At 39.7% G+C, this 144,179-nt stretch overlaps 1 protein-coding gene across 1 annotated transcript; it reads right to left on the bottom strand.

The window, feature by feature from the left end:
• Window positions 1-55,427: 55,427 nt before the first annotated feature.
• On the bottom strand, window positions 55,428-110,107 carry ROR2 (receptor tyrosine kinase-like orphan receptor 2). Its single transcript, XM_009995266.1, has 8 exons — window positions 110,035-110,107; window positions 99,557-99,844; window positions 98,483-98,513; window positions 74,705-74,832; window positions 71,009-71,323; window positions 69,019-69,264; window positions 67,200-67,402; window positions 55,428-56,870 (listed from the first exon to the last, which is right to left on the bottom strand). Exons 1-8 carry the CDS (start codon window positions 110,105-110,107, stop codon window positions 55,428-55,430), a joined length of 2,727 nt encoding a protein of 908 aa, XP_009993568.1.
• Between the last annotated feature and the right edge of the window lie 34,072 nt (window positions 110,108-144,179).

Consider the following 144,179-nt stretch of genomic DNA (forward strand, 5'->3'; position numbering starts at 1 on the left):
TCTGAGCTGTTTAGAATCTTTAATGATGTTTGTAGTGAGGGGCATTTAGAACTGAATGAATCTGTTGGAATACTGTCACCTTTAACAAAGACAAACTAGTAAGTCTGTTGCCATTTGATGTACCATTTCATTATCAAAAATACCTTCTAATAATTTGGCAAACAGATTGGAAAGCTGCATAAATCTTTCAATTAGCAGAGATCAGGCTTGTTTCAGTACTGGCAGGTTGACAACAACTAGCAGCTTGTGGATTGAGTCAGTAAAGGAATGAAAGTGACATCATTAAATGCCATAAAACTTTTTATTTCAGTCAAAGGAGATGATCATTCTAAGCATGAAAGATAAATGGAGGCAGAGCAGCTCTGAACAGCTAGACAAGTGAGATCAGGCCAACCATTTTGCATGAAGGAAGGATTTTTACACTTTGGAAGGAATATATCAGCAACAGGTACTTTCCCTTCCACCTCTACCTCTCAAGGTATTAGGAAACTACAAGTGTAGTAGATCCAGATAGCAGTAATTGAGTAAACGGAAACAATGAGCTAAACCAGAGGAATGGCTAACTGCACCAATGCAGGTGTAACAGGTAGGCTAGATTGAAGTTTTGAAAAATGTACTGACAGACATCTACTGATAGCTGACAGGTTAACACTGAAGAATAACTAAGATCCATTTTTTAGAATACTAGCAAAGGACATGAGTATGTCACAACACCTGATGTGATAGAACTGTTCAACATTCTTTCAGCCTCAAGTTATCCAAGATAAAAACCTGCATGGGTGGCTAACTTACTCTCTGCCAAACACTTCTTGGCTGGATGCAGCCAGTATGGTCTCCATGAGCATATCTTTTGCTTGCTCATATTTCCAAGTATTTTTAAGAGACAAATATAATTTTCTGAAGTGAAGTACTGGTGAAAGAAAATACCAAACATTTGTTAAGACTCTTTGATTACCTTGATTTAACAAGCATGAGAATCCACCTGTGGGATTTTCAACATGTCCCCAGAATCTGTCAGAGGGAGCCAAGTGGGCAATAATGCTGAGATTCCAACTTTCGTTTACCTCAGACATGTCTTTGCAGGTGACATGAGTGATACAGTTCACCACTAAGATTAACCAAGACATACCATTGTAAAGACCCCAACTTCAGTTCTGAACTCCCACTAGGCCAGATACAGATAGTGCATTTCTGCTATTCTGGTACAGAAAGTCCTAAAATATTTCATGTGGAACAAACAATGCTAACTGGCATTTTCAGAGGAGCCCAATGGAGTTAAGTGTTTAGATTCCATGAATTTTTCTGTCAAACTCCAAAAAGCTTAAAAATATTCCAGTAGTCCATACAGAGAGATGAGATTTACTTTTCCCTAGCTTCATTTGAAACCACATTGCATTTCAAACCCAGTGTGTTTTGGTCCTCTAAACTGAAGGAGGGTGCCTTTCTCTTAAAGATTTTTTCCTGGCAAAATGTCTTGCTTTAGTGGTCAGGGCAAATCACAGACCAGAGGACAGAATTGCTCTTTGTTACCCCATTCCACCCTCCCAAGGGAAGATAAAAGGGGAATTAGGAAGAGAGACTTCAAGATAGGGAATTAAAATTAGAACAGGTTTACCAAAACAGGGAAAGGGCAGTAACACATGGGATGAGGAAAAAATATCAACACTTAAATACAAATATTTACAAAATCTGATCTTGATAATTGCAGAGATTGATGTCTGAGGGTCCCTTGTGGCAGGGCCAACTTGAGAGAGGGGTCCATGGCTCTTCCCAGCACCAGATGGATTTGGATCCTGCAGAGCCCATGGTGAGTTAAAGGGAAAAGAGGAGCCTCTCTCTAAGACCTCCATGTGCAGCAGCATCAAGGAAATAGAGAGGAGGAAAAGGAGGCTGGTCATCCAGTTGTCCTGACTATTATAGACAGTGTCCTGAAAACTCTCTGTCTAGGTCCTCATATTGGTACCATAAAATTAACTGCACCCACTCAAACCACAACTCAGTAAAAGAAAATAATTTAAAGTTATTTGTTCAGAAGTACCACAACAATTTCTTCTTTCCAGATCATTTATGGAGATGTATCACTGGCTACTGGAAAAAGGTAATTGCATGCAGATATGGCACACTCAACCAGACCACATGGACATTAATTTGATGCTTTAAATTCTGTAATAGTCGATAAAAGGTGAAATTACCAGCTCCTGCATTAGTACTGTAACAAGGCTCATGAGTGTATGCCATAAACAGAAACATCTTTAGCACCAAAGTGTGAGTTCTAAGCTTAATTTTATTAATTCTGACCAGTGCATATTTAAAACCTGGATACATAGATGGCAACTTCAAAGTTTTCTTCTACAGAAGAGAAAAGATTAGGGACATATGGACATTCTCTAATATTCTGGAAATTAATTTGCATTAACAGAATAAGTATGTGTGGTATGCCCAGAAGTGGCTTACCCTGCAACTGGAAAAGCAGTGCACGAAAACACATGGAATATCATGATGACATGTACATGACCCAAGCCTCTAAGCAAACGTTAAGATACAGATAGAGCCAACTCAAGAATAGCAAAGGTAGCAAACCAGCACTGTTTGAGCATTCTAAACTAGATTGAAAACGGGCTGTTAAGGAAACACCAACCTCCCAAGTAAAATCTTAGGATTGGATACAGTTGGAAAAACGTGTCTGGCTTTTTTTAATGGCACAAGCAGTAATATTTTGTTATTTCTTTATCTGTCTTTCAATTATATTAGAGACAGTTGACAATGTAAGAAAGATGCAGGAAAAAAGAAAAATAAAAAAGAGGTCAAATACATTTAAAAAAAACACTTATCTTGTAAGACAGTTGCTGCTTTTTCCTTTCTGATACATAGCTTTCTCTTCCAAATAACATTATTTGTGTTTGTTTCACTTCTGCCTCCAATTTAGAGTGCACTCAAAGAATTTCAGCACATGCATCAGGCATAATATTCACTTTAGGCTTCTCTATAGCCTGCACTCCCTTCTCTGAAATATTTCCCAGTCCTCACAACCCTGGTCTTACTCAACGTTTTCACCCTCTTTGTACAAAAAATATATTAAAATGGGATAAGAGACAACATGAAAAGCAAAGGCAGATCAGAAGGAATTTTCCCAACAAAGTCAGAAATTTTGTCATCCATACAGCCAGGGATTGCCAAGGCTTGCTGTATTGCCAGGGAAAGTTCAGAATGGAGTACATTGCTAGTAAATGTCCCTGCAATTCACACACCAATATTTTAATTTAACTTTTTATTAAACCAGGTTCACAAGCCTCCTTTTGAACAGATCACACTTGGAGTGATGCACGAGATTTTTTGATAGCTTTTTCTCAATTGTAGGCTCCATTTGGAAGAGTGGATTGGAAAGAAAGCAGGATAGCAAGCACAGCTGCATACAGGCAACAAATGCTGCTTCAGCCATGCAGGTTTGCTGCCTGGTATGCCAGAAATGCTCATGGCCAGTCATAAACTGCAGACCACAATACAAGCCACACCAGCTGCTCTTCAGAATATTTAAATAAGCACAGTGATGCTTTGTCACTGTAGCCCTTGCACTTATTCACTAAGACACTCATTATCCTAATTCAGCCGTCTCCTTAAAATTTCCCTTTTCCATGCTAGCACTGCTCAGCTTGTAATAATAAATAATCTGTGTCATGCTACTCATTGCTGTCTTGCAACCCCCTGAGACCTGCATGCCCCAGCTGCTCTTGGGTTTTCTGGTTTGTTTTTATCAGATGATACCCAACAGTTAGAATGACTCCTTCGGCTTGTGGCTACCTCACAGACTGAGGCTATTTAGCCCATTTTTCTGGCTTGCTATCCGTTTGCCTAAGAAACTCCAACAAATGTTAGGCACGTTTGATAGTGATCGATCTTGTCTTACCAAGAAAGTCAGCACACAGAGTTGATTTTTTTTTCAGCTGATGGATACTGCTAGCAAGTTATTTGAGGAAACCAGGCCTGGCCTGACCTACCTTGTCCTGTCTTTTTTCCTTCCCCCTCCCCCTCCGCTTCCCTTCTTATTCCTGTAGTGGATTGCTTGCCTAGGATGACCAGCAGAAACATGTAAAACCGTGTTTTAATATTCTGAGGGTAAATTACTTCTCCTGTCTCTGAGAGCACTGCCTGACAAGTCTCTAAATAACAAAAGTCAAGCTATTAGCCCCAAAGGGATCTGAAGGTCAAGCAGATCTGTTCTTTAGAGTTCTTTTTGTCTCTTCCCAAGCAGCTGAGATCAGCTCTGATAAAGGGTATAGGTAGCAGGTAATTTATTTTTTTCCAGGCCAGAAACATCCCAAGGAAGATCTGATTCATAAAGAGAAGTTTCCAGGAGATGTTTTTAGCTCTGTAGTTTCTCTCCATGATTTGAAGTGCCAGAAGGACCTTGGCTCACATCCTGGTTGATAACACACCTTTTCATACATGAAAGATGCTGACAGCCACAGTACCCTGTTGTGGGAAACTGTTCTTTTCTTCCCCACATAAGTCTGGGTAGCCCCCCAGGGCCGGCTTGCAACACTTGTTCTCTCCAATACCCAGATCCTGAACTTGAATGGTAGCTAAGGAGAAAGGGGATACTTGTCTAGATGAATGATGAAGTCTCCATAGCCTACAGTTCACATTTAGGATATTTACTAAAAAGAGAGCCCCACACAGAAAAGATGGAGATATATTCAGAAAAACAATTAAGAACCCTAAAAGAAAACCTAGTTTCACAAGTTGTCTATTTTTTTTCAACTTACTTTGTTTCATTACATCCTCTTGCTGTGTAAACACAGAGCATCAGGGTTGTAAACAAGCTTGGGCTTAAATTTGGAGTACTTGTACAGTGCTCTCACTATCAAGGCTGTAAAGTGGAGCAACAAACAGTAACTAAGCTCGAAGAGAAATTCTTCTTAGCCTCTATGGTATCTGAAAGCTTTCATATTTGTTTGTCATATCCCAGAATCTATTACAAGTTGTCATAGGGGGCATATTTGCAAAGTGCCAACATCCATCTAAGAGAACGATAGCATAGGCCTTAAATTTGTAGTTCTTTTCACCAGGATTTAATGATACAGCCAATGTAGGCATCATAATGCACACAAACATTAAAAATATAATTATTTAAAGAAAGCAAGTAATGACAGGGCAATTTTAAAAATGCACTTGCAGTCACTGATCAACCAAAGTAAACAAAACCAATTATTTCACAAAAATGAAGTGTGTGCTACAAGAATGTACTGCTGGCTGGTGTTTTCCAAATTATTCTATTGTTAAAAATAGCTGACATTGCCAAAAGATACAATAGTATTCTTACATTGGCTTAATGCATAATCAACTCTGTGTACCGTATAATAGAGAATAAAATGCAGGATTTTGAAAAGAAGCAAAATACGCACACTGAAACTTCTGAGCTGTATGCCTTAGTCATGTATCAGTCCAAAGAAAATTTTAAATAAAGAAATAAATTTCCCAGATTTCACCAAAGGCTCACCACCTAGCTCTTTGATTCTGCAATTAATTAGCTGCAGACAGCTATCACAGCAGAGGTTTGGAGGCCTGTGCTTAAGGTCCATCTCCCTACACTGGTAACTAGTAAATACGAAAAGAGGAAAAAAGTGAAAAGACGAAGGAAAAAAAAAATCTTAAGGGAGACCAAAGCTTTGAGAAACCTGTTTTTTTAAAATCATAAATATTGAGTCATCATAATAGGAAAGAATTAGTCATTCTTTGTAGTGATACAGTACATCCTTTGCATGAGCTAGGCAGAAGATATGCAGAATATGGACTAGACTCTAAACCAGGACATAAATGGCTAATTTTTACAAAGGTTCAGAGAACAATCAACTAAAGGCTGAAACTCTGTGCATTACAGTGTGCAGTATATTGCAGTATCAAGCTGTCAACAGAATACAAACTGGATTCAGGCAGGCAGCTCAGAGATGCAAATTAATCTCGGAGCCTAATCCTGACATCTGACACAGGCAAAGTTACCCTGGATTATACCGAGAGATTTTGCCTGAATGAGGATGACAAGAACAGGATTAAGCATTCCTTGCAGAAAAAAGTCAACTAACAGTTGACATCATCTATGAGGATTACCGCAGTTATCTGGCTACCTGATGCTGGTATTGCAGAAAAATGGGGCAGGAATGTGCCAAATCATCATATCCTCTTTAAGTGGGAAGAAGTCCAGGTTAAAATATATAATAACTGCTTAGAAGATGTTTTATTTTAAAATTACTTTTTGTTTGAATCCTAGTTAAGTTTCAATGTTAATAGAAATTGTGTATTTTCACTTTTTATCTTAACCTGTTGCCAAAGGGTACTGAATTTAAACCCCCACTTTTAATGGAGGATAAGTATTTCTCTATGGAGTTACATGGAATACTTGTAAAACAGTAGTACATCATCACATTAATGTATTTCTGAATTTCCACATGCGAACAAGACTATGGTATCCAGAGATTGACACTGCTACCTATATACATTCTGTAAAGAAGGACATTTGTACTAATTTATAATGAAAATGTCATAAAAACATGCCAACAAAGCACAGGATCACACAAAACCCAAGATATATTCAAAAGAATGAATGAGGGAAGCCATTCAGTGCTCTGTCAGTGAACAAAAACAGGTTTGTCTAGAGGTGAAACACGTTACATCTTGCATTACAGGCATGAGCTCAGTAAAATACAATTAAAGAATTAGAGAACAGTTGTGGATCCATAACAGACAAAGAGTCCCCAGTCTTCTCAGTCTTACAAAGACCATTGCCTTGAAGGAATGTATTGAAAGCCTCTTGCCTTACTGCAGTTTTACTCCCTCTGAAAGGCCCAGATAATTTCTTCTCATCGCCCTCTGCTAACATGTTAGTGTTCTCTGTTTGTTTCCACTAGAACTAACAGTCAACAAACTAGAATGCAGATGACTCAGGCTAACCAAGAGTGCTTTTTCTAAACTACATTTGTGCTTATTACACACTCAGGTTTATGCTGTTTCCTACCTGTTTCGAAATACTTCTGTTGTTAAAGAAGAGACAAGTTAGTTAAAAGAACAGTTTATTGACGTAAGGAAGTGATACCTAGAAATCCTGCCAAGTGAGAAAAAGGTTAGCTATTTCAGCAAGCAGTGAAATTAAGAAGTACCTTCTCCTTCTGCTCCCTGTTCCGAGCCTGTTCAGATCTACCATGTGTGAACTGTAAGTCTGAAGACAAAATAGCATTACTCTTGTTTTGTTTAACCTGGTCATTTCATAGCCAACATTTTCTGTTTGGTTTTGGTTTTTGTTGGTTTTAGTTTTGATTTTTTGGAGTTTTTTTTGTTGGTTGGTTGGTTTGGTTTGGGGGATTATTTTTGTTTTGTTTTGTTTTGTTTTGTTTTTAAATGAGGGGTCTTCAAGTAGTGAACACATTTTAGATTTTTCTAGGAGAAAAAATTATTTTAATGTAAGGGGGGGTGAAGTGCCTGCCCTTTCTTTAACAAATGTGTTTGCTTGAATGAATTTATAATCACAATATTTTTGAGAAGAGTTACAACTAGATCTGCTGGAGAACTGCTTTGGGGATTTAGGCAGAACACCCAAGCCACCACTGTTTGGTTTGGGCTTTCAGCTCCGAACCTTTCAAGCTTAGGTGCTGGCAAAGCCTGGAGCTGCCCTGGATTTTGAATGATTCCCACATTCCCAGGTACCTACAACAGCAATGCTGTAGATAGCCAGAACCATTTTTTTTGTGTCAAACTTATCTGCTGAACAATGTGACAAGGATTCAAGAACAAGCTGTGTTTCTGCCTGAGTCCTCTGGGAGATGTACATTACAGTGGGACACTATTAGAGCTCACCCAATCTTTGGCAACAAGTCACCTTACAGTATCCTCCTACAGTATTTCTCTTGTTCCTAATACTTCTTATGTTTCTTGTTTTACAGGACAAAAGCTTACACAGGAAGGATGAGGTTTGGTTCCAGTCAGCCTCACAGCTAGCCCAGTGCTGACAGCACTTTTTGAGGAGAGAGACAGAAGAAAGTGGTTTTTTTTAGTCTCAAGAGAGAGAAGGGCAAGGAACCCTTCTCTCTTGTTTCTTGGGCAAACACTCCAACCCACTCAGCTATTTTGCTTATGGCAAGTCCATCTACCATTTTCCTCCTCCTCCTCTAACCCAGTTTTGAATCCTATTTTAAACAATTGCTTGTCTCTTGGCTCCTGAGACAGTCTCAAACAATGAATCTGAGGGGAGTAGAAGAACTAGGTGCTTGAATAGCATGCCTTGGCTCCCTGCCTGAGCAGGGTTTCCAGTATCTTGCTTTTTGCAGACTTTCCTGATAGTTCTGGGAAGCAACTTGCTCAGCAGTTAGGCTGTGATTTTCTCCAAATGCCAAATGACTCCTCCAAACGCCTGCTTCTCAGCACACACCACGTAGAAAGCTGATACGTGTTATGTAAAGTCATGGGTTGTTTTTCCCAAGCCACACAAGCTCCACTGCCAGCTGGATGAGGAGGTCACCATTTCATGTCTCTTCCCTCACTACCCATTTGTTTGTTTGGCACTCTGCATTTGTCCAAACCATGACACACGATTGCAGTTCCTTCTCCATTAGAACTGAGATCGTGTCAGCTGCTACGGTACTCAGCAAAAATGAGGAGTGCTATTCTCAAGGCATTTGTACTCTTTTTTTTTTGATCTCATGATTAATGAAGTTCAAAATATGTTCCTGAGTTGAAAGTAAGAGAAGACATACAGAAAGAATCAACAACAAATTCAACTTATTCTCAGCTCGTATTGGGTATGTAACTAAAACCACCACCCCCAAAATAGTGATTAGGTTGAATTTCAGTGATTTGAGGGCCTTCACTGGACTTAACACTGGGAAATACTGGTTCAGATTTTCCTCTAGGCAGTATGAAAATATTAATCAGAGCACTTTGGAAAGCAGGTAAACATTTTTGTGTGCATGCACAAAATAGGAAACTAATAAGAGTTGGAGATATTGGAGAACTATGTTAAATTATATCTCTCGTAGAAGTGTTAGGGCCTGCTATGGTCAAGATTCAGTATAAAACTCAGCACTATATACTCATTCTCTAATAAGGATGACTGATAACTGAAATTAAAGTAATAATAGAGGAGCTATGCACTTACTGGCTTGATTGGGACTCCAAATTCTCATCAAATCAGGAGCCAATACCAAAAAAAAGTAATCTGATCACTTCTATTTTAGGGTGTTTTTTATTATTATTTGCATTTGACATGCAGATATGGAAAGATGTTTCTTTTTCAAAAACAAGTCTTGATTTTGTTGATTGTTGAAAATTATCTTCATGAATATTTCAGTAAGGAAAAAGCATTTCATCAAGAATTCAACAACTTCACAAAGCTAATGCATAATTGACTTAAAATAACTTATGTTTACAAGACTGTGTTACATGGAAAAAGAGTAACTACGTTGATCCAAACCTGGGTATTATTTATTCCAGATATAAAAGCTAAAGATATCTAAGTCTTTTGGAGATAGTTAGCGTGAAAAATATTGTAAAGGACATTTCTTACCAGGCTGTATACTTCTAAGAGCAACGGGTTTGTTTCTGGGTCAAAAACTTCTGAACTGATTGCCACTATTTGGCTTTCTTAGGAAATCACAACTTTGTGACTGAGAACCAGAACAAACTTGACTACCAGCTATGGTAAATACAAACATTCCTGTTTGACAAACTGGCTGGAAACCCATTTAATAAAAACTGTCACCATCTTTAAGTTGATTTTCCAAATACATAGTTATAAAAAATCTGTTGGGTGGGTTTGAGTTTGTACATCAAATCTAGAAGGCATAAAGACTTTAAATACAAAGTCTTTGCCTGTTAAAATGTATTTACTGCAATTTTGAAGACATATTTAATTAAAGTTATAGGTAACCTATGTTTGCCAGACCTTTTACAAAAGCAAGTGACCATCTAATCTACTGGGGAACTCATGCTATAATGAGATTGCTTTGAGCCTAATTATAAAAGGTGCGACTCAAAAAAAGTACATTAATTTCTTAATATAAAATCTAATATTCCCCATTTATACTCTGCTTTTTCTGAGTAGTAATAAACAACACAGTTTCTAATTAGGATCAACAATAGTGTATTTAACTGCTTTGTTTATAAATTTAACACTTTGACTTGTTTACTCTTAGATTTCAGAGAAGGGAGCACATCCAAGAAATGTTTTATTTGTGTACAACAAACCATAGAAGGCCAGGACAGACATCAGAGAGCTGAAGAACTAACACAGAAGCAGTATTCGGGTTTGTGGTTTTGGAATTACACTGCTGAAATGAATTGTAAATATACATAATTATGTATTTGTCATTTGAATAAAATTACCTGAAAGTGTGGACACTTCAGGAAACCAGCTGATCTTAACATTTTTGCCATATTTTTAAACAGTTCTATCTAGAAAGGTATTCCACTGCTGCAGATAAATGTCACATTTGTGTGATATTTAAAAGACACTTACTAAAATGAAGGCCAACTGATCAACTCCTAATGTTTCATACAGAGTATCTACAGTGCTAGCTTTGCTCAAGGGAGTCTGATTCTGCAGCTTGCTAAATCTTACAGATGTTTACATACTTTTAAGCAAACATGTTACCCTAGTTGATTTTATCTGCTGATGTTTTAAATGCTTTCTATATTCAAGCCCTGCAAAGGCTTGCGGATCTATTATCCCTGTTGTGGCTGCCAACCATTATATTTAAATTCTTATATTTCTGAGATTATAGGGTCTTAAAAAAATTCAGTTTTCATCTTAGACTAATATGAAATTTTCATTTTCTAATTGAATTTGAGAATTATGTTGGAGAAATATCATTATTCCTAGTGCATATTTGGCAGAATGACAAACAAAACCAATGCCATGCCCAAATATACTTCACAATTGGTATTAAATTGTGTAACAATTGAGTTTAACTCAATAGCAGAGATAAATAATTATCTTCCTACTTTCCCCTATACTTCCTCAAAATGAGGGAAAGTTCATGCAATCAGCAATGACAAAATACAACTGAGTGCTATGCATGCTATCTGAGAAGATCAGACTCCTACTCTGTGTCAGCATAGATTTGCAATTAACATTAATGTGAATTTTTTGCTTACCAAAGGAATGCAATTAAACACTGAAATGTTGCTGATTTGAGATACCATGGACTAGTTTGTGCCACAGAACTCCTTAATGAAAATCAGTTTCTTTCATAGTGAGCTCTAAATGTTATCAATCAAAAACTAGTTGCCTATGGACGTGTTATCCATATTATGCTATCCATAAATAATATATTATCAGGATAAATAAGGGCATTTCTCAGTGTCAATGGAAAAAGTGCTCAAAGCTTTTCGTTGCCAGTTTATTAATTTTAACGAGGCCTGGACTTGTCTCAGAAGGAGGCAACCTAAAGTCAGTACAATATTAGAAAATATTACAAACACATGAGTGATAAAGCACTTTGATGAAGTTATATTGGGGGGAAGAAGCTGGCTTATATAGAATAATCTCTGCTGCTTCTTCTCAAAACCTGAAAAATCACAAACTCTGGATCTCAGTTTTCAATGTAATTTTCACCTTTTGTTGCTAAGTAGTTTGTGGTATGGAATGAACAGGAAAAATAGAGGCTGATTCATAGAATCCCTATAGAATGGTTTGGATTGGAAGGCACCTTAAAGATCATCTAGTTCCATATCCCCTCTATGGGCAGAGACACCTCCCACTAGATCAGGTTGCTCAAAGTCCCGTCCAACCTGCCCTCGAACACTTCCAGGGAGGGGGCTTCCACAACACTTCTGGGCAACCTGTCTCAGTGTCTCACCTCTCTCATAGTGATAAAGTTCTTCCTAATGTCTAGCCTGAATCTACTCACTAGCCATTACCCCTTACCCTATCACTACATACCCTTACAAAAAGTCCCTTCTCAATTTTTCTGCAGGCCCCTTTCTGGTACTGGTAGGTGCTCTCTAAGGTCCCCTGGAGCCTTCTTTTCTCCAGGCTGAACAACCCTGACTCCCTCAGCCTGTCTTCACAGGAAAGGTCCTACTCAGCCTTCTGATCATTTTCATGTCCCTCCTCTGGACTCGCTCCAACAGATCCATGCACTTCCTGTCCTGAGGGCTCCAGAACAGGACACAGTACTCCATGTGGGGTGTCACAAGAGTACAGGGTGAGAATCACCTCCCTTGACTTGCTGGCCATGCAATTGTCTGATGGCTGAGAGTGTTAAATCATCCTCGGAGCAGTCCAGCATATGATATGATGTATTTTACAAACTCAGTTAATGAGATTGGTTGCTGGTATAAAGCACATCTAGGAAGTGACATGTTCATGCGATACATAAAATACTTCATTCTGGCATTTAAACAGTGCCACACCCAGATACATTTTTTCAGCCTTGCATTGTGTTAAACATTAATTAGCCCAGGACCAGATGAGTTGTTATCTGACTCTGTTTACTGTCTGGGCAGGTGATAGCCACGCCTGTTCATGGAGAGAGTCATTAACATTTTCCTGGAAAGGACATAAAATAGTTTGGAAGTCTCAGATTTTTACCTGATTAAGGGCTAGGCCACTGATACAGACAAATATCATACATTTGGATCATTACCAAAAAGCAAGATCTCCCAAATACTTTCTACCATCTCTAAATAGAAAGTATATGTATAAAGGACCAATCCCAGAATAACAGATTATGTCGTGCAGGTGTGAAGCTTCATAATCAACTATCAGCTGGACAATATAAGACCCTTATGAATCTAATCCAGTAGGTAGGCAGATTTTTTTCTTTTTTTCGTTGTTGCTCACTTGCTCTGTCACCACTGGCATCTTGTAACCTACATTTGGATCTTGTCAGATAAATTATTTTATATTCTTAGAGCAATTATAGGGTAACTGACAAATGTTAAGATCTTTGTAAGCTTTGTAATACACGGTAGTGTATTCGATTTTCAGACAGCCCAAAATTCTGGCACATTGCTTAAGGACATCTGGAGAGTAAGCCTGAATTTCTTCAATTTGCAGTGTTCAGACTGTAGATAATAGACACCTCTCTTCCATATTCCTAATTCCTTTTTTTTTTTTTTTTTTTTTTTTTTTTTTTCCCCCCTTATTCTCTTGCCTGGGAGTCACAGTCATGGATTTGGGTCCTCTGCATGCTGATTTGGGAAGTACCCTGTAAGAGAACCAAAATCAGTGGGTCTATACAGCCAGTATAAGAAAAAGTGTCCCTACAAGAACCTCCCAGTAAATCTTTTTGCTATTCAGGAATGTATATTACGTGGCCTCACCTGCCAAAAATAATATATATATATTAGGTCAGAAGATTCCCTCTCTTAATGGGTCAACTAACCCACATGTGGCAATCACAAAGCTAAGCCACATGAAAAGGCTGCAAGCTGGTCTAGGGGACAATTAAGAGAATTTCTGTTTATATGAGAGCCTTTTGCTCAGGATTACCAATCTCTTGACAGAAGGGCTGCTTAGAAATGCTATAAAGATTACAAAACCAGATAATAACATCCAAATACATTAAACATAGCTGTAAAGATATGTATTTATTAAAAAGCATGTCCTCACTCATTTCAGGGCACCCCATCCAAGGAGAACAGTGAAAACATTTAACAAAATGTGAATTTGGATCTTAGGTACTCTCTCAGAGGTCTGGTGCTATCTTAACGTAAAAGTGACATTTATTGTCACCAGTAGATGAACAAAACTTTCTGTATCCAAAATGGCAATTCAGTTCATTGAAATGTTCATCACATGCAATACCTATTTTGCTAAGGAGGAAACTGAGGAAGTAGAATTCATGTAATTAAATGACCTTTCATAGCCAAGCCATGGATAGCATTTATGGCATCTGTAATTAAAGGTTAAGCATTCCTGGGCCCCAGTCCCACAATCAGATTTGGAAACTTATTTCCAGTCACCATAGAGTAAGCAGTGACAATAAGCCTTTGCCAGAAAGAAGTGTTTGAGTATCAAAACAACAGTTGAGCTTTAACCTCATCAGGTGGGAATGAACTTCAAAACAGGAAAGCTTAAAGCAGTACAAAGCAGTGCAAGCCCTAAAGCCACATTCTGTATCTTGAGATGGAAGTTATGTACCACAGAAATTCTGTGTCAGCAGATCTCAGATCACGGCAGGCATGCAGGGAATAAAGAGATTATCAAAACCGGGATGAGCTAAGCCCATGACACACAACCCTGCAAATGATCTACTATTCAACAGATGCCAACACAGAGATTTCAACACTGGTGACATGGTTTAATGCTTAATGGGAGCAAGAAGCCCTGCCTCTGCATGTTGAACCTGCTCCTGGAGCATCAGCAAGTGCTTGGCCAGGCAAGTATGGCAGCAGTTTAATTTTCTGGTTCTAGAATTATGACTTCCTGCATACGTCCTGCTGCTGATCTAGGTGAAATGCTCATGGTTTGTGTTTTGAAATAAGCAGGTCTCAGAGAACTGCATGAGATTTGTTTATTTTTCATACATACAAATGCAGCAGTTGTAAACATTGCAGCTAAAAGGGAATGTGAATGTTTGTTACAGAGGTAAGTATCCATAAGTACACTCTTATAGTATATTATAAGAAAATATGTTTATTCAATTTATCTATACCTTGATAAAAATAAGGTGATTTATATTTACAGCCACTGCAAACAAATAATCTTAAAATCATCCTCTTAGGTATTGGGGAATTGTAACCTTGCAAGATCCAGTTTCACTGATGAGACAATCAAGAGCACAGTATTTGTCATAATATAAATCTGACCTCTGGCACTGAGAAGAATCCTGTATGAGCCTCTCTCCAGCTGCAACATGAATTAGCTTTACTCCTGCTTTGAACATATATGATTCTTTCTTGAGGACTATTTGAGTTAAGGCTCAAATGATCAACTAGCATAAATAAGCATAACTTCCTCTGTTTGATTAGAACAATGAAAATACAAAAAATTATATGATCCTCCTTTTCATTTTCTGTGAATCTGAAAATGTTAAGCACTTCAGACATTCCCTTTCTTAATAAATATAATTAGGAGAACTTGTTTAACTTGATAACAACATCAAAACAGTAACCTTGTTCTTACCAAGAGAAACAGGCTGCTTGATGATGTAAAACGTAACGGGAGACTAGGCAGAAGTGACCATGACCAAGTCAGGATCCTTAAGGCAGTGAGGAAGGAGCAAAACAAGCTTGATACCCTTGAATTCCAAAGAGCATGCTTTGGTCTCTTCAGGGGTCTGCTTGGTAGTGTAGCATAGGATGAAGTCGTAGAGGGGAGCCCAGAAAAAACAGTCCATATTCAAGGATCACCTCCTCCATGCACAGAAACAATATGTCCCAGTGAAGAGGGAGGCAGGCAGGAGTGCCTGGAGGCCTGTGTGCATGAGCAAGGTGCTCCTGGACACAGTTAAATAAACAAGGCCTACAGAGAATGAATCATAGAATCATAGAGTGCCAGCTTGGAAGGGACCTCATGGAACATCTGGTACAACCCTTCTAGTTAATACTATAGTCTATATGAGATGGTTCAGCCCCCTGTCAAGCTGAGGCTTGAAACTCTCCAATGTGGAGGAATCTACCACTTCCCTTGGGAGACTATTCCAACATCAGACTGTCCTCATGGTAAAAAATTTACTTCTTGTGTCCAATCAGAATCTCCCCAGGAGCTACTTGTGCCCATAACCCTTGTCTTTTCCATGTGACTCCTTGTAAATAGGGAGTTTCCATCTTCTTGGTAGCCACCCTTCAGTACTGGAACATGGTAACAAAGTCTCCCTGAAGCCTTCTCTTCTCAAGGCTGAACAAACCCTGTTCTCTCAGCCTCTGCTCATATGGCAGTTCCTCCAGTCCTCTGATCATCCTTGTGGCCCTTCTCTGGACCCTCTCCAGCCTGTCTGCACTCTTTTTGTATAGTGGGGACCAGGATTGAACACAGTATACCAGGTGTCACCTGGCAAGTGCCGAGTAGAGCGGGATGATGACCATCCCTGCTGGTGATGCCTTTGTGGATGCATCCCAGCGTCCTGTTGGCTTTCTTTGCCACAGCAGCACAATGTTCACTCAGGTTGAGCTTGCTGTTCACCAAGACCTCCAGGTCCAATTCCACAGAGCTTCTCCCCAGCCTATGGTTAGATCCCAGCCTTTGCTGCAGGCCTGGATTATGTTCTACCAGTTGCAAGCCTTTACATTTGTCTTTGTTGAACTTCATAAGGTTCTTGCTTATCCCGGTCTTCCTGTGGGGTGGCTCAGTTGTGTCCCTTTCTATGGACAAATGCCTCCTAGATTTAAGATGAGGAAATGGTGAAAACAAGAACTCAGAACAAAGAGTGAGAGGGGCATTTTGTTTTCCAAAGTTTCGCTTCTATGTTCTGAACAGATGGCTGACAATGACCCAAGACCTTAGAAAATTGAATCAATGAAAGAAACATGTTCAGATTTAATTACATGTAATTGCACAAGGCACAGAAAGGGTAAAACTAAGCCACAAGCCTCAGTTTATTGAGTCAATATATATGGCAGGAGCACAGGAAAAAAATCACCCTTGTTCAGTTTTATGAAGTTTGCATTACAAAACCTTGTACTGCCTAAATAAACCAAAATGCTGATTTATTTCCGTTTTTTATTTCATAGTTCAGCAATTTCAGATTTTTCTTCCAAAAATGCTGAGATGCAGGGACTCGAGATGTGGGAAGAGCAATTGCCAGTGAAAACTGAGACAAAGATGTTGTTGAGTTCCTCAGCCCACTCCATGTCAGTTGAGTGACATCAGCCAGCAATCTCAGCACTCTAACCCCTATTTCCAAAAAGAAAAAAGGAAGACCCAGGGAACTACAGGCCAGTCACTCTCACCTCTGTGCCTGGCATGATGATGGAGCAGATCCTCCTGAAGGCTCTGCTAAGGCAAGTGGAAAACAAAGGGGTGATTGGTGACAGCCAAAATGAATTCACCAAGGACAAATCCTGGCTGACTAATTCGGTGGCCTTCTACAATGGGGTCATGACATTGGTGGACAAAGGAAGAGCAACTGATGTCATCTACCTGGACTTGTACAAATCTCTCAACACTGTCCCACACAACATCTTGATATCAAAACTGGAACAATATGGGTTTGATGGATGGACCACTCATTGGGTAAGGAACAGGCTGGATGGGCACACGCAAAGAGTGGTGTTCTACAGCTCGATGTCTAGATGGAGACCTGTGACCAGTGGTGTTCCCCAAGGGTCAGTACTCAGACTGGTGCTGTTGAACAACTTTGTTGGTGACATGGACAATGGCACTGAGTGCACCCTCTGCAAGTTTGCTGACAACACCAAAGTGTTTGGTGAGGTTGACATGGTGGAGGAAAGGGAGGCCATCCAGAGGGACCTTGACAGGCTTGAGAAGGGGGCTCGTGCAAACTGCATGAAGTGCAGTAAGGCCAAGTACAAGTTCCTGGACCACAGCTGAGGCAATCCCAAGCACAAATGCAGAGTGGGTGGAGAATGGACCAAAAACAATCCAGAGGAGAAGGACTTAAAAGTGATAGTGCACAATAAGCCCAACATGAGCAAGCAGTGTGCGCTTGCAGCCCAAAAAGCCAAGCGTGTCCTCGGCTACATCAAAAGAAGCATGGCCAGCAGGTCAAGGGAGGTGATTCTCCCCCTTTACTCAGCTCTCATGAGTACACCCAGGTACTGTGTCCAATTCTGGAGCCTCCAACATAAGAAGGAGCTCCTCGATTGAGTCCAAAGGAGGGTCATAAAGAGGATAAAAGGGCTGGAGCACCCCTTGTACGAAGATAGTCTCAGAGAGCTGGGGTTGTTCAGCCTAGAGAAGAGTAGGCTCTGGGGAGACCTCATAGTGGCTTTCCAGTACCTGTAGGGGGCCTTTGGGAAAGCTCTGGAGAGACTTTTGACAAGGGCTTGTATTGAGAGGACAAGAGGTAATGAGACAAAGCTGGAAGAGGAGAGATTGAGCCTCAAATAAGGCTGTTTTTAAAACCTGATGATATTACAAGGCCACAAGAGAGAACTTATAAAAGTTACTATTGGCATGTTACATGCTATACAAAGTATTCTGGGCTTGCTATTTGCATAGTTCTTCTACAGTGACTGAATGGGAGAAGACATGACATACAGCCTATGTTTATAAAATGTCACATAATTAAAAAAAAAATTTCAAGGAGTTACACAGTGGAAGCACGAAACAGCTTTAATGTAAGCCAGAAAACATTACTTTGATTAGTATTTACAAGTGAAATCTATCTCTAGCAACATCTTTGACTTGCAGGCATTAGGAAACTAGGCAATGAGGGTGCTAAATGAGAAAAAAACCCAAACATCTTTACAGACACTTATCTGACACTTACTAGAAACCCAGTTAAGTGTCTCAATCAGCATGCCTCCACAGACAATCAGCATTTCATAGTTCAATGTTAATTATCCCTTGCTTTCTATTAAATTTTACCTCAGTGACCTTGCTGTTCTTCAAAAGAAATATGAGTAAGGAAAAGTTCTGCATTCCTTCTACCATTAATATTTCATACACAGACTAAGGTCTGAATGCATTTTTAAAAATTCAGACATAACTAAGATGTGGCAAAACAGGTCATACATATTAATATGCAGTGTGGATGTATATACTAAAATACTTGTATCTATCTAGGCATATAGCTAGAAACAAGACTCTTGGCAAAGATGTTTCAGCTAAGCACATGCTTAGGATGGTGTTTCAATATTTCGTAGGTAGGTTTTCATTCTTTAGGTTTTGATGTGTGACTTTTACTTTCCAAATAAATATTTGTGGATTAGTTTTAGTCTGTAGACTACAATTTAGTGCATGGATGGAAATGAGACAGACTGAAATCTAATTCACTCTGTAAAATGCAGCTGGATGTATTGACGCACAGCTGGGATGCATGAGCATGAAGCTCACTGATAGCCACAAATATTCTGAACTATCTGAGCATTTCCAAATGCAGTGAATATTAAACATATTAACTTTTCCTTTCTGAAATCCCATTTTATTTTTTTAACATTCAAAGTAAAAAAATGAAAAGGCAGAAAAATCTCTTTTCAAATGCTGTCTGTTCTGCCTTGCCCAGCAAAACATTTCTTCCCTTTTCTAAACAACTCATATTGAAAATAAATTATCAAATTGATTGGATTTACTTTTTTTATATACACTATATATATCAAGGCGTTCCTGAGCTTAATTTTATGTTCAGAATCCTGTCCAGAGATGTTTCTATAATGAAATAATAATCACCCCCTTGAAATTCAAATCTAAACCAGATACTTGACAGACACATTAACTCTAGAATGGTAAGAGGACATGCAGAACTATTTTCAGTACTTAGGGCACATGGATTGCTGATACATTTTCTGAAGAGGACAAGCTTTGAAAAAGATTATTTTCTGTAAAGATATACATTGTAGATTTTTGCCTTCACTTTCCATAACGCACATAGTAATGTCTGGGGAAGATACACACATTGTAAAGAAAACAGACGACACAAAATAAATCGAAACTGTATTTTAATCCCATTTTACACTAGCTATGACATGGCTTTATATATCAAGAGCATGGGATGCACAAATATTTCTTCATTTGGCTCCTGAGCTGAAGATGACATGACTGGAAAAAATTGCTTACACAACTAAAATTTCATCTGGGTAGTTGTGTATGTGATTCATGCCATTCTATTCAAATTATCATTCTATTCAGTTGCCCTTGAAAAGCTTTTCAAGAGAATCCTGAAAAAGTCTAAAAAAGGAGGGTGTCGCGGGCCAGTACTGGGGGGCTACCGGCTGTCAGGATGTTTCCACGACTTCCCCCCCCAGTATGGAGAGGTTTGTTAAAAAGCCCAAGCGTCCACCTCTCTCAGAGGAACGGCCTCTGTGGGTCCCTTTCTTAGAGGGTAGATTAAAGTATCCTGCCACCACGCTCACAAATTGTTACCGAGGCCAATGTTTAGTTTTGCAAATTAATCAGTTTATTAAGGGTCAATATAAACTAAGGGATCAAGGTTCAGGAGAGGTTGGCTGGGTGTATATTGGAAAAGGGATTCAAAGGCACTGTGGTCTATAAAAGACACACTCCGAAGGAGAGGTGTAAATCAATGGAGTGAAAGGGTAGGAGTTGAGCCCAGTAAAAGAAAAGTTAAAGTGTGTGTGTGTGTGTATTTACCCTCCTTCCTTCTGTAGCGCAATTGTCAGAAGTGCTGGCAGGCTCGGCTGGAGATCTGCAGGGGGGCCTGCGTCCCAGTGACCGGGCCAGCCACGATCCCCGCTGAGCGGACCCAGGCGGTGCCCTCCCCCGCCCCCCCTCTCTGCTTCTCCGGGCAGCGGGGCGGGCGTTTCAGGCAGGTTCAGGTGCTGCAGCGGGGTCTGTCCTGGGCAGGCAGAGAGAGCGAGCAGAGAGAAGCAGAGTAGATCCTACTCTCTTTTTTATGGATCAGAGACCATTGTTCCAAAAAGTACCACTGTCTGAATTAGCCAATCACCATTGGCCAGGTACATATTCCATTAGAGGCAGTCTTTAACCTATTGTCTATTTTTCTGCCAGTTATTATAACCCTTATGCTGCTTCTTTACTATGCACTTATCTGATAGGGCAAGAGGCCTGCTCATTCTGTCCTTGAGTGAATCAGTGAAAAGGCATCACTCTTGTTTTGCTGACTTGAAAGGCATTTGTTGTTTAGTCTTATGTGGGGGGGAAGAAGATGGACCGTTCCCCACAGAGGGAAGAGATAGGAGGTAGAAAAATATTACCATCATCATCCTTACTGCATCTGAAGAGGCACCAAAGTAGCTTATTGAGGTTATGGGCTATATCCAGTGAGAGATTGGGGGGAAAAAAAATAGATGTCTAAATTGTAATCCTGAGAGCCTATGCTTGTCCAGCTCCTTTGTGCATTCCTTAATTACTTTGAGGGCCCATCTACAAAGCACTGAGCTTGTTGTGAACAACAGTGCCCTCGTGCAGAATTCAACCTGGCCACAGAAACAGAAGCTATGCTTGGGATGGCATCAGGCTTGGTGGCTCTTCTGCTGGCAGTGGACAACCCTCTGCCACTTGTAGCACCACGGGGTTGCACAGCCCTCTTCTGGGCATGAGCCAGGCCCCAAAAGTTCCCCCCAAAAGGGAAAAAAAGGCTCAGTTTTCTCACAGATTGAAGTAGTGGAGATACTCCCAAAATAATATAAAACAAAGTCAGCCGGCTCCAGAGCACAGTCACTGAAAGAATGGAGTTTTTTAAGGTGTGATGAGAAATAGCCCCATTTTTAATGTAGCTGTGCCATGTCTCCTCCAGGCCACGAACACCAGTCAGAAGACCATGGGAGGTGCCTGTCATGTCACTAGCTCATCAGATTCCCTTTTGAACATATGCACACCTCCTTTGAGGTGAGCTAGTGACCATTTTGACACATTTCCCTCTCATCTTCATTTATTAAGGAAGGCCTTTCCAGCCTCTCTTATGTTGAAAACTAAGGCCTAATTCTAAGCAGTTTAAATCACCTGGTCATCTTTTTGCTTAAAGAATCACTGAATAAATGGGTTAGAGACTTCCTACCTTTCACAAAGTATTGGTTGCCTGAGGAAATGTGTTGTTGATGCTTGTATTCATTCTCTGAATGGTGTAGGTAGGAAAAAATAGATATTTTGCTAACAAAATATATTTTTAAGGCCATTACTCTTCAAAGTACATATTAGAGATTTCTTACTTGCTCAGCATATTGTTGCACCTAAGTTTAGTGAGCTTACCTCATTGAGCAACCAAAATCTGTGTGATGTGCTTTGAAGTTAACAAAAATCACACATTTGATTTAGTAAAAATACTTACGTAGTCTCTAGCATGCGCACACAGGACATACAAAAGTCAAACCACTTTCTATTATCTTTCCTAAAGCAAATGTTTTTTTGAGATGCTCCACCAGAACTCTCCTTTAGGCCTTCCTACACATGACTTCTGAGCCCTGGCTCCTCTTCTGACACTGCTTAAAATCAAAGGCAGATCTGCCATTCATGTCAGTAGCATACTTGCATGGTGATCTTTCTTGTGTGTAGCTTGGTAGAGTTGTCTGTTCTGCTCTAAACTTTGGTGCCCTTAGCAGGGGATTATAATTTTCTAGCTATGCTTGCTTTTTACCTTGTTGCCTTAGCCATGGAATCCTATTCATTAACATCTTGGAAACAAACAATTCAACATAATAATTCAACCTAATTATGCTCTCTCAAGGTAAATTCTGAATAAACCAAGATTTAATAGAATATGTGGATGACCAGCCTGTGACATTAAGCTTCTAGTTCCTCTTCAGATAGCTATAACATATGGAAAAATACTCCCAAAACCTTTAAAATATGTACATTAAGTAGAAAGTACCTATTCCAAGTCATTTTACAGACTGGAAGTGGTCCATTTAGAAAGAAAATATATTCTCATTCATGTAGGATTAAGTCGCTGTGAACATCCCTATATTAAAAGCGATATAGACTCATTATTTTAAGAAACCATTTGAAATCTCTTCTCTAAGTAGACCTGAAATATTTTTTTGTGTTGTTGTGTTGTTTGTTTTTTGTTTTTTTTTTAAATATTTTTATATTTCTTCACATTTCTTCTTTCTATGTCTCACCATGATTTTTAGAGCATCCAGCAAGGCTGTTTGGCCTTTGAGTTCTTTAAGCAGTAGAAAGAATAAAGTTCAGCTTGTCATGACCAAATAAACTTCATACAGACTCTCCTTCCATGCTGCTCTTCTGAGTCTCTTTCAATGTGCCAGACACAGGGCATATCGTAACTGCTCATCTGGAGCTCAGAGCAGGCTTACAGTACTAGCCAGTCTACACATGCATGTAGATTGACTGGATTCCTTCTATCAAATAAACTGTATCTTTGCAGAGAACACTCATCTAGTCTCTCCCTCTTTGCAACCTCCCTCTCTCCTGTTTAGACACTTACTTAAGTAGACATTATAAAAAATATCTTTGAGAATTCTACTCCTCCAAAGTTCGGAAAAATTGGCCAACATATTCAAAGTTCTTAACAAAAAATTAAGACAGACAAGTGGTAATTGCATAATCATCATTGCCTCAGGAAGCCCTACTAAAAACAGATTCCTGAACCCTTAGATGTAATAATTACAGGCATTACCACATCATATACATTACCATTAGCATTAACTCACTGAATACAGATAACCTTTGGAATTTTAAGTGGATAACACCCATTTTTGGTCATTTAAAAAAAATTAAATCTGAGGCAATTAAACATCATTAAATGAAGTAAATTATTCGTGAAGACCTTGTTTTCAAAACTGAATTCCTATGCTATCAAGATCTCTGCATTTATAGAATGAATCACATAATACTGGAATGTATTGGTTTGGAAGAGACCTATAAAGGTCATCTAGTCCAACCCCCCTACAATAAGCAGGGACAACTAGAACAGATTGCTCAGAGCCCCACCAAGCCTGGCCTTGAATGTCTCCAGGGATGGGGCCTCTACTGCCTCTCTATGCAACCTGTTCCAGTGATCCACCACCCTTGTATTACATAACTTTTCCCCAACGTCCAACTTAAATTTACCCTTGTCTAGCTTAAAACTATTACCCCTTGTCCTATCTTCATACGCCCTTGTGAACAGCTGTTCCCCAGCCTTCTTACAGGCCCCTTTCAGGTATTGGAAGGTCACTATAAGGTCCTCTTGGAGTCTTCTCTTCTCCAGGCTGAACAACCCCAAGTCCCTCAGGCTACCTTCATAAGACAGGTGATCCAGCCCTCTGATTTTGGTGTTGAACAAATGTGCTAGATGGCATTTGTAACATTGCCAACTATTCCACTGAAAATTTCAAAAGACTGATATGGTCTTGGTCTTCTTACTTTACACAAAAAATTTTGAATGGCAAACTGGTAACACATTTGTATTGCTTATTCTTACTACATGGATTTGCAACTTGAGGGTCTTAAATTTACTTGTCCCGGTAGGAGTAACTGTACTGCCTGCTTATGAGGAGGCATAGAGCAGATCAGACAGGGCACATCATAAATTTAGTATGACCACAAACAGTGGAGATGTACTGAAAAATTATTCTCTGTTAAAAAAACAGGAGAACAACATAAAAGGTGGCAATTTCAAAGCAAACAGAATATGCTTCTTCATATAAAGTGTGTGAGTCCAGTGGTTGAATTCCTTGCCACAGGAGGTTGAAGATGCCATCAGAGAAACTGTCAAATGGACACAAAAACATCAATGATCTGCAAACCACAAATCACTGGAAGCCAAAGGATTATTCTGGAAAAGTATCTCTTTATATCTTGGGAATATGCTGCTGGCCACTGTTTCTTCTGTTTCTTTGTTTTGTGGAGAAACAGGATCTTATTCAGGCAAGTATCTGTACACTATCACATATCTGCCAAATATTCTCAATTCCTGCACACAGAAGCAAATTCTCCTCTCTGTTCTCACACCCTAGGGTTGAAGACCAGGAGATTGCACCCTGGTAGTTACTCCTCATTATAGTGTGAAAAACATTCAGACCATTGCTATTGTCCAAATGTCAAACATTAGCAAGCAAGCAGGGCTGGGGGAAAAGGGACTTTCAGGCTCAAAACAAGTTTTACCTTCTTTCAAGCTGAGTTCTCCATCTATAAGAGGCCCCAGTCTTCCTGACATACTGGGACCTGATACACTCAAACCAGGAGGAGCGAGGCAGTGGCAATGTTAAGTGTTGTGCCTTTAAAAAAGAGCACTAGACTGAGACAGACAGGAGGGTTCCGGGAGCCAGGTGATGGACAGCAGAGAGATCCGAGAGGAGTTGGCAGCTCTGCTGAGAGACACGAAGATGGTGATGTGGCCGGGGCAGGAACTTCGGCGGCTCCGGGGGAGGCTGAGGGAGCTGGAGAGGGGAATGAAGAACAGGAGGGGAAGATCCAAGATCTAGAAAAGCAGCAGGAGGAGAGTGAGAGGAGCATGGGGAGCAGCTCAGGTGAGACCCCCCTCAAAATGTTGGGGTACCACCCCCTGAGGCTCCTAAACCCTCCCCTGAATCTTGGGGTACCCCCCAAAAAAAATCCTGCCCCAAAATGTGGGGGGTCTCCAACCTGAGAGGGTCTGAAATGAGAGCAGGGGGCAGGGAGAGGCAGCTCGGGGAGCAGCTCAGGTGAGACCCCCCTCAAAATGTTGGGGTACCACCCCCTGAGGCTCCTAAACCCTCCCCTGAAGTATGTGGGACACCTCCCCAAAATCCTGCCCCAAGATGTGGGGGTGCCCCCCTGAATGACCTCATCCCTCTCCTGGGTTGACCCTGAAGCCCCCAAATCTGGGGGTGCCCCCCCGAATGACCTCATCCCCCTCCTGGGGTGACCCCAAACCCCCCAAATGCAGGGGTTCCCCCCCAAATGACCCCAAACCTGGGGTTGCCCCAGAATGAAGCCTCCATCATAAGCTGGGTGACCCCTGAGCTCCCCCCTAAATGTTGGGGTGCCCCCGTGCCCAGGGCGCTGTCGGCCGAGCTGTGGAGGTGCCGGGAGGAGCGGGAGCGCTGGCGGGGGGAGGCCCAGGCCCTGGGGCTGCCAAGGAGCAGCTGGGGCAGAACAGGGACCAGAAGCTGAAGGTCCTGCAGGGGAACTGGAGGAGACCCAGGGATGGAGGGGCAGGGGGAGGTCCTGGGGACTATAAACTGTTGAGAACAAACTGTAATAAATCTCAACAGAACTTTTAATTATCTGTTATGTAAGAAAGGAGTATTTGTCTTGTTATTTATTTTGTCATATAAATTGTTTTTCATATAATTTCTCTTGTTCTTCAGCAGCCTTGCCTCATAAGAGGAATGTATATTTCCTTTTAAAAATTAGCATGTTTATAATTGCCAAACTCACAGTGGTCAGAAAGCATCAATCACATCTTTTCTTCAGAACATATTTAATTCCTTAGTTATGGCTTCACATAGCCTTTTCATACTAATGTTTTATAAATCAGTCATTAGGAATGGATGCCAAGCAGGCTATACATTTTCTTGGTCAAGGAAAAATGCAAAAGGCCAATCTCCTATTTTATCTAAAACAGAGGTGTCCTGTTTGTATCTTGTTGCCTATTTGACAGAAAAAAAAAGTTATGTTTTTATTGTCAAGAAAGTTCACATGCTGCTCCTACATACCTAATGGGATACGCTTTTCCAAATCATATATACTTACATTGTCCTTGTTTTGAAGCTCATCAATTAAGAGTGCATTTTTAAATATGAAGAACATCCTACACATATTGTTTGCACAAAGTAAATTATGTTGAGGCAAATAGAAGTAGTATAATACAATGCACTTCACAGGAAGAGCCAGTGAGCATTTCTCAGATGAACTGCATTGAAAAATGTCATTTCAGATTGATGATAAATGTGCAAATGATGTCAAGCATAAGAAACACCATACACAGCAGATTTTGAAAATTTCAAAGTGAATGTAATATTTCAGTGTGTTATCTCAAAATAAAGCTTTTATAGTTTCAATTTATGCAGTTTAAAATGAAATTTCAGGTCAAAAAAATAGCACATTCATTATTTGCAGAACTCAGCTTGTAGGTAAAGTCAAAAGTTGATATTTGCATAAAACTTACTTAATTAAAACCTGAATATTTACAAGATAAACTTGCAAGGCCACACCTACATAAAATTACTTAGAATTTTCTTGCTTAAAAACCTAAATCTTTTTTAAGGTTCACTGAAGGAAAATGTAGGCCTTCTCCTCAAGTAAATGGGGGACCTACCTACACAGGGTATTGAGGAGGCTGTCTTAATTACTTCTTCACATCAGTCTTCACTGGCAAGTGCTCCAGCCAAATTGTGAAGGCCACAGCAGGTAAAAGCAGAGACTGGGAGAATGAAGTACACCCCATTGTAGAAGAACAGGTTTGTAACCACCTAAAGAACATGAAGGTGCACAAATCTAGATCCTTCCACTGGTCCTGAGCAAGCTGGTGAATGCAGTTGCTAAGCCTCTGTCCATCATATTTGAGAGGTCATGGCAGTCTGGTGAGGTTCCTGCAGACTGGAAAAAAGGGAACATAGACCGTATATTAAAAAGGGGAAAAAGGAAGACCCAGGGAACTACAGGCTAGTCAGTCTCACCTCTGTGCCTGGCAAGATTGTGAAGCAGATCATTCTGGAAAGTCTGGTAAGGCACATGGAAAGACATGATTGAAGCCAACATGGCTTCACTAAGGGCAGAAAGCCTGCCTGACCAGTTTGGTGGCCTTCTATGACAAGGCTATCAAGATAGTGGATAATGGCAGAGCAACTGACCTCATCTACCTGGATTTGTGCAAGGCGTTTGACACTGTCCCACACCATCCTGGTCTCCAAACTAACAAGGCATGAATTTGACAGGGCGTTTGACACTGTCCCACACCATCCTGGTCTCCAAACTAACAAGGCATGAATTTGACAGGACCACTCACTGGATAAGTAATTGGCTGGATGGCCACACCCAGAGAGTTGTGGTCAACAGTTCAGTATCCAAGTGGAGGCAGATGACGAGTGGTGTACCTCAGGGGTCAGTATTGGGACCAGCGTTGTTCAACATCTTTGTTGGAGACATGGACAGAGGGATTGTGTGTATCCTCAGCAAATTCTGATGCTACCAAGCATACCAAGCAAATGGCATGGTTGATACCCAAGAGGGAAGGGATGCCATCCAGAGGGACCTTGACAGGCTGGAGAACTGGTCCAATGCCAACCTCATGTAGTTCAAAAAGGCCAAGTGCAGGGTCCTGCACCTGAGTTGGCACAACTCCAAGCACAAATACAGGCTGGGGGGAGAATGGCTGGAGAATAGCCCTGAGGAGAAAGACTTGGGGGTGGTAGTAGATGAGAAGCTTGATATGAGCTGCCAGTGTGTGCTCACAGTCCAGGGTGTTGGGACACAATTCTGCCACTCTACTCTTCTCTTGTGAGACAGCACAGGGAATAAGGGGTGGAGTCCTCAGCAGAGGAAAGAAAAGGAGCTGCTGGGGAGAGTCCAGAGAAGTGCCACAAAGATCATCAAAGGGCTGGAGCAGCTCTGCTATGAAGATAGATTGAGACAGTAGGAGCTGTTCAGCCTGGAGAAGAGAAGGCTTTAATGAGACCTTGTAGTGACCTTCCAGTACCTAAAGCAGGCCTACAAGAAAGCTGGGGAGAAACTTTTCACCAGAGAGTGTAGTAATAAGACAAAGGGTAATGGTTTTAACTGAAAGAGGGTAGATTTAGGTTAGGTATTAGGAAGAAATTCTTCACCATGAGGGTAGTGAGGCACTGGAATAGGTTGCCTAGGGAAGTTGTGGATGTCCCCTCCTGGAGGTGTTCAAGGCCACTTGGATGAGGCTTTGTGCAGCCTGGTCTAGTGTGAGGTGTCCCTGCTCATAGCAGGGAGGTTGGAACCTGATGATCTTCAAGGTTGCTTCCAACCTTAACCATTCTATGATTCTATTCCATGATTTATCTAAAAGTTAGCCTACATTATTAGTATGCCTTGGAAAGGTACTTATACTTGTTGAAAAATCACTCTAATTTTGGTGATTCATACACACATTAAATTTAGAGCATATGAAATAATTTTAAACTTTATCTAATAAATATTACTCTCAAGTCTACACCAGACCAAGCACAATTAATTTCTGGTATCTCAACATTTGGCAAGAGAGCTTTTTTATGCTGTGAAATCAAAACTGTGTCAATAGAATATAAGAATCATGAGGATACTGTGCAGAGAATTGCAAATTAAAACACAAAGCTTTTAAGCTCACTAAATTCCCTTTTTCATGAAATAAATAACACCTGTTTTCTACCAAAATTTTGAACACCAGATTGTGGAACCAGGAAGCTTCCCTAATCAGACTGGGGTGGAGTGAAACTCTTCTGCCAAAACAGATAAAACACTTTGTTCAGTTTATTTAATTAACTGCATGAAACTACTGATAGCCTGAATGAGACATTAAAATAGTCTAAAAACACCTAGACTTTTTTATGTTCGTATGAAAATAGATTGAACAACTTGACATCAAGTGAGTTTAGCCATCTTATACAAACTATAATATTACATAAAAAGGTTGGACCAGATGATCCTTGAGGTGCCTTCCAACCTGGAATTCTTTGATTCTATTACATCTACCAGCTGTAGAAAGACATGACCAGAAACAATCCTTTCATTTCCACTTGTGCTGATAATGCTTTCTTGCTTGACTAGATGCATTCATTTAATGTCTAAAACATACTTTAACTTTAGAAAATGGATTACATACCCAACACATTTATGAAAATCCTACTGGTTAATAAAAATACTTTTAAAATATCATATTTGTTCAACTTAATTGAATTCCAGCTCTATTCAAAACCAATTTGACATCAACTGTGAAGAAAAGAACAAATAATGTGTAAGTTAGAATAGCACCATTGACTCTTTTTTACATAATAAGCTACAAACTGCTTAAATAAACATACTTGGGCACATTATAGGCTTTTTGTTAGCCTTACAGATAAATGCCAATGCTAAATACATTAATTTGCTAATAAAAATGTTTTGGTTGTTACCAAGCAACAACAACCAAATGCCTTTTATAAAACTAAATTTACTAAATAGTGCAAAAGTAACCCACCAAAAATACATTTATATCAACTTTGCCTGCTTGTTGTTGTAAATTGATCTACCTGAGGGGAAAACAAACAAACAAACAAATGCAAAAAAACCCCAAAGAAACACCAAAAACCAAACCAAACCAACAACAAAAAAACCCACACACAAAACAAACAAAGAAACAAAGAAACCTTGGACTACCTCAAAATCTTGTGAGATTAGCTTTTCCTTTCTGCAACGGAAGATACTAATTTTCAGGGAAGCCAGGACCACACAGATTTTTTGGTCTGTAAATGCAAGAAAATGATGCTGAATCTCCTGTCTCAGGCTGGTCTAAAACAGGGCTGTTACTTGGAAGGTCTTCTGATAACTGACTTTTTATAGATGAATCATAACATAATGCTGGAAATTTGGCGATTACATCAATGACTCTGCACTACGTGTTTTACATGATCAGCATACTAACAGAGGAGAGTACAAGTAGGAAAGAATGCTGTTGCAGTTGCAGAAACTCTCTTAATCTCATATCTTCTGTGTGCACAGTCTGATTTGCTTAGAAGATGGATGTAAAACCAGCAGCATCCTACAATCCACATGTTGCTTTCTGTTACTGCTTGATTTCCCTTGAAATGCTAAACATCCCGAGATTTGCAGCTGAAAAAAAACTCTAGAAAAAATATTCAGAGGCAGATTCAGATTTCTAGCGCTGCTCTTAAGATATCTAAAAGTTTAAAGCCAAAGTTTCAACCGTGTGAGAAAATGCAAGTGAAGTACCTAAGCAAAATTGGCCTGAGCAGAGGCTCTCAGCAGTGTGAGTTCCCATTTAGTCCACCGTCAAGATTACACAAAACAGCCTATTTGTATAATCTACAGTCTTGAAAGAAAAGTCTCCTGTGATCTCTCAGAAAATAATCTTGGCAGATAAACGTGAGTAAAACAAAAGACATTGCCTTTCCTTCTTGAAAGTGTCATAAGCCAAATATGTTTTCCATACACATTGTTATAAGCATTTTATTCTAAGAGGATTAAACTATCAACATCACTTTTAATGTTCTTTTTTCCTTAAAGTGTACTTACATTTGGTGGCTTTCATCTAAGTTGTTCCAAACTGCTTTCTGAAAAGATGACGAATACTTGATAAAAATAGGAACAGCAAATACTACACATAAAAGACAACGTGTGGGAACAGAGAAAAGCAGTCCAATTTTTTTCAAAGTGGAATTTTCTTTTCCTTCTAGCTATAGAGAAATGTCCTGCTTCAATATGCTTTGCCTGAAGAAGACCCAGAGCTTCTAGATGTGCAATAATCTGCCTGAAACACAAACTACAGAAGTACATATATTTATACATGAAAACATGCACATGTGTAAACACACATAATACATATATGTACTGTATATTAGTATATAACTCAGTTACCCACTGAATATAGTTTATGTTTTACTCTTTAGGAAATTCTTATTTTCACTCATTTAAGAACCAGAAGTCTCAGTCTTTGCAGTTCCAGTTCCGTGGCGAACTCTGAAATGCAAAAGTTTGTTTCCCCTTGATATCATTAAAAGACCTGTCATTAATAGTGACAATAATAATTAATAATAACTAATAACTATAGAATTATGGCAATATTTCTTGATTACACAGACCCTAGATACGTTTTCTCCACCTTCTAATGCTCTCCCTTTGGACCCTTTCTTCTAAAGGGGAACTGCACATTGGAAATGGAGGTATGAAATGTCTCACTAAGGGAAGACCATGCAAGAGATGGCACCTGGAAGGGAGAGGCATTACATTTTGTCTCCTCACCTGGCGCTGCATGACTCTGCCGGGCTCAGGGAGTGGCAGTGGAGTTATGGTGCTGACAAGTGCTCAGAGTGCCAGAGCTGTGGCATGGTTGCCAGAGATTATGGGCTAACATGCCTGTAAAACTTATTTCAATAGAATGCCTAGGGCTATGTGTTTCCCTCTGTCTTGTGATATGAAATGGAGATTAAAGATGGAGTGTGTTGGCTAGTCACCTGGCTAGAAACAGGCCAGCTCACAACTTGCCCCCACCACCTTAACTGGTTCCCTTCTCATAGGAGGGCCAACACTCAAACTGGAGCTGTTTCCCAAGATCTAATCTTCATTTTACCAGCTGATAAAACTAAAAGAGAGGTGTTAAGTGACTTGTTTAACATCTCTCAAACTTTAACACAAAGAGTCATGAATATTCAGCTATTGATTAGTACCTTCCCTACAGCAGATATATAAAGAGAAATTCAGAGTTCCCCACTGGTCTGCAGGAGACAGATGTCAGCCTCTGGGTCACACAGGCAGGGGAGGAACATGAACCCAATTGGAGCAAGTCTCAGTACTGTTGTTCTTCATAAAGGAAAGTGTAAGAGCAAAAGGGAAATTGTTTTTGAGGGGAAAAGCCAGTGGAGAGTAAATCTTTGCTTCCCGCTGTCTTGCCAAGGACATTCTCATGAGTGCAAGCACTACCACCCAGTGCTTCCTCTCTGCCAGCTCTGCTCTCAGTCCTTGGAATAGAATAGGTATAACCGATTTCGTATTAATACCATAGAGCACCACAGAGTGTCACAGTCTTATTCACATTTTATGAACACTTAACAAGGGCAGATAGACAGTCTGGATGCTAAGTTAATGTTCAGAACAACCTTGAGCCTGAGACATACTGTGCCAGGCCAAAACAACACCCAGTTTACACAATCTACAGCTGTGAAATACAGATTGGATTAATACAGCTAGTATGTGTTTATTCATGTAGTCACTTCAGAAGGAAACACTTCTAATGGCATGAATCCCGAGTACGAGATAAGATGAATAAGATTTCCCCAATGACTGCTTTCAATCTTTGTTTACAACATAAAAAAATATCTGCATCTCAATTATTTATATACCCATTATTTATTCATTCACCTAGTTGTATCTCAGTAAACTAGCATGTGGTTTGGCTGCTCAGTTTTCCCCTAAGGACTCTGGCAAAACACTCCTGCAAAAAGGAAAGCTGGGGAGTATTTTCATTTGAAAACAAAAAGAAAACAGACATATCTTTTCAAATCTTTTTCATTATGGCTTTAACTGGTGATGGACATGTTTCACAGTCTGGTTCAAACTTGGTTAAAACATTCAAAAGTTTAGAGGCTTCTGAAGCACCATAGCAGCTTATTGTACCCCTGAAAGCAGCTTCCAGAAAACCTCCTTATCTCTGGAATACACTAAGAAGGTGTAGTTGATTACACATTCCATAAACAGAGAAGAAGAAAAGAACACACCCACACCCATATACAAACCCCTGTCACTGTGAACTGAATTTGTTTATTTGAGGATATTGTTATTCTCAGAAAGTATAATTCGCAACTCCGTGTCGAAAGAAGGATTCAGGCAAAATTTGGTCAGGCTCCAGTAAAGAAAAGTTTTCATAATGTATTCAAAATCTTTCTATAAACCTGGGCTAATCATCACAATTTAAATACCTCACATCTGTAGTCTTAACTACACCACCTTGTAAACCATTTATAGCTAGAGTTCAGCATGAATGCATCAAAGCTCAGCCACCACAGCGACTACCTATTAATGTAAACTAAGAGGGGGAAAACAGACAACTCCTAAATCTTCAAATTAAGATTGAGAAGCTGGTAGCTGGAGTAAACCAACTCAGTGTAATAAATGAAGCGGGGAGCATTTGTGGGACAGCAACATACCTTCCTTAAAGGCAAGAGATGCTAAGAGGCAAGAAAATCTAAATGAACTGAGGTAGCATAGCAAAAACAAAACAAAACAAAACCCAAAAAAACAACAAAAAAAAAGGTGAAAGAATGAGATTAGGGGTGGGACTGAGCTGCACTTAACCGGTCTGGTAATCCATATTTTAAACACAGTTAGTATACTCTGAGAAAAAATGTGTGTCGTGGTTCCTTGTCTCTCTCCTGCCTGGCTTGCCAATAAGGTGGTTTGGGCCCAACACAACCACAAAGGAACAGCACCGCAGCTGGTCACTCAACTCACCCCACACACACTCTAGATGAGGACAAAGCTTATGGGTTGAGATAAAGGACAAGGAGGGTTCTTCACTGATTAAGGTTCTGGGAAAAACAGACTGAACTTAGGGAAAAAATAATAATTTAATTTCACATTAACCAGATGCACACAGGACACAGACAACACACGGACCAGGGCTTGCACATGTTACCCCACCCCTCCCTTCTTCCCAGGCCCAAATAACTTTGTTCCCGGTTTCTCTCCCTCCTTCCCCCCAGCGGCACAGGGGGACAGGGGATGGGGTTTAGAGTCAGTTCACAGGCTGGTGGTTCCTGTTGCCCCCTCCTCCTCAGGAAGAAGGATTCCTTACAGTCCTTCCCTGCTCCCCACAGGGTCCCTCCCGTGGGAGAGAGTCCTCCACGAACCTCTCCTTCCTGAGTCCTTCCCACGAGGTCCAGAGCTGTTCCAGCCTGGGCTTCCCACAGAGTCACGGGGGCTTCGGGAACAGCCACCTCCCCTGGCCCGGGGTCTTCCAAAGCTGCATAATCAGAGTCACACTGGCAGCAAATTCACTGGCCACAAAATCCAAGTCCACTCACCAAATTCACCCCTCCTGGTTCCCCCAGGGAATGTTCCACCACATTCCTCCATGAGTGCAGGGGGACAGCCTGACATCTCGGCTTGGGTTGCAGGGAAAATTCTGCTTGGGCACCTTCTTTCCCTTCTCCCTCACCAACCACCAGCACCGCTCTGCTTCCCCAGCACAACTCTTCTTTTTTTCTTTAAGTGCTAGCCCTGCTCAGGTCTCATTTATGTTCTTTTGTATGTTAATCGCTGAGTAGCATCTATTGTCCCTCTAATGGCTGGTTTTGAAGTAGGGTGAGTTTCTCGGCTTCTTACTGGACCCACTCCTGGGACCCTTCCCCCGCTACCAAAAACCCCACAAAACCAAACAAGACCACTATATTTCACTAAGACTATATTATCCGGATATTTAGAAGCTCTGAAATGCTAGAAAACTGCATCAGTTGCTGTAGCCTGTAATAAATTTTATCTATTAAAGAGGATATAAAAATCCTGATAAAAAAGGTCATAAATTTGGTTTAGAAATGGGAGCCTTTAAGATACTGAAATACAGAGCAAGAGAGCATCCTGTTCGATAAAATAGTATTACTATGATTCTGTAAAGTATGGCTAAAAAAAAAAATTAAAAATTGAGTTTTGTTCAAGTAATCAGCTTCACAAGGGGAGACAATAAATATTGTAAGAAGACACAGCGAGAGGATTGTTTTTATTTATAGCAAGACAAGTTAATGCATTTCCATTTACTGTGACCACTGTCATTTTTCTTTCTGTTCCTGGTCCCACAGATTATATATAAAATTCTTTGAGATCACATGAGGGTAAGACATCTAGTTCAAAGTACTACAATGCTATAACACTGCATTGAGAATGAAATTCACCTCAACTATCCTTTAAATAAAAATCATAGAATCATAGAAAGGTTTGGGTTAGAAAGGAACTTTAAAAACTATCTAGCCCAACCTCCCTGCAGTGAGCAGAAGCATCTTCAACTAGATAAGGTTGCTCAAAGCCCCACCTTGTATACTTTCACAGATGCGGCATCCAGAATTTCTCTGGGCAACATGTGCCACTGTCTCACCACCTTCACAATAAAAACTGTCTTCTTTATATTCAATCTAAACCTACCCTACTCCAATCTGAAACTGCTGCCCCTTGTCCTGTCACTACAGGCCTTGGTGAAAAGTCTCTATTCATCTTCCTCATAAGCCTGCTTTACATAATGAGAGGCTGCTGTAAGGTCTCCCTGGAGCCTTCTCTTCTCCATGTTCAACAACCCCAAGTCTCTGAGCCTTTCTTCACAGGAGAAGTGCTCCAGCCCTCTGATAATTTTTGATCATTTTTGTGGCCCTCCTCTGGACCTGCTCCAGTGGGTTCATGTCTTTCCTGTACTGAGGATTCTAGAGCTGGACACAGTACTCCGGGTGAAGTCTCACAGGAGCAGAGAATCATAGAATAGAATCATTGAATGGCTTGGTTTGGAAGGGACCTTCAAGATCATCTAGTTCCAAAGCCCTGTCACCGCAGGGACAACTCCCACTAAACCAGCTTGCTCAAAGACCCATCTAACCTGGCTATGAACACCTGCAGGGAGGGGACATCTGCAACCTCCCTGAGTACTGACATTCTTATGGTAAGAAGGTTCTGCCTTGGCTTTATGTCGAGGGCTGAAGTGTACTTGATTGTATATTTATCATAACAGAACAATTATTCTTAAAGAATCCAATGAATTTCAGGTCTTGTAATAAACCAAAATCTCTTCAATGACTCTGTAATTAATGTATTGTAATTCCAGAATCCAAAAGACCTAGACATTTAAATAAACAGAAACACTTCACCTGTTACTCTCAGGCATATCCTTTTCAGGCATGTCCTGCAATTACTTTCTTAGTAATCCTCGTTAGATAGGCAATTTACCTAAAACAAACATAACTAAACATATTTGTAATAATGCATGTGATAATGTCTCTCATTGAAACAGTTCGATATAAACTAAATTTTCTCATGTCAAAAAATGCACAAGAAATTCATTACAGCACTTCAAGATTCTAAGCCTTTATATCATACTCACACACCTCACAATGTGACTTCATAAGTCAAATATAAGCCGTGACAAAATTAATTCCTAGAGAGACAGACACACTTTTGCCATAAGCTGATTCTATAAGAACCTTAGTCTGTCCCAGTAATATCAGTGATGTCAGTGACACTTGGATCACTCAGTATGCAGAACACTTTCAAAACTGGAATAACTGGCTTCTGGAAAAACAAAAAATCTTGTTCCTCCCACTCCACCTATGTTCTTGTTCTTCCACTACATTTAGGCCTTCAAAGCAAGCTGTCATGCTGTTGCCCACAGTCATAATAGCTACTCTGGAGTGGACCTAAACAAGCCACCATAAAGCACAAGAACTCTAAATCACAAACTTTGAATATCTTGAGGATTCGTATCCCTTGCAGGCTCTGCAATCAGACCAGCAGTACCAGCAGGACTGGAAAAGAAGGAAATATCTCGCTACTGGATCTCATAACAGAATCATAGAATCATAGAATGCTAGGTTGGAAGGGACCTCAAGGATCACCTAGGCATAGGACAAAAGTTGACTTCCTCCATTGCCAGTGCAGCCATTTTAAATAGGAAGAACAATTGTAATTAAAATAGTAATGCTTTCATGTTTTCACTAAGATATGTAAGGTATATAAGTTCTAATGCAACCTGGAAAACACAGAGGAGGTCACCAACATGCCAGGTACTGATGGCTTGCAAATAGCCCAGTTATGGTAAATCTCTAAAGAGAAGCCTCAGACTGGACACTTCAGTAGGACTGAAGAAAGCTTGATTAAAACCTGATTTTTCAGACCACATGAGACCCCACTTGCATGTTTATCTGCTGTAAACTGTTACTGCCTATCTTTTTTTTTTTTTTTTCTTTCCCCTTCCCCCCATCCCCTGCTTATTATGCTTAATATTTCAATGAGTTTCACCATTGATTTATTATAAATTTTATTATCTTAGGCTACATGAAGAGGCACTGGGTTGAGAGGGCTTTTTTAGTCATGGTTTTCCAATGAAGCATTAACTGCCCATTGTAGCACTAAGTCCTTCATGGTGTAACAGATGCCTTTGTAATTTAATTCATGTGAGTTTCTTGGATATTTATGTATATTAGTTAAAACCATCCAGCTACTGTAATACTGCTCTGCGTGCCCTAGTCAACAAGTAAGAAATGCTGCCCTCAATATATGCTTATCTCATATTTACTAATGCACAATATTAAATTACTAATTCTCAGCTGGGAACATTATATTGTACTTGCTTAGTAGGCTACGGAGAGCATACCTGTCGGTCAAAAATAAAGCAGAAAAGAACAATTTATATGAAGAGAATTATTGATTTCTTCTGCCATCTGGTGGAAAAATTATTAATTGCAAGACGGTCTCTATTTTATGCGGTTCTGAGTATGCAGAAATGTCAGGAACATGGTTCAAGCCAGTTTTGCTTCCCACATGAAAAAGCAGGCAGCAGCCTGTAAAGTAGTAACCCAGTTTGCTAAAATCTAATAGATTGGATGTTGCCTTCTTATGCTGCTACATGACGTAGTTAAATTGGTCACGAGTTCTCCAAGGACAGCGTCAAGACCAACAAATTGAGAGATTACGTAAATAAAAGCCACTTGACATGACAAGTTGCTGTGCTACCATATTGTTGCACTTGACCTCCTTCTAATTGTATAATTTAGATTCCTCTATCTTATTAAATGCTTTTCCTGCTTCACTTTTGCTGCAATACCCTTGTAGCTATAGTGTACTGAACCTGTCAGGGGAACATCAGTGCTTGCAGAGGAATGCGGTCATCATTTGGATATGTCAAGATCTCACTACATGTGGGTCAATCACAACTCAAAAAATACTGAAACATCTACTGTTTGTGGAATAACTGTACCTCCACACAGCTCTTTGCTACAGCTCTGTGCCATGGACTTAGTAGCATACTGTCATTGCACGTTCTTCGTGGCCACTTTTCTTAACATGCTACTGTGGAGTAGACTCAGACAACAAATAAAATACAGGCCCTGTCCTGGTCTACACCATGCAGTACAGTAGGCAAGTGTATGCAGGCTTAAGTTCCTGGGTGGCTGCCCTCACCACCTTTGTTGTTTACTCTTGTTTCCAGAGGCTTTTCAATCCCAATAGCAAGGTTGCAAATAGCATGGAGTTGAATTACAATCTCACTGTACAGGCCTAGTCCATGTCATGCTGATGTGAGAGCTGCCATGCAGCAATTTTACTCCAACACAAATATTTTGCTTCTTAATGTGAGACAAAGCTTATATAGTAATGTAAGCGTCATAATGTAAGCCTATGGAAAGATTTGCTCTAGTATCATCTTTGACGTCATTACCAAAACCAGTCTTGTTGTAGGTGGTCATTGTTGACCTTTTTTTAATAGAAGCAGAACTGAAGTCACATTTCAGTTACATCCAAATTAGTGAGACCTAAATGCTGACAAAGTACAAATGATTATGCTCTCTTCCGTTCAGAATATGTAATGTACATCTTTTTTAACAAGAATTCCAAGTGAGTGCCCTTTCCCATTTCTTTTATTTTGCTGTTACTGTTTATCTGCTGCCAATAGCATTGTATTCTGGTCAAAATCTTCCACTTCAGCAGTACAAACTGTTGTCAAAATGTTATCCCTTATGTCTCCTGAAGTAACTTTCCTGCCTTGCTTCAGACCTGGTCCCCAAATCTGTACATGGTGAGCATCCCTATGAGACTGCTTCTACTTCAACATCACTTCCAGACCCCAGATTTCTCACTGTGGTCTTGGACAGCTTATAGATTGGCAGGTTGAGTCAAAGGAACTATTATCTTGTTTTTGAGACTTCAAATTTCTGCTGAATCTCGTTTTCCAGGTGTCTTTGAAGGACAAAAAGTACTGAGTTTCCTGCCTCCAGGTTTGGGGTTTCAGATTTTTTTTAATTTTATATATTATATGTGAGACCTGGCAATGACATAGCTCCTGTAATCTATTAGAAATTAAATCTAAGTACCCTTGTCATAGAGAAGATTTCTGAGGTCAGCCCAATTCACAGGACAATTTGGTAGCTATGTTAATGGACACATATTCAAGGAACTGCAGTACATAATCATCAGTAATAACAATTCTGTAAGACAAAATAGATTGATAATAACATGTAAACAGACCCACAGTTTACAGATTATGTCATTAGTAATTGCTGTGCAATTCTGATGTCATCAGAGGGAACACACATACAGACCCAAATGGAAATTGCCAAATAATAGTCCTGTTGATGGGGAAGAGGAGAGCTGGATCATGCCGTCCCAGCTCTGCTGGCTCTGAAAGGTTGATAGGAGTGGAACATAGTAAGAACTTAATTTGCCATGGGAAAACCTGCCATTTTTCCATATTTCCATTTCACAATATAGCTAAAGATTAACTTTTGTCCTCTATGCTCTTACATGCTGTCAAGCATGTTCTATTCAATACAGTCCTGCCTTGATTCTTGGCATGCTTTGTTTCTCTGATTTAATTTTCTTGTAAATAATGCAGAAGAGACCTGGGTGTGACTTAAGTTCTCTAGATCTCCTACAATAAACCACAACTCACTTTGGTCATTTGTATATAAGCTGTGTGTGTAAAGCAGGGAGTATGACCATCTATGCCCCCATGAATATGACATTATCTGCTGCAGTGGAAACAGTGCAAGCCTCAATATTAAAGATTTTTATTATTTTAAGTATTTAAGTAATGTACATTTGCAAAGTGTTTTGGAGATTCTTTCTCAGGCAGTTGCAAGTTACTTCCTAGATGAGAGCTTCTCACTTTTATGAATAGCAGATGATTGTCACTACTTTACTGTTTAATCTGTAAATTAATTTAAGGTATAATTCTCCAACTCCAACTGCTCTGAGACTACTAAGAAATTAATCACATTAAATGAACTTAATTATAAATCATTATCTTTACATGACACTCAAAAGTATGCACTGGAAGAAAATAGCACATCAAAGCAGGATTCTCAATGTTTCATTTAAACAGAAAACATATTTCAGAATTCATTAGATTGAGAATACATTAGGTGAGTATTGAAATTGTGTGACACTGTTGCACTAGATTTACATAAAACCAAGCTTATGCTTTATAGGGGCTTATAAATTTTGTAATCCCTTTGAGATTTTAAACTTACGCATTAGTTTCAGTGTCATGTTAGTAAAAAATTTAAAATGGGATTGTAAATCTGAGCAATGACCTGCGGTGTTATACGACAGATGAACTTTCACTAATTACAGTTAAGAACAAGAAAAGCCAGCAATGCAGGAAGGAAAGAGAACAGAAACTTTGCATTACACTTTCTACATAAAACCATGGCATTTTAATATTGAAAAGACCACCACCAAACATACAAAACATAAATATTAAATTTACATCCAAATGGTCATTAAACCACACTTCTTGGGGAAAAAAAAATTAAAAATGAGGTAAAATATGAAGTACATGTTGGAAAGTACAGCTTGTAACCATAACTTAATCTCCTGGCAAAATCCAGTCTTTTGGAATGAGAAAGAAAGAGAAACAAACTAGCTTTAAACTAATAGGAAAGCTGACAGTTCTCTATAAACATATTGATATTTGCAAGTCTTTACTGGACTGACAGCAACCAAAGGCAATATAAAATCTATCCAGTTGAGGCAGCCATGCAGAATATTGCTAACTAAAACAGAAAAGTACAAATTAAGAAAACATAGCTTTTTAGACAGGCATGCAAATACAATTTAAAATTATTTCAAAACAAAGTTCAGAGAATTTGAACTCCAGTAGGAGGCTTCATGTGTTGGTTTTTCTGCTAAATGCTCAACAATTTAGAGGTAATAACTCTTTACCACAGTGGCCTACGTTAAACTATGAAGACCACCATTATAATTGGCTTAGGAACTCATCTCTCCTCTACTCATCCATTTTTTTCTAGCACCTGCTACATTTTTTATAGCACAGGATAAAAATGGAAAGCATAAGTTTGAAAGTTTGAATTTGTCAATTTTTTTTAAAAAATGTCAAAACCACAAATACGTACTGAAAATGAAATGTTGTGGTGAAATGTTAGAAATCAACACAACCTAAATTTTTAGATATCACTCACCCTTTCAGAATTATTATAAAGAAACAGATATACCATATACAGATTTAATGCTGTAAATGCATATATAGTATTTGAGCATTTTCTACATGGAGCTTCAGTGTTTTCTTAAGAAAAAGGTTTGCTAAGTTTAGCCATGTGGAAGGGAATGCTACTTTCTGCACATCTACTGAAAAAACACAGAGGAGAACGCCAAATAACTGTGTTTAAACATAGCAAGCTCATTCTTAGACTTCAACAAAATTTTAGCGGAGAGTTTACATTTTTCATCGAGCTGTTCTGGTTTGTGTTTTTTTTTTCTTTTTAATTTCAGGGAAGTATTAGAATTATTGACGACGGAATTCTGTAACAGAAACAATGAGCTACACACAAATAAAGATTTCGTGATCAACAACTGAGAGCATGAAATACTAATGTACAGAGTCCAAACTGCACATTCTTAAACCATTTGTTTTTCTTAACTGGTTTACATTTACTTGACAAGGCAAAGGTCTATGAAAGTATTTTGTGGAGTATTTTACAGCCCTAGAACAAAAACCAAAAAAGCAACATAGCTGCCCCCAACCCCATACAACAGAGAAAAAAGTGTGGTAGAGGGACTGCCTTTATTTTTCTCCTAAATAAATATTTACTTGCTTTTGCAAAGGAGGGACTGAGGGAGGAAGAAAACACTGACTTAATGAAGCCTTAAAGAAATGAAGGTTTGTTAAGTTCCTACATTTGTCCTTCCCTAGAGAATTATTTAATTTAAATGCAAGACTGATTTAAAAAAAAAAAAAAAAAAAAAAAAAAAGTTAGGCATGAAAAATTCTTGCAGTAAACAGTGGTGAGTCAATATCTACACCTCTGAAAGACTGGTTTGGTGTAATATATACACATAGGTACTTATTAAAGACTGAATCTCTGGAAGTTAAAAAGCACCACACCTTCCCTGTTTCTGTCTTTAATAATCATGAAGTGGAATGTTTCTGTGCAACAGTTAAGTGTCACTATGTATGGTCATTATGTTGTATTTAATTATTATGTTGAAAAAAGTGATCATCATTTACTTATCTTTGATGTAAATGTAATTTAGTAACAGAGAGTTATGAGTGACGATTTCTAAAACTGATATGGATGTGAATACATAAGCAGGAGCTGCATATTTATTTCACAGTATTTTGGCAACATGGTAGATCTAAATGGATGTACAAGAGAAACTAACTGTAAGTGTGCTACAATTTAAAAATAATAAAATTCACATACATGAGCTGTATAGGCATATAGATATTTTTTTCTCAGTATATTCCTTTGCATTATGTTTTCCTCATCTTCTGTTTATACTTGCCATCTGTAGTGAAACTGCTCAACAAAGTTGTCCTTTAGCACTACAGAAAAAAAAGTATCGTGAAGATACAGAAACACAAATTCTTTACAAAATCAGAAGTAAATGGTAACAAAAACCTCCACAAACAAACAAACAAACAAAAAAAAGCCTTATAAGTAAATCTACTGGATATACAAAGAAGGCTGCAGAAGAAACATCAAGTGTAATGGATTATATATGGATTCCAAAATACATGCAGAGCTGGAAATGAAATTTATGGGAGTAGGAATACAGGCAAACATGTACCAAAATGTTAACTGCCAATAGCAGGACCATGGTCGCTAGCATGAAAGAAAAGGTGCAAAAATGGAAGTTTTGAAGACTGGTTCATTGGTAAATACAATTACTGGTCAAATAAACATTTTATGCAATTACAGAGCTTAATTTTACAGGAGATTAACTAGGCAGTAAATGATCAACTCCATTACCTAGTTTTCGATAAGGCTGTCAACACAAGATGTTTTGTTGCATAACAAAGGATTCAAAATAAATTCACAGCTACAGTGCCATCACAAGCAACACATCTTAATACTCCACTATTGGCAATGCTCTGCTCAAAAAAAACTTCAATCAGATCAGTAAAAGCTTTGTGAAAATGTGAAATGAAGCATACGGGTGACTGACTATCACAACACTCTGGGATATTCCAAAAGCATCTGCCTCATTCAGTGTCCATTTTTTTAAAACCCTAGACATTTTAAGTGGCTTTTTTTTAAGATTGTGAAATTAATCAACAGCATATAAATATTTATTTTTATTTTCTTTTAACAACAATGCTTACTTTCAGGATTACTGGTAATAGACTCATGCTTCTGAGAAAAATGCACAAAATTTGGCCTATTAGAAAAATTATTGAGGTCCTACTGGTAAATCAAAGCATGCTGATGGACAAAGTGTATTAGTGGTTTTGTCCTCTCATTGAATACAGTACAGCACCAGTTTATAAGTTCTCAATTATATGAAAGCACACATGCAAACTGAATTTCAAAAGTACAGCAATGAAACATCTCATTATGTGTGTCTCCTGTCCCAGCTCACAGCTTCAAAAAGAGTGTATTTCTTACAAGTCTTTCTGTGATTTATTACTTCCATAATAATTTTTTCATTGTTTCTACAGTTACTTAATATTGTCCTATTGCAAGTGCACTTGCAAAAATCTGCCTATTGAAGATATATAGCAATATGCAAAACATCTTTGTATTTCCACAGAAAACAGTTTCGGTGAAACTTTTCTTTTGTTACCTCAGCTGCATCTCCATGTTTCAGCAGTAACTATTTAAAAACATACACACACCTACATTATTAGACAGGCAAAATGCCTACCCTCTCTACCTAGAAATTACAGGTCAAAGCTACACTCATGGCTGGAATACATCTTGGTCACATACTCTAGTGATTCCAGGAAAAAAAACAACAAAACAAACAACAAACAAAACAACAAAAAAACAACACACAAAAAAACCCAACAAGAAAATTCAAACAAACAGGTTATTGTTAAAGAGGCTGTCACTGCCTCTAACTGCACAATAAGCAGGGAAGGCCAGGGAAGCATTGCCATTACCTTTAATGAGACATAGTTTCTGCACCGGCAGCATTATTCAGCAAAACATACTCAGCAATACTCCAAAGTAATGGAGAAAATTAATTTTTTAAACATGACTCTCAAGACATTGTACTCTCTCATTAAAGCTCCCATTTTTTGAGGTGTATATTCAGCATTAATCAAAACAGCCCTGAGAATTATTTTTGTGCCTTATGTTAAACATATACCTACAAGTCTTACAATTTCTGGGCTTATACAGAAAAGAACAGCAAAGAGTAAATGTGAAACATGGGTAAGGTTTCGAATAGGAAATCCCATTCTCTTCAAAGAGTCTTCTATCACATCCTTTAATATTATGTCAATTTTTTTCCTGTTCAGCATGAACTGAAAAACTCACTTCTGTTACCTAACAAGACTTCTCTACAACCTGGACATGTGTAGGCCTGAAATGTAAGATGCCTTAACTATTCTAGGCCTTTAGAAAATATGTACTTTAAAGTACTGCTGTTAAAGCTTTATTATTATTGGGTTTTATTGGGGTTTTTTGTTTTTGTTTTTTTTCTAATATGATAAGTGAAAGACAAAGTAGAGACCAAGGTCAGAGGCCAAAAGCAAATCAGTTTTACAGTGACTTTTTAATTCAATTTTCACCACTTGCTGGAATTTGAATTGCAATAAAGTGAATCAGCCTAGTTTCTGCTATGTTCGGTACTAAAGGAAAGTTAGATTTCAAAGGTGGAAGATTTTCAAATTGTATCTAGATCAACCACAAATGCTAAACTTTGTGACAGTCAGATTCACTCCAAAGAACTGGTGATAGGGCATCTCTCCCAGATTTCAGCAAAACCAGGACAGGTATGGCAAAATTTATCAGCAAGGTTCACTCCCACTTCTCACTTCTCTTTCAAATGAGGTTGGGATCTCCTTATGGAGATGTGACCCATGGCATAAGCAAAACAGTGCAATGAAAAAGAAAAATATTCTTGAGGTTGCTTCTTAAATGAGCTGGATGAATCTGTAACTCCTAAAATGTAGAAAAACTACACAGGCAAGAGAGATTATGATATATACGAACAAAAGACCGAGTTTATAATTCACAGTTTCCTTCATTTATGACAATCTATAATGCCAGATGCAATATTACCTTCCTGTCCAAAACAAAAGAAATTATTGGCCAATAGCTCACTGTATTTCATCCCTGAAACTGTGGGACTTACTGGTCACTTCCTCTTCCTTGAACCTTTCCCTGGGCCATTGATTTATTAAAAAAAAAATATTTAAAAGCATTGTTTTAAAAATACCTTTTAAAAAGTGCTGAAAGTGCACCCTTTGCCAAAACAGCATTGGTTTTGATTGTGTTATGTGAGGAGGAGATTCAGTGTGTTTAACACAGTTTCTACAACACTGAAATATCAGCCAGTTTTGCATGTATTTATTAAACAGTCTGTTCAGGCTCTGTGATAGTACAAAGGTATATACACACGTGTGTGTATAGCAGCTATCTAAATAAATAAGAATGTAAACTATGTGCAATTCACTTCAAGATTAAGTTTAAAATTATTCTGCCTTTAGTGGAATTTCTGTGAAAAACTCTTGAAGAATCAGGTCTAGCATTTCCTCAGAGCAATGCAGACTAAGGACTTTCTTATGAAAATATCACACTTTAATTATTTTTATATGACATTTCATTGGCTTTTTAAGTTATTCAGAAAATAATACAATATTTGCTCTGTGTTACAGAAGCTATAAAAAAAACCCCAACAACAAAATTTTAATAAAACCATGATTGCAAGTTGGAAAGCTTTTATCTAAAAGAACAAGATGAATGTTTCCTATGATCCTTAATCCTAAACCCTTTGAAGCTGAAGAGTTTTTCCCAGTTACTTCAATGGGATTTGATTCAGACATCATTTGTAGTAAGATTTGTCATAAAATGCACCTGTGGGAGACCAATGTCTCCTAGAGACATCTGCACACAGTATGTCTATATTCAGATAGTCTGCACCAAGCCCAAGAACCTTAGCTGATAAAATAGTTACAATTAATACAATAATACAATAATCTTCTGGGGAGCAGAAGATGTCTTTTTGTTATGTCTTCATGCAATATTTAGCATGAAGCATAATCTATCATTAGGCTGCTAAGCTTGCCTGCAGTACAAATTCCCTTGTACCTTGTGAGTTTCCTATCACAACATGTGTAAAAAGGAACAGCAATTTTTTATGGTTACAGAAGAAACAACAACAGAAAGCTGAATAACTTGCATGGGGTCCCACATTGTGCAAGCGACAGAGGTAGGTACTCAGTTTGTAATTAATCCCACTCAGACAAATCTCAGTCTAACTAGGCTGGTATTTTTTATTCTTCTCAGGGCAATTTAGAAGACTATCAACTTAAGCAGTTCAGCATCAGCTTTCAGAATGAGCATCCTGCCCAGTAAAGGATTCTAAGCCACTGACTTAGCGCTGGAGGAAGTCAGTGGCTTAGCACTTCCAACATGGAGTCAGCCAAAATGACCAGCTTGAAGTTGAGGCAGGCAGGAAGGACTTGCCTATTTTGGAAGAGAATTCGGCATTAGTTTGGGTGGGTTTGCCCCTTTTAATGTAGTGTAGCCCTTCCCATAAAAGCAGCCTTAGCAGACAACAAGGGCTAATAAGAGTTGAACTGCTTATGTCAGAAACATGGACACAGAGTGGGTAAAGAAATTACAAAAATAGTCAATAATTATAAGCAAAGACATTGAAATTTTTTTTTTTATGAATAGCCAGTACTCATGTTTTATAAGATCTAAAAGTGCAGGCCACAGAAGAGTCAGCAGTGAACTTCTGCTGAATACCACACAGATCTTGCTTCCATACACCCTTCATTTGATAATGTTTGGGTTTGAAAGTCAGTGAACAACAAAATTATCACACTTCTACCACTGTGTGCTCTTCAATGCATCCCAATTGACTTAGTTTTAAATATATCTGTTTATAAATACATAAACTGTCTATTTTAGTCTGCCTGTAAAGAACAGTATTTCAAGTAGATGAGGGCAAGGATAAGAACCATAGTGAAAGCAAAAGGAACAGAAGAAGCAAAGACAGCATAAAATACCTTCATAAAGATATGAATTCTTTACTTCCAGTTCTCTCAGTGTTGACGGTGTATAATTTGAAATACTTCATAGAATCACAGAATCAGAGAATCACAGAAGGTCTAGTGTTGGAAGGGACATTTATGGACCCAGTTTCAACCCCCCTGCATGAGCAGGGCTTGTTCCACTATACTAGGCTGCTCAAAGCCCCATCCAACCTGGCTTTGAACACTTTCAGGGAGGGGGCATCCACAAGTTCCCTGGACAACCTATTCCAGGGTCTCACCACCCTCATACAAAAAAATGTCTAAGCTAAATTTACCCTCTTCCAGTTTTGATCCAATACCTCTTGTCCACTACCTCACTATTACTTCACTACAAGGTCTTGTAGAAAGTCCTGCCCCAGCTTTCCTGTAGGCCCTGCTCAGATGCTGGGAGGCTGCAACAAGGTCTCCCCAGAGCCTTCTGTTCTCTAAGCTGACCAAGCCCAACTCTCTCAACATGTCTTCACAGGAGAGGTGCTCCAGCCTTCTGATCCTCTTTGTGGCCCTCCTCTGAACTCGCTCCAACAGGTCCATGTCCTTCTTATGTTGTGGGCTCCAGAACTGGACACAGTATTCACGAGAGCAGAGTAGATGGGGAGAATCACTTCCTTTTACCTGCTGGCTATGCTTCTTTTGATGCAGCCCATGGCACGGTTGGCTTTCTGGGCTGTAAGTGCACACTGTTGGCTCATGTTGAGCTTTTAATCAGCTAACATCCCCAGGTCCTTGTCCTTAAGGCTGTTCTCAATTCATTCTCTTCACAACCTTTAGTTGTGCTTGGGAGTGCCCCCACCCAGATGCAGGACCTTGCACTTGGCCTTGTTGAACTTAATGAGGTTGGCATGAGCCCAGCTCTCCAGCCTGTCAAGATCCCTCTGGGTGGCCTCCCTTCCCTCCAGTGCATCAACCACACAAAACAGTTTGGTGTCATCAGCGAACTTGCTGAGGGTGCACTCAATTACACTGTCCTGTCATCAACAATTTTGTTAAAACAGCACCAGTCCCAGTGCTGAGCCTGAGGAATTCCACTTGTCACATGTCTCCATCTGGATATCGATCCATTGATCTCTACTCTTTGAGTGTGAGCATCGAGCGAATTCATTATCCACTGAGTGGTCCATCCATCAAATCCATATCCTTCCAATTTTGAGACCAGGATGTCGTGTACTTTGTGTCAGACGCTTTGCACAAGTCCAGATGACAGCAGTCGCACTTCCCTTTTCCACCAACGCAGTGACCCCATCGTAAAAGGCCACCAAATTTGTCAGGCATGATTTGCACTTGGTGAAGCCATGTTGGTGGCCACCAACCACCTCCACGTTTTCCATGTGCCTTAGCAGAGCTTTCAGTAGGAGCCAGTGCCCCTCTCCCAGAACTACATGGCTCACAAGGCAGTGAGAAAGCACAAAATGGCTGCTCAGGGACTGCATGGGGACTCTGTGTGCCCTCTTCTCCCTGCCACAAACTGCAGACTAGACTCCATGTTGGAAGCATCAATTCCTGTGGCGGGAATCCACTGGCAACGTTGTTGTGAAGCACTGCCTAGAGACTGCTGCTAACTCTGCAATGATTGGATCGCAGCCCCAGGAAGAGGGCAAGTCCAATTCAGCATGAGAAGATCCACTGTAACAACCTATAACAAGGACTGCAGCACCCAGCTGCTGCTGCCTTTCCAGAGTGCAGGGGAGGTGCTGCCTGCCAGCACACAGAGAGATCTGTTGGCTTTCTGAAGAAACTGAGGGAGATACCTCCTTTCCTTATGAGCGTTGGAAGTCTAACAGTTCCTGTGAGCTCCTGGGAAACCCTGCCTACCTGTGAGAAGGACGAGTGTCCACCTGGATCGCAGAACAGCACAAAGACTCTGTGGTCACTGTTTCTTCCTGTACTCGCAGCGTGATTAAATCTGTCTGCCAGTGAGGCAGGAGGACAGTGAAAACCTATAGAACAACTCACCATCTCAGGATTTGGGTAAAAACAAAGATTTACTTGCCCCTAATTCTTCCTTACCCATTTACTTGGCCCCTTCCTTAGTGTCTGTGATTCCTTTTTCTTCTGTTAGGTACGTCCTCCACCTCCTCTTTTCCTGTTCCTTTCCTTCTCCTCCTTGGTACTGTTATTCCTTAAATTGCTGGGGTGTTGTTGGTGTTAATTGAAACTGCCTTGGTATAGTATTGTTGTTTTTCATTATTCACTATTATTATATTTATTATTACTATTATTATTATTACTATTATTATTATTGCTACTATTGTTCTGCTCACTGCTCCTCTGTGAGAGGCAAGCGCCGCGTGCGGACCTCTCGGCAGATCCCAACAAATTAAAATCTCTCCAAAAAGGAAATAAACCAGTTGTGGATCACGACAACCTGTTCACTGATCTACCTGGGCACAGATGTGAGACTGACTGGCCTGTAGTTCCCTGGGTCTTCTTCCCTTTTTGAAAATGGGGGTTATGTTTCCCCTTTTTCAGTCAGTGGGAATTACACCAGGCTGCCATGGCTTTTCAAATATGACAGAAAGCAGCACTGCAGCTTCATCTGCCAGCTCCCTTAGCAGCTGCAAACGAATCTTGGCAGGTGCCTCAGACTTGTGCACTTTCAGGTTCTTTAGATAGTCTTGAACCTGCTCTTCTACAATGGGTGGATCTTTCTTTTCTCAGTCTCTCTGCCTTTGCCTTCTGTGACTTGGACAGTAAAAGTAGACAGAGCCCTTTCCAGTAAAGACTGAAACAAAAACAGTCATTCAGTTCCTCAGCCTTCTTCATATCCCACATGACAAGATCTCTCATTTCCCTGTCGTGCCTTTTATCAGTCATGTACCTGTAGAATCCCTTATTATTACCCTTGATGTCCCTGGCCAGGTTTAACTCTCTCTGGGCTGTAGCTTTCCTAACTGGATCCCTGGTTTCTTGGATAACTTCTTTGTATTTCTCCCAGGCTACTTGTCTTTGGTTACACCCTGTGAAGACTTTATTTTTTTTTGTCTAAGATTGTCTTAGTTCATCCACGCAGGTCTGCTGACTTTCTTGCCTGCCTTTCCCTCTCTTGGGATGCATTGTTCCTGGGCTTGGAGGAGATAATCTTTGAATACTGACCAGCTTTCTTCAGCTCCTTGCCTTTATAGGATTTTATCCCATGATATCCTACCAAGCAGATCCCTGCAGAGGCTGAAATCTGCTCTCCTGAAGTCCAGGGTAGTGAGTTTGCTGCAGACCCTCCTTGTTGCCCTGCAGATCCTGAACTACTCCATTTCATGGTCACTGCAGCCAGAGCTGCCCTTAAGCTTCTTATTGTCCACCAGGCCATCCTTGTTGGTGAAAACAAGGTCCAGCATAGCACCTTTTATAGATGGCTTCTCTACCACTTGGAAAGGAAGTTGTCATTAGTGTATTCCAGGAGCTTCCCAGATTGCTGATGCCTTGCTGTGTTGTCCCTCCAGCAGATGCCAGGGTGATTGAAATCCCCCAGGAGGATCATGGTCTGTGAATAGGAAGCTGCACCTCTTGGCTAAAGGGCCTCATCCACTTGGTCAGGTGGCCTACAGCAAACTCCCACTGTAGTATCACCACTCCCTGTCTTCCCTTTAGCCTGCACCCAGATGCTGTCAGCTCCTCCTCCATCCTCAGGTGGAGCTCCATGGACTCCAGCTGGTCATTGATGTGAAGGGTGACACCCCCTCCTCTTTTCCCTTGCCTGTCCCTCCTAAAAAGCTTGTACCAATCCATTCCCACGCTCCAGTCATAGGAATCACCCCACCATGTCTCAGTGGTGCTGAAAACATTATAGCCCTGCAGGCTTGCACAATTTTGCAGCTCCTCCTGCTTATTTCCCACACCACGTGCATTTGCGTGCAAGCATTTAAATTGGGCCCTGTTGAAGCTGCCTCACTGCTGGGATTCCGTTTTCCTTCATGTCAGGTATTCTCCTGCTGGTCTATGATCCCTCTTCAGGCCCAGAGCATCTCTTACTCAAATAGGCTTCAAAGGGGTGGCAGTGGGATAGACTGAGGATCCCCTCCCTCAGAAACTCCAGTCGAAAGCCCTCCTTACCAGATTGGCAAGCCTATGGCCAAAGATACTTGCTCCTTTCCTGAAAGATGACCCTCATCCGACCCTAGGAGACCAGGTGTCCCCAAGTGAGCACATAGTTTAGGAAGCCAAAGCCCTGGCTGTGGCACCACTCCTGTGAGCGTTTATTGATTTTCCCAATGTGATTTGCCCTCTCAAGCCTATTCTCTTTGATCAGGAGGGTGGATGAAAGACCACCTATGCTCTCAAGTCCTTCACTGCTGCTCCCAGTCCTCTGTAACGCTTCTTCATGGTCTTCAGATTGCTCCTTGCTTTATCACTGCAACCCACATGAAACAGTGGGGGTGGATAGTAGTCAGTGGGATGTATAATTTGGGTAATTTCTCCGTGACGTCCCTTATGAGAGCCCCTGGCAAGCAACTGGCCTCTCTAGAGAGTGGGCTTGCTTGGCAAATGGGTGCCCCCATACCTCTCAGATGAGAGTCTCCCACCACTGTCAGCTGTTGCTTCCTCTTGTTTGTGCTTGTCAATACACAGTAAGCCAGCTGGGCTGCCTTGTTTGGCTCCAGCAGCTTACCTGATGCAGCCTGGTTTATTTCCTCTCCAGTCTGCAGAACTGGGAAGCAGCTTCACAGAGCACCTCGGATTGTGCAGGAAGCCTCTTCTTCCTGCTGTTTTGTATCTTTGGCATCTTCCAATCTTCTGTTTTCTTGGCCTCTCTGCTTTCTCTGTGTGCTGGCGAAGCATTGAATGGCTGTGTGAACACAGGCTGCAGTTTTGCTGCAGCCTGGGCCTGGATCCAGCTCTCTCTTCCTTTTCTTTTTCCCTGATGTTATGCAGCCTTTTTGGTTTCCCTCAGCTTGGCCACCAGCTGCTGCAGGAGGTCCTCTGCCTGGGCACACCTTATGCATGAAGATTTCCCACCTAACCCCACCCCACGCAAGAGGTCCAGGCACTTCTCACAGCCTGCGGTCTGTACAGTGACCTCTCTCCTCAGCAGCTCTGAGTCGAGGCATCGATCAGCACTGGGCTGGATGGTGTAGAGCCCTCAGGCACAGCTGCAGCCTTTGCTCTCCCCCGAGTGCTCATCATTCTGCCTTGTTAGTTAAGATGAGCACCCTCAACCCACGCAGCCTGCCCGGAGCTGAGCCCTTCCAAGGAGCGCGCTCCCAGCCCGCCCTGCCTGTGCCAACTGGCACCAACTGCTGCGCCGCGCCCTGTTTGCCCGCCCTGGTCCGTGTGCCCCTGGGCTCTGGCGCTGCCCGGGGCTGCTTCTCTGGGAGTGGGGGTGAGCTCTGCCCATGCCTCCTCTGCAGCCCTCTGACGAGCAGCCCTTGCCCTGGCGCTGCCTGGGCTGGTTCCCAGCTCCAGAACCCTTGTTTTGCTGATACTCTGCCCTGATGTGGAGGTGCCTGCACCAAAGCTGTTTGCCTCTTTGTCAGTAATTTGTACCAAAATCATCACCTACTTGAGCTGGGAACAGAAAGATACACTGAGGAAACATGCATTTGGTGAGGAAAAAAGATAGTGGGGAAAGCTGGAACACATCATCCTCTCCTTGGTAAGAAAAGCACATGACAATGAGCTCTTTTACGAGGTATTTCTCCTAACATTTCAGGTTACATCTCATATATATATTTAATTTAAATCTGATACGAAAGTAATTCAATGGTTAACCACATGGAGTTATGAAAAAACATATTTGTAGGATTAACAACAGAGCAAGACAAAGATCTTTACAATAGCTGTAAAACCTCAGACTACATTTGGGACTAATCAACCTCAACTGAAATTGTATTGCAACTACATTAAATTAATGCTATACACCTGAAATGGTTCTGTTGTTACACGACTTAGAGACAGCCCCTATGTGATCAATTACTTCTTTGCTGCTTGTTTTCCTACCCACCACCCCTACCGTTAATTTCAGTGTCTTTTGTGGTTCTAAAAGGAATTAGTTTCATTTGTTAGTGGTGGTGTATATCAAACAGTTAACAAAGGAAGCCAATGTAGATAATTAATAAAGTTCATTAAGCTGAAAAAGTGAAACCTTGAAGAAACAAGGAACTTAAAATAAATAACTTAATGGGTTTTTTTATTGCTTTATTCTTTATTTAGTAATAGCACCCAAAGCTGCATTATATGAACACAAGTAATAAAGCGTTTATATTTTATTCTTATCAGTGCATTTCCAAATCCAGGTGTAATACTGGAAATAAGTAATGCTGTCATACCATGAGCACAGGGTGTAGATCACAATGATTCCTGACTTAAACTCAATCCCAATGTAAGAAAAGATGAAGTTGCAGTTTATGTATGAAACTTGTAACCTATGGAACTGTGGCCATTTCTGCTTCCACAAAGCACCAGAACAAAACAGCAGCTGTAGGAGCTGTAAAAATAACATACTTAATTATACTTTTTGCATCACTTTATTGAATACTTCATGTTGGACGTACAACTTATAGCTATAGTGTGTGTTGGCTACAATGCTACACAGAGAATGTGTATTGCTGTTATTACAGAAATGGTCATGAAATGTATGGACCTGTCTGCATGTTTAACAAAATGAAACAGCAATACAATAAAACTGCACCACATGTGAATATTGTAAAAGGTTAAGTTATAAAGTAATTAATTAAAAAATCCAACTATTTCAATTGAAAAAAGTATATAAAATGTAGTAAAACATAAATTACATTTAAAGGTCTGTACATGATTAATCCTGCAAATAGAAGCACAAAACAAGAACTTTGTACAGTATAGCTCATTTTGGTCTTCTTAAGTTTGAAAATTCATTTTCAGTAAAGAGGCAGGAAAAAACAGGGTTTCACATGCAACCCAGCAGTAATTGTGGTAAATCAAGTAAGTCTATTACCCCGCACAAACCCAACACCTTTACAATGTAGGAACATATATGTGGAGCCCTTTTCTATACTTGATAACCAATACGCAATTAAAGTTGGATTGTTAAGTTAGTGCACACCTACAATATCCCCTACAATATCCCCATTTTTGGTTAACAGTGTATTAAGGCTGCTTGCTGCTGAAAATACACAGCAGAGAAGGGATACTTCTATTCAGAAATGCAGTCAGATGATCTCGCTTGGAAGCTTCTGTCACAGTCAATCATTGCGAATGATGAAAGAAACCCATCCTCTTTCCTCTCATGTTATTCCACAGGATGTTTTGGATGCTGTAAGTTTATGTGGATTGAAAATAATTTTGATAAATTCATGGTAGAAAATTCCACTGAGGGCTACTATAAAGAAAAGAAGTCCACTGCTGGCTTGGGAGGTCCCTAAGCCACAAATTGTTGGCGTCTGGGGAAACACCCCGGGGAAATTCTATAAAGTAAGTTGCCCTTGCAGTCTTCCCTGGGTGGACATTATCATTGACCTTTCAAGACATGCTACGGGGCTGGAGAGACCCATGGTCTGACTCAGGACAGGCAGTTTTATGTTCAGTTTCCCCCTTTTTCTGGTTATTATAATAAAAACACAGATCACTATTCTCAACTTGGATTTTTTCAGACTCAAAAAGCAAACAATAATTTTGTGTCTATTATCTCAAAGAGATAAATACTATGAACTAAGCTGTCCATCACATCCAGGGCACTTCTTCATGCTCAGAGCAATTCTGCAACTATATATGGATTTCTTTTTGTGTTATTGGTTTAAGCGTAATTCATTAACATTACACTCATATACCATGATACACACGATGTGCAATGCTACTCTGCAACATGTTGCACAGCAACAGTACATAACTGAAAAGCAGCTTCCCTTAATAACTGTAGGACAATAAAAAAGATTCAACCTATCAATTCTATACCATACTACGTGCAAAATCTGATGGTCGAAATGGTCAGTAAACCCAGTATATCATTACTGCTGCACTTTATATGGATGTAGGTTTTTTTTGCTTTGTTTCTTTTAGTCAGATTAAAAAAACTGCTATTAAGATTAAGGAACTACAGTCTCCCTGCATAGAAATTATGTGAAATTCTTAGTAATGAGGCCAAATTCCTTAGGCTTCTGATTGAATTTCTGCTTCAGCCATCTGAAGCGTGTCATTATCACCAAGCAACTCTGTTTCAGGTACAGAGCCCTCCTCTTCCTCCTCCTCCTGGACAGGATTCTGGGTGATGTCTTCTATTCCATTGTGTGTATCATCTGTGCCCTCTGAGAGCAGAGCAGCTCTGTCGGCTGCTGAAGTGTTGGAAGGTGCTGTTGTTACATAGCCTGTGCTGGTAGATCCGCTCCCACTGTGGTGGGAGCCTGGCTTGGGAATGATCTGGGGAGGCATCTGCTGAGGAGCCATTTGCATTGGAATTTGAACAGGGTAAAAATTTGGCAAGTAAGCACCATAGGCAGGCATCGGCTGGTAACCATTGACTGGAATGTAGAGCTGAGGAGGTGGGACCATTGGCCTCATCTGCCCTTTCATTTGTATGAACTGTGGTTGTGGGAAAGCTGATGTTTTCTGCTTTGGTCCAATGTACCTAGCATTGCTGATGTTGCTAACAGGGCTTGTGCTGAGAGAACTCGTTTGCGTGGTGTTGCTTGCCCCAGAGGTTTGCGCTGAGCTGTTGTAATTAGAAAGATTTCCCCATGTTCTTAGTCTGTTGTGTATATCTTTAAATCTTGGTCTTCTGTTGGGAAATTCATTCCAGCACTCCAACATCAAAGTGTATATCCATGTGGGGCAGTCATCAGGACATGGCAAAACCTGTCGACTCCTGATCATCTCAATAACGTCCTGGTTAGAATAACCACAGTAAGGCTGCAAGCCATAGCTGAAAACTTCCCATAGCACAACTCCATATGACCATATATCTGAATCAATAGAAAACTTGCCATACATAATAGCTTCAGGAGACATCCACCGGATAGGAAGAAGGGAATTTCCCATCAGTTTGTAGTAATCAGCAGCGTAAACTTCCCTGAAAAGGCCTAAATCAGATATTTTCACATTCAGTTTATCAAACACTAGTATATTTCTAGTGGCCAAGTCCTTGTGGACAACATGATGGCTTGAAAGATACTCCATTCCTGAAGCTATCTGAGTCATTATGTGGAAGAAGTCTGCTGGTTCCAGAGTGGATTTTACTGTTTTGTCATCATCAGTGCTGCCAACATCTGAATGGGGTGATCTCATCACCAAAAACTCATGAAGGTCACTGTGGGAACAATAACTAAAAATCATGCTTATGGGTTGCTCCTTTGTTACAATTCCCAGCAAACAAACAATGTTTGGGTGCTGTAATCGCGATCGCATCATTGCCTCATGTTTGAATTCTTCCCGAAGAGCTAGTTCTGCTTTGTCTTTTAGTGTCTTGATAGCAACAGCTTGTGTCTGTTCACCTGGTGCTGTTCCAAAAAGATGACCCTTGTAGACTTTGCCAAATCTCTCCTCTCCTAGCTCCTCAGTAAACCGCACAGTGGACAGATTGATTTCTTTAAGTTTAGCCTGAAATGAAGAAAGTAAATCAGTAAAAATCACATTTTTTTCCAAACAGTAAAATCTCCTATTAAATAAAGGTTCCAAGTGGTTAGATGCTCCAAATGGAAGATAAATTGGGTCAAAAAGACTTTTCAGCTTTATATATTCACATCAGAATATTGATTTTAGAGTTAACCATGAAATGAGTAGTACTATTATCAGAAGTGTAAAGTGAATCATGCTGTAAGATGATGAATTTAATAATTTTTACAAAGAAGCAACCATGTTTCCTGCAAGCTAAAAGAATAATCAGTTCAGAATACATCTGACTAATGATGACATCTATCAACTGCAGCTGCACTTCCTCTACAGATCTGCCCAGAGATGCCCACTGGAGATCTGTCAGAAAAGCTGTGGGCAGTGGTTGAGGAGGCGGCAGCCTCAGGGTGAATTGAAACATCCCTCCCAGTAGAAGGAGGGACAAAACCTGTCTCTTCTGGTTCTGCAGAAGCAAATAGGCCTCTCTCCTCTGTTGTGCTACAGGGACACTCCAGCCTGTGGGTAGCAGTACACATTACCCCCACTGAGAAACAGAAGGAATAAGAAATTTCTCTCGGGCATATGAGGGAAAAGGTGGAAAAACCATGAATGAGAAAAGCCAAGAGCCTCCCTGCTGCAGTTGGCAGACAAAGAAACGGAATATGTGATGGTGACATAATGGGTCTGTTCTGACCAGTGTAGGCTGGAGGGGACTTTGAGGTTCACTTGGCATAGCTTCACATACACAGAGCACCACAGCAGGAGAGAGCAGTCAGGCTGGGAAGAGGCTTCTACAGGTGATTTGGGAACAAGCTCCAATTTTACAGAATCACAGAATCACAGAATAGTCATGGTTGGAAGGGATCTTTGTGATCAGCAAGTCCAATCATAAGAAAAACCAAAAAACACCCAAAGGCCCCAGAAACACACAACCTACACTCTCAGACACTAGAACATGCCCTGAAGTGACACATCAGCCCTTGATAGGCTGGAGAGGTGTGTCCATGCCAATCTCATGAAGTTCAGCAAGACCAAGTGCAAGGTCCTGCATCTCAGTCAGGGATAGGCTCAGCAGTGACTGGCTTGAGAGCAGCCCTGAAGAAAAGGACTTGGGGGTTCTGTTGGACGAGAAGCTCAACATGAGCAGGCAGCATACACTTGCCGCCCGTAAAGCAAATCATATCCTGTGCTGCATCAAGAGTAGCATGGCCAGCAGTTCAAGAGAGGTGATTCTCCCCCTCTACTCCACTCTTGTGAGACACCATCTGGAGTACTGCATCCAGTTCCAGAGCCCCTATTATACGAAAGATATGGACATGCTCCAATGTGTCCAAAGAAGGGCCATGAGGATGATCAGAGGCCTGGAGCACCTCTCCTATGAAGACAGACTGAAAGAGTTGGGGTTATTCAGTCTGGAGAAGAGAAGGTTCCAAGGAGACCTTATTGTGGCCTTCCAGTATCTTAAGGGGGCTAAAAAGGAAGCGGGTGAGGGACCTTTTAGGATGTTGGGCTGTGGTAGGACTAGGGAGTGGGTAGATTCAGATTCGATGTTAGGAAGAAATTCTTCACCATGAGGATAGTGATACACTGGAACAGGTTGCCCAGAGAAGTGGTGTAAGCCTCATCCCGGGAAGCTTTCAAGGCCAGACTGGATGGGGCTCTGAGCAACATGATCGAGAGGGAGGTACCCTTACCCATGGCAGGAGGGTTGGAATTAGCAGATCTTTAAGGTCCTGTCCATCCCAAATAATTATCTGATTCCATGATCTACACATTTCTTGAATACCTCTTGAATACTTTCCCAGTGCCTGACCCTTCTTTCAGTATATAATTCTTCCTAATATCCAATCTGAACATCCCCTGCTGCAACTTCAGGCCATTTCCTCTGGTCCTTGGGAGAAGAGGACAACACCCACCTCTTTACAACCTCTTCCCTGAAAAAAAAAACTGTAGCGGGCAATCAGGTCTCCCCTCAGCCTCCTCTTCTCCAAACCAAACATCCCTGCTTCCCTCAGTGGCCACAGACTGTGAACTGGACTAACAGTTTCCACCACCATCCAGACTCAGGCATTAAACCTCACCCTTAGCACACAAAATCAATGCGAGTTGTTGAATTTGTAATATTCCACAAATATTCCACAGTTTCCTAAACAGATGTTGCCAATTGTTCCAAATTAAGCATTACTTTCTAGAGCTTGCTTCTTGTAAATGCTGTGACAAAAATTCAACATTAGCTTTGAATAGGATTTTCACAAGGAGATCTGTTAGTTGACCCAGAAAATCATGTATAGGAGCTGAGATCTGTAGATAGAAGTTCAAAGCCATTTCTGTTTCACTGTCCTTTGTGATACAAAGCATTAGAAACATGTTGCACCCTGGTTCAGCTCCCCACTCAGTTGTGGTTCAGAATGCCAGTGGACTGAGCCAACAGATTAGACAAGAGACCCCATCATATATCCTGCTTTAAGCAAGCAAACTGGCCACATCATTACTAGCAGCAAAGTAGAGCTGCAGGTTGATAACTGGATCAGAAATAAAAACATTTCCAGTCACTGAGACAATAGGCAAAATGCGGATTGGCACACTGACACACTCTCTAGGGAGGCCTGCTGCTTACCAGGAGCTCATATCAAGGATATCACTGAAAGACTACAAAATCTTGTATGTCCCACTGAGTAGAGTCTATGACCTTTGGAAGAGGGGACAGGTCACTCATCAAGTCTATAAAGATTAAGTGAACCTATGCAGGGTGAAAATCAGGAGAGCCAAAGCACAGCTAGAGCTAAAACTAGCTGCAGCTGTTAGGGATAATAAAAAATGTTTCTATAAGTTCATTAACAACAAAAGGAGGATTAGGGTAAATTTCCATCCTTTATTGGATGCAAAGGGAATCTTAGTAACAAAAGACGAGGAAAAGGCTGAGGTGCTCAACACCTACTTTGCCTCATTCTTTAGCAGGGGACCTAGCTGTTCCATGGATACACAGCCACGTGAGGTAGGAGACAGGGAAGAGATGCAGAATGAGGTCATCACAATTAAAGAGGAAGTGGTCACAGACCTACTACACTACTTAGACACACACAAGTCTATGGGACCGGATGGGTTAAATCCAAGGGTGCTGAAGGAGTTGGCAGACATGACCACCAGGCCACTTTCCATTATTTACCTGAAGTCCTGGCTAACTGGGGAGGTGCCAATGGACTGGAGGGCAGTAAATGTAAGACCCACCTATAAGAAAGGCAGAAAGGAGGATCTGGGAAACTACAGACCTGTCAGTCTGACCTCGGTACCAGGGAAAGTCATGGAGCAGATCATCTTGAGTGTTATTAGAAGACATATATAGAGGATAACGAGGGGATCAGGCCCAGTCAGCATGGGTTGATGAAAGGCAGGTCCTGCCTGATGAACCTGATCTCCTTCTATAACCTGATGACCCAACTATTGGACGAGAGAGAGGCTGTGGATATTATTTACCTGGACCTCCAAAAAGCATTTGACACTGTTCCCCATAGAACTCTCATAAAAAATCTGGCTGCTCATGCCCTGGATGAGCATATGATCTGTTGGATCAAGCACTGGCTGGACAGTTGGGCCCAGAGAGTGGTGGTCAGTGGAGTCAAAACCAGCAGGGGCCAGTCACAAGTGGTGTTCCTCAGGGCTCAGTGTTGGGACCGTTTCTGTTTAACATCTTTATTGATGATCTCGATAAGGACATAGAGTGTGTCATCAGTAAGTTTGCAGATGACACCAAGCTGGTTGGAGTGTTGATCTGCGTGAGGACAGGGAGGCTCTACAGACAGACTTGGATAGATTAGATTGTTGGGCTGATGTTACTGGTATGGGCTTCAACAAGGTCAAGTGCCAGGTCCTGCACTTGGGCCACAACAACCCCAGACAAACCTACAGGCTTGGGGAAGTGTGGCTGGAAAGTGTCTGGCAGAAAAGGACCTGGGGGTTCTAATCGACAAGCAGCTGAATATGAATGAGCCAGCAGTGTGCCCAGGTGGCCAAGACAGCCAATGGCATCCTGGCTTGTCTTAGAAATAGTGTGACCAGCAGAAGTAGAGAGGTGATTGTCCCCCTGTACTCAGCACTGGGGAGGCCACACCTGGAATGTTGTGTCCAGTTTGGGGCACCTCCATTCAAGAGATATCGAAGTGCTGGAGCGAGTACAGAGAAGGGCAAGGAAGCTGGTGAAGGGCCTAGAGAATAAATCTTATGAAGAATGCTTGAAAGAGCTGGGAATGTTTAGTTTGAGGCTGAGGGGAGACCTCATCAGTCTCTACAACTACCTGAAACGTCATTGTAGAGAGGTTGGTGCTGGTCTCTTTTCACAGCTAATTAGTGACAGAACAAGAGGGGAGGCTTCAGGCTGCAACAGGGGAGGTTTAGGAAAAAAAATTTCACAAAAAGAGTGGTTAGACACTGGAATAGACTGCCGAGGGAGGTGGTTAAGTCACCATCTCTAAATGTGTTTAAAGGTCATTTGGATGCAGGTGGACATGGTTTAGGGGAGAACTTTGTGGAGCAGGGATGATGGTTGGACTCGGTGATCCCAAGGGTCTTTTCCAACCTGAATAGTTCTGTGATTCTATAATTCTACTATCCACTCCTGCTGTTTAACGGGGGCACCAGTGATACAGTGAGAAGCAATTTGAAGACCATCAAGAAGGATTACAAAGGACTGGGAGTGGCAGTGAAGGACTTGGGAGCACTGATAGTCTTTTTGTTAATCCTCCTAGTCAAAAGGAAGGGGCTTGAAAAGACCAGTTAAATTGGGGAAATCAATAAATGCTTACAGGAGTGGTGCCAATGCCTGGGCTTTGGCTAGACGATAGGAGTTGCTTTGAGAAGCCTGGTCTCCTAGGGGCTGATGGGGTTCATCTTTCAGAGAAAGGGGAGAGCATCTTTAGCCATAGGCTTTCTAATTTAGTAGAAAGAGCTTTAAATTAGTTTCTAGGGGAAGGGGATCTTCTATCCATCCCACTGCCACCACTTTGAGGCCAGTGTCTCGAAGTAATAGATGCCCTGGGCATGGAGAAGGAGGACAGGCCAGCAGGAGAACACCTAAAATCCAGGAGAATGTAATCCTAGTCAGTACAACAGCTGTAATGGGAGCCCAATTTAAATGTCTCTGTGCAAATGCACATGGCATGGTGAACAAACAAGAGAAGTTTCAGATGTGCACACCTGCAGGAACATGATGTTACTGGCATCACTGAGACGCGGTGGGATGACTCCTGTGACTGGAGCATGGGCATGGATGGGTAAAAGCTCCTCAGGAAGGACAGGCAGGGGAGAAGAGTAGGGGGTGTTGCCCTCTGCATCAGTGACCAGCTGGAGTCCATGGAGCTCTGCCTGGGGGTGGAGGAGGAGCTGACCAACAGCTTATGGGTCAGGATTACAGGGAAGACAATTGCAGGTGATATATTAATTGGAGTCTGCTACAGGCCATATGCCCAAGAAGATGGAGTGGATGCAGCCCTTTATAGACAGATAGAAGTAGTGTCATGTTCACAAGCCCTGGTCCTCTTTGGAGATTTCAATCATCCTTACATCTGTTGGAGAGACAGCACAGCAAGACACCAGCAATCCATGAGGTTCCTGGAGTGCATTAATGACATTTTCCTTCTCCAAGTGGTAGAGGAATCAATGAGAAAAAGCGCTATGCTGGACCTTGTTCTTGCCACCAAGGATGGGCTCGTGGGGAACATGAAGCTCAAGGGGGCCATGGCTGCAGTGACTATGAAATGGTGGAATTCAGGATCTTTAGGGCAAAAAGAAGGATATGCAGCAAGCTTTCTACTGTGGACTTCAGGAGAACAGATTTCAGCCTTTTCAGGGATCTGCCTGGTAGGGTACCACGGGATAAGGCCCTGGAGGGGAAAGGAGCTCAAGAAAACTGGTCAATAATGAAGTATCATCTCCTCCAAGCGCAGTAACAGTGTGTCCCAACAAAGAGGAAGGTGGGCAAGAATGCAGGTAGGCCTGCATGGATGAACAAGGAGGTCCTGCAAACTTAAGACAGATGTAAAAAGGAAGTCTACAGAAGGTGGAAATATCCCAGGTTGCCTGGGATGAGTACAAAGAAGATCTGCAAGCAGCTAGGGATCAGCTTAGGAAAGCTAAAGCCCAGAATTAAATCTAGCTGGAGACACAAAGTGTAACAAGAAAAGCTTTTACATGTATGTTAGTGATAAAAATAAATCTTGGGGAAAGGAAGGAAACAGGAGACCTGGTCATGTGGGATATGGAGAAAGCTGACGTACTCATTGACTTTTGTGCCTCAGTATTCACTGGCAAGGGATCTGGCCACACCACCCAAGTTACGGAAGGCAAACACAGGGACTGCGAGAAGGAAGATCCACCTCCTGTAGAAGAGCAGAGTTGAGATCATGTAAAGAAGCTAAAAGTGCAAAAGTCCATGGAACCTGACAAGATCCATCCATGGCTCCTGAGGGAACTGGCAGATGAAGCTGCAAAGCTGCTTTTCATCGTATTTGAAAAGTCATGGCAGTTTGGTGAATTTCCCACTGACTGGAAAAGAGGAACCATAACTTCCATTTTCAAAATGTGAAAAAAGGTAGACCTGAGAGCTACAAGCCTTTAAGTCTCACCTCTGTGCCCAGGAAGATCACAGAGCAGATCCTCCTGAAGGTGCTGCTAAAGCATATGGGAAATGAGGAGATGGTAACTAGCAACCAGCATGGCTTCATAATGGGGAAGTCCTGCCTGACAAACTTGGTGGCTCTACAATGGAATTACAGCATTGGTGGACAAGGGAAGAGCAACTTATGTCATCTATGTGGACTTGTGCAAAGTATTTGACACTGTCCCACATGACATCTCAGCCTCTAAATTGGAAAGCTATGGATTTGATGGATGGACCTCTCAGTGGATTGGCTGGTTGGTTGAACTCAGAATAGTGGTCCATGGCTCGATGTTCAAATGGAGATCAGTGACAAGTGGTGTTCCTCAAGCATCAGTATGGGGACTGGTGCTGTTTAACATCTTTGTCGGCGACATGGACAGTGGAATTGAGTGCAAGCTCAGCAAGTTTGCTGACACAGGCCAGTGTCGTGTCGTTGACATGCTGGAGCAAAATAAGACCATCTAGAGGGACCTTGACAGGCTTGAGAGATGGGCCCATGCCAACCTCAGGAAGTTCAAAAAGGACAAGTGCAAAGTCCTGCACTTGGGTTGGGGCAATCCCAGGCACAATTACAAGCTTGGCCGAGAGTGGACAGAGAAAAGCCCTGAGGAAAAGGAGTTGGAAGGTGTTGGTTGATGAGAAGCTCAACATGAGCCAGCAATGTGTGCTTGCAGCCCAGAAAGCCAACCATGTCCTGGGCTGCATCAAAAGAAATGTTACCAACAGGTCAAGAGAGGTGATTCTCTCTCTCTACTCTGCTCTTTTGAGACCCCACCTGGAATACTGTGTCCAGTTACAGAGCCCCCAGGACGGGAAGGTTATGGAGCTCTTGAAGAAAGTCCAGAGGAGAGCCACAAAGTTGATCAAAAGGTTGCAGCACCTCTCCTGTGAAGACAGGCTGAGGCAGTTGGGGTTGCCTGGTTTAGAGAAGGTCTCTCTGGGGAGAACTTACAGCAGCCTTCTGGTACCTGAAGCAGGCCTACAGGAAAGCTGGGGAGGGACTTATTATAAAGGCATGTAGTAAGAGGACAAAGGGTTAATGGCTTTTAAACTGGAAGAGAATAGATTTAGGTTAGACATTAGGAAGAAATTCTTCACTATGCAGGTGGTGAGACACTAGATAAGGTTGTCCAAAGAAGTTAAGGAGGCCCTGGAAGTGCTGAAGGCCAGGTTGGATTTGGCTTTGAGCAACCTGGCCTAGTGGGAGGTCTCCCTGCCCATGCAATTGGGTTGGAACTAGATTACCTGTAAGGTGCCTTCCAAGCCAAACCATTCTATGATTCTGTGAAGGGTAAAATAAAATAAAATAAAATACTAGGTTCTGAAAGCTGTTGCCTGAGGCCAGGATTTGCAGATACAGTCAACAAGTGCAAGACCCAGTTTTCACTGAAAAAATGGCCAGCAGATTATAAAAATTATAAAGATTATAAAAATTATAAAGATTGGGTCACTTACAACACAGCTCAGTTTGAACACTGACCACCTGAGATACTGAAAATCACAACACTTTGGAAATATGTGGCCTAAGTAAATTCTGGAAAAAATACCTGTTTGTGTTGATTAATGAGCGGCATTTCCATGTCCTGGCTAGGAGAAGCCATTAGCTGGCGGCGCTGTGGTGTAGCAGCCGATGCTTTCTGCTTGTTTCTGCACATACAGACCAGGAAGAAAAGGCAGGCGATAACCAGAGGGATGGCTATGCTGGGAACCAGGATGTAGAGGATTCCCATTTTACTACTGTCACGTGGACCTGTCAGGCACAGAATTGGTCATTGTTCACAAGAAATATTTTTCATGCATTCAACATGAAAAAACCCACCACCAACAAACCAAACCAAAATACAACCAAAACAACTATGGGGTAATTATTAATACTTTCATTTAAAGAAAAAGTAAACTCCTGTAGTTTGAAAGCAGAAGTTGAGGGAACTGGCAGATGAAGCTGCAAAGCTGCTTTTCATCGTATTTGAAAAGTCATGGCAGTTTGGTGAATTTCCCACTGACTGGAAAAGAGGAACCATAACTTCCATTTTCAAAATGTGAAAAAAGGTAGACCTGAGAGCTACAAGCCTTTAAGTCTCACCTCTGTGCCCAGGAAGATCACAGAGCAGATCCTCCTGAAGGTGCTGCTAAAGCATATGGGAAATGAGGAGATGGTAACTAGCAACCAGCATGGCTTCATAATGGGGAAGTCCTGCCTGACAAACTTGGTGGCTCTACAATGGAATTACAGCATTGGTGGACAAGGGAAGAGCAACTTATGTCATCTATGTGGACTTGTGCAAAGTATTTGACACTGTCCCACATGACATCTCAGCCTCTAAATTGGAAAGCTATGGATTTGATGGATGGACCTCTCAGTGGATTGGCTGGTTGGTTGAACTCAGAATAGTGGTCCATGGCTCGATGTTCAAATGGAGATCAGTGACAAGTGGTGTTCCTCAAGCATCAGTATGGGGACTGGTGCTGTTTAACATCTTTGTCGGCGACATGGACAGTGGAATTGAGTGCAAGCTCAGCAAGTTTGCTGACACAGGCCAGTGTCGTGTCGTTGACATGCTGGAGCAAAATAAGACCATCTAGAGGGACCTTGACAGGCTTGAGAGATGGGCCCATGCCAACCTCAGGAAGTTCAAAAAGGACAAGTGCAAAGTCCTGCACTTGGGTTGGGGCAATCCCAGGCACAATTACAAGCTTGGCCGAGAGTGGACAGAGAAAAGCCCTGAGGAAAAGGAGTTGGAAGGTGTTGGTTGATGAGAAGCTCAACATGAGCCAGCAATGTGTGCTTGCAGCCCAGAAAGCCAACCATGTCCTGGGCTGCATCAAAAGAAATGTTACCAACAGGTCAAGAGAGGTGATTCTCTCTCTCTACTCTGCTCTTTTGAGACCCCACCTGGAATACTGTGTCCAGTTACAGAGCCCCCAGGACGGGAAGGTTATGGAGCTCTTGAAGAAAGTCCAGAGGAGAGCCACAAAGTTGATCAAAAGGTTGCAGCACCTCTCCTGTGAAGACAGGCTGAGGCAGTTGGGGTTGCCTGGTTTAGAGAAGGTCTCTCTGGGGAGAACTTACAGCAGCCTTCTGGTACCTGAAGCAGGCCTACAGGAAAGCTGGGGAGGGACTTATTATAAAGGCATGTAGTAAGAGGACAAAGGGTTAATGGCTTTTAAACTGGAAGAGAATAGATTTAGGTTAGACATTAGGAAGAAATTCTTCACTATGCAGGTGGTGAGACACTAGATAAGGTTGTCCAAAGAAGTTAAGGAGGCCCTGGAAGTGCTGAAGGCCAGGTTGGATTTGGCTTTGAGCAACCTGGCCTAGTGGGAGGTCTCCCTGCCCATGCAATTGGGTTGGAACTAGATTACCTGTAAGGTGCCTTCCAAGCCAAACCATTCTATGATTCTGTGAAGGGTAAAATAAAATAAAATAAAATACTAGGTTCTGAAAGCTGTTGCCTGAGGCCAGGATTTGCAGATACAGTCAACAAGTGCAAGACCCAGTTTTCACTGAAAAAATGGCCAGCAGATTATAAAAATTATAAAGATTATAAAAATTATAAAGATTGGGTCACTTACAACACAGCTCAGTTTGAACACTGACCACCTGAGATACTGAAAATCACAACACTTTGGAAATATGTGGCCTAAGTAAATTCTGGAAAAAATACCTGTTTGTGTTGATTAATGAGCGGCATTTCCATGTCCTGGCTAGGAGAAGCCATTAGCTGGCGGCGCTGTGGTGTAGCAGCCGATGCTTTCTGCTTGTTTCTGCACATACAGACCAGGAAGAAAAGGCAGGCGATAACCAGAGGGATGGCTATGCTGGGAACCAGGATGTAGAGGATTCCCATTTTACTACTGTCACGTGGACCTGTCAGGCACAGAATTGGTCATTGTTCACAAGAAATATTTTTCATGCATTCAACATGAAAAAACCCACCACCAACAAACCAAACCAAAATACAACCAAAACAACTATGGGGTAATTATTAATACTTTCATTTAAAGAAAAAGTAAACTCCTGTAGTTTGAAAGCAGAAGTCACCTTAACCTCCCCCTCCTCTCCATAATTTTTCATTAAATTTTTCATGAGGTTTGAACAGACATAGCAACTAACAGTATGAAGATAAACTAGAACCCTGCTTTTATGGTATTGACTGTAACAGTATGTGGTTCATTTCACTTTAGTTTTGAGGCTTCTGGTTCTGAAAACTGCAGAGCATACAACAGAGTGTCACGGTATTATCTTGTTCAGTGTATGAAAAACAACAGAGTAATCATTACCACAGTATATAAAGCAGTGAATGTGATAAACCACAGAACAACATTGCAGTTTGGCCTTCTTGCCCAACTTCAGCCATTTCATCAGGATTTTGCTCAATTCTGCCTGGAATAATATAAATCCCACTTCTCACCAGCTGAGATATTATTTGTTTGGTAGTTAATAGAATTAAAGTGCTTTTATGTTACAGTGAGACATGAAAAAGCCCTCCTATTTTTTGATATATTTTTTTTTTCTTGATAATTTGTGACTGTAGGAAAGCACAGTTATGTCCAAAATGTTTATTGGAATTGCCTGGGATGTTTCTGCAATCTGTGGTTTTGCTATTTGTAGCTACTGCTTTCACCACAACCACATCATAGTGTTATCTTTACACCATGTTACATGCAACATATAAATTATTCTGTCAAATCACGTTATTGTAAAAAAATGAAGGAACTAAGAAATGTCAGATCAGTTTTTAGCATTCTTAAATATTCAGGCAATCTGTAACAAAACCACTTTTATAGCTTCCAGGATATATCTGCTGCTGCAGGAAGTATGTTTTGATTCCTAATTAAGCTCATCATTAAGTTGCTTTGTCATGTCCAAATAGTATTAGCACTGTAAAAGCTGTAGGGTGAAGGCTGTGCCAATACAGGGAAGTGGGGGGCCAGTATTACCCTGTGAAAGCTGTGCTTTTTACATTTGCGATCAGTTGTACAGCACAGAGCCACCAGTACATAGTGTAGGACTTTTCTGATAGGATCATCTGTTTTATGAAGTCTTTACTTTGCACTTCACAAGGTTTCCCTCCAACCAAGCATGGCGCTACATCTCCCTCTACAGGGAGATGCCGGCAAGATACCACATAGTGACAGCAATATACCATTGAGTACTTCAAGCAAATCAAACACATACAGGCAATAAGTACGTCAAGTATGGCATTTGGCAAGTTAGAATACAAACTACTGCTGTACTGTTAATTAGTATCACAGCTTATGCATTCCACACAGTAAAAATGTGTCACAGTATTTCAGCTACAAGCTCCGAACTCCAGAAAATATTAAACCTTTACCACATAAAACAAGGGTGTCACATTACAGCAAGTGAAACATTTGGAAGCATAACCCTTTCAAGTGAATTGTACTTGTAACAATAAGGAATATTCAAAATTACAAAGGATTCAGGGCAGTAGTAGGGGAAAATAGAAAGAGAATACATACTACAAGAAGGTATGTCACACAGTTCCATGCGTACGTTTTTATTCTTTGTAAAACACCAGGGCCCATCCATCTGACCTCCAGGATTGCGGCAATACGCATGTCCTCCACCTAGCTCTGGAAACTGTGTGCTTGTCAGATCATGGCTGTGTGGACTCTGAGAGTCCCAGAGTTGACAAGTGTGGCCAGACTTCGTAACAGTGACTGTCCCTCTGTAGTCTGCTCCTGAACCGTTGTAGCACTGATGATCTGCAACACAGTTTGAACAAAAAGTTGTAAATACCAGCACAATCAAGGGCCACCAAGACCAAAGTGGTTGAAGGGCATATACCATATATGTAAAAAGTACTTAAATTTATGTACTTCAGGATTTAAATGAAAGCTATGGGTTTTGAAAATTCAGTGTTGTACTCTTAAACCCAGTTATTTCTGGGTTCGTCCCTGACATGTCTCAGCTTTTTGCTTTACACACACTGACATTTGGTAACTCTGAATGCACTCTGAATGCAAACTGATACTGAGGAGCATATATGGACCTTTTGATACAGGACAAGTTAAATTAAATTAAAGATATGGGTTTCACTTCAGAAAAAGTTCTTAGATGCCAACAGTGTAAAATTCCTGCAACTTTTATTTCTCATAATCTTCCTGTCTTTCTCACACTGCTCACTTCCCAGAGAAATTAGTGCTGCATTTTCTAATGCATCTTGCCAATGTTTCCTTTTTTTCTTTAGAAAGAAGGGACTCAGGTTTTTCTTCTCTTTAAGTACATCACTTCCATATCTGTGAACTCCTATCTTTATTCTCTCTCTTTTTTTTGCTGCTATCATCTCTTCATACTTTCTGAGTCCTTGTCTTCCACATTTATCACCTGTTCTGAATTTGCATTTTTCTTTATGTTTGCAGTATAACCTTGTGCATTTTTCCAAATCTGCCTCCCCAGCAATCAGGAATACAGCTCTGTCAAAGCTCATTCTCTAAATACTAAGGGTACTGACGCAGCAGCTGTTCTACCAGAGCGAGCACCACTGGCTCTAAGGATCACTGATTACTTTTGCCAGACTTTTTGTTGGTGCTACTCTCTACTGATACCACTTCCTTGGCTGATTTGTCTTTATAATTGTTTTCTCAGTTATTTCTGCTTCTCAGTATATTATTGCCTTACTAGCACACAGCTAGTCTTCAATGTCCAGTTATGACATGACTCATACTCCTAGCTGTGGATTCAGACAATGGATATTCAGAATAATCTTATCACACTATATACTTCAAATATCTTTGAGCTTCCTTGTTGAACATTGTAACACATGGTGATTAATCGCTAGGAAATGATGTAGGCAGAAAAATTGTCAGCACATAATTACTGACAATGAAACAGCCCATTTACTCCTGGATGCGATTATAAATTCACAGAAGAGAGATCGATGTTGTCATCCATCCTGTGGTGGTGAAGAAAGACAATTTCACTCCTTGCTAAATTTACAGGATTAATATTCCTGTGGATTTCCGTATAGAAAGACTGAACATTAAATGTTTAATTTCTGAACAGATTTTTCCAGTGAAGCTTCCACAACTTATTGATGGTTTATTGATAAGTAAAGAGAACTCACAAATAGCTTCATGGGGAGGCTCATCTAGAAAGGCAAGGACTGAGCCAGAGATGGGGGCAGGCATGTGGGAAGGGAAGCCTGCAATGCATTACTGCCCCTCAGAAAACTGAATAAAATCTGTTGCGTGAACATGGAGTTTTACAGCCTGGTGTGACTGATATAACCCTTTTCTAAACTAAGCAGCATCCCTTTAAACTTCCTTGCTATTCTAACTGTGCAACAATGGAAGATTATGGTCAGTATTAATATGATAAAAAATAGTAGCATTCAGTATAGCAGTACTTTCTTTACAAAAAGAATGACTGATAAATATCGTCTCTCAGACTCAACCTGAGGAAGCAACAAACCCTATTTTATCACAGTGATGAAACACTCAGACTTACATTGGCTCAGTCTCTCCACTGGGATCCCAATTCTTATGCAGTTGGCAGCTTCCAAGGTGTCAGGTCGTGGGAGATCCTCACACTTAGGCAACTGTAGCTGCATCAAGATGAGGGGGTTTGACCTAGCAATGTTGTACTCCTGCCTACAGAGATCATTCTCTAGAACTTCACATTCATCCCGGCACAGCTCCCGTGGCTTAGGGGTCCGAGACAGCTCATCACACAGGGGAAACACAAAGTGGCAGAAGGATGGTATAGCGAACTGTGAGCACTGATCAGACAAATGTGTGGAAGTGCCAATCATGGTAAATGCAGCTGGAAAGGAAGAAAAATACTGCTTAAGTTTTAATTCATGAAAAGCATGAGAAACAACATCATTTTCCTGTAAATTTGCCTTTTACAATGTTCGTTTTTTCTAGAGGGTCTGAAAGGTCTAGTGAGCAGCAGGGAAATTAGGTTATTCTATAAAGCAGAGCTGACAACTGCAGAAAGCAAACCCAGCATAAGAGTGTCTCTGATGTGTGCACAGAGCTTGTAGAACCTCAGTTACCTAAGTGACTAGCATTAAGCGAACTGTTGGTGCTTGAATAATTTTAACTGAAGGGATAATGAGTGAAAGCAAGATACACCTACCAAGACATTGATATATATTTCTGAAGTTCTTAATTAGGTAATATCTGAAAAATATCCACTAGCTCCTTCTCCCATAGACATTTTTATCAATAAAAAAGACAAATGTTTGTCAAGTCTTCACAGGCAAAAGGAAGTGTGCCACTCGTATTTGAGGAGATACTGCTATTAAAGGACATTAAATGCCTAAGAGGCAGCAGTTTTGGGAAAAATTAATGTTATCAGTCTCAGCATACAGACCGCGTTAAGATGAAAATCATCATGAATTAGTAATTTAATACGCTTCTTTAACTCTCATCATGTACGCCCTAACATTTACCTGAGAGTTTTCTTGTACATTGCAAAGAAAAGACAAATACGCATCTGCATCATGTATCAGAGAATGAATCAAATGTTAAATGTATGAACATTGATTCCCACACTGAATAGCGTAATTTGTGAGTGAGGCTTGCTAGACTGCACATATCACCAACTTGCAGTGTAAAATGAGTGAAAAGGAGCCATTCGAGTCATTCAACAGTCTACTTACAACCTACAGAACAATTATTTCCTGCTTTTCCAGCTCTGTCCTTTCAATCATCTACTTTTTCCTGCCACCTGCTATCAGAAAGTCTCCTGTCTCTTCACCACACATGCAGCAAGCAGCCCCAGCTGCAGTCTTTTATACTGTTTACAACTTTGCTTATTTTAATACAGGAATATTAACACAGGGATATAACAATTTATCAGTCAGGGAACGAACACTGCATACAAGCAAAATACCAGGCCTTAAATGACAGCTGTAATGTATGCTTGTTATGAAGACCAACAGAGAAAAAATAAACCTGGAGGAGTGAAGTGGTCACTTCAGGCCATTTGAAATACCACACTAATTTTTGTGAAGCTGTTACATTATTTAGATCAGCATGAGTGAAGAGTGGCCAATTTACAGTCATGTTCTTATTTCCATGGGAGGCACAAAAGCCAACAGGATTATGTGACGGCATCTAAGGGGGTTATTTATTTTTAGTTATTTAACAGACATTAAAAAGCACAGCAAAGACATTTCTAGCCACACGTATTCACAGGTCAGGGGTCAGGTCCACACACTCTTTATTGTTGGCCTTCCAGTCATTCAAGCCATGTCTCAAGATTTTCTCCAGAAACGTCCTTCTTTTTTTAATAGAAGGCTGCAATTCTTACCAAACCACATGGCCAGGACCAAACAGCATGAGGGGCCATAAAGGCAAAGGAAATGTATTTTGCAGATCAGCACCCAGGAAAATGAAAATTGAATATGAAAATTCCTCATAGATGTCACCTTGCTGAATGTTCTCGGTGTCCTGGCTTCCTGCTCACAGCCACCCCTGAGTGCCCCATGGCTCTAAGTGCAGAAACCTCCCAACAAAAAGTGCTTTTAGGAAGTATGGGCAAAAGCACAAGCAAAATATCAGCAGTATTTAAAGAGCAAATTGGTTTTAACAAGTTACTGTAATCTCAAAGATACCCTGTCATTTGGAGAGAGAACACCCAGTCTTGTAATACTTACTTTACATATAAGAAAACTCAAAGAAGCAAATATGCTGTGAAGTCCTCAGGGTTATTTTGCTTAAGACATTTGGTGTGTTCTTAAGATGTATATAGTTCGAAAATGCTGAACTATTAATGGATTTTTATTACTGCCTACACAGCTCTACATGGTGCTTCACAGAGTTTTCCTAAAACTGAACAGTTTCATCAGAAATTCTACTCAATTCCAGCACAGAGTCTCACCCCCAGCCTCCCAAATCTAACCATTTTCAATGCTGTTTAAGACCAGCAGCCAGCTCATGAATGTCCACATTGTATATTTTAGAAACAAGTAACTTAACTAGTAAACCTTTTATGAAAGATAACACTGGTTTTTTGGGGATTGTTTGTTTGTTGGTTTGGGTTTTTTTCTTTGTTTGTTTTGTTTTCCTTTAAAGGACATTATGAACCTAATTCAAGGTGTTACTACTGTAATAATTTAATATAGCTGAACATTTTTAATACTGCTGAAAAACATCCAAACATGATCAAGATTATGTTGTAGAAAAATATTGTATCAATAGCATGTCTTAATTAATGACATAATGGAAAAAAAGGTTGAAATTATAGATTACAGGAGAAAGGACAGAGAGGAATGAGTTCTGACACCACAAGGAAAGGTTAACACCTGGATTTTGCCAGTCCCAAAATCTCATCATCATCTCAAGAACAGAAAAATAACTTACCTGTATTTCTGGCTTGACAATGAGCCTTTAGGTTAATACCTTCAAGGAGACAGAGCTGACAAGTGAAGTCAAAGTCTTTTTGGCAACTAGTTATGTTAAAATTGCTTATTCAATTTCTTATCCATATCTGGCCAGATGCAAATAAGCTCCTGCCAAACTGAGCTAACTGTCTATATATTATAATAAACAGTTTGCTCTATTCTGCAGATTGTTTTATTTTATTTTATTGTTCTGTGTATATCAGAGTCACAGCTGCTAATACCAACTAACTGAAGTCCAGTGAAGAAAACCCAGGTTGATGTACAGCCCATTAAAGTCATTGATGTTCTGGATGCATGTTTGTGACTCTACCTAAATGATGATCAGAGAAAGAATCAGCAGGGGCAGAGCAAAGGAAAGTCAGCTCTTATTTTATATAAATCAGTGTGAAATCCACACTCCATCAGCTTTATGCAATAGGGGAGGAAACCCTAGGCAAAAGGTACCATACATTTTTCAAGAAAATAAAAAACCCAGTACTTTTTTTAACATCACAAACTAATTTTGAAAAAAATCTTCTGTTTAAACCCATCATGCAAAAGCTCCAGTATAAACCATAAGCTATTTTAAAGTCAAAAGTCTGACATTTTACTTAAGGACATATACTTCAGGAAAACAATCTATAAATGCAGCAGATATACATCTTCCTTGCTCTTTGCTCTTCTTTTTGCTCTTTTTCTACTAACTGCACAAGTGGGAAAGTGGCAAACTGAAGTCTGATAGCATTACTTGTACCCGAATTGGCTACTTTCATGTATGTTTCTTGCCCTGCTACAGAGATGTATATGCTTACCAGTAATCCGGTTTTCAATTTCCCCTTGCATCTGGAGGGAGTCCACATAAATGGTCCTGTTTCCAATGATTCGTGCACATGCAATTCCCCTGTATGGTTGACAGAATCCATCTTCATGGTAATCTTCTCTGCAAAAGACAGGATAGGATTTCCTAAGTAGAAGTCCAGCTGTCCCCAATGAATTTTTACTAAAGATACTCTTATAAAAGGAGAAAATCCTGAAAGACCGTAAGTCTGAAATCGTTCCATTCACCAGGTGCATCTTTCTCCTCCAATTCTTTCTACACCACCTTAGCAGCATTAATGATGCACTCTCTAAATAGCTTATTACAGAAAGAAGCAAACCAAAACCCAAGATTAATTTAAAATTTATGTGCTAATGTAATGGGATTTGAAGGGCAAAAATTTTAAAGAGCTGTTACACTGAAACCGCAACATAGATCTTGTTACATGTTCCCATATAGTTTTGGCATCTAGCTGCACCCAGCATAATTAGGCAAACATTGGTTCTCTTCTCCCACCTTTATCTCCCTTTCTTAATTTCCTGTACCAAACAGAAGAAGAGAACTTGCCAAGCTTTAATGGAAAAAAAGGAATAATTTTGAACTCTGAATTAAGTGAACAGAATAAAAAGTAATAAAGATTTTAACCCCTTTTCCTCTTCTGTCTAGTAAGAGTCAATGCCAAATTCCTCTTCTAAAAAGTATTTTAATACATTTTTCAATTGAGTGACATCTTGGGTCAAATTTTACTTCCTTTCATCAACATAAATATTTTGGAATAAAAGCATTAGTCTAAAGACTCAGTGTTTCAACACATCACCCCGAAAGCCCAAGTAGATAATGTAGACCTTATCTGTAGCTCATAACTGTCTGACCACTGAAAAAGGCATCAGACAGTGAGCACTCTAAAGAGTTAATATCTGGATTGCCATAGATTTCTTCTGACAAGGCACAGCCTCTGTCATGGTATTCACTAGCCTGATGGATTCACATCATGTCATTCACTGCATGATGAACCAAAAAAAGGCATAAAATGTAATCTATAAAATCATTAATCTAGAGTAATCAACTTAATCAGCTTTTGTAACTAAACAGTTCAGAAGTCTGAGGTATCTCTTCCATACCAGCAATTTTTGAAGTATTACTTCAATACTTCTCTGTACTTTGTACTTTATTACCTTTGGACATCAGTACCTGTTTTGGTCACCCATGTTTCCACTTCTCTTAGAGATACCTTCACCTTCCTTAGAGTGCCATAAAAGCAGGACTCTCAGTGAATATGTATCAAAACACATAACTTCAGCTATGCCACATCATCATGAAGATGTACTACCTGACAACAGCTAGCCATGATGAGCAGATCCACCAATACCTACATCGTGCTGAGTTCAGCCCATTATTTCTGGTATCTTATTCTGTTTCAGGAACCTATTTTCATTTTTCCTCTGCTGTGTCTCCCTGATAGAGAACATCTCTTCAGGGAATTGTCACCACAATTTCTTAAAGTATAAACACTCTGGCAGTGGAAGTGGGGTGCCACTGTCTACACAGTGTAGCCAAGGGCTAGAACCAACCATCACTGCTTGAGCAGCATCTTTCCCTTTCCTCCCAGAAAGACAATGACTTAATAGGATCTGATCTATCACACAGCTGCTAGATAAACCATGGTGATACCAAGTGTTTCATGCAGTTGTTGTCCAGATCTGGCCTTTATTTCCTATCACAGGAGAACTGTTAAAAATTCATAAAGTACTATTTTTTCTACAAACTCTGAAACACGTTCTGCTTCCACGAAGATATATAGGTTTTTTATTGCAGTGGATGAAGTAAAGGAAGAGTCTTCCAGCATCATTTAATTCCTGCAGTGGAATTCTTTCACTCTCATAACAAAATCTTTAATTTTGCAGTGATTGCATCATGCTTGAAGGGACAAAATATCCAAACATTTTGTCTGTGGCTTTTAAATGGTCCTTGACCACCTCAATGTCAAGTCAGCAATTCCCATAAGGAGCTAAATGAAGATGAAATGCCATTTGACCTCCTTCTCAAGCGTAAATAACCTATCCTGCAGAACGAAGTCTGCAGTGTATCTAACCGAAACTGTATCTCACACTTCAACTCTCATTGCAGCACCCTCTTGCCAACACACACACACACTCAGAAAACCCTATTAAAAATAGCACTCCAAACAGTATGGTTTTCGTGACTAAACCAGTGTGCTCTCTTTATTAGCTCAGTTTATTTATTTATGTCAAGATCTTCTAAATACAGCTTAGATACTATATATACACACACGTGTATGCTCCCTTTTCCCGTGTTAATTGACAACGGCTGATTAAACTGAACTGGATCTGGATGCAACTACTATCATGGATTTAAAAAAAGAGTAAACAGTAACCTGATGTCACATACTTTGATATCTTTGTCAGGTCAGGCAACTCAGTGAATACAGTTTGACTAGTATCAGTGATCAAGAGGACAAATTTACATTGGTCTTCTTTGGAAAATTGTTGATTTCAACAAAGCTGCAGAAGTGGCACCTCACAGATCACTCTTTCTATTGGCTACGTGTACACCCACCACATGTCAAAATGTCCACAGCAAGAAGCAAGCTGGGGAGAATTTGGTAAAACATCACAGGAGTGTCATCATGCTCAGTTCAAACAGGACTATTTGGAACCACATTTAGCTTTGATTTTTGCTCCAAACCATATGCCAGCAATTCAGCTGCTGATCAGAGCAAGAGTTAACAGTTGCTGAAAATAGGCAGAAATACTGACTCTTCAATTTCCTGCTGTTTGAGCAGTTAAGTCTGCTCTGATCAAGAACCCTATTAAAAACAGAAACCTGACCCCAACAAGAGGAATCCAGAAGAGTTAAATATTTTCCACTTGCCCAGATCTTACATGTGAACCACCATAGATACTTTTCTACCTTTACTCTTTGTTGTTTTTTTCTGAATGTTTCAAGATGGCATACCTTTTCTTACTAGTGATTTTCTTCACTTTTAATGTATCTATTTATTTTTTACAAAAGAGAGTGGGAAACATCCAAAGTGTTGACCTTTTTTTCACCTTTGCTGTAAGGCAGTCCCAAAGACAGCACACCCAGGAGATACATTTTCTCAGCCCTCAGTTAGACAGGAGGTCAGGTGTACTCTCCTACTGAGAGAATTCTTCTCCCAACTACATGTCGGATGTTTGACCAGAGTTTGGAATTAAAAACAAAATCATAAAGAATCTGACTAAACAGACCCTCTATTCCTAAAAACCCAACTTCTGCTTCTAAGGATGAATGCCCGTAAGTTTTCCAGGCCTGTAAGGTGGTCTTCTGCCAGAACAGCAAAATTAAGAACTAGCCTTTCTAACATAAAACTAAAGCAGGAGAACCTTTTATTTTGGACATGAACAAATAGAACAATGATAATACTTCTAGGTTTGACATGAGCTGTCTCTAAAATTGATCAAGCTTGCCAGCATGGGAAATATCTTGAAGAACCAAGAACTTACAAGACATTTACAATTTCCTTATTACTCAATGTCTGTTAAAGACAGCCTGCCTTCAGGTTTGTGGCCAGAAGTTGTCTGTATGAAACAAGGAATTAACCAAACAAGCAATGTAGAAGAAAATGCAGGTTCACTTGTACAGTGCTAGCTGAATTGCCTCTCACTGACAGAAACTATAACTTCCAGGGACATCTGGGTCCATAAAAGACGTACTGGAAGAACAAGGTGCCTCTGAGCAGCAGTAAAACCCAGCATGCATGAACAGGAATCTCTCTAGATGGAGGTCATGCAAGACTTCCATAAGGTAGACATCTCCCCTAGAATATTAAGAGATTTCTAGAGTACTACATGTGCTGCAAAAACGTACTGAACTCTATCACCTTCACCTTTGCATTAAGCACTACTTAAATTTCACATGTAACACAGAAAGAACACTCAATAAAAGACTACAAAAGAAAACACCTAGGAAACAAAGAGGCTATTCTTAAAGGAAAATCTGAAATGCTGCAAGAATACATCTGGGCACAATACACTATATAATACCTATGTAACAAAATATATTGTATGCAACACAACTGAACAGTCCAGATGGCATATGAAAAAAAAAATTCCCAGCAAAAGAAAGGCAACAGTAGAGAATCTGTTCAATACTAGTATCATCTGTGAGGCACATAAGTATGGTGAGAGCTTTTAAGTACATATTTGGTGTCCCTGAGAATAGAGTGACTGCAGACCTAGTGCTTTGCTGGATTAAAAACAAATGAAGGGATAGTAAGCTTTAGCAAGGGTTCATTAAGGGAATTATGAAAGCAGAGTTGAGAGGTACTAGACTTTTTTTGCTAGTAAGATACCTTTTCTGTGATGGCATCTCACAAACTTATCTTACAAAGGCAACAGAAATTTGTAAACTATATTTTCCTGAAAATAGAAAAGACTGTGTATTAGATATAAAAAGAATTGCAGAAATCCTCCTGAGAACTCAGAAAGAAAAACTTTTTAATTGAATACACTAAAAATCTCAAATAATTTAATACTACCTTACCAACTTAACCTTTTTTAATATAAAAAAAAAAGTTACAAAAAATTATAAATTGAGAAGAATTTATTTTAATGTATTTAAATAATAAACTCAGAAGTTATTTGGAATGATATATCTTCAACTTACACCTATCAAAGCCAAGCCATAGAATACAATACAGTATTTCCAGAGATTAGCTTTAAAACGATAGCACAAACTGTGCTACAGGAGTTGCACAAGCAAATGAAGTGGAATTAAAATTTGCTATAAATATTCACACAAAAACCAAAAAACCTGACATCTTGACCCTCTTTCACGTTTTCAAGGAATTAAAATGTTTTTAATTAAGAGCTGTTAAATGCTAAGAGATTACATTAGGACTCCCTCTCATATTACATTACAAGTGGAATGGCAAAGCAAGGAAAAATGCACAGAAAACCAGTTAGACAGTGACAGATGAAGGAAAAGACAGAATGTCATCCTTTTTGCTATTGCTAAAGAAATACAATAATTGTTATACAGTCTGTCGTTTTGTAGGACAGTCTCAGAGTTTTTGATATCTACAGCTTGAAAACTGATGGCAGAAGCTGTGTAAAGAGGATTATTATAATTACAGTAAGATCAGAAGGAAAATGACAGGCATCATCTTTCAGATTGAGGTTCCTGTGTGTGACTACTTCATAAAGTACTAAAGTTAAATGACCTGCAATACAAATTATTTAAGGAACAAAGGGTTTATGTTTAAGAGAAGCAAAATCACTCTGACTTGGGAAGGGCATTATAAAGAGCTGTACTGAAACATCAGGAATTTCTGTACTGCACCTAAAAATAACAACCTCTTATAATCTAGCACTACAGCCCTTGTTATTTTTCAATCTTACTCTTGACATGTATTATAACAGAATGCTGAGGAGTGAACTCAGCTCACAGGGGGATCACATTTATATGGCTAACATTAATTAATGTCTCAAAATATTCATTCTCTCCTACTGAAACAGGTCACAGAGGAGGTCTATGAGAAGAGAAACATTGTCATATGCTTGTCATATGCTGCATCACACCTAAAAATTTGCCTCCTGTCAAAAATATAGTGAAATTTATGTCAATGTTACTACAGAAAAATGCTTAGTCATGACTTTCCAGTCAGTTTTTTGTATTTACCTTTCAGGGAAAATATCAACTAAACCTTTCCATTTCTTGTTTCACCTTCAATTACAACTTGTCAAGAGTGTAGTCTTTTAAAGTAATACTTAAAATAGCCTACAAAATTTTTCCTTCTCATAGGCCTTCTGTTGTTCACAGGAGATAATTGTAAGTTTTACTACCAACATTCAAGGCAACAGGACTGGGGTATAAATATTTGATGGAGGAAAAGAATTGAATTTTTCAAAACTAGTATTACTTGAGCTATCACTATCCATTGATATTTTGATATATCCATTGATATATCCATTGATATATTGAGAAGTCCTGGGCTAACACACAGTACTCCTAATATTGCCAATAACTGCTGCCCATATAGGGCAAAAATTCAGTGACATGCACAAATGGGTTGGAGGTTTTAGAGACATTTCCAAAATGTAGCAGTGCAGGAAAACCTAAAAAAAGTTCCCAAACCCCACAGATCCTTAAACACAAACAAACACACAACTGCACATCTGTGTCTTGTCTGCTGAAGGCAAGAAGCTAAAAGGACAACTTCACTGCTGCATCAGGCCTCTGCCTGGACCAAGGAACTGTGCAGCCACCTCATGGGAGAAGGGTGCAGGCTTCCTGCCCTACCTCTTTTCATGCTCCAAACAAACAGTTTCATTCCTGACCAAAGGTTTATCTGCAAAAGGCCCTCCTTTCCAGCAACAAAAATTAATTTGTTTGGACATCTTCACCTGCGTCTAAAAATCAGTGCTCCTGGGATATCAGAAAATGCTCATCAAAGCAGTCAACACTTTATAGAGAGACTTAACCAAAATACAAGAGGGATGTAAAAACTTTTCTCTAACTCTAAAGGAATGTACATCAGAAAAGAAGGGGAGTCTAGTGTTAAAAAGTTGAAAAATATTGGACTCAAGAGTTTGTATAAATAGTTATAGCTCAGTTGAAATCAATGGACCTATGACAATTTACACTCACCAGGGATACGGCCCATGAATTTTGCTATCAAATGCCCACTGAGTGTAAAAACAGGCCCCAAAAGCAAGACTGTCTAAATGTCTAGCATACAAGTTAGATAAATACTACTAAATAGCACTTATTTTTGTGAGGCTTATCTGGAAAGTAACATAGAATAAAACCGTTAAATAATGTCCTTAAAATCACATTTACTGAACAGAGCAGTTCTGCTGTATTTGATTTGAATGCTTGTCTGCTAGTTCCTAAAAAAATAAATTGTCAACTGAAACTCCGGCAAGAAATTATCACATAATTACGAAATACCAGATTGGAAGGGCTGTCAAAGACGATTTGGTCCAGCTGCTCTGGGCATAAAGATGGTCTAGGCAAGATCGTCCAGCACCCTGTCCGGTTGAATCTTAAAAATGCCCCAGGCTGGGGAAACCACCACTTAGCTTGGGGACATCATTACAATGGCTGACTGTTCACATTCTGAAACATTTTACTCTTGTGTCCAATCAGAATCTCAGGAATAATCAGAATCAGGAGTAACTTGTAACCATTACCCCTCATCTTTTCCATGCAACTCATTGTAAGGAGGGAGTCTCCATCTTCTTTGTAGCTGTCCTAGTCCTTTGATCATCTTTGTGGCCCATCTCCAGCCACTTTTGCATGGTGGGGGCCAAAACAGAACACAGTATTTCAAGTGTGGCCTCAGAAGTGCTAAGCAGAGTGGGGTAGTGCCTTCTTTACCCTTGTTGATACAAGCCAGCATTCTGTTGTTTTTTTTTCTGCAGCAAGATGTTCATTCATATTGAGCTTGTAATCTACCAGGATGCCCATGTCCCTTTCTACAGAGCTTCTCTCCAGCCAGGTAGGTCCCAGCCTGTGCTGTAGCTCTGGATTATGTTTTTCCAAGTGCAAGACCTTACAGTTGTCCTGGTTGAACTTGGTAAGATTCTTCTTAGTCCAACTATTCCAGCCTATCCAGATCTTCCTGCCAGGTGGCTCTCCCTTCTGAAGTGAATGACGAATTTGTAATGTTAATTGTAGTATCTGAGATACCATTTTAAGCCAGGTAGTAGATATAACAATTTGAGAAATGTCACTAGTAAAAACACAACTGCAAATAAACTTACTATTTGAGACAAACTAAAGAAAAGTAAGTTGTATGTCGAACAGCAACTTGTAAACAATGTTAACTTTAACATGTTCAGCTATTTAAGTGGATAAAATAAATGGAAAATGGTATTGCCTTCTTTTCCATCACAGAATCATTGTCACTCCTATAAGAAGAAAAACACACAGACCTCCGTTGCAAAAATGCAGGAAAGAACTAAACACCTAAAACTCTGGCAGGATGCTCTTTAGAATACACTGCATGCTGCTGTGGTTTGAACTATCACAGTTCATTATCACAGTATTATTGCTTGACAGATTTAGAAAAGGTTTCAGTGTACCAAAAACTGTTACTGTTCCTAAGTACAGTAATTACATAGAGAAGTATACACATGGGTGGCAGGATGGCTCTTACTACAGTAACCTCTGTAAAATAATCAAAGAAGTAAAGCTAATCAAGGACATCTAAATTTTTTATTTCTGCAAGAAACAGAGGATTATCTCTGGAGGGGTAACCAGCCATGATCCTCTGATTACCACAGGTAACTTAAAACAGATGATCTAAAATTACTTCCACCTACAAACTCTCATTTTCCATTTACTAGTATGACAATTTTGGAAATTCTCCCTCTGCTTTCTTAAGTGTCAGCATGTCGGGATCACATCTTGAAATCAGATGAGTCAGCTGACAATCCAAGGAAGGCTGCAGGTCTGTTTTGCAGAGTGTCAGACATTTTTAACAGAAATATCTGTTACAACCAGTGCTACTGAAGAACTGGAAAAAAAACCCAAACAAACCAAAACAACAACTTCACAAAACTAATTTCAACATATAGGAACAAGGACTTAGCTATGCAGCATTACAGCTTCTCACTCACCAATGAAATAATTACAAATCTCCCTTCCCACCCTTTTTTTTTTTAAGGCAAGTTATCCTTCTCAGTGTGTTACAACTGTCTAATAAAACATCCCAAGGAAAAACAGCAGGGCCTGTGAGTCCTTTTAAGAGCTTCTGATAAGCTGCTCCCTAATCCCATCACTAGCAGAGGAAAGCAAAACTCTGCTTTTATCTTTCCCCTCTTGCTATGCCACTCTGAGTAAGTACATACAGGTCAGCTCCAAAAAAAGGTCTTGGAAGAGTCTACCACCCAAAAATGTCATAATACTTGCTGTTGTGTACAGGTAGCAATAAAACTGGTAGGGGTCATCCAAGGCCACCAGGAAGAGCTTCAGCAATTGGTCTTACAAGGTTTTCTAGGTTAGCGTAGGGGACAGAGGGCTTCACCTGGCTGCTGTGCTACTTATGCTGAAGGAGGGATGAAACTGAGAGGGCAGAACTGAGAGGGCAGAACTAAGAGGTCAGCTGCCATGGGGAATGGGAAAGCTGTCAATGGGAGAAAGAAGGAGCAAAGGGCAGCTTTGATGGATGTGAAGCCAGAGGAGAGTGGGAGGGAGTTCAGGCCTCACCAAGAGCGATGGTCTGAGGACAGGTGCTCCTGCTTGTAGAATCATAGAGTCACTTAGGTTGGAAAAGATCTTTGAGATCCTCGAGTCCAAACATTAACCCTACTCTACCAAGTCCAGCACTAAGCCATGTCCTCAAGCTTCACATCTAGGCCACTTTTAAACACATCCAGGGATGGTGAATCAACCACCTCCCTGTGCAGCATGTTCCAAGGTCTGACAACGCTTTCAGTAAAAAAGTTCTTCGTAATGCCTAGTGTAAACCTCCCCTGTCATATCTTGAGTCCATTTCCTCTTGTTCTATCACCAGTCACTAGTAAGAAGAGACCCAGCACCTACCTCTTTACTATGTCCTTTCAGGTAGTTGTAGAGGGCAGTGAGGTCTCAGCCTCCCTTTCTTCAGACTAAAATAGCCCCAGTTCCCTCAACTGCTCCTCATATTACTTGTGCTCTAGACCCTTCACCAGCTTGGTAGCTCTTCTCTGAACTTGTTCTAGCACCTCAATGTCCTTCTTACAGTGAGTGGCCCAAAACTGATCACAGTATCTGAGGTGCGGCCTCACCACTGTCAAGTACAGAGGCATGATCACTTTCCTACTCCTGCTGGTCACTCTATTCCTGATGCAGACCATGATGCTGTTGGTCTTCCTGGCCACCTGGGCACACTGCTGGATCATGTTCAGCTGGCTGCCAGCCAGCACTCCAGGTGCTTTTCTTCTGGGCATCTTTCCAGCTACTCTTCCCCAAAGCTCGTAGCATTGCATGGAGTTGTTGTGGCCCAAGTGCAGGTCCTGGCACTTGGTCTTGTTAAACTTAGTACCATTGACCCTGACCCATTGATCTAGTCTGTCTAAGTCCCTCTGTGGAGCCTCCCTACAACCAGGCAGATCAACACTCCCTCCCAACTTTCTGTCATCTGCAAACTTACTGAGGGTGCATTCTATCTCCTCATCAAGATCACTGCTAACCCCACTTGTGATCAGGCACCCTCTGGTTTTAACTCCGTTCACCACCACTCTCTGGGCCTGGCTATCCAGCCAGTGTTGTACCCAGCAGAGTGTACGCCTGTCCAAGCCATGAGCAGCCTTTTTTTCACCTGAATGCTGTGGGAAACAGTGTCAAAGGCCTTATGGAAATCCAGGTAGACAACATCAATTGCCTTTCCCTCATTGACGAGGTGGGTCATCTTGTTGCACCAGTGACACGGATCAGCTTGGTATCACCAACTCCCTTCAGCCCACAGCTGTGAGTGGAGACACGGTCACAGGGCTGGAGGTCCACTTTCCCATCTGCCTGGACAGCTGTGAGGAGGCCAGCTTTGTGATGCCGTGCCTCAACCAGTTCTGCTACCCATGCATCCTGTGCTGGGCTGACAGCAAGCCTGAGTGCCCCTCTGCATGTGGAGGTTCCTTTCTGTCTTGCACTCAATGCAGGCAGATGATGACTACATGGAACACGTCATCACACCATCTGAAACACCACTGGTCATCACTGGCCAGGCATGAAGAGCTCCCAGGCACCCATCTGCCCACAGCCACCATCGCCCTGGAGCAGCCGAACAGTGAGCTGTGGGAGGGGTGCCCAGGCTTCCTGAGTGGCCTCCAGCCCAACAAATGGGTGATCTTATTCCAGAACCTTCTAACCCTTCTGCAGAGTCTGCAGCCCTGGGTCCAACAGAGGCTGAGGCAGATCTCTGGCAGCAGGAGGTCAGAGACAGCCACGGTGGAGGACACAATCATGGCCATCCTGACTGACTGCAGGATGGGTACAGAGCTGCTGGTCCAGATGCTGAGGGTACCCCTCCAAGAGCACACGGTGACTTTTGTGTAGCTGTTTGCCTGTGTGACAGTGCAATGGTGCAGCAAGGAGGCCTGTCATCTGCTGGGCTGGCAGGATACCCATGCTGCTGGGGGGTGAGAAGTCAGCCCTGTGGATGTGCTCAGCCCTGCTGTCTCCAAGGGAGGGTCTCTCGCCCCCAGAAGATCCCCTACTGGCAGCCCTGGCAGAGGGTGGTCAGACAATGGAACAGGCTCCCTCAAGAGGTGGTTGAAGCCCCATATCTGTAAGTGCCTTAAAAAGAGGAATTTGGAAAATGCCCTTCGTATTATGCTTTAACTTTTGCTCTGCCCTGGAGTGATCAAGCAGTTGGCCTAGATGACGTCTGTAGGTCCCTGTCAACTGTATCTGTCCTGCCCTGTCCTATCCTATCCTACCCTAACCTATCCTATTCATTTACCCCTCTACTCACTGTTTTGCAATCTTGAACTACTTTGTTGACATTATGTAGGTGGGAAAAAAAAAAAAAGAAAGGTATTTTTTTCAGGATAATTTGAAAAACAGAGACAGAATGAAGTATCAGGATTTCTAGATACAGCCTGCTAAGAGTGCCCCACTGAACTAAAGAGACTTATTTTCCAACTTGAAGAAAACATGGTGAAGAAGGGGTAAAGGTGATATCTTGCCCCGGAAATTGAACTGTTAGGAAAACCAGAGGGCGGTGATAGTGGGGAAGTATGTGCATGTGGGTTTGAATGGAAAGGTTCAACCTTATCAGTTTGTACTATCTGTTTCACCTTTTCTCAAGTACACTAAATTAGCTCTATCTGTAGTTTGTTTGGCTCTTTCAAACTGAAATGGAGAACAAAATAATACAAAAGTAGAGAAGGATTAACCATAAAGCCTTAGAAGTTGAAAGGAATATTTATGAAGTGGTGTTAAAACATTATCTTGTTTTGTTAAATTACTTTCTTTTCATTAGCACAGTGTTCCTTTATCTTTGTGCCTAACTACAACATTCACCCTGTCCTTGCTCATACTTAGAGGCTATTCAGCATCCTAAGCAACTCTCATTAAACTCAATGTGGCATCAAATGCTGACAGGAAGTCTCAGGGACATATAACTGTGCTTTTGTAGGACATACAATAAATACTTGGAATACCATTTAAGCTACTTAACCAATGAAAAATGGAGAGGGACAGAGGGAGGAAGTAAAATCAAAACAAACTAAAGATCCCTGGTTATATTAGAGAATTGCAACAGCTGCAGTAGCTACTTTCCAAAAGCCCAAGGGCCATTACTCTTTGTAGATCAATTTACATATATCCTTAAACAGACTAACAAATGCCTTTGTTTGCTTGCAACTTCCTTGGTAGTTTAATCAAAATCGTTTCTTTGAGGTGCCCAAACCTAAGCACCTGATGCTGACATGGAATTTGATGGAGAGGGCATGTTGGGGTCACACACATTTATAATGTCAGAGCTCTATTTGGCTCTTTGCCATTGTACATCTCAGAGCTGCACCTTATAGGCTGATATGATAGCCTTCTGATTACCAAAAACCTAACCACTGTTCAGAGGAGTTTGGAGGTGGCTCTCCCAGCACAGACTGTGAGTAAATTTTTCCTTACAGAAAACAGCAACCTCCTTTAATATCCACCTACAAGCTACATTTCTAACTTTTGGAAAGCAGAACTCTTAGGAAAGGAAGGGTTTATCTGCTTTGGTGTACTGCATGCTGTAGTCCCATATATATATGCAAAACTGGTAAGTATTACATTATTTATCCTGTGTGATCTAACCCAATTAAAATTATCTTCACAGTACTGCTAATCACAAGGTGCTTCCTCACATTTAGCCCTAACTTAGCTTAACTGTCAGCATAAACTGAAGAGTAACTAATCGTTGCTTCTTCCTAAGGTATTTGGAAACTTTGCCCAACAGTTGTCATAGGGCTGCTTTCTTGTCTTTGCAACCAGGCTCTCAGTAAAGCAGTACAAAGTTGCTACATTACACAAGTCTCAGGAGCATTTGATTTATACAGAAGTACAAAGAAGGTAAAAGTTTCCTGAAGGACTATTTTTAATCACCTTTGCATATGCTTGCTTTCCCTTTGATTTTGGAGCTTTTCTGAACAATACAGATTAGTGAGAATAACAGATTTAAACAAACTATTATCCTTTTTCTCTATGTTCCCTGTCAGCTTACTTCCTTTGTTTTCCCCTTCCTTTGAAGGAAAGGACAAAGCTACCACTTTCAACAGATTCCCCAGATAACAAGTTGCATGAATGACAGTGTCCACTCCAAGACGCCATGCACTTTAGTTTAAACACACATCTGGCTTTTAAAATTAGTCAATTTTGTGAGCACATATTGAATTTCTACTTCTATCAGTAAATAATACAGAATGCATTAGATCGTTCATCATTTATTTACTAGTGATTAAAAAACTACTTAAGTTGAAGAATAAAGTTGAAGAAATAATGTAGTGAACCAAGAAAGTGGGATCTGGTGTGCTGCAACGTAATCCAAACTAGTACTTCCAGTGCTCTTTAACGCTGCCTTGGATTTTACATATTCTGGGGTTATTGTGCGAAAAAAATATTTTTGAAACACAAAAGTAAGATTAGGATAAAATTTTCACAGTTTCCATTACAAGACAGAGAGCTCTGGAGAGACCAGAGTGTAATCATAGAATCATAGAACTATTCAGGTTGGAAAAGACCCTTGGGATCAGTGAGTCCAACCATCATCCCTACTCTACTAAGTTCTCCCTTAAACGATATCCACCAACTTCTGAATGACCCTTAAACATATCCAGGGATGGGGATTCAACCACCTCCCTGGGTAACCTATTCCAGTGTCTAAACACTCCTTCTGTAAATCAATTTTTCCTTATGTCCATTCTAAACCTTCCCTGTTGCAGCTTGAAGCTCTTGTTCTATCGCTAATTACCTGTGAGAAGAGACCAGCACCAAACTCTCTACAATGACCTTTCAGGTAGTTGTAGAGACTGTTGAGGTCTCCCCTCAGCCTCCTCTTCCCCAAACTAAATATTCCCAGCTCCTTCAAGCATTCTTCATAAGATTTATTCTATAGGCCCTTCACCATCTTCATTGCCCTCCTCTGTACTCGCTCCAGCACCTCAATATCCATCCTGAATTGAGGTGCCCCAAACTGGACACAACACTCCAGGTGTGGCCTCACCAGTGCTGAGTACAGGGGGACAATCACCTCTCTACTTCTGCTGGTCACACTATTTCTAAAACAAGCCAGGATGCCATTGGATTTCTTGGTGACATGGGCACACTGCTGGCTCATATTCAGCTGCTTGTCACCTGTACGTACCCGTCCTACACCTATATCCCTGTACGCCTGGATGAAAAAGTTGCATTCTAAAATAGATAAGAGGAAAAAAAAGAGTATGAAAAGCAGTATAGTGCAACCTTGGTTTCAGTTCCCTCCTTCCTCTGCAAATTTTCTATCTCAGCTTGCGCAGCTATGAAAAGATGTATAAACTGATGGACCTAGAAGAGATTGTGGATCAAAATTCCCTGAAAGAACCTCTAATATACGCCAGAGTGAATATAGCTTCCCTACCAACTTTGAAAAGAAAAAAAGGGAACTGACACACAGGAGTTAGGAGGGAATTGCAGCATGGTTCAGCCATATCCCCAGATTGGATTGCCAGGGAGCTAGGAAATCTGCCAAGGCAAACACATGCGGTTTAATGTAGACCAGCCCAAGATAATCTGTGCCTTAGTTCCTCATTCATAAAATAGGAATAACATTTCATGGTTTATGGGGAGAGAATGTACCCTAAACATGTTTAAGCGATCTGATCCCATAATAGAGGAAGACAAAAATTCCTGAGATAGATTGTCTCCATTTGATGTACAAAATATGGAGAGACAAAGGTTAAATAACTTGCTGCAATCACGCATGGAGACAGAAGCACAGCCAGAAATGGAATCCAGACTTTCAAAATTACAGTCCAGTGTTTTAATCACAAAATCCTTCTTCTTCCTTGATTAAAACAGGAAACCAGAACACAAAGTATGTGCTTATTCTATAGATTCAACATGTCACCACAAATATCTTAGATAAATATATATACTTCAAATATGGTCATCTCAGTCAAGTGTGTATTTCGATGAAACAAAGACGTGCATGTCATTCTGGGGGAGGCCCATCTTTGAACACTCGGTCCTCATGAGCCTGAAAAAAACACTGGAACTTCTGAGTTGAGCCAACCTTTTATTGCCTATAAAATAATGTTTATATTAATTTTAATATAATATTGAATAATTTACAAGATTAAAAATGCTATCATCCACAGCTGAACTGCACTGAGATGAAGGAGTACTTGCCATGCTACCCAAGTAAAGAAGGAAGATACAAGTGGTGCTGTTGTGTGACAGTAAGGAAAGTACTCTTTCCTTTTTAGATACCTTTGGTTTGCCAGAGAGATACAGTGTGAAAAAATATTTGCCCCCACAGCTACTGTCTTTTACCTGCCATATGCAGGAAGTTTGCCTCAGGCTGAAAGACTCTGATGACTCACTCCTTCCACTCTCTTTTCCCAAGGCCCAATATTCCATTTTCAACCTTATAGTTATATGAAGATTTGTCACATGATGAAAACATACTTGCCTCTATTAAAAAGCTGTATGAGTGCCTGTCACATCAAGCAGAAACTAAGTCCCCTTTGGGGTCACAGAAGAGATGTGCTTTGGCTATATGATAAAAAGCCATGAAATATACAGATCCACAGAGAATAAATTGCCCACCCCACACGCAGGGTTCCTCACCAGAGTTTTAATTCAGGCATATTACTAAACTTTAAAGACTTTCTGTTTTCTGTTGTTTGAAATAACTTCCCTCAACTATAATTGCTTCATCACTTTTATTAAATTAACTGAATCTTAAAATTGTTACTGTTGTTCAAAAAAAACTTGAAGAAAACAAGAACATCAGAGCATGCAAATTTATTCTAAAAAATTAATTCCTCAAAAATTCCTCCCCAAAGTAACGACAATTTCTAGTTGAAAACAGGGTTTCTTCCCACATATTTCTCCTTCTAAGGGTTCAGCATACAGGCATCAGTGACTACAAACTCAGAATTGATCTTAACCAGAATTTGACAGAACAGGGACTCCTCAAAATTTCTCTAGGAAGCCCAGTGCTCCTGAGTAGGACTCTGGAAGGAGACTTTTACCCACTGGCATCCTGAGCAGACTGTAGGAAGGTCATGGAGGAAAAGTCCAGCATTGGTAAAAGAGCCAGTTCTGTTCACTTATACTCAGCAAGGGCTAAGTGTATAGCTGCTTCTTTCTGCCTCTGCTCTGTTGTGCCTTCTTCACTTCTGCTAAAGCCTCATCAGACTTTCCAGAAGCCCTTAAGAGCCAAAAAACTGCCAGATACCTTCCATTCCAAGGTCCCTTCAAGGTGACACCACTACAGTCACAGCCTTCATGAGAAATTCAAACAGCTTTAAAATATAAATTTGCCCAATGGGTAAACTGTTCAAGAGAAAAATACATTAGAGAAAGTATTTTGGAATGACATTAACTTGTAAGAGCAACACCTCTAAAAGGCTTCTGCCATCCTGCTCTTAAACTCCAAGAGATTAACATTCATTGCTTAATTTTAAATCATGCTAAAGAAGTATTCTATGACATTTGCTTCCCATTTGTTTCATTTCCACACACTCATACCTTTTTGAACGGATAGGATGTCTCTCTCTAGACAGGCAAAAGCTAGTAATGTTAATAATAGAAAACATAGTAGCATTATGCAGTGAGATAAAGGATTCAACCTGCTTGTCCTCTAGTACCACAGTTCCCCAGCAGCACAGTTCTTTGAACAGCAACGACTGGTCAGAGTCTAGTTTTCAGATTGTGTTTTGATTTTATTTCCTTTGTTAATTAATTTGTAGTAGCTCTTAACACTTCCAATAATTTTAATACTTTTGATAAAGAGGTAATTTGGATAGATTGTGTTTTTCAATTTCTACAGAAAAATCCCTAGACATTTTTATAGATACAGGCCTTTATATAAATGAAAGACCTCTCCACCCTTTCAGAAAATATTCACACCATTTTAAGACTATGTATTTGGCTGAAAATTTTTGCTTTTGGATTTTTATGGAAACATCTCAATTTTACTACCTGAAGGTCATGGCCCTTTTTTTGTACTAGCAAGTCTAACTGCATAATACACATTTGATCTCTGGCAATCTTTAACTGTAGATAATTTCTAGAAATCCACAGCAGAACACATGGATTACATTAAAATACTTTGCTAGATGGTATCTACATAGGTAATGTTTTATATCCTTCAGTAATTCTTTAGGTATAGTTTAAAGCCAAGTTAAAATGGTCTTAGGCTCCAGCACTTCCACTGAAGCATACTATTTTAGAAGCATTAATGCCACGAGGAACAGCTCTCGGGTGGCTCAATACAAGACTATGCTGTGCAGAGAGAAAGCAGAAAGAGCCCCTTGTTCCATGCAGGCTCCTTACAAGCAGTTAGCTATTTCTTTCACCTTTTTCCCCTTTCCTCTTTTTGGCATACAAGTTGATCAACACAATTTTATAGAAAATATTCATTAAAAAGTCATTATCAATTTCTGAAAAGAAAAAAATATTTCTGCCAAATTACAATAATTTACTTGAAGGACTAGGTAGAAGGCATTGAGCAGTGGAACATGAGAATTATTGTGAGGCATAAACAGAGAAAAAAAAAAGACAGTATTCAGTGGAAAGATAGGAATTTTGGAAAGGTGAGCAAAATTTAGTTAAGTAGGAAAGTGAATATAAAAAACTGAAATGGAAGAAGGCAATGTGATGAGGCAAAGATCTTTAAGCTCCAAAAGCTCCTAGACCTTTTATCTAAGTCCCTCACAACTTCTCACTGTCACCTTTGACCTGAGCTTTTTTTCCTTAATTTTCACATTTCTCTTCAATCTAGTGGACATATATACAAAAATAATTAAACTACCAGCAGTGTACTCTTCATGTTTTAACAGCAGGTTCAAAACAATGATGGCACTACTGCTTCCAGTTCCACCACCAATATCATTGGTACCCGACAAGTTCAGAGGTGTCATAATCCAAATGATAAATTGTCAAACAGGGCATGGCGTGGCAGTTTGTGCAGGAAGGGCACTTGGTCAAAGCGCAGAGCTCCAAGTGCATCTGCATGGTCCAAGTGCCTGTGTCCTAACAAACACATAGGGCAACATGGTGACCACTCAGCACAGAGCCAAGCTGCACTTACAGCTGGGAGTCTGTGCCATCTACCTGACTGGTGACTGATGCTTCCACCTGGGCAGAAGCAGTGAAGAAGGAGGAAACTGCACAGACCACAGCCTGTGGGAAATGCCTAGACTTATCCCACAGGGTAGAGACACGCGGCAATACTGCATGTAAAAGCTGTGCACAAGTGAAGGACCTTCAGCAGCAGGTGGCTGAACTGCAGGAGACAGTAAGAGGGCTGAGAAATATTAAGGAGACAGAAAAGGAGATAGATACACTCTATCTACACTGGCTCCATATACACACTGAGGCAAACCCACAGCCTAATATCGCAGAGACAAAAACTTCCCCATTGAAAATCAAAGGAGGAAAGTGGATAAAGTGGAAAAAGGGAAAGCAAAATGGAATATTGTTAAATCAAAAATCCAAAGGAATAAGCGACTTCCCTCAAAACCTAGGGTGAAGGACTGAAAGGGCAAAGCAATACACACAATGTAGGTTGCCAGAGCCAACTAAGGCAGTTTGCTTGACACAGCATGTAACAAGTGCTCAGAAGAAGCAGCAACAAGTACTATTCATGTGAGACTCCCTTCCCAGGGGTACTGAGGGACCCATTTGCAGACCAGACCCACTTACTAGAGAGGTATACATTTTACTGGGGTTTTAAACAAAAGACCTAACAGAAAGATTACACAAACTTGTACAGCTCACCATTACCTGCTTCTGCTGTTTAATGTGGGCACCAGTGACACAGTGAGGAGCAATCTGAAAACCTGAAAATAGTAAGGAAACACTACAGAGCACTGGGAACAGCGGTGACAGGCTTGGAAGCACAGGTAGCATTCTCATCTATCCTTCCGGTCGAAGGCAAAGGGCTGGGAAGGCCAACCAAATTGGAAAAGTCAACTAATGGTTAAAGGAGTGGTGCATAGTCTGGGCTTCAGTTACCTAGACCACAGGACTCAGTTTGAGAAACTTGGCCTCCTGGTGGCTGATGGGTTTCATTTGACAGAGGAAGGGGAGAGAATCTTTGGCCAGAGTCTGGCCAATTTAGTTAGGAGGGCTTTAAACTAGCGATGCCCAGGGAGGGGACCCTCAATCCCTCCCACAGCCACCACTTTGAGGACAGAGCAAGTAACAGATGCATGCCCTGGGCCTGCAGGAGGATCACAGGCCAGCAAGAAAGCATATGACCTGCAAAATGTAATCCCTGCCAGTAAGACTGCTTCAAAGAGTGCCCTCATCCTAAATGCTTCTATGCAAATGCACAGAACATGGGGAATAAAGAAGAGAAATTATAGATATGTGCATGCCTGCAGGGCTGTAATGTTACTGGCATCACTGAGACATGGTGGAATGACTCCTATGACTGAAGCATGGGATTGGATGGGCAACAGCTCTTCAGGAAGAACAAGCAGGGGAGAAAAGGAGGTGGTGTCACCCTCTACATCAATGCATGGAGTTCCACGTGGGGATGGAGGAGGAGCTGACCAAGACCTTATGGTTCAGTATTAAAGGGAAGGCAGGGGCAGAAGAAATCATAGTGGAGGTCTGCTACAGGACACCAGACCAGGATGACTGAGTGGATGAGGCCCTCTACAGGCAGATAGGAGCAGTTTTACACTCACAAACCCTGGTCCTCCTGGGGGACTTCAGCCACCCTGAAAACTGATGGAAAGACAAGACAGCAAAGCACCAGCAATCCAGGAAGTTCCTGGAGTGCATTGATTGCGACTTCCTTTTCCAAGTGGTAGAGGAACAAATGAGAAAAGGTGCTATGCTGGACCTTGTTCTCATCAACTGAGATGGGCTGTTTTATGATGTAAGACTTAATGGGACACAAGGCTGCTGTGACCAAGACATGGATCCTTAGGGTATCAAGGAAGGAGCAAAGCAAGCTCACTGCCCTTGATTTCAAGAGAGCAGACTATGTTTTTTTTGAGGATCTGCCTGCTAGGGTATCACAAGACAAGGCCCTGGAGGGGAGCAGAGCCCAGGAAAGCTGGCCCATGTTCAGTGATCACCTCCTCCTCCATGCCCAGGAGCAACATGTCCCAACAAAGAGGAAGGCAAGCAGGAGTGCCAGAAGGCCCACACAGATGAACAAGGACCTCCTGGACACAGTTAAATGTAAAAATAAGGTTTACAGACTGCCAGGTGTCCTGGAATGAATACAGACAAGTGGTTAGAGAAGCAAGGGATCAGGTAAGGAAAGCCAAAACATAGTGAGAATTGGATCTAGTCATTGATGTTAGGAATAATAAGATAAGTTTCTACAGGTATGTCAGCAACAAGAGGAAGATGAGAGAAAATGTAGGTCCATTTCAGAAGGAAACCGGAAACCTGGTCATGCAGGACATAGAGAAGGCTGACATACTCAATGACTACTTTGCCTCAGACTTCTCTGGCAAGGGCTCTGGTCACAGCATCCAAATTAAAGAAGGCAAACATAGGCGCTGGGAAAATGAAGATCTCCCAACTATAGGAGAAGAACAGGTCTATGACCATCGAAATAACCTGAAGCTGCACAAATCCATGGGGCCTGATGAGATTCATCCACAGCTTCTGAAGGAACTGACTGATGAAATCGCAAAGGCTCTGTCCATCATATTTGAAAAGTCTTGGCAGTCTGGCAAAGTTCCTACTGATGGGAAAAGGGGAAACATAAGCCTATTTTCAAAAAGGGAAAAAAAGGAAGACTGGGACAACTACAGGCCAGGCAGTCTCAACTCTGTGCCCAGCAAGATCATGGAGCAGAACCTCCTGAAGCCTCTGCTAAAGTACGTGAAAAAAAACGTGTGATTGGTGATAGCCAACATGGCTTAACTAAGGGCAAATCATGGCTGACTAATTTGGTGGCCTTCTACAATTGGGTCACAGCATCCTAGTATCAAAACTGGAAGCATATGGATTCAATGGATGGACCACTCATTGGGTAAGGAACTGGCTGGATGGTTACACTCAAAGAGCTATGATCCAACGGCTCAATATCCAGATGGATACACGTGACAAGTGGCATCCTCCAAGGCTCAGCACTGGGACTGGTGCTGTTTAACATAATTGTTGATGACAGGACAGTGTAACTGAGTGCACCCTCAGCAAGTTCACTGATGACACCAAACTGTTTTGTGAGGTTGATTCACTGGAGGGAACGGAGGCCACCCAGAGGGATCTTGACAGGCTGAAGAGTTGGGCTCATGCCAACCTCATTAAGTTCAACAAGGCCAAGTGCAAGGTCCTGCATCTGGGAGGGGGCACTGCCAAGCACAAATACAGGTTGGGCAGAGAATGGATTGAGAGCAGCCTTGAGGAGAAGGACCTGAGGATGTTAGTTGATTAAAAGCTCAACATGAGCCAGCAGTGTGCACTTACAGCCCAGAAAGCCAACTGTGCCATGGGCTGCATCAAAAGAAGTGTGGCCAGCAGGTCAAGGGAGATGATTCTCCCCATCTACTCTGCTCTCGTGAATACTGTGTCCAGTTCTGGAGCCCCCAAAATAGGAAGGACACGGAGCTATTGGAGCGAGTTCAGAGGAGGGCCACAAAGAGGATCAGAAGGCTGGAGCACCTCTCCTGTGAAGACATGTTGAGAGACTTAGGCTTGGTCAGCTTAGAGAAAAGAAGGCTCTGGGGAGACCTTACAGCGGTCTCCCAGCATCTGAGCAGGGCCTACAGGAAAGCTGGGGCAGGACTTTTTACACGAGCTTCTAGTGAGATGATGCCCTGTTCTGGTTTGGCAGGATTTTTGGTCGTGTGGGAACGGCCTCAGGAGTGGCTCTGGTAAGAAGCTGAGAAGCTCCCCCTGCTCCAAAAGCACCAAGGACCCATTAGAGGGACAACAGATGCACCTCTGTGATTAACATACAAAAGAACTGCTGTAACACCTGAGCAGCAGGTGAGAGTGAGCGAGCAGTCAGTCAGGAGGTAGAAAGAAAGAAGAGCTTTGCTGGTGAGGGGAAAGGCAATGCTGGGGTGAAAATGCTGGTGGTTGGTGAGGGAGAAGGGAAAGAAGGTGCCCAAGCAGAAGTTTCCCTGCAACCCATGGTGAGATGTCAGGCTGTCCCCCTGCACTCATGGAGGAATGTGGTGGAACATTCCCTGGGGAAACCAGGAGGGGTGAACTTGGCGAGTGGACTTGGATTTTGTGGCCAGTGAGTGAACTCTGATTACACAGCTTCGGAAGACCCCGGGCCAGGGGAGGTGGCTGTTCCCGAAGCCCCCGTGACTCTGTGGGAAGCCCAGGCTGGAACAGCTCTGGACCTCGTGGGAAGGACTCAGGAAGGAGAGGTTCGTGGAGGACTCTCTCCCATGGGAGGGACCCTGTGGGGAAGCAGGGAAGGAGGAGGAATGAGCAGCAGGAACCACCAGCCTGTAAACTGACTCTAAACCCCATCCCCTGTGCCCCTGTGCTGCTGGGGGGAGGGAGGGAGAGAAACCGGGAACAAAGTTATTTGGGCCTGGGAAGAAGGGAGGGGTGGGGTAACATATGCAAGCCCTGCTCTGTGTGTTGTCTGTGTCCTGTGTGTGTTTGATTTGTGGGAAGTTAAATTATTTTTTTCCCCAAGTTGGGTCTGTTTTGCCCAGGACTTTAACTGGTGAAGAACCCTCCTTGTCCTTTGTCTTTGCCCATGAGCTTCTAGTTGGGCTTTGTCCTTCCCATCCCAGTGTCTGTCTGTGTGTGGAGGCAGAGGAGCTGAGTGATCAGCCATGGAGCTGTTTCTTTGTTGTCATCTTAGGCCCAAAAGATTGGGATTTCAGAAATCAAAACCACTGATCAGTAATGTACTTCTGAAAAGCATCTGTGCTTTTCAGAAAATTTGCTTTTACTCTTTTTTTTAATTAGTCCACCACTAACACTGATTATCTGCCATTACCACATAAAAAGACCTTAAAGTTCACTCCTCTCTCCATTAATTGACCAAATGCACAATCTAATTCAAGAAATTATACAATAAGCAATATATAATTAAAAACTAACACACAAAGCAATGAATATGAAACACAACTGATCTGTTTTCATCCTGGTTCAGCATGTGAGCCCAGGCAGTTAAAAAAAATCACCACCAAGTGTAAAAGTTACACTAACAGAGTCTTTACCTAGCTACTCAAAGACAGGATTCTAGTCTTGTTTTATCTGACTTTTCAAGTAAGAACAATACATAGGTAAATTTACAACCACAGCAACGTAAGCATTCTACCCATTCATTTTTAACCACTTTTCCAGCCCATACTTGCTCTGTAAACAATTACTGTTCAAACATCATGACTTTGTGGCATTTTGCTTGTCTAAACTATGAAATAAGCAAGCTGAAATTGCTCCAGAAAATTCGATCAAACCAAAACCGACTGTAACAAAATACTACCCTGTCCAGAAAAATTTCATATTTTCTGTGAGTTTTTGATCCAATTAGATATTTTTAACAAGCACACTGTGGTTGCAGTGTTTACTGAGTTCATGAACTAAATTCTTACAGAACAAAATTGGTCTGAGTACATTAAGTAATATTCCAAAAAGTACTACTTACTGAAGATTGTGATTTGGGCTGTTTGTTGGACCTGAAAACATAAAACAAACAAACATTGTTGGCAAGTTTTACTAAAAGACAACAGCATAAAAATATAAATAGCAATATAAAGGAAAATGTCTCTTTTTGGAAGGTTTGTCTCAAGATACAAACAAAATCCTCTGTGTTCCTGCACATGTTTATGTATTATTTTCAAAGCCACAAAATCCAAATCCCATGCATTTTCTGTCTGCTCAGGCAGCAATTTTAGTGGATTATCTCCCACTATAAAAACACAGGCTTTTAAAAAGACACTGTGTTATCTTGATACACCCCTTACCTCTTAATAAGCTGCACCTGAGCCTTACTGTCAAGAGTCTATGTTATGGCAAGGCCATGCTCTTAATATTTGTCATAGCAGGAACAGGAGACAATACCCAGAATTTAATTAATCACTAGAAATTAAACTGTGGATTTAACTATTTTTATCATAAAATGAGAAGAAATTTTAGGAAATTGTCTCTAGACTATTATTTTTTTTTCCTTTTGTTTCAGAACGAAGCTAACAAAATGTTTGCCTTCCAGGTTGGATGATTCAGTCTCCAAAATGCAATATAAGTACTTTTTGAAAGGTGTGGTCTATCTTCAGCTGTCAAAGGGCTGAATTTGGCCAGGCTTCACATAGCAGTAGAGACAGGGTATTTCACAAGGATGGGCCCAGCACTATAAACATCAGATAGAAAACTACTTCTTCTTCAGTTTCTTTTACAGAGTTCAGCAGTGCAGTGAAAACTTCAGGCAATGAAATGTCAACTTTTCATACTTTAGACTGGCACTTCTTTATATTTTTTTCTTCACTATGTATTTACAGACTTTTCCATCTGAATTACTTTCTTTTACTGCCAGTAAACTGGTATCAAGCTCAACCAGTAAGTTCTGCACTGGGGGAGAGGCTCCAGGGCAGTGGCTTTATTTATTTCCTTTCATGTTAAGAATTCTTCTTAAAATATCTAATTCAATTCTCATTATGCTATTGTAAAAACTAATACTGAGTCTACATAGCTGTCTGAGTAATTATAAAAGCCAGGAACTCACCGAGCCTTACAAACAACACTCCAGTTGCAGTTATCGTCTTCATTCCATTTGAAGCCACACACTGATAATATCCTGTATCTGTAGTATCCAGATCCTGAATTCTCAGACGCGAACCATAATCTGTTTTTCTGATGATGATCCTCCTTGGCTCCTGAACCACAGGAGCATCATTTTTTAGCCATCTGACATTTGGAGGTGGATTTCCTGCTACTTTGCAGTGGAGGATTGCTGTCTGCCCCTGTACTACTGTGATATTGTTTACTGGTTCCAAAAAGGTCAGGAAGTAACCTAAGAAGGGTAAAACATCAGAAAAGATCAAACTTAATTCATGTTGCAATAAAAGGCTGCCCAAAAGCACATTTTTAAGAGGGGATCTTGGAAACAGTTTCAGTTTTCTTTTAAGCATATAGTTCAAAAAACACTGTCCTAGGGGCAGTATTGCATCACACTCCAATTTGTCTTTCATGATTGCATGTTTGTCTATAGGTAGGTATGCAGATGCAAGCATGAGTTAATGCCATCACAATCATAAATCCCTTTGTGGACTTGTATTCTGAAGCAACAATGACTTTTTCTGATTAGTTTCTACATCTTTTGGGAAAAGGTTAGTGCTATATCAGAAAAATACACCCTCATTCCATAAAAGAGTAATCCCAGTTGCAACCATATTAGAATATAATTACAATTTTGCCACTTAATCTTCTTACATCATAATTTGTCTTATAATATAACTCATAAATAAAACTGTAAAAGTTATTTTTAGATATTAAGAAACTCTTCAGATGAACCTTATTTGAATAGGTTTATCTTGCATTTGAATCTCAAATGGTAAACCTCACACTCAATGTAAAGAAAGAACGTTTCAATTGTGGAAGCCATATGTCATACAGAGGGCACTTTAAAATTGATAGGCTGCCATTTTTTACATGAAGTCCTAAAATAGTGCTAATTTGGACAAATAAAGGTCTGTATGGATTTGAGTACATGGATTTAGTTTTATAAATTGAAACTAAAAGAACTATTTTGTGGTTTGTTGAAAGTAGAAGGCTTGTCAAGAAGCATGTTTGCTGTACTGCTGATCTCAAGTGATTAAAAAAAACAAATATTGATGTAAGAATACTGAAAAAAAAATTCTGTAGGTTATTATTTTTAAATTTAATTTGGTGTTAAGAGTGCAGCAACTGACAAACACTGTTGAAAGAACATAAACCCACTGAGATAATACTGTGATTGGCAAAACAAGACAAAAAATATCAAGCTGTCCTGCTGATATGTTTGTTTTGGTGAATTTATAGATTACATTTTTATTTCAGCTGGATCCAAATATCAAATAACATTGATGGATTTTCCCATGTGCCTTTTCCTGTAAGTTAAATTATTTTGCAGTTTTTAAATTAGGAAATAGTGTATTACTGTGCAGGAATCTAACACCAGTAATGCAATGGTCAACTTCTGCAGTCTAATTGCTGAAATACTTCCAAGAATATTGATGCTCTGCTTCAATTTATGTTTGACATGACCATGAAAATCACTTCCTCTATAATGGCTAGGTATAGCAATGGAGAGGGGAGCAGTATAAACGTCAGAATATGAGTTTTCAAAGACAGATTTTGCTGAAAAACTGAGTATTACATTGCTCTCTGCCACTGACCTTTCAAAAGTAATCCTGCTTTAATGAATAATATGTCACAAGTGGCGTCCTCCAGGGATCAATACCAGGCCCCACAATGTTCAGCATCTTCACAAATATCTTGGAAGATGGGATTGAAAACATCCTCACCAAGTTTGCTGATAAGACTGAACTGGGTGGTGATGTGGGCAGAAGGGAGAGTCATCTCAGAGAGAGACCTGGGCAGGCTGAAAGAAGGGGCAAGCAAGAACTGCATGGAGATTAATGCGTTCAAAGTTGTGCACATGGGTCAAAATAACCAAAGAGCACAGTACAGGCTAGAATGTGTGGCTGAGAAGCAGCCTTGCTGTGGGGGAGTTGGGGTTCCCGGTGGACAGCAAGCTCAAAAGCATAAGCAGAATGCTGTTTTGGTAACATCCTGGGCTGTGCCCATAGGGGCATTGCTAGCAGAGACAGAGATGTAATCAACCTAATACACTCAGTCAGACCATGCCTGTGTCTATCTCCACTCTTCAAAATTAAAAAAACTGACACAGAAATACTGGAGAGTGTCCAAAAGAGGGCCACAAAGATTACCAAAAGGCTAGAGAACCTGCCCTATGAGATAAAACACAAGTTGTGTTCTCCTCTATCCCTCCAGTTCCAGGGAATGCTGAATGGGTAAACAAGAAGACCCAACAGATCAATGGCTCCAAACCTGGTGCTACCAGTAGGACTCTGGGTTTTTTGACTATGGTGTGATTTACAGGACAACGTGCATGTTTGTAATGGATGGAAAAACCCTATCTCACATGGGGAAAAGGATATTAGGGCATGAGTTATCAGGGCTTTAAACCAGACTAAGAGGGGAACACGGATAAAACCAGGTCTACCAGAGATGAGCCCATGGTTGAAATGCCGAGGATGGGCCTGAAATCAATAGCCCAGCTCAAGTGCAATGAGAAGGAGCTGGAAGCCAGCAGGACAGCTATGAGGTAGTTGCCATAATGGTGGGATGACTGTCATGACTGGAATGCTGCAACGAATGGCTATAAGCTTGTCAGAAGGGATAGCCAATGAAGGAGAGGCGGTGATGTGGCTCTATTCATTAGGTAGTGTTTTGATTATATAGAGCTTCATTATAGTGATGATAAAGTTGAATGTTTATGGTTACAGATGAAGCAGAAGGCAAATAAGGCAGATATTCTGTTGACAGTATGTTACAGACCACCCAACCAGGATGAGGAGGCAGATGAAGTATTCTGTAAGCAGCTGTCTGAAGTCTCACAATCGCCAGCCCTTGTCCTATTTGGGGATTGCAACCCCCCAGACGTCTGCTGGAAATAAAACACAGCAAACACACTAGGAGGTTCCTTGAATGTGTGGATGATAACTTCCTGACTGTCCTGGCCTGGCACATGATGAAGCCTATTTTATTTTTACTGATTTTTTTTTCCTTTAGAGAATTTCCTTTTACCATTGGTCCATTTTCCTTTTTCCATTGGTCCCCAGACCCATGCACTCCTGACCCTCATCACTCTCCTCTCAGCTTCTGTCTGCTCTGCCGCTCTCTCCAGCAGCTCCAGGACATTTCAGAACTGTTCACAGCTCAGGAGATGCTGTGGGAGTTGCTGGGGGTGGGAGAGGCAAGAGGGGTTTGCACATTCCTGAACACATTTGTATGTAATTGTACGTTTTTTATTTTATCATTAGGGTTTAATTAAAGCTGTCTAGTTTAGTTTTCAGTTCAGGAAGTCTCCCTCTCTTTATCATCTCTGTCCTTTCTCTACCTGGAGGAGGAGATTGAGAGCATTATTGTCACTGGTTTAATTGCCAATCCTGAGTCAAACCGTGAAACTTACACAACTGGTAAGCAAGCGGGGAGGTGCTTCACTGGACCTTCTGTTCACAAACAGAAAAGGACTAGTGGGAGATGTGGTAGTCAAGAGGCTGTCCTGGCCTTAGCAATCACAAAATGGTGAAGTTTTCACTTCTTAGAGATGTAAGGAGGGAGGTTAGAAAAACCACGACCTTGAACTTCCAGAGGGCAGACTTTGGCCTGTTCAGGACATGGGTTGAGAAAGTCCCTTGAGAGACAGTCCTGAAGTGCAAAGGCATCCAGGAAGGCTGATGCTCTTCAAGAAGGAAATCTTTAAGGGTCAGGATCAGGCTGTCCCACATGACAAGATCAAAAGGTGGGGAAGGCAGACAGCCTGGCTGAACAGGAAGCTTTTGTTGGGACTTGGAGAAAAAAGAAGTGTGTACAACCTTTAGAAGAAGGGACAGGCAACTAAACAGGAGTACAGAGATCTCATTGGATCATACAGAGCAAAAATCAGGAAGGCAAAAGCCCATCTGGAGATCAGCTTGGCCAGTGAAAGCCAAAACAAAGCTTTTCTAAATGCATGAACAGTAAAAAAAAAAAAAAAGGAAAAAAAAGGGCGGGGGGAGGATCTCCATTCCTTACTTGTTGCAGGTGGGAACATTGCAACCAAGGATGAAGAAAAGGCTGAGCTAGTTAATGCCTTCTTTTGCTCCGTCTTTAAAAGTTAAACCAGCTACCCCAAGGGCATTCAGCCTCCTGAGCTGGAAGATAAAGACAGAGAACAGAACCACCTCCCATAATTCAGGTGGAAGCAGTTAATGATCTGCTTCTGTACCTGGACACACACAGCTCTATGGGACCTGATGGGATCCACCTGAGAGTGCTGAGGGAGCTGGCAGGGGAGCTGGCTAAGCCTCTCCATCATTTATCAACAATCCTGGTCAATAGGGGAGGTCCCAGGTGACTAGAGGGTGGCTAATGTGATGCCCATCTGCAAGAAGGGCCAGAAGGAGGATCCAGGGAACTACAGGCCTGTCAGCCTGACCTTAGTACTGGGAAAGATCATGGAGACTCATCTTGAGTGAGCTCACACAGCACGTGCAGGTCAGCCAGGGGACCAGGGCCAGCCAGCATGGGTTTATGAAAGAGAGGGCTTGCTTGACCAACCTAGCAGCATACCGAGGGGCCTACAAGAACACTGGGGAGTGACTTTTTAGAAGGGCATGTAGTGAGAGTACAAGGTGTAATGGATTAAGACTTGAAGAGGGAAGATTTAGATTAGACATTAGGAAGAAATTATTTAATGTGAGGGTTGTAAGACACTAGAGCAGGGTGCACAGGGAAGTTGTGGATGCTCCCTCCCTGGAAATGTTCAAGGACACATTGGATGAGGCTCTGGCAACCTGGTATAGTGGGAGGTGCCCCAGTCAATGCATGGGGTTGGATCTAGTTATCTTTAAGATCCCTTCCAATCCTATCCATGCTATTATTCTATGATTCCATGAAACAAGCAATAAATACTCTATATAAAATATTTAGGGCTTGCTATGCATAAACAGCATTACTAAACTTGTAAATATCTTATTATAAACAATTATATGGTTCTATGATTTGGGGTATAAATATCAAATTTAATTTAAAAAATAAATTTGTATAATAATAGAATCAAAGAACTATTCAGGTTGGAAAAGACCCTTGAGATCACCAACTCCAACCATCGTCCTTACTCTACAAAGTTCTCCCCTAAACCCTAAACCATATCTACCAGCACCATATCCAAATGACTCTTAAACACATCCAGGGATGGTGACTCAACTGCCTTCCTCAGCAGCCTATTCCAGTGTCAAACCACTCTCTCTGTGAAGAATTTTCTCCTAATGTCCAGACTAAACCTCCTCTGTTGCAGCTTGAAGCCATTCCCTCTTGTTCTGTCGCTAATTACCTGTGAAAAGAAATCAGCACCAAACTCTCTACAATGACCTTTCAGGTAGTTGTAGAGACTGATGAGGTCTCCCCTCAGCCTCCTCTTCCTCAAACTAAACATTCCCAGCTCTTTCAAGCATTCTTCATAAGATTTATTCTCTAGGCTCTTCACCAGCTTCATTGCCCTCTGTACTCGCTCCAGCACCTCGATATCTCTCTTGAATGGAGGTGCCCAAAACTGGACACAATACTCCAGGGGTGGCCTCACCAGTGCCCCCCAGTACAGGAGGACAGTCAGCTCTCTACTTCTGCTGGTCACACTATTTCTAATACAGGCCAGGATGCCATTGGCTTTCTTGGCTACCTGCAATTTTTAGTGTTACACAAATAGTATTGTTATATACTACTTTCTATACTCTGGCATGGTTCCATGGGTCATTGAAATGAAGGAAAATGCTTCCTTTGCCTTCAGGGGTGTATGGCTTGGCTTAAAGTACTTCAAAGGGAAAGTTACCTGGTAGATATTTCAGCATGTGCTTTAAGTGAAGACTCTAAAATAAATTTTTCTTTTATTATTTCTAACATACTGTACAACTAATATTAGCATATATTTTGTTTGAACAGAATAAGAACTGTTCCATTAAGAAGCTGTGAGAGGACAATGCAATTCAATCTGTATGTTACATTATACTATCATACTTTATGTACCCTTTGGACAAAGTAGCATAGGGAAATGACTGACATGGATTCTGGCAAAACCTTTTCATATTTTTAAATGCCTTTGTTAGGTTGCCAATATTTCTTATTTTAAAATGGAGGAAATGAGATATAAATATATCAAATAGAATTCCACAGCAAATCAGAATTAAGATGACAGGTCTACTTTTTATGTTTTGGCAAGAATATAAAAATAAACTTTTCTTGCATGTGTCAAATCATTGTCAACATATGCACAAGAATAGATACTAAGCCAAAAACATAAGAAGTGCAGCTATCACCAAAAGCTCACGTGGATATTATTTTTCATAGTTTTATTCATATTATCCTAGCACTTGGATGTCCAAGTTATTGTCTCAAACCTTATGTGTGTTCCGGAGAAAATGAGGATATCTGATGAGATAATAATCCATTTTTTGTGGGACATTCTGCATTGCACATGGGAAGCAAGCACTGAATGTCCAATTTCTGAGAAAAAGAAAGGAAAAGCCCATAAACCCACCTTTTAAGTATTACAGAACACATCAGAACTCCAAACTGTGTTTGGTTTAGATACTCAAAGGTAAAAATTAGTTCTTAAAAATCAAAACAAAACAAAACAAAACCAAAACCAAACCAAAACAAATATTTTTGTCTGCATAACTGTATACAACTTAGAACATTTTCAGATTAATACTATACGATTTTCCAATATTCAAGACAACTAAAAATACAAATATTATGATTTGTTTAAAAAGCAGTGTGGGTTTTTTTCTCCTCAGCCCTCTGCTTTTTCTGTCTTTGTCCATCTCCAGCAGTTTTTCTTTGTTTTCAAATAACTTTTTGTTCATTTTTTTTTTTTTTTTTGTGATAGAACTACAAAAGCATGGTATCTCTCAACACAATTCTTTCAAATGACAAGCCTCTGTAATGATGTTTTAAACCTAATATAACTTTAAACACAGAAGATTTTTTGGGAAACCATTTTAAGCAATCAGTCTAATGATATTTCCATTAGAAGCAAATTCATTATTTCCTGTAAGACACAAATATTCATCTAGGAAATTTTAGCTTATGCAATGACTGATTAGTAACAAGTAAAGACTTGAGGAAGATACCATTGATCCCAAATGGGGCATAGATCACACCATCACATGTTAGCAGGTGGTGGGAGTCCAGCAAAGGGAATCTTTACACAAGTAAACCAGGGGTGAAAATACACTGGGAAACACCTCCTGAACCAGAATAAGTTCCCAGAAAAACTTGTGCAGAAACCACAGTTAAGGTCATAATTTCTCCTGGAGTAAACCAGTTCACTCTGTCTCAGCTATTGCAGGCTGCCCTTGCCCATGCATTTATTTAATTATTATATTGTATTGCTCTAAAAGTTCCATCAGATATTAATTATGATGTAAGATTCCACTGGCATCTCAACTATGCTTTAAGGGTTCATATTTTATCCTTTAATACCTTCCCCAAGCTTATTTTAAGAGCATTAAAATGTAAGCAGTGAGCCCACTCCATGATGAGGACTGTTTTCAGCTTGTGCCACAACTCTTGCATTTATTTGTGATTAACAGATACGTTCTTTTTCTGCTCTGGGCTTCAGAAAGTGAAACTTCCTGTCGACATTGTCCTGGCTGATCCTATACTGCAGTGAGAGAGAGGGAACTTCGCTACTTCCCCAAGATCCCTGACAGGAAGAGCTTGCGAAGTACAGGATGGTTGACATAAAGCAGAGCAAGACTCAGCACGCAGTGAGCCTGGGTGTTTCCAGAGAGAAGGATGGAGCTGACATACTTTTATCTCTTGAGCAAGGGAAAGATTAGGAACCAGAGAGAGCTTGTTAGTGTTTGTTGCAAAATGGAAAGCCACCAGGAGACACTCAATTGATACAGAGATTGGGGAAAGGATCATCTTCGCAAAGAGTCACTGGGCTACGTGTTTGTGTTCAAATCCTTTTATTTTTATTACAAACCAGATATACGATCTTCCACAACAAATGCTCACTGTTCTGCTCTGGTTTTCAGTAAAACATTGTACAGATGAAGTGTTTTTCTGGTGGTTCAGGTGCTCACTTCAAAGAAACAGAGAAAGACAAATACTCCTCAAAGCCTTAGCTGAGTCATGGTCCATACAACCAACTATCTGAATGCTAGCTTCTCTTGCAAGGAGGGCCTACCAGCTTTTAAAAAGTGCATATTATTATTACCTTGCTTAACCTGTTACTTCTTTGGAGACAGGACCATTTTTCAGGACTTGGAGAAGATTTAGAGAAGACAGTGACCTATACACTTAGTAGTTCTAAAGTGGCTCTTACATGGGGCATTATTAAAGCCTATTTACTGTTGTTTTCATTCCTCTTTTGTGTCCATTCTATGATCAGAAAGAAACTAAGAGGTCATAAACAAATCAGAATAACTAATCATTTCTCAAGGAAGAAAAGCAAGTTGGTGTCATGGAAGAAACTGAAGGTCTCTTTCTAATGGTCTCAAGGGTATGCACAAACTGTGAAGTGGAATTGTCCAATGAGTTTAAAAAAAACCCCTGCTACCTCGTTATCATACAGAAACACATGGGTTAACATTTCAACCAAAGAAAGAAAACAAAGCAGAACAAAACATACAAAAAAACAAAACAAAACCAAAACAAACAAAAAAAAAAAGCCAAGAAAGGGATTTTTGCTTATTTGGAGAATTTTTTAGCCATGAAATTTTTAGCCAATGAGGCCATTTCCAGAACAGACATGCTGGAAACTAACAGCCAATCCTAATACCAATGAGCCTTACAAGAACAAGGGCCTCTTCCCCTTCCCCCCCCCCCCTTTTTTTTTTTTCCTGAAGGAAATACAAACTCCTTATGATGCAGAAATGTTTCAGATGTGATTAATCACTTCCTTAGACAGGTATTGCCTGTGGCCCTGCAAAAAAAGGAAATAACTGCAACTTCTTTCTCAGCAAGAATTTAACCAAGTAATGTCACATGAAAAAACATTTTATTTTATGTCTTAAAAGCTCAGAAACAACAAAAAAGTAAAGTAATTGACAAGTAAACAAGGCTGTCAGATGCAGTTAAAAATTAAACATGGACCTCTTCCCATCGAAAATGACAGGTATGTATGTGAGTGCAGAGTGGATAAAACAACTGTAGCACACAGTGCTCCTGGCAGAAATGACTGTTGCTGAAATTTATTCCCATAATGAAGGACACAGTTGAATTTTCTAAAACTGTTTGAGAGCTTCAGGAAGTGGGAAAGGGCTAAGGAACACATCAAGTCTTCCTCCCAAAGAGGGACACAGTCCCATACTCATGATCAGTAAGAATCTGGTAAAGATTTGCAAACAAAAACACATCTGCTTTTATCCAACTAAGGATGGAAATTAGTGGTAGATTCTGAAAAAAAGCTTCTAATGAACCTAGTCAAGTTAAGAAAACTAACTAGCATTCCAAGTGAAGCACATTAAGGATTACATTACACTGGGTATCTATGAGAACAGAGACTATATTCCAAGGTACTCTCAAAATTTATGCTCCTCTGAAAGACAAGCTCCAAGAAGAACATCTGACCACCACCTCAGAGCTTCGTAAGCTTTGTGTGCTCATCTTCTTGAGAACACTAAAAATTAGGCAGAAATCAGGATGAGCTCTTCATGCTACCAAGATTATCTGGAGATGTTTTCTAAGCACAAAGGTTGACTTCACTTCAGCAGTGCATCAATACAAGGAAAAGAATCTGTACTACAAGTGAGAAAAAACATTTTTTCAGTTGGAACACTGAAAAGGTCTTGCTTTGGGAAGCTGCACCACATTATGATTAGAATTACAACTTCCAATAAATATATACATTTCCAGATCCCAGAACAGCCTTTGGATCCAGAATTCAGGCAATAAAGTATTATAAGAACATACGATAAAGAAATTACTAAAAATTCTGCCATTACAATCTCTTCTGTTATGTTGGGGTTTTTTAGTGACTAATACTCAGAATCACTTAAAAAGAAGTATTCCTGTGTTGCCAGGGGCTAGATTGAATTATCTCAAACCAAAGATAGTTAGAGATACTAAGACTTAAGATGTACTTATCGATACCAAGTGTGGCATTGTACAAAATTAAATCATTTTCATGGCACCAACATGACAGAAAATATGCTAGGGAGATAATAACAGCCTACTGTGGTTGGGTGAAACACTTAATCCCTCAGTGTGGAGGGGACTGAACATGTTTTAAAATTACTTTTTGAATAGTCCTGTAACTTCGCTATCTCTTAGAATCAGAACTATTAAGTCACACAAAGCTGCCTTTCCTATTGACTTGTATTTACAAGTAAATCAAATAAACATATAATAACAGGATTCTTCTGGTCCTCTCTAAAGTATGCTTATATTTGGGTGGAGCAAATAAAAAGTAACTACAATTAATTTTACCTTTAGGTGTTGGAATTGGTCTCTCAAGTCCATCTGCATGACCTAAGGGGTCATTTGAATCTGGAATTTCCATTTCACCTAGAGGAAATTAAAATAAATGTTGAATTGAGGTTCTGAGTTAATCTTTCTCTTAAATAGTGTTACAACAGTGAGTTCAGTAAACTCATTCAGTCCAGATCCCGGTTCCAGAGCAGCAGACAGGAAACACCTACTAACAAGGTCAGGATTTATCCTTTGCAGATTAGAAAACTTTACAACCATTTACCCTGTGAACTGACCTTGTGCTTGGCAAATACTAACAGCATTAAAAACTACTTTTCAGTTCTTACCAGAGTGAAATTCACACAGTGATGAACCAGCAAATACTCGAGGTTTATTAACAATCTGTTACAAAATGGCACTGGAAAAGTTTGCTTTTCAAATTACATTACAGTAATTCAGATTCTATTTCTGGATGTCAAATTCATTACCTCTGCTGACTTTCTTAGCCTGTTCTCAGCCACATCCCTGGAGAATATCTCCCAGAAATGAAAATAGAATAACCATTTGCCAAATATCCCAAAGGGTGATGAAACAGACAGACATTTTTCTGTGTGCCCTCCTTGTTTGTGTTTAACACATTACAACAAGCTAGAAACAATGTTTAGGCAACAGCTGCTGTAGGAAGTGGACAATAATTCCATGTTCCTCTGCTTTCACAGGTCTTAAAAAATCATGACCATTATATAAAACAGGGATTCACCTGCCTAATCTCCCTTTTGGAAATATGATGCTGTGAGGAACAGAGCTGAACTTTTAAATCAGACCAAGCTATAGGGACACTTTCACTAAAACAACTTCTCAAATGACATCCCCTATATTTTTTGTATTTTCTAATTTACATTCAGTCACTGAAATTCCTTACCACCTTAGCAGAACTCCAAAAGAACACACAAATCTAAGTTCATCAGGATCTATAGTAAAAGATCAGGTTTTTTTGTTGTAGATTTGTAAGGGGTGCACATGGAAATATTTTGGGTAAAATGAAAGTAGAGAAAAGGTTCTGCCTCTTCCTTTTGTCATCTCCCTTTCCTTCAGACTAAACCCTACAACAACTCTCTGTAATTTAACAGCAATGAAAGGTAATAATCACATCCTTATCTTCTACCACATTATCAAAGAAGAAGAGAATCAGAACTGTCATTATTTTTTATTTTTCCTTTATGCTTTTACTCATTATTTGAGAACAGAAAATTTTAAAAACAGAAATTAAATACATATCCTCTGCCTCAGGCTGTGTCTTAGTCACAGAACTTGTCACAGTACTGCCACCTTATCACTACTCCATCTCTCTCTCTTGATCTCTCACTGCTTGAGCTTTCTAGCCTGGCAGCAATAATGATTTGACTTCAGCTGTGTGCTCATTCCCAGACACTGGAATTAAAGTGATGCTGAAGACCATGCTGTATATCTGGTAAGATACTTTCTTTCAAATTTGAACAATTAAGGCTTGGGGAGATGTAATCTGCCATTCTCAGCACTGCCCAACAGAAATGATACTCATCATCTGGGATGATGGCCCCCTACAGGTACTGGAAGACCATTTTTAAGCTCTTCCCAAAGCCCTCTGTTCTCCAGGCTGAACAAGCCCAAATCTCTCAGCCTGTCTTTGTAGGAGAGGTGCTCCAGCCTTCTGATCCTCTTTGTGCTCCTCCTCTGAATTCGGTCCAACAGCTCCATGTCCTTCTTATGTTGGAGGCTCCAGAACTAGACACAGTACTTTAGGTGGGGTCTCATGAGAGCAGAGGGGCAGAATCACCTCCCTTGACCTGCCGGCCATGCTTCTTTTGATGCAGACCACAACACAGTTGACTTTCTGGGCTGCAAGTGCACGTTGCTGGCTCATGTTGAGCTTCTCGTCCACCATCACTCCCAAGTCCTTCTCCTCCAGACTGTTATTGATCCATTCTCCACTCAAGCTGCATTTATGGATGGGATTGCCCTGGCCCAGGTGCAGAACCTTGCACTTGGCTTTCTTGAGCTTCACACAGTCTGCACTAGCTCACCTCTTAAGCCTGTCAAGGTCCCTCTGGATGGCATCCCTTCCCTGTAGTGTGTTGACGTCACCACGTTTGCTGTTTTGCTGTCATCAGCAAATTCGCTGACATTGCACTCAATGCAAGATGAGACATTGGAGTAAAAAGAAGGGTAGGAAAAGCAAGTGTTATTTTGGTCCACAAGCTTGCCATTTGGCTTGCTCCATTGATAATAATCCACCATTATCCATAGGTTGAAACATCATTTGTAGAAGTCCATTCTTAGGGACACTTGGTTGCTTAACACTCAGACCTCCAGACTCCAAACTGCCCAAAGTCTGAGTGGCACTTCTGCTTTAATACCAAGGTTCAAATTTAAAATAATTGCTTCAGTTTCTTCAGTCATTTACTGGGATTCACAAAAGTAAAAAAGCTTTGGATGTTCAGATAAATGAGCACAGAAATTTCTTCCTCTGTATTCCCTCCTTCCCAAACCCATATCTCTTAATTAAGCTTTTCAAAGCAAAGATGCAAAGAAACAAAAACATTTGCTAATACAAAAATGTTTCAATAATAGCTTTGTGTTATTCGCTCTTGTGCTTGATATGCTTTTGTTCTTGATATGTCTAGAAAAAACACTCTAGATGTGCTTTACCAAAGAACAATTTGCAGACCATAGTCTACATAACTAAGCAAGACTAAAATAGGAAATAATTTGTATACTTTACAAATAATGAATACAAAACAGATCTGTCACTTCAGCATGCTTTTAGGACAGAAATTATAGACCCACCTATTTAACTTTAATTCCAGGAAAAATAATGGAACATTATTTTTATGCATTCAAAATAAGCAGGAGATGTGTAACAACCAATATAGAAGTCAACATTTAAATGGCTTACATGGATTAGAACTGAATGTAAGTAAACAACCTCAATTTACTGAAAATAAACATCATACTGGGACACATAAATAGTAGTAATCCTTCTAGTCTACTCAGCGCTAATAAAGCCCCGGAGTTCTTTCTCCAGTTTTTTGTATTGCAATTCAAGATGGATGTCGGTCAAACTGAAAAACTACAGCTAGTTCCATAAGGACAGTCTACGAAACATGACCAACAAAAAGAACAAATGAATGACTACTACACATGCTTAGGCTGCAGGAGATTTGGCATACACCGAGAGCTAGCATTCTTCAAAACACATAGGCCTCAGTAAATGAAATTCTCAAGGACAGTAGATTAGACAAGTATCTATTGCATATGATACTGCACAGATAACAGCTAATACTTCTTGTCCCAGGGTGAAATCGGACATCTTAATATCTTTCTTAAGAACTAATCCCTCTACGATTGTATGTTTAATCTGAAAGCTTGCAAACAAATCCTTCAACGCTAGCAATTGCAGATAGCTATAATAAGGGCAACTGCGGATTTTTTCCAGCCATTCCTTCCACTCGCCAATAAACTTTTTTTCTGGAGCTGAAAATATTTTCAGACTTAAAACAGCAATATGCAACCTTTGCTTCCTATGGCTATAACCTGTGGCTCAGCTTCTGACTTTCTTCTAATAACATAAAACTCCTAAACCCTCTCTCCTCAGCCTAATACCCTCTAATATTCTTTTCTTCACAAATCTTTGTTGCCCTTCTGTCAATTACTAACCTCTGGAGCTCCCAAACAAAGGTTTCACTGTACACTTTGATTCAGCTGCCAATCTGATTACTCTGGCTGGGGGAGGCAGGCTGCTTGGGTTGCTGAATCAGGGCCTTTCGCTGAAATTTCTCTTTTCCAACATCTGCAGCCCCTGGCAACCAATTGCAGAGTGGGCTTGGCAGACCTGTAAAGGGTAGTGAATAGTCTACAAGAGATGCAGTTTGTACCATAAAATCAGTGTACCCTTTTCATAATGATGGCAGATTAGAATCTCCACAGTACATATTGCTAAACTGCTGGCAGCCTCCCTTAAAAATATCTGAAGGTAGAGGAAATAACCTGCAACTTTTTGTTGCAGTTGCTCTGCTTGGACAACTGTCAACTCTGAAAAATAGGCACTTCTTAGCTCGTTATCATCTTGAAAAGCATACTATTCACAAGATAATATGTTAAGTAGTTAATTAATTATTTTTTTTTTAGCTATCTAAAATTCTTTAAAATTACTTTTAGCCAAATTCATAGCAATAAAAAGCTTTCACTATGAGACCATTAGAAATGGAGTAAGCTTTTCTAAGCCTGCTCCTTTATAGTGTCAAAATAACATTAGATGTGTATATCTGAGGTAAAACCAATACCAGCCTGCATTTCACAGAAAGTTTCTAGAAAACATAGGCAAGAAACCTGAGGTTTAAGATCTGCAGCAATGAAAAATTTTCCATTTTTTGATTTGGACAGAAAATTTATCATTGATTTAAAATAAAATTTCAAACAAACACAAATGTTAAATAACATTCATTCACCACAGTAAGACCTCATTTCTCAAACACTTCTTAATAGATACTCAAAATTCTATACTCTGACATCCTTTTGTCAATTAAATGCATAAAGAGGGAGTCTGCACTTTGTATTAATCTCTGTTACTGTGAATGTTTGTGTTCACAGACTGATCCAAGATCGACTAGTTTTCTGTTCTGAAAAACTCGTAGTCAAGTGCCTGATGAAAAAACTGCTTTAAAAATTTCACAAAGTTCCTGCAGGGACTTCCTCATTTAATAAAACAATCCTTATTAACCTACCATCAAGCCACTGTAAAACACAATAAGATAAATCAGCTGGCCATCAGCACAAAACCACAGAGAAGGAATGTTTCTTGATTTCCACATAGAGCTGCAATGAACCTCCAAACCAGAAAAAAAGTATCCTGAAGATGCAGTTTATCTTAGTCATCATCCAGGAGTCATACTACGAAGTCAGTGTGAAAAGAACAAAATCAGATAAGTAATTTAAAATGTTATTACCAGGATTCAAACACAGATTTCAATTAATACTTTAATTTTTTTAATGCCTCATACTGTTAATGCATATTTTAAATTAACCACAGAGCTGCATTTTCAATTGCTCTGGCAACCTCTACCCTCTTGTTTTATAGTCCTCATCATTGAGCTATTAAATAACTTAAGATTATTCCTCTTGAAACACATTTTTTTTCTTAAAGTAAGAGTTTGGAAATGTTAGTGAGACAAACTAACAATTTATTAATATTTCAGTCCCAGAGGAACCTTTATTAACAGCTGTTGCAATACTGTGGTAAAATAAATGACAGCTGTGCAAAAGAAGGTATTGACTTAAAGTCACCATTTTCAGCACACAACCACGTTCTGACAATTACAACATTCTGATTACAAATTCTTCCATTAATTCACAGCCAAATCACTTTTTTGATTAATTTACAATAAAGTCCATCTTCTCTTATTTTACAACAGAGTGGAGATCACTAAATAGGAATCCAGACAGCATGAAGGAATATCCAAAGCCCATTTTCATGTATTAGGACCTCTTGGAAAATCCTGACCAAGTAACTTTAGACTAGATTGCTAAAAGTATTTGATGCCAAAAGATGCAGACAGGTGTCTACCAGGCTTTTCAAAAGAATGTGGGCACGCCAATCTCATGTCTGCAGTAAATAAGCCTTCATCTTTTGTACCTCAGTTGCCCAGAGGCCAAGGGGGAAAGGTTAGCTCACTGATGTGGTTCTGAGTGCAGCTGGATGAGTGTTTGACTCAGCACAAGGAAGGGAGAAACATGGAAGCAAGAAGCTGGGGCAGAGAAAGGGCATGAGGCAAGTTTTTGATGACTGTGGTGATTTATGCCACTTTCAACTAGTCACAGATTCCAGACTTCAGACTTAATCCTGGACACTGGGGCAGAGAAATCTTACAGTCACTGCAGACTGGTAGGTTTGCTCTTAGAAAAGAAATGCATAAATTAAAGTACCATTTGGAAACGAATTAAGGTGCAATTATGCCAGTAAAACTGTTCTAAATGTTTAATACATAAGAAGTAACTCCACAGCATTTACAGTGGTAAAATACATAAGGCTTTTAAAATCAAAAACACATTTCAGTGCAATTTCTAATTTAGCAACAATGGACCTAAGTCTACTAGCTACCACAAACATAGCTTTTCTGTACAATTATATATTGAGCAGTCCAAGTCACTATACCAAGGTACACATAAAAGCCTTGAACCATGAAAAAAACCAGAAGTCACTCTGGATTTCATAACAAATGGTCCCTGTTGGTAATTCATTACAAAAAAAAAAGAAAAAAATCTGGGCATATTTCAAAGCTCTTCACCACCTTAACTGTAAAAACTCAGTTTAAATACAACCAGCAGAGGCTGTACACACCTGCAGTAGCTCAGAGAACACCAAGCAACATGATAATTATCCATGCCATTATTACATGATTGATTATTTTACTGCTTCTGGCTGTGAAAAGAAAATAGACTCAACCAAAGAGTTGAAAATAATAGTGATTTATGAGGGTAACACTCCATCAACTGGCTTAAACAATGATTTTCACAGTGCTCTTTTTTCTGAAAAATTACTTAGAATCCAAAAATGCCAATCTTGTTTGCAGCCTTAGGCTAAAACCTTCAAGACTCCAATTCAGAAAAACGCTCCTAGTCAGATAGAGACCTGAAAATGGGCTTATTTCTAAGTCAACTCTTAAATGCTTTCCTATATATGAAACAAAAACCCGACATTCATCTCCTTCAGTCTAGGTGGTAATATAAAACCAGCATAGATTACAACTGAGTGTAACAGAATATAGTAGAAGCTGCTATTACCTATCCTAAAAGTTAATCTGTCTGGGTTGACAATTACAGGCATTGGAATTACTGTAAAAATGACTTCCTATAGTTTGTTTAGTTTTTACTCTCTGTTTTTCAGAAGTAGGACTTGTAGCACCAGTCTTCGAAGGCAGAGCCATTACAGACAGTGAGAGCAAACAGCATGCTTGTATTAATCAAAGCATTTCTTAAACATAAAAGTACTTATACATATGCTTTATCTATCTTTCTGACAAAAAGGATACAATGGAAAACAATGAATAATTCATTCTCAAACCCCAGTGCTTGATACTAAAAACCAATTTGAGAAGCTTGGCCACACAGGCAACAGGCCTGCGTTACCAATACTGTAAGAAAACAAAGCTGGCAAACTACCCAAAGATAAGGTAACGTTAATCCTCAAATAAAATAATTAAATATATTTTTATGTTCATTCCTGTCTCTGAGCATCACAATTTTTAAAGAAGTCCATGTAGACAGAAAAGTATGCTCACTTGGAATTTGTCTCCGCTAAGTTGTTTTACAACATGATTTTACAATGTTATGCTACTAATATGTAACAATGAATACTGTGTTCAAAAAGAAGCAGCTGCTAACTAGTCAAAATTATTTCTTGCTACAGGTTTTGCTCATGACCAGTTAGCATAAAGTTGAATACACCAGAAGGAGTTCTTAGGGCAGATTTCTTTTAAAAACACAATCTTGATCACTAGATCAAGCACCTAGAATTCTTATTTTTCTACTGAAAGTCATCTTTATAATGAGTAATCAATTATGGTTTATACACACACATACACAAAGAAGAGTAAATCCTCTTCCCCAGTAGCAATTTAGCTTATACTGACAACTGTGGAGCAAGTATGGAGCAAGTAAATCAGTGTGCAGATGCAGTGTCCAGGCAAGCCATTAATGAGCATTCCCAGCACTTGTGATCAGATAAATATTGCTGGTGGCTAAACATCACTGTGTGAGTGATGTGTGTAGAAAATGGAGGACAAAGATAAGAAATGGTACCAGGATGTAACTGAAACTATTACCTGATCTACATTTTAGCCACTGAAAAATGCAAACCAGTCATTTTAACTAAAAGTTTAAAGGCTATTTTATATTTGTAGTTATATTTTATTTCTTCATTTGAGAGTAAATATCTAAGTCACACATTATTTCTGCTAATGAGCAGTTTGTCCAGTCTAAATTGTAGTCACTTTTTTCTTCCTTCTTTAAAATGTTTGACTTCTTGGATTACAACTAAAGGCATACAGTGAAGCTGTAACGGTTGTCTTCTCAGAAAGAAACTCGTATTTCTGTTTCTTCTACCTTCACTGCTATATGCTATAGAGGGGGGAAAAAAAAAAAAGCTCAGATACAAAAGTGGACTTCAACACCCTTCTCTGCATGAAAAGAGATAGGGTATTACTTGCTTATACTCTTCTCGAAAACAATAATATAAGAGGGTAGAGCCCTGAGGTGGAACACCAAGCAAACAGAGTGCTTCCAGATGTGGAGACATGCTGTTTTCAGTGGGTGGACCCTGAAAGAACTAAATGAAACTGTGGTCACAGTCCTACTGGCATTAGGCAACACAGCCATTTCCAAATGACATAATGATGCATAAGAGAACCTCATCTGCCATATCTGTCTGCATATGATGCAAAGAGCAGCTTCCCTAATCCAGCAGTGCAGAGGACAGGCCAGGCTTGCTCTCACTAGCAGGCAGGCTCAAAGCACTTGGCAGGGACTTCCTGAGCTCCGCTATCATTCTTCACTATTCAGTTTAATGATTGTAACTGATGCTAACCACAGTATCAGGCTTTAACATTTTATTACAATTTTGCTTCACCAGTGACACTCGAAGCTGCCATTTCAAATGAGTCCCCAAAGCAACACTTTTGTAAAGTGCAGTGCACTTGCAAAGTTGCATCTTCCCACTATAGAGCTCCAAACCTTGAATGTATAAACTCCGGTTTTGCAGATAACTTTCTCACCTTTATGTTACTGTGATCACAGGACTGACATAGTTCTTTATTCATCACATGGATCAGTTTTACTTCTGCATCATCAAAAATACCATGGCTTTAAAACACCTGATTTCATTACATGTGAGAAACAAGGCACAAAACATAACTTCTATTGCAAGGTTAACTCATAGCATAGACCTCTGGCCTCAAATTCTTACTTATATATTGAACAAATCTTGCCTGAGAGTCACATACAACTACAGCTGAGACACAATAGTCATGTTTTCAGAAAAGCACCCACTTGAAGCAGCAGTCTCTTATTTTTAACAAATGCAACAAAAAGCTAACATCTGTGAGTAAATTTTTGCAGTCATAATCATAGATGGAGTGGAATAAGCTGTGTGGAAGTAGCAGCATCTATTGCTGGAAAACTGGTTGATTCCAGCCCTAAACTGCAACCTGCACAAAAGCTGACAGCTACTCCAAGCAACTTCCAAATATTCTGGCCTTCGTTTCTAATATTTCTGAGCAGTAATATGGATCCCTCAGCTTTCATATTGCAAACCACTCTGTTTTAAGGAGGAAGAATGTACTTCACCATGACACTTAAAATTGGGACATAGTTACATTTTATTTTTAATGAATTTTATTATTTTTCAACGCTTCAAAATATACACAACAGGTGTTCTACTTAGATCCAAATGTTACTTTTATATTTGATACATTGCCTTGCAACCACTGTTTACTTAACCAGAGTGGACAGCCGTGGTTTTCATTATCCTTAAGCAAATATTTGCACAGGTATTACTTACTTGTGTTATACAGTACTATAAAGTTTTGCAAGCAAAAACCAACTGTGCCAATCTAAATGTCCTCATACACGAACTTTTTGTAGCAAGTGTGAGCAATTGCTAAATAAATTGTTTCAAATGTATAAGCAGTTGCTTTCCTTCATGTTAGTTATGGACATCTTTAAAACTGCTTTAGCTCTGAAGTATAGAAAGAGACTGCTAAGTCTAATAGGCAGGAGAGGATGCTAGAACCAGAATATACCTGTATACACAGCAACCAAAACAGCCATTATAGCAGAGAATAACATTAAGGAATTACAATATTCTAGGTACATGTAGGAATCTAATATTTTGTTGATAATGAAGCTTCAATGGAACTTTCTCATGTTGTGTGATGTACATGGAAGCAATTTACAGGTAGTTGCAGACACTGGACAATAGGAAGACAGAAAACTGCTAAGCTTAATGGGCAACTTTGAAAATGCAAAGTCTCTAGTATATTCTCAGTACTAGAAATATTCTAAAATTCTCAGTTTCCTCTGGTATTAAAATAGAAGTTGAATTAAAGCTTTCCATCTATGGTTGCACATGTAGTTAAACCACTTTTCCTGCATTATGTGAATTTCCCAGGTCTGGCTTCTACAGAACCGGTCAGATAATTACCAGTTCACTCTGAACTACTATGCAAGCTGTGCTCTGTGGTATTTGACACAGCAGCTTATCCAGAGAGGAAACTGCCAGACATGAAGAAAACAGCAGTTTGAGCTCATCACAGACAGATCAGAGGCTCAGTCAGGACTGAAAGCTGACAAGCTGTAGGAGCAACAATGACATGCCCCATTAAGCAGGGTGGAAAAAGGAAACTCACAACAGTTCAAGACAGTTGGCTGGCAAGAGGAATTCAGAGCAGAGTGCCTTTCTTCTCTTTCATCTGACAATTTCGCTGCACACACCAGTCAACATTAATACAAGGGAAACAAGAGTTTGTTTCCCATCAAAAGCATAGATTTGCTCTTATGAAATAAGCCCAGTTTCTTGAGTTTAACCTGACAAAGCTCTACAGCAATAAAAATAATAATGTGAGGGTTGCCTTGGGGCTCAGCCTCATTTACATGACAAAAGATTATTGTAGGATTAGTAATCACTTTTGCTAGCCCTCACAGAGATGCCACCATTAAAGTGGTCAGAGGTGATCTTTGATGGTACCAAAGATCAGGAAAGTTTATTACAGCTGCCACCTGTTTCTGTACTGGTACCTAGCTCTGGTACTATCAGACACTAATTACTCTGCACTTACTTTTTAAAGGTGCTTGTTATGTATAACACTATTTTTTCTAAGCATCCAACTCTTTTATCCTCACTCTTAGGGGTATGTGAGAATCTACATCTGCCTATAATAAAATTCAGCTGCAGCCAAATTTTTAAACCTTGGCAAAGTAGTTGCATTAGGTAGCAGTTATTGTGTTACTAAAGGGATGGGAGGTTAGTTTTCCTGCTCTGTATTCATGTTCCAAGGCTTTGGGAAAATACTTAGGCCATTCTGTTCAAAGCTACAGGTGAGATGCTAATCACAACCTCACCATTGGCTGTCTGCTGTAACACTGAGGAAATGCATATTTGGAAAGGTTGGAGTGATGATTTGTGTGTGTTGCACTTTCCATCGCTATAGATGAAATTATGAATACACTGGGAAAAGCTTGTCCAGATCTTCCACTACATCTACTACTGGCTGCCTCCTAGGTTTTCTACAAAGCAGTTCATGTGAAATAGACTTGTTGATTTACAGTCCAGTTCTACCAATGTAGATAAGATCTGGTCTAAGATCCCAAACAAAGCAAAGAACTTTGTTTCACTCCTGGAATGGCTTCTCAAATATTTAAAACTACTATGACCCAGAAAGCCAGCTGACTCATATATTGCCCTTGACCTTGTCATTCTTGGCTGGTTTGTTTTTCTGCGCTCTGTCTCTGTATTCTCGCTTGTATATATTAATCTGAAATACCTAGCCCCATTCACTTGATAAAGTAAGCACAATACAAATAAGAAGTTATTAAGTCCTGTGCTCTTGAGTAGAGACAGCAGAGACAGCTCTTGGCTGTCCATGAGTATCTCCTGACTCTGCAATATGGCAGAGACATTGTTTTGGCTAGTAGGACTTTTCAGAAGAATAATATCATTAGGAGTGCCCATTAAGATGGCTGCTAGGAAAATTAAAGTCATACATTAAATAGATTCTAAGAATATTTGTTTTCTTTTTGTTGTTGTTGGTTTTTTTTAATTTATTAAATGAAATTCCATATTATTTGCAATTTTTCCTGTTTGGAAAAAATCTAACAGTAAATGCTCTATCTCAAATAAAACTAAAAGCCAGTCAACCTGATAATTCAGGAACTCTTAGTTATAACGCAAAATAAATTAACTCCATTTTCTCCATATACTTGCCTCACTGACACAACATACACCAGTCTTCTTAAAAAACAGAAGCAGTGGCAAACATGACATGCAAAGTATTATAAATGAACGGGAGGGGGGGAAAAAATCATTGTGCATATAAAGGAAACAAAACAGGCTGTAGTACATGTATGTGTTTCACCCTTCTATTTTTCTCTTCTGCATAAACTAACTATACAAAAATATCCAAGCTCTCCCTACAAAACCTGTAAGAGAATCTAAATTTCACAGCTCATGCAGAAACTGAAAGGTAAGTAAGAATTACAGCTGGCACTGCAATTCTTGCATGCTTACAACTGCTACTAGGATTTTGAAGAAAATACAATCACAGATGAAGTTTTTAATTGGCATACATCCTTTCCTAGGAAAAGTTCGATAAAATGGCAAAAGTAAAATTAAGTAATAATGACTAAGAAGGAGATTCATAGGCTGTAAAAGTTAGCTTTGAGGAAAGCATATCCTTGACACAGCACAGCAACACAACTTTTAGTTGTCACAAAAGGACTGAATTCTCTTGCCATAATTCACCCTTCTACCCATCACTTTCCATGAGACAAAGGCTACTGAAACTCTCAAGTCACTTGGTTTGGCAGACCTTTGACAAAAACAACATATATACTGCACTATATTACTGTAACAAGGCTTTTACGTAGAGTTGAAATTACCTTATTGGCCTGACTCATAAAATGGTAATTCTTACTGGACTTACAATTTATGCTAAAATTTTGAGCAACATTTTCTTGTTGTTTTAGCTAGTACAACAGGCTGTATCACATTTTGATTTATAGCAGTCTTATTGATACACTTTCAATTTATTTTTCAAAAAGATTTCTAAAAATGCTATTATTATGGCTCCAGTACAATGACAAAAAGTAGGTCAGTAACCAAACACTTTCATATTTTGCTTTTCAAATTGACAATTTAAGACTCCACATCAACCTCTGAAGTGCTAGCATACTACTCACAACTATTATATCAGCAAGTTTAATACTCATTAAGATCCAGTTATGTCACCTCACTGCAAAAGTGTGCCTAAGAAGTTATATTGAGCATAATAATTTATTACACTACATAAGTGTGACTCAATTGCTGTAGTTTTCCCATATTCCAATGATTAGGTATTCAAAAGAAGCTGCGTGGTTGCAGTAAGGGTTAACCCATAATAATAAAGTGAAGTGAAACCTTAAAGTTAAGTTGCCATTTCCATCCACTGACTTTGTAGCTAAGGTATGTGAGGATAAAGATCTTGGGATCGCATGCTGTAGTCAATACTCATCACATTTCAGGCAACTAGGATATAAAAAAGGCTGATCAAAATTTAGACTTGCTTGGAGGTTTCTGAAGACTAAATTATAATTCAGCAGCAACAGTAATGAAATTATTCAATTCAGCATTACCTCAGCATTTTTGGTAGTATTAGACATGGCAATTTTCTGAAAGTTTCTGATATTTTAGTTGCTGGAAATATTTTCAAGAGTAAAAGTTATGCTTAGCCTATTTGAAGATAATTACAGGACTCAAAGATAGAAACAAATATGCTTGTGTCCAAAATTCCTGTGTTCTTTGCTGTGCCCTTGTAACGGGCCTACAGAAGCATGTCTTTCAAATGCAAGAACAAAGTGTTCTGTTAGTTGCAAAGTGAGAAGTCCTTTGACATTCAAGGTAGTTTAAAACATTCACATCCACTTAAAAAAAAAAAAAAAAAAAAAAAAAGTATTTCAAAGTTTTCAAAAATAAGACAATTTTAGAAAAGCACATGTATTTACATTGTATGTCAAATACTGTAGGCCAGAAGTTACTGAGACACAAATTTTTAAAATCCCAAGCATTAGAAAATGTGATTTTGATTAATTAGTAGAAATAAACTACTAAACCTAAAGGAGTGTTCAGGTTTTTGTTCAGATTTTTTTCTTTCCTTCATGGGGAGCATAGGGGCCTTAATCAGAGTCCACTTATTTGCCATAAGCTGCAGCTTGTCAGAAAACCTGGTGTAGTAATTTTTATCTCTGCCATTCTTTCACCTTTAAGTCTTGATTTAAGTTCAGATAAACAGGCAAATATTCCTCCATATAAAGAAGGCAAAAATACCCTCCTATTTGTACCTCTGATCCCCGAGCTATTGTTGAGGTCATCAGACATTTTTGTTATGCATAAATATAATTAAGAAATTTTCATAGTGAAAATAATTCTCCAGACCAGAAGGTGGCATACAAAAAAACACACCAGGTAACATTTCTGAGTAAGTTTGGGGAGTATATAAGCCACAACGAAAAATGCAATAAAATACAGTTTTGCAACCTGGGTTTTAAGCGCATCCTGAATCCCAAAGGCAGTACGGAAGAAAGCCTCAGGTGACAGAGTCAGTGCCCTTTCCTGCATGAACTGCAGCAGGGCAGCAACACTGCCGACATGCCTCTTGGCATCTTCCACCCCTGCTGCCTGGAGCTGCAGTTCCTCCAGGTGGCCTGCAGAAGGCTTCCCGATGGCAGATGTGAGGGCGATAAAACGTATCAGTGAGCTTTACCTCTTGTGTGTGTACTCTGAGTCTTTCTGCTGTTGGAAACGAACAATCAAAGCGAGTAGCACCATCACATTCACTGCTACTGATGGACCTCCGAAGTTGCTGCTTACCATTCAGAAGCACTTTAAAAGTCACTGATACTACTAGAATTAATAGAGCTGTTAATAAACTTACTGTTTTCTTTCCACTAGCATTTCCCCACTTAGCTGTTCTTTTCCTAGAAGGGTGACTGCTTAAGTGTCAATCCTTACCCTGACAAACACAGTCTAGTCTAAAATGTCAGTTGACTGATGTGGGAAATGTCATTGTTGTACCGCTATAAAGTTCAGCAGTCTAATCAAAGTAAGTAGCTGAAAAAAAATTAGCATGTCGATGGAGGAAAAAAAACCAACAACCTTGTGAACTAACAGATTCTCACTGTGAGTGCTTCCAAACAGGCAGGTAAAAAGAGCACCTTGCTTTAATTTTGCTCCTTCACTCAGTGATGCAGCACAGCACCTGGGTAGTTTATGACTGCTTGTATAGTCATATTCTCAGACTAACTGACAGTATAGACTACAGTTTTTCTGTAAATATTCTGGACAAGAGCCATAAAAAATTAACAATTCTCTGTTTATTAAAAAAATTCCTTGGACCAAGAATACGTTTTACATTTATGTGCTCGTGATCAGTCTGCCCTCACTTTCCATCCATCTTTCCCTCTTTTCCTCCCTCCCCCTCTCTCCCCTTCTCCCCCAACCCAGGGAAGATCTTAACTTACCTCATGTTTTCACTTTATTAATTTCAGCCAAAAGACTTGCACTAACACTAGTGAAAAAATTAAATTCACTGGCTTAATGTTAGGTCTTATAAAGTTGTGTTCTTACTAAATCTGACCAAATTTCTTAGGTGTTGGTTAAGCCATTTTACACTGTGGTTCACTGAAGTTTCAGGACTGTGGGTACTTCAGGGTTGAGGAGAGAACTAGCTTCCATTTACATTCTTAGACATGCGGACTTATATGTTCAAATCTGAAAATCTTAGATCTCTTCAACTAGCTAAGAATAAGAAATAACAAACTCTTTAGATTCTAATCTAATCAGAATTACACTTTTGACTCAAACAGCTTTCAGTATTAAATTAACCTTAAATCTTAACATGTGAAGAGATCAATATATTTTCCTCTTCTATTTTTCTTAGTTCTTAGTTTTATCCAGGGAAAAGAAATTTATGACCAGACTTTTCTGGTCTTGGAGTCAAAATGTTGACTTATCACATGGTAGAGCACTGTGCTCTGTTTACAGCACTGCAAAGCTTACTAATGCATTATGTGGACTTTCTTCTGCCAGATGTTGCCCTATGTAAAATTTGTACACAGCAAAATAAGCATAACACTAAGGTCCTGCCTTTTGGCAAAATTACAAAATAGACATACATTAAATGTTGGTATTCCGGAGTTTACATCACTCACACCCCTCAGTCCACAAGGACCTACAAATTACAGCTGCCACAGCTTTTGCATAACCTAAACTTTCAGCTCTGGAGAACCCTTACTTGTCTACATTTATTTATATTCTCGGTAATGGAGTGGTTCATTATTTATACTAGCTGTTTAAACAGTAACTTAGTTGTTTAAGGAATTGTGCATTTGTGCAGAGACGGGCTGTGCATTTTATGTGTATTAAGAAAATCGAGATTCATCAACCCAAGTAAGTTGACTTAAATTTGTACAATCATAAGAGTAAAATATTTTTCCCTAAAATCTTTTGCAATTGTTTCTGCAAGCAAACAATGTAGATTAAGTTTCTTCTTACATCTTCTAGTCATACTGCTTGACTGTTAGGATTTATCATTTTTAAATTTATAAACAGATGTTGCTACATTTTCAAGTCTCCTTCATTTTTAAAAATGTATAACTTTGCTCATGTGTACACAACAGCCCTGGAGACAAGTGTTACGCTAGAGTCATTACCTACATCCTATAAAATCTCTTAACTGAACTTGAAACCAAGACTAGCACTCTGTGTATCTTAAAAAATAGAAACGGGGAAAAGTTCTCAAATAGGGGGCCTTCGGATCTTGGAGATTCATAGGGTCCACACAAGTAGCAAGAACTCTTGCATCTCTTATTTCCATCATTCTGAATGCATGCTTCCTTTCAAAACTGACAGCATCAACAGAACTGATCATTATTCATACTTAACTGGACATCTCAACTATGTATGAAGATAGTCTGTATCATATTGCAAATAGTGTTAGCATAGGTAGGATTATACAGCTAACACAAATATGCACAGATTAAATATTTAATTTGGACTTTTTCTCTTTCCACTCCCATTTGTCTAGTAACTTCTAAGCATGTACCTTTAAAAAAAATATAAGAATTTATAAATTTTTGCACATTTCTGAAAACTAGTTCACAAGTTAATAAAAAAGCATTCCAGATCCTACATTTCAGACCTTGAAAGCCACCTAATGAATTTAGGGGTTTCATGCTAAAACAGTGGTAGTGACCATTTACCCAGCACAAAGGTGAGTGTTTATGACCTCAGTGTGATGGGATTTCCATTTCCTTTAATGAGTCAAGACATCAGACCTGCACTCTTAACTAATGCTTACACAGAAGCCACCCCCTGGGACAATACATCTGTTTCTGTGGAAGGAAAGAAGGGCTGGGGAAAGGTGGGGATGGGTACTTGGAGAGTGACCTGTGAAACTAGAACAAAACAATACTGGTAACTAGTGTCCCTGATCTTTGGGCCAGGAAGGAGAGGAAGAAAGCACAACTGTGAAGTATTGCATTGGGAGTAGCTGGTGACTCCCATATTCCTCAGTGCTGGGTAGCACTGTGTGCATTTTTTTTCCAAAAACTGAGCTCGGCAACAGCCCTGGTCACCACACATTACTAATTTCCAGTTTGCTATGTCCAGAACAATGGCTTTCACTTACAGGGCACAGTATTTTTTCCAGAGCTGTTTGGATTTTGAGTTTGAAGGGATGGCAGGAACATGTGTTACTTCAGCTTCCCTGGCCTAACATTTAATACTGAAAAAGACAGTAAAACCAAAGTACCAACTATACCAGAAGTGATACACAGTAATTGAAGGCACCTTGTAAGGCACCTTGTTTACTCCTACCATTCCCTGTTTCTTCATTAAGTAAACAGACACATCCCAGACCTACAACGTGTGCGGGCCACAAAGCGGAAACTCTGTCTTACTGCAACTGAAAAGCAGGCTGTGGTGGTTAGTCCAAGGCTCTCAAAGCATGAAAGTCTCCTGATTGGAAAGTGGAGAATGGCTGGTGAGTAACTATGAGCACATTTGCCAGCTGCAAGATCCACATCTGGCTGATCAGCCACAATCCTTGCCAAGTAGCATGTGCTGCAACTTTGCTTTAGCAAATCTAACAGTGAAGGGGAGAACTTGCATATAGAGATGATCAAAAAGAAAGGCAGAAAGGCAAAGGGGAGGCAGGGAACCTAAAGAAGTCTGGAGAAGTCTTCAGAAGGGAATGGGGAGCTTGAATACTGAGGGACTGCAGTCCCTCTAACCTTACTCTCGTGGATCAGAGAAGTGAAGGCTGAAATTAAGCCAAGCCTTGGAAAGGTTTTTAGAATATCTATGAAAAATGAGTTAAAGAGTAAAATAATCTGTGGCACTTGAAATATAATTTGGTGTTCCCAGTTAGAAAGCTCTTGATGGGTAAGAAACACAGTATAAAGTGCACAATGATTTTGCTCAAGAATATTCATAATTTGAAGTAGTATCTGAGGGTTTTTACTCCCAGGATGAAAAGATTGAGTCTGAGTGCTAACATTGGAATTCTTTTTAGAAGAATACATGAATACCTAATTTACAGGCCACAATAAGCAATGTTTGGGCAAAATACTTTTTAACTACAAGAATAATTAAATGTTGCATGGCTAATTCTCTTCCTGGAAATTTTCAGTTTTCCTGGGAAAAGCTATTAGCTGCAGCTCATTTTTTTATAGCTGTAAAGTGCTGTAAAGTGCTTGACTGAGTAATTTCATTAACTACTGTTTTTGAAAAAGCAGCTTGCTATTGAATTCTATAAAGTCATTCAGTCTCCTAGTAGCACATGGCGAAGAAATACAAGCCAGTCCAAAGATCTAGCCAAAATGCTTGTGTAAGTGTTTGCCTCAGCTTCAGGTATTGCTTTAGCTATAATCTATTAGTTCATTAAGATCTACACAATCCAGTTGTTCTACAATGAGAATAATGGAGCTTCTGCTATAATGGAAAAGGAAACCATACTTTTGGATAAAAAAGCCATACAGGTAGGCACAATTGTTTATCATTTTGTTACACCACACAACCGAAGTATCAGCCAAGAGTAAGGAGAATGAAAAAGATTTTAAGGAAGTGAAAGTTTTAAATGTCTTTGATCCTTAGCAGCCCATACTTAACGTGCTGAGGTATCAAGGGGATGTGTAAGTTGTGAATAAATTATGAAACCGGATATTGAATACAGACACTTATTCTTCTTAAATCAACCAGTCCAGATCTCTAATGCCTCACATACTGATTTTTGTGTGAAAAAGTACTACAAATCCTCAGCATTCATTACAACCACATTATAACCAAACACTTACTTTTATTTTGAAAAACAGCCTTATAGCAAGTGAGGAGTACTTTTTAACCTCATAGCACCATGCCTCAAAGCATCTTCCTTCATTACGATGTTTTTTAATTTAACAAAAAATTGTACTAAGGCTATTTGTATTCTACAGAACGCGAGAATGTAGGACTTGAAACAGAATACTCAACATTTAAGATAAAAGATGTACATTTCAATTCTGAATGAGGCACTAAATCAGCCAAAACTTGCTTCTGACAGACTAGTGATGAATTACAGGATTTTCAGTAATGATGGTTAAATCACACACGGCATAGATCTGGTAATCTTGATGGAAAATATTACTTTACCTTGATTGTCATACAGCCTTCTAGAAACAGTCAATTTTCTAGCTTGTCTCTATGTAAGCACATGTTTAAAAAGAAAAATTAAGTGGTAAAAGTCATAAACATACAAAAATCCTACCTAGTAAAGTAGACTCGAAAGAGTTTTCTATGCTGTGGATCAAAGAAGAAAAATACTTAAAAAAATATACTGTGAAGGAAGCAAGAAGGATTTAATGAAGCTGGAATTATTTTGCAAATGAAAATTATGCCTGACATTCCTCTCCAACAGGCTGTCAAGATGCCTGACATTAAAGTTGGTTTGTTGCCTGTGAGAAGTACAGTTCTTCATGGTATTTGGAATAAAACCTGCCATGTGATGGCAAGATTCTTACATGTTTAGCAAGGAAACTACCACCTGCACTGCATGGCAAAACTTTTTATTGGTGTACAAGGACAAGATCACATACTTGTTGATGAAACATGTCTGTTTTAAACAAGCTTGTGAAGCAAAAATGCAGAGTATGTACTTCTCTGTGTTGTAATTTGAAAGTTTGTCATGGCAGAAATTGTTCACACAATAATTTCAACTAAAACATCTATTCCCACTTTTGGACAAAACAATTCACTTGCATAAATGGCAGAATGGAATTACATCACCTCGCAGTCTGTCTGCATTAGAAGTGACAAGTAAAACTAAGTTTAGTGAAGTGGGAAAATGTCTGAACCCTTTCTATCATATTCCTTGCTTCAGAGCACCAGATTCTCAGATCTCCATAGGGTTCTAGGCAGGCTGGACAAAAAAATGAAAGAAATTTTAGTATAGCTGGCTTTCAGATTTTGCTTTATTTAAAGACATTTTTTCATTGTGAATTTCACATTTATAATTAAAAATGAAATTATTTTATCCTGTGTAAAGTAATAATCTAGTAAACATAATTAATTTAAGCTTAAAAAATATACATTAGTATTCTAAAGTTTTAAGTAAAACAAAACCTCTGAAGAAGTACAAGCCAAAGAAAAAGCAACTAGAGCCAGAATAAGCTGAAATGTTGAACCAGCTTTTGATGGAAACAGAGCATTCTGCAGGTGAATCATGAATATTTGCTTAATTCAAATAAACGATTCAATTTCATTCAATTTCAACTACTTAATTCAAAGATGAAAAACCAACCAAATGGGATTTTAAATGCCAGAAGACCTTATTTTCCTTTTACAACCCATGAATAAAAATGAGATCCAGTTTTCAAATCTTGAAGCCCATGGTAAAGAGAAACTATCACTTCAATTCACTACTATAGAGAAAATCTTGTTTACTAAAGCAATGTTTCAATTAGAAAAACATTTTCGCAAGTTATTTTCTCTTCCAAACTAATATTGAAGACATTTTATTTTACTGTTTTTCTAAGGCATGTTTTACGCACAAAGAACACAACTATGGGTAGCAAATGCTTACACTAACACTTTTAGATTTTGTGAAAATGAGGAAACATATGCATACTAAAATATACTACTACTGAAGTGTACCACTCCATTAGAAAAAATGGATACCAGTAACACATATATCAACCTTTACATTTCTTTAACTTTCAAAGACAATCAATCTTTACCTAACCAGAAAAAACAACCAATCAACTGAATAAAGCCCCAAACAAATTAAAAGAAGATTGAAAGCAATAGTTCTCCTATTTTCCAATTTAAATTATAGTCAGATACACGTAAGTTACTTTCAATTTTCCTACCCTCATCTTCTCTGCCTACAACCTGGAGGAAAAAAGAACTAGTTATAGTCCTTGGAAATAACTTAGTCCCTCTGCTAAACACATTTCAGGTTTCTTTCATAGCAGCAGGAAAGAGTCCTAATGCAGAGCTGAGACTACTTCTTTTGAGAAAGAGCAAAAAAATTCATTGTCTTCCTTTAACAAAATAAATGTGCTGAAAATATAAGCTCTGAAAATGTGGTGGTAAGGAGCTCTGAGTGGGATATGCTGGTTCGCAGCATCCCTTCCCCATTATCTGAACTTCAAAAAGAAAACTAAAAGAGCTCATTTCTGTTTAAAGAAAAAACGTCTTCCCTTTCTTATGGCATAGCAGCAGTATCTTCCTGTTGCCTTTAAACAGCAAGGCAGTGTCTGTAGGGAACGAGAGAGAGGGAACTCCCCCCAGATTAAAATATATCAGTAAAAAGGACAAGGGAGGCACCAGCCTACCACATCTGAGGCCACAAAATGTCATGGTTTTGAAGTCTCAGGGTGGGAGCTTAAAAACTTTTATTATATAACAACATGTCCATAGTTACTGAGATCGTACAGTAAAAAGACCTCCTCAAGTTGCTTTCAACTAAGTCATTTGATGCTATAAATTTATCTTCAGTGTCCTCTCAGAAAGAAGCAAGCAGGGAGTTGAAAGGGCCTGTTTAGGCTAAAAGGAGGTGTTTTCTGCAGTAGTCAAGTTGCATAGATGAAGTCAGACCTCTTCAAACCCCTAGTATGGGCTAGGTGCCTACTACAGCTGGCACTTGGATTCCAAGAGTTTGATATTAACATTAATAAACATGCTGAGGACAATTTCATGCAAAATAAAGACATAAAATAATATTTTCTTTATTTGTTTTTGGGCCTTTTTTCCCATTTGAACGCACAGCAATTTGCTAGTTGTGTTTACCCATAGAAGCAGAACTAGCTTACCCAACTCCATCATTACCTAAAAACTCTTGACCACTGGTTCAGTCAATTTGATGCGTCCCTGGTACCAGCCTGAAGGTCTGTATTTTGACAGGCATTTCCATCACTTAAGCAAAATATAAATTGTATAAAAATGGAAATGGCAGGTATGTGGGAGCAAAATCACAGCACTAAGGTATTTTTTCCCCTGTTATTTTGCCAATTTAATCAAGCTTTCCTTCCCCATGACTGATTTCCATGCTAATACTTCTTGGCAATGAATCAAAAAGTATTTTTCTGTTGTGCTGTTTATTAGCATATATTGAACAAGATTGTTTCCTCATACTTCTGATCTTAGCACTGCAAGTAATGTGATACATAGTTTATTTAAGATCTCACCATTCCACTGTACACCTTCAATATCTTTTATTTTAAGATAAAGTTATTGCTATTAAAATTAAGAAAATGCATTCAGACAGCTACCTGGTAATGCAGAAGAATAAGCACTAAGGTTTTTATTGCAAGTGTACCATATAGATATATTGCTGAGCTATACAGAGAGATATATACCATATAAAATTATTTATGACAATCACATATGCGTAAGTTTAAAAAACTGTTATTTATCAGAGAAAAGAAAATATCTTATAAAGCTTAATTTACTCACAAAACAGAATGCACTACCTGAAAGATATGAAGCATATCCAGTGTAGCTATGCTGATATAAATCTTAATTTGACTTTAGCTCTGTCACCAGTTCAGACAGCAAAATGCTGCAAAATGAGTAAAACTTGATTGTTATAAAGATCTTTGTATCCATGACCTCCTCAGGTATGGGTGATCCCATAGACATTCTGGTTTTCTTTTGGCAGTCACCCCTGTCCTCCAGCTGTTTGCTCACAGGATCAGCAAGAGAGGAAACTGAGAGCATAGGAGACTTTATTGTAGACAAATGCGGTATGACATCAGTAAAAAATAATCATTCTTTTGAGAGGAATTTCAGCTTTCCAAGACATATCTTCCCAGCGCAACCACGAGGCCCAAGCACACACTCAAAGCACTTATGACTGCTCCCAGTCTGCTTCACCCTTCTGTGAAATATTTTCTAAAACAAATTCTATATTGCTTGTGCCTGAGCTTCACAGGAGAGAAGTAGGTTAGGTAGTTCAGGTTAAGAATTAATGCACTGCCTGTTTCTGCATTCAAAGATGAGGCCTGGAGGATCTAACATGCTGTGAAATAATGTTTTATTGAATCAGACCTACACTAGACCAAGTTTTTTAGAGGTTTTGTTGTCAGCAGTGCTACTGGTCTCTTGTTTAAGCTTTTGATTTATGTATCTATAACTTGAACAAAGCTTTGTCCACATTTTTTAACTCTCTCTCTTCAGCATGGATATCTGGTAGTTACAGCATTTGTAGCCTTAACACTAACCAACTCAAGAAATCTCCATCAACAGAGAAAAGCCAGGGTGGTTACAATATGTTTTCACTTATTTTCATTAATTTTAGAACATTTTTTAGAGATGTCTTGAACAATTCTCATGCCTCAAGAGATAAATATATTCTAAAAAGTATCAATCTAGTTAAACAAGAACATCATAATTAAATGTTTACTCTGATACTTTTTTTTTTATGAGATTCCAGTACATTTTTGCTCATCTTTTCTAAAGACCATCTCTTTTCTAAAGACACTATGAATCTTGTGCTACACTATCTCTGTGGGTTGAAGGCAAACAAGTCTAACTTTCATGCTCCTAAGCAAATCTTTCCAGAGAACCCCTCTCAAAAACATATTAGAAATGTTCTTCAGAAGCCAAAGGCAGGACCCCTGAGCCACATGAGGAAACACAGGTTTGTCATGCTGTTAATCCAGCTCTATTTTTTTATCTCATCAGTTATGTCTCAGAAACAGTAATTTAATTACAGTGTAATTACAGTGTCCATCAATAACAGTTGGATTTGGGTGGATAAGGGACCCCGACTTAAAAAAAAATCATGAAAAGCATGCATCTTCATATTGAGGAGTTCAAGTTCTGTTCCACAATCCTGTTAGCAGCACTTCCTGAAAGTGTTTTACTTCCAGCAAGTAGATAAGGAATTTAGTTGAGTCAAGAGAATAAAGAGGCAGTGCTTTAAGAAAAGTTGTCTGGGAAAGAGAAGCTTATAGTTCAGCCAGTGTCCCAGGCACCCCAGAGACAACTACTGTTTTCCTGCACTCAGATGGAGGATATTTCATAAGTGGAACTCAGTTCCTGCAGTGGAGAGAACAGTTGCCAGCATTTGTAGGGACCAGAGAGAAATCCTGGATTAAACAGGAGAGATCATGGCCAGCTCAGGCTTACCTCCCTCTTAGCAGCAGGAGGAGACATGGCATGCACTCATGGAAAAAAGTAGTCAGGTCCTAGTAATCCAGAAATAAGAGATAACAGAGTCAACTTTTGGACAAAGAATCATGCTTAAAAATCAGTGTATAACTGGAAACACTTGCGCAAGGGCTGAGAAGACACTGGGCTTAGTAAAACAGAGCTAGAGGCTGCAGATCTGGAAAATCACCCCTCCTACTTGTGAATCCCCAGCTGGTAGTCTACAAGACTGTCTCATGCTTATCCACTTCCTATGTTCTGCTCTTAAAATATGTGTATATACAGAATTGCAGCCTCATTTTTCAGTTCCCTATCAAGTGTCCCTGCCTTTGTGCAATTACTGAAATCTAGAATGTTTGTAATGCAGGCATGAGGCATTTCTTCATAAAATTTCACTTGGAGATGCAGAAAAGCTCTTTTAGACCTTTACACCTAAAATGAAGACAGCAAGAGAGAGGATAGCTATCTAACCCATGTATTTCTCAGTATCTTTATGGTCTGCACACCCCAGGCAGTGAATAACTGCAATGTATGCTTTTCTTCTCTCATTTCTCTTGTTTCCTGTATGAAATGCAAACAAAACCCAAATACAGGTGGTAAGAGAAAGGCAGGGAAACATAAAGCAGTAAAAGGTACTAAAAACACAGTAATCCTCCAAGAAAACAACCACCTCACAATAAACCTAGATATCTACCAGCTGAAGGGTTAACAAATTTATTTTTAGCCTTAATCTTCTCTAACAGATGTTCCACACAACACTAAATAGAGGCTAGAAAGAGGGAGGAGGCAGAGTGAGCTTTGGTGCAATATGGTATTTTTAAAGGCTTCTCACTGAAAGCCAAAAGCTGTGATCATTTAAGTATCTGCTTTTTAAAAAACATATTAATTTTGTAGCTTTTGCCAAACTAAACGAATCCAGTCTTTGAAAACCTTTTTTTTTTTTTAAAATAATTTTCCCAGTCATACTTGAAGTCTGACTTTTCTTCAAGAATGTCAACAAAAATGTATATGAGTTTCTCTTTCCAATGAATTCCTCTTAACTGTTCAGTTGTGTTCCACAACAGTAAGTTAGTGTTAAAATGTTAAAGGTCTTAAACTTTCAGATCTAAAAAAATTCATTTTACTCAATAAATAGCAAAATAAATAAATAAATAAATTCTTCTGGAATTGTGTTTCTGTCTTATTTGCTCTGTTTGGGTTTTCTGAGAGTTTTGGGGGTTGTTTTTTTTTTGGTTGGTTGGCTTTGGGAGGCGGGTTTGTTTGTTTTTAATTTGCCAAAAATACCAAGTAATGCTAATACAGCTGTTGATACTGAGCTTCAAATGCTGATTAGAAGTATAGAATTGTATTACCAAATTTTATTAAAATAGTTTCTAAAACTGCATTTGTGATTGTTTGTCTTAATAAATAACTTAAAGTCAATCATGTTTCCAAAGAACATTCCAGTTTTCTGACTATGCAGATTTTTATGTAAATTTCTTTTCCTTTATGTTAAGTCCTGGACGGAAGGATAAAGGCTTCAGGAACATGGACTCAGAAATAAAATCCTTCTTTCACTCCTGAAGAGCTACAAAACGTTTTTAAAAAATCAAATGTGTTTGTTTTTGTTTTTGTTTTAATAAACTCCAAACAAATATGTTTAAAATGTTAAAAAATCAGGATGCTTTTTTACTTCCCAAATGAAAGTGTAGGTCAGGGTAGCTTACTAATAACCAACAGAGAAATTTCTGACCCATTGCAATAGAGTTTTACATCTGCTTAAATACATGAACTATCACAGCTAAAAGTAAAAGCTAATTTCACAAAATATGTGAAAGACAATTTTGTTTTTAAAGGTCCAGCTTAACTTATTTCTGATTATTGTATCATCTGTATATGTACATGACACATTGACAGCACTTTTTGCAAATCCACTTTCTCATCTCCAGCTTCATGCCTCTTACATTTACGAAAAACAATCTTGAAAAATATTAAGCCAGTTTTAACAGGCATAACAGAAGGCAAGTGGGACAAGGGAAAAACAGAATAATACTGATAAATTATGGATGATGTGATAAAAAATTCTTGCTGGGAAGGGCCCCACCTTTGTATGTGTGTTGACAATTCTCACTGTAGAAACAACCTTTATTAAACCATCAGTAGCAGACAACTGCACTGCTAGGTGGAAAAATAAACAGCTAATTCAGTTGTATAGACTATGAAGCAAATGACAATCTTAGGCTCAGAATAACCAAAACCACAGTAGCATTACATGATTCTTATGCAATAGTGGTGGAGATCATCAAGCAGCTGAGGATTCCTGATGCAGATGCCACTTACGCAAAGAGGAGAAAACTGGTGCATCACTTTTCGGTTCTGGCAAAGGAAAGGTATCCATCTTGGAGGACAAACGGGAATTTCTCTTTTGCAATGTGCAAAACAATGCCTCATCTTTTTCAGCAATATTTTCCCTTCGATTCCAAAACTAATTAAATTAAAATTATTGCTTATAATTTTCTCCTATTCATTTGCCTAGAAATTGTGCTCTCATTCACTTAGAAATTGTGCTTTCATCTGCCTTAACAAATATTTGCTGTGTTGAGAAATTCAGTTGTGTCCCAAGTTTCTGTTCCAACAAATGAAGTATTTTATCTGTTTCACATACTCAAATAGTAAAGATAATTTATTTCTCTTTCTCTGCTATATGCCTGATTTGTTTAGTCACTGTGTATCTAATAGCAACAGCCAAGATAAACAGAAATAAAATGTATCAAGTCCTCAGTTAAACATGTCTTTTTGAAAGCTACATAGTCCTGCACACTAGACTCTGAAGGCCTGTTATACTACAACAGCTTCCAGCATTCCTTTAATGCAAGATTTTATCAGAAACAAAAGCATTAAGTCAGTGAGGCACTTCCTGGTAATAAATAATTATAATATTAAATAATGTTAATAATTAACAACACTAATTAATCAAATCAAATTAAATTAAATTAACCACTACTGACTTGGCAATATATGGGATACCGGAGTTCCTGATACTATAGCACCACTTCAAACACTAGAAGAAAAATGAGTAAAACAGACAGATTACACATATACAGAATAAATTAAGTTCTCAATCTCAGATTTTTATACACATTAACAATACCTACTTTCCAGAGTTTTTGAAATGCAAGCAGTAATTCAGTACATATTCTGAAAACACACACCATTCAATCATGGTAAAAGTACCGAGCTTGAAGTCAGGACAGAACCAGACCCCCATACACAACAGGGAAACCTGAACTTCCAGCTCTTAGTAAAGCTGGTAGCAGTACAATGCCAGAACTTCTGTGAGCTATTGTAGGAGCTACAGAGACAGTTATGTTCTCTTCTTTGCAAGCTCCTGCATGTCATTTTCCTTGAAGTATCTCAGATCTGCAGGAAGTGTGGCCTCCCCCTGAATCATGTGCATCACACGCGTGATGAAAAATAACAGCACAGAGAGAAGGAAGAAACAAAACACAAGCTGATTCATGGACCATTCATATTTCTGACTGAAAGCATGCACTTAAATCTTCAACAAACTAAATTCAGTAATAGACAAAATAGTCCAGATTCTTCAGCAGGGATAAAACAAAATGGACCCCATTGAAACAACAGCTTGACTCTCTCTCTCAAAACCCTTCTTGCTCTTACACATGTGAAAGTAACTTTGTACTTTCCGGTGATGACAGAGGTAGATGAACAAATGCCAAATACCATTAAGATTTGTTGCAAAATCACCCACCCTACTGAGATTTCAGCAGCAGTTCTGTAGGGACCAACAGACTTTATGAAGCCAGACAGCAACCCACACTCTAGCCACTTGGTTAAAAACAAACTTCACTGGTAATAATCTGTGATTTTTTTTTCCCCAAAAAAATAATTAAAATAGTCCTCAGAATGTACCGAACAACACTAAAAATAGGAGTTGCATTCACTTTTTAACAGTGATGTTGCAAAGAAATTGTAATTGTACATCTTCATTGTACTCACCACTTTACATTTAAAACAAAACAAAACAAAAACAAGAAAGAAAAAAAAAACAACAACCAACACCAAGGAAACAAGGGAAATAACCAAACAGCCTTTGCAGAGTGAGTAAACTACTATTTACATGAAAAAAACTAAAAACTACATAGTCTTTTTAAATTGTTATTCTATTTTTTTACATTCTGTCTGTACTAAACCTGATCCTTCTGGAGGACAATGGTTCGCAGGGGAAAAGAAAATTAACTATGTGTTCAATGCTTTAAGGTTATGATGTCACAGCCCTGCTGTGCAGAGGCCAACTTTTGTATAACAACCATTACTTATTCTTGCTAAGCATCAAGTAACACTGGAAAGATAACAGAAATATACAAGATTTTCAAATTCTTCTTGTGTTTTCAAATGCACTGATAGATGACAGAAACAAACATCCTTTTAACTTCTTATCAAGATAACTTTTTTTTCCCCCAAAAAATCTGTTTTCCCTTAGTATGTGCTGTTTTCATTAAAATATCTTGGGGTGCCCAGTGCCTGCAGAGCAGCTGTACTTTGTCACAGTTTGATGAAGCAGACCTGCTCTGACAAGGAACAGTGTTACTAAGGGCTGTCATTCATATATGCTGAACCAGAGCAGGATATCAGTCACTTTCTGAGCCTTTGCTCTGCTCTTTACAAATATTTCCCATGTGTTTGCAATTAGTTAGTGGGTTAACTCTTCTGGCAGCAAAGGTTATTGAAGGCTGTTTTCCAGATGCGGATTGCTGTTTAGTTTTTTTTCCCAACTGCACAACTAAGATTCAATCTTAACAGGTTTAATAACAACACAGCCAAACAGTAGGCTCCCATACATGTATCACAAAACACCTTAAATGGAAGTGTTTATCTGCTTGTCTTTGCAAAAATTAAATGTGCTTTAGATCTAGAAGGCAGGAGAATGCAATTGTGTAGATTTTAGCAACCTATGACAAGCAACAGAAGCCTTGCAAAGCACAGATGATTTATAAAATACAGTTTTAGCTGCTGTAGTGTTTAGACTGTACTGAACACAGGGACAGTTTTGACCGTTGATGATCTGAAATTTCATTGTGCTAAATGTTTCTTACAAAATTTAGTTGGTTAAGTATTCCCCTCCAAGATCTGTATGTGCCCATTTCTTGCACTAGCAGTTGCATCTCAAGTGATACATTAACTTGTGCATGACAGAGGTGCTAACTACATCTTACTGGACTAAATAATCAAGGCCTTTAGGAACATGTGACACGACATACCACTCATACATCAAAATAACAACATTTCTGTTAGTTTTTTTACATCAGATGGTAACTTAGGTATGAACCTAACTGCCTGTATCTTTTAATTATAAGTAGCTGGTTTTATGTACAATAGTTGAATAATCATACTTAGCAAATATCCTCAACCAAACACAGCATTAAGGACTACTTATAGTGCTACAACACTACAGAATATGCTATATTCAGGACTAGTACTGAATAAAGACATATAACATGATTAAGCAACTTCGTAAACAATGGTCACATTTCAGCAGGCTGTCTCTACTGCTCCATGAAATTAAAATTGTAATGCTTACTTTAAAATCCTTATATACAAAAGGTAAAAATTAAACAAAATGCAGAGTAAAGTACTCAAGTCTAAGGGAAAGGTCTATAGGATTGTTACTTTACTAATCAAACCACCCTTTACAGTTTATGCAGCTCACAAACTTAAAGTAAGCTGGAAAGTTGTAGTATAAAATATGGGTTCTGCAATCAAATCAAACCAGGTTACTTGATATCCTTACAGTATTGTCCTGCGACGGCCAAGAGCATCCAAAAAGAAAAAGAGTAAATCCAGCTTCTACTGCTAACATAAACCATTGTGTCTTGTCCAAGTCACCCTATTGTCACAGTTTACCTGTTCATTGCATTACAGAGAGAGGCAACTGAGTCAATACTGAAATGTGATTCTATTAACTGCAATCAAATTTGCAGTTAGTAATAGCAGCAGTTAATTGATGTTCTTTTCTTTGTTACAAAACGATTTAAACACACAACAAAACCTGCCATTTTAATTAGCTATGAAAATTGGAGGAAACTTATATCAGACTAGGAACTTGTGCTTGTGGAGCTATCCAAGTTAGAATAAGTATTAAAAATTTCGGCTTTCCTCCTTCTACACACAAGCTAGACCAGAAGTATGTAATCATAAAGAGGATTGAATCGATTGTTCTTGTACATATGTATTTTAAAGAAGACTGGAGAGAAAAGAGTCAAAAGTGTTGACTATACTAAGGGTTTTCACATTGAGTTACAACCAGTAGGATTATTCATGTGACTAAATGCAACTCATGTTATGAATTACGCTTTAAATTAGGATAGTGTCAGGACTGGCTAATACACAAGAAGGATGAAAAAAAGGCTGGATGAAAGTGAGGAATCTAAAATTATGTATGCAGTCTTCAAGGAAGGCATCATACTGTGTCGGTATTTTAAAGTCTGTTTAAAGTGAAAATTATTAGACAATTCTCAAATTCCATAGCTACACATAAACCACAATCATTTACATTCAAACCGTATCTCCATATGATATATTAAATACAGATGGGTTAAAAAGCAAGCCTACCATCTAATCCTCTTCCGTGCCTGGAAGGAAATTAGACTCTGATCCAAAAACCAAATGGAATCTAATTTTTCCAGTACTGAGTCAAATAGACATAACCTTACATGGTAATTTGATTTAATGATATTTTTACCATTTGGGAATGAAACAGTCTGATAGCAGCTTCCAGGAATTCAGCATAATTTAAGCCAGGAACAATCAGAACCAGGATTTGGGCATAAACCCAAATTATAGGTAAAATTTCATTCAGATTTGTCCTGCAAGTTCATATCCTTTATTTTTGTATTAAATACACAAGAGAAACAGACCTGAATGGAAACATAATGATATTAAATGAAATTATACTTTTTTAATGAGTTCTTAATGTTGCAAATGAAAAACGAGTGCTTTGATTACATAACAAAGGAAAACAAAAGAGAGCCAAAAGGAGATCCCCATGCACACTGCCTGAGAAGATAAGTAGAAGTTTATCAGCTATTTACAGTCCCAGAGTACCAAGACTGGTAGGTATCTACAGAGAGGAGTGAAAATCTGCATTGCTGGCTCAGTACAGGATTATATTTTGTTGTACTCTCTCTATTATAAACAACAGAATGGCTACAAATAATTTTACTGTTGTCCAGGAAACTAGTTGAAAATTCCTGTCTACAAATTTTTGGATCATTACCATCTTTGGTTACATAAGGAGGTTGTCTTTATAATTGCAGTTTAACATTTTATAATACACTAACCTCTGATACCAGTTGCTTTTCCGAGTTTACAAGCCTCAAGCCTTGGGAGAATCAAGCACAGTATCTCATTCACAGTTGACTGTAGTGAAGCAATGCTTCCAGTATGAAGGAACAAGCAAAGCAGATGTAAGTAGGCATAGCCAATAATATGATTGTCCAGCATACTCTGGATTTATTTTGAATTTCGCATCCAAAATTCAGTTGTGGCCTTCATCAGCATTTGCTACCTGTAATTCACAGTTGTTATGAGATGTAAACATGTAACAGATCAGTCATTCATCTCTCTGCGAATGAATGCATACACTGTTTCCTAGTATTTACCCAGCCCAATTTTATGTTGTCCAAGAAATGGAATCTCTCTTAAGAAACTATTCCTGACAAAAGCCTTCTGATGGGACAATGCATTACACGGACAGTAAAAACAACAACAACAACAACAACATAACCTTGCTTGAGTTTGTTATGGTTCTTCATTATTTTACTTAACTATCATAGCTCTTATTATGAGTGGCTCTTACACCACATAAGTATTTCTGTGCCTTCCCATGCCATCGTAAGTTCCTCAAAATGCTCACAGCTAGCAAATCCTCTTCATGGTCTTGTACACATATATACAGTTGCCTTTCTCTGAGCTACAGTCAATTCACTAATATCTCTCTGTTAATGGTAAATTCACATCTGCAAAAACCTCAGGGAAAATATTGTTTCTATGCAGTCTGCTTTCCAGCCCAGCCTTTCTCAAGAATGTTCAGAGACCTCCCTTCAGCAGCCACATTGTCATAGTCTTTACTTACCCTGTCCTGACCTCAGTATCTCTGTATGTTTATGGTAGCAATTCATCTCTTCAAGCAACTAACCAGGCTAAAAGTAATCCAGGGGGAAAAAAAACAAACAAACAAACAAAAAAAGACTGGAGACTGGAGTATGCAGGAGAAAGCAATGGCTGCAAAGCAGAATAGCACTGCCAGAAAAGGGTATGGCCATGAGACTGTGTGGTCTTCCTGTGAAGAACAACTTGCCAGAGAGTGCCTGCCCAGAAAGTCCTGGGGTCTGATGAAATGCAAACAAACATTCATTGGTGTGAGATACAGCAAAATTAAGGTGAAAGGGTCTATTTTTATTCTGAATTTCCACTGAAGTAATGTGTAACTTTAAAAGTAGAACAAGACAGTGTATTTTCACCACAAGTTAAGTAAGCATAAGGATTTCTACCTTCCCTCTCCACTGAACATTTTTCTGTCACTTCAACTATGATCATGCAAGCAGATCACTGACACAACTTAGAAACTTCCCAGCCTTCAGAAAAGTTTCTTAATCTAAAATTTCATCTTTTGAAAGCTATTATCCTCAAAATAAACAAAAACCTTGAGGGAAAAAAAAAGGAAATACGACACATGGATTAATAAAAAATAGGTACATACTTATGCTAATCAAGATCCAGGTGTCTATGGATTGTGATGAATACAACAAAACTCTGAGATTGTCTTTCCCAGTGACCAGACACCAAAACTATAATAAGTCCCAGTACTTTTGTTAACTTTTTCTTTTTTTTACAAAACTGAACCTGGGCTGAGAAAGTCCTGAGAATTCACGGCTCTTTTCTTTCATCACTGTAAGGTTAAGAATGTAACCTTAAAAAATACAAAATGTAAATTTAATGTCATAAGAGAATCTTACTTACGTATGCTTTCCTTTGAGACATGACTGGTTGAAATTAACTGCTCTACCCCATACTCTTCTCTGATAGGAGGGCAGCTACCCGGGCCAGATAATACTGCCCACCCCAGCCTCTCATTCCCTTTGCTGGACTTCTCTCTTCCCTTTCACAGCTCTTTAGCCACTATATTCTTCCCTTTATGTGGTCGCTTTTTAAATGTCTTTCTGCTTTGCAATATATTGTTCTAGATTCACATAAACTCTAGGCTACAGTGCTCTAATGTGAACTCCTCCTCATAGAATCATAGAATGGTTAAGGTTGGAAGGGACCTTAAAGATCATCAGGTTCCAACTACCTTGCTATGAGCAGGGACACCTCTTGTGTCCAGTCAGAATCTCCCCAGGAGCTACTTGTGCCCATAACCCTTGTCTTTTCCATGTGACTCCTTGTAAATAGGGAGTCTCCATCTTCTTGGTAGCCACCCTTTCAGTACTGGAACATGGTAATAAAGTCTCGCTGAAGCCTTCTCTTCTCAAGGCTGAACAAACCCTGTTCTCTCAGCCTCTGCTCATATGGCAGTTCCTCCAGTCCTCTGATCATCCTTGTGGCCCTTCTCTGGACCTCCTCCAGCCTGTCTGCATCCTTTTTGCAGAGTGGGAACCAGAACTGAATGCAACACTCCACGTGTGGTCTG

Source organism: Chaetura pelagica, unplaced genomic scaffold (assembly GCF_000747805.2).
Source record: "Chaetura pelagica isolate M959 unplaced genomic scaffold, ChaPel_1.0 scaffold204, whole genome shotgun sequence".
Taxonomy (NCBI): domain Eukaryota; kingdom Metazoa; phylum Chordata; class Aves; order Apodiformes; family Apodidae; genus Chaetura; species Chaetura pelagica.

Coding starts and splice junctions, on each gene's coding strand:
- ROR2 (XM_009995266.1), bottom strand. CDS start 110,107: ATGGAAATTCCAGATTCAAATGACCCCTTAGGTCATGCAGATGGACTT. Junction 98,514..99,556: donor AGTGTTGTTTGTAAGGCTCG/GTGAGTTCCTGG, acceptor TTATGTTTTCAG/GTCCAACAAACAGCCCAAAT. Junction 67,403..69,018: donor GTGTGACATACCTTCTTGTA/GTATGTATTCTC, acceptor TGTGCCTGACAG/GTCCACGTGACAGTAGTAAA.